Consider the following 144,179-nt stretch of genomic DNA (forward strand, 5'->3'; position numbering starts at 1 on the left):
TTAGGAGACGACAGAAGACTAACGCTTACGATTAGTTGGGAGAAATTATGCAGGAGCTAATTAAAGTATATGTACAAGCCAATTACATCACATTAGTGGTACAGCATTGCAAAATTCAAAGTTCTGTAAATGTTTGTTAAATTAACCAAAGCGCTAAGAATTGTTAAGCTCTGGCCAACACGGAGTTTTTACCTTGAAAATTACTTCAAACTGATATTTTTCGGTAACCATGAGGGCTATTGGAAATTGGTGGCTTCACCGCGAGAAACGTCAAAATAAATCGCATAAACAAACACCTTGTCATTCGTCGTCGTTTTGGATACAATTTTTTTCAATGATTTTAGCATTTTTTTTTCAAATAAAAAAAAATATGTAAAAAGTGATATTACAAGGTTTTTTGGAACTATTTTAATCTCTTTTTTTCTGTAGTGAAACTATTATACGAACGAAAACATTTGTCCAGTGGATTATTTAAATCATTAGTAAGTTCTATGATGTCTAATAAAAAATAAGTCACGTTCTCGCAATCGTCTAGAGCGGCTTCCATAGTTAGGCAGATCAGCTGGGTCCGACCAAGGCAAGTGGCGCAGGGTTAAAGCAACGCTGGACTTTCTGAAATCTGACATCAACGATCTGGAAATCTGGCATCAACGATGTAGCTGATCTATATTTGTTTGCAGCGCGTAGAAATCGAGGCGAGTCTTCACAGTGCGATAATTCTTTAAATTGTCAGCGTACGGTAAATTATCAGACTTCAAATGAAAGCACAGATCGTTGAAGAAAAATATAATATGACCGGACGTAGAATACTACCTTGTGTAACACCAAATGCAATGGAGAAGATACGAGAATGCAAGCCGTTGACGTTGACGAAAGCATTTCGCTCTGTCAGTTTGGCTATAGCAATATTGCGTGGCACTTCGTAGAACGCTTTTGCGAAATCGAAATATGTGGTATCGATCTGTTGCTTGTTATCGATTTCATTTGGAAGAAAACTGATGAAGAACCTTCTGCGGTATACTGCCGTGGTATGACATTGTGACGTAGATCCAAGTGATTAGTTTTTCAGTACGGCCCAAAAACGAATGAATTTCTCACCACTTTTGTAATTGAAATGGGTGCCTACGTCACATTGTTTTTTTTTTTTTATTTTATACAACGTACGAACAAGTAACAACGAAAAGGAAGATACCAAAAGATAGGTCTTCGAATAATGAACAAATTGGCATGAAAAACCCATTTTCGAAAAAATGGCCTTCACGTCACTTTGTCTTCTCACGGCAGTATAGTAGTCGTTTGTTGTTATTGGTTCCGCTTTTATATTGGCAATAATGCCTAGGGGAAATGATACCAAACAACAAAGAGAGAGAGAGAGAGAGAGAGAAAGAGAGAGAGAGAGATTTGAAAAGGATTTCCGTACGCGTCTGTTCTCCCATATTGGGCGGCGTATGACAGTGTCTGATTCAGAGCGGGATACTGACCTATGGAATTCGGTGTCTAGTCCGCTATATGCAAGTGAAGTGAGTGATCCAACAATATCGGACTGACTATGCGCAGCACGAACCAATAGAATATATCATCAGTTAAATTCCATACTGGCACAACCCAAAATTTTGTAGTTTTGAGATTTCAATGGTAAACGATGCCAAATACTATCGGTTACATCTTACAAAGACCCGTTTCAAAATTCACAAAAGAGCAGATTCTTCAATTACAGTCTGATCAACGTATACTAGTGGTTCCGGACTTTTTTGGCTCCGCGGCCCCTTTTGCTCAACAGAAGAGCTTCGCAGCCCCGTTTGCGGAGCTCAGAGAGCTTCAGATACAAGTTTTTCAATGCGAAGCTGCGTTTTTCAATGTCATATGGTTCTGCAAGTCTAATTTTTTTCACGTTCTGGTCCTAGTACGCAGAAGAGTTGAGAATCCGCCATCACAGAGGTATTTAGAAAGAAATTTTAATTACCTCTCAAATTTGCCAAGAGCTTCGCGGCTTCCCTAGATACGTCTCGCAGACCCCTTGCCGGCCTCGGACCACGGTTGGGAATCACTGACGTATACGCACCGTCTAACGACAAGCTCGATGAAGTAAAGGCTTTTCGATAAAACATACGAAGAGTTTCCAACGCATGATATAAAAATCCATCGCCATCGATGCGCGGTCTTCCTGAAATCCAAACATTGACTTAGATCATCTCCTCGTGGAAGGGAGATTGCCAGTAAGATCCCAATTATCAAAACTGGTGGCGTAGGAAATCGATATTAGCCGGGTTTCGCTCATTTCGTGCCACGTCTTTGGGCTGGCACCTGCATCGAGATCCTTCACGCAAAAGTTGGATGGTGCGAAACCAGTACAAAATTGTGCGTTTTTAGCGCAATTGTTGATGTAATTCGGAACCAGTACAATGATTGCGTGTTGGGCATAACGCAATTAATGCTCTAGCGTTTCTCCAATGTATTTGGCAGCTCCAAACTACTACACCTAAACAGTTTCAACTGGTATCAAGCAGCATTGCAAAGCGAGCGAGAAGCAAAACCATTCTCCTCCTTTCTGCTTGAGGACGAAACATATGCTACGCTTTTCAAGTCTTTTGCACACACGCTTTCGAGATACTTTTTCTTCTTCATGCATTCCTCTGAATAGCAGCAAGCACGCACCGACAGTATGAGTGAGAGACACTGGTATCAAGTATGTACAGCAGGGGTGTCTCGCTCATTTCGTGAAGCAACGAGATATCGCCTTGCGCGTCGCAATCCGAACCGAAAGAGAAGCGAAAGAGCAACCTGCAAATTGTATGTGACGTGTTTAGTTTTGTCGCACATACCTACATGGAAATTCTACGAGAGAGAGAGAGAGAAATTTCTCTCGTCGCTTGAGAAAAAAGCGCGTGCAGTAACTAATACACTCGACGTGAGAAAAAAAGTGTCGGTATAGGGCATTTGCACAGTGCATATGTATTAGTCATCTGTTGGGCAGGCAAAAGTGACAGCTCCGCATGATTAACATGGACCAGCAGGAGCAATTTAATTTAAATAATTATTTTCGAATATTCAACACGCAAATCACGCAATAAATACTTATTTCCACAAGCTAACATGTTTGCTTAAAACATAAAAAAAATTGTTTCAGGTATTTAAATGCGGTATGCGGTAAAACTGGGAAATGTTGGAGTTGTGACCTAGGCTAACCCAAGTGGCGCGAATTTTAAACAATACATTTACCGAAAAATACTACATTTTCCGTTTTTACAAAATATATTGCTGATAGAGACGTACCTTGCAAATTGTATGAAGGTTTCAAAAACTATATATGAATTGGGAAAAATGCCGGTTTATAAAAACGTTAAATTCGGATTTTTTTTTGCTTTCGTTCGGATAAAACATTGATCATTATTCATTTTTTTACGTCTAAAAAGTAGTAAATCTTGTTAATTTGTATATCACTTTCTATCTTATTAGTTGACAATATCTAGAAATAGGATTAAAGACTGTTTTTCGCTGGACTCGGCAGATTCATGATCGCCGAAAAATGCATACGTTCTAAAGATTTGTTTTCACAAAATGATATAATAAAATGATAATTATCACTAATTGTAGCTATTCGAGTTTGTTTTCCGCAAAAAGGATTAAAATCCGTCAAGTAATTAATGATTAAAACTTGAATCGCCACAACGGAAACAAATGGTGAATCTGCAATGTGTGCCCAACGGATGCTATGTATGTATGTGTAGCAAAAGCCCAATATGATACATATTCTGATTTCATTCTATGTCAATGTATTCGCAGTACAACTGTTGCGTTATGGGTTTCACACATTTATTGTGCGATTCCTGTGCATCATTTGTGCGAATCGGGAAGACACAATGATTGTACAAGATTTCAACTTTTGCGTGTTTAGTAAAGTCGTGTGACAGGGGCTTGAAATGGCGAAGTGGTACCCGATCCAGGGCACAGTGGTCGAAAAGGACTGGGCGAAATTGTCAGGGCGAAATTAATAACTACTAAGGGTTGCCTACTAGATGAACAATGTCTTTTCAAATGTTGATCTTGAAATAATTGGCTAACTTCTGGTAATGACTGTGTAGTTCAAAATTTCACCACTAGGGCGGCGCTGTCGTTAACTTCTCAATGAAGCAAAATAGAATAATGATGTCTGAGGGAAGTTTGTAGAGAATAGTATTTTGAGAAACTCTTCCTTGAATATGAAGTAAGTACGTGATGTATTTTTTGAGAAATTTAGTATTTATCTTAAAAAACATCTTATAGCATGTCGAAAAAAAAACTCCGAGGAATCTCGAATTTCACAATCCAGATATATCAAACAAGGTTGAGATATGCGTAACGGCTTTTAATATTTAGGTAGTTCGAATTCAAATTTCATGAGTGGCGCTTTAAGCTAACATTGCTTACTAAAAAATGGCCGCTTGCGCGTCGCACGTTCGTTTTTGTTTTTGATATTGTGGACGTTTAGGCGAAAATCGCCCAGAAAACCTTTGTTCCTGTCTCTATGAACACGGGGGAGCATTGGAGTTTTTGAATGAGCGGGTATCGGCGGGGATACCATTTGAAACACTACATAAAGTTGGAGTGCCAAGTAATTTATTGTACTTATTTTGTGCAGGGCTTATTTCCATAAAACAACTCTAAAAAGGATATCTGAAGTTGTTAGAATGCTATAGTAAGGCCATATGATCAATTCGACACTACTGTAACGTTCATTACTACTTCTGCATTCTGTAAAAATCACCTTGGTAAACAACGTGAAAATAGAAAAGTCGTGAGTCCACAAGAAGCCTACTTTCTCAACTTAGTTAAATATATGACAACATTAAAAATTCGAGCAGTGCAGTCTGGTGATTTTCCACTAGCTTAAACCCTACAGAAATGATTCCCGAAGAGGGCTTGCTCGATGCATTAAGTTGAAAAATTTACTTTGGGTCTCCGATTCCGTTGAAAAAAAAAAACGGCGACGGTTTCAGCGGAAACCGGAGGCTTAAATGTTAGCACGCAGACGAACGCCTCCTCCTATGGAGCAGTCTGCTCTACGGAGCAAGTCGCTAAGAGCGAGCTAGTTTTAGGAACACGAAGAGACACATAAAATGGTTCGAAGTTCGCCAAAAACTGGTCCAAGTAAAGATTGCGGGAAATCCTTGGGTTACCGTGGTAGGTAGGAAAAGTCAATAAGGTGCGGCGTGCCAAGATGGCGAAGTGGCCAAACGATCAAAGGTTCACTTAAAAACGAAGACGAGCGCAGCGCAAACCGGTGATGCAACGGCTAGTACATCTATCTCCGACGGTTCGTCAAGGCCGTCGAAAAGTGCACGAGCACGCAGCCAATAGTGGCTGCGCTGTCCAGTCATCTCGATGCAATAATCGAGTTCTTGTCGAACAGATGAAACATTGCCGGTGAATTGAAGCGGAGCTTCTTCCTGCTTTGCAACACCATTGATGAGGCTAGAAAAAAACACGAGAAACTCCTAACTCGAGGTAAGGCGGTCGAAAGGAGATCAGAACCAGAAGGATGACTGCATCTAAAGAGGTGCAGACAGGCACGCCCTCCCGTTCGCAGCGGCCGTTCGCCGAAGTGGAGGCTGAGGGAACCGTTGGGTAACCGTGTTAGGTAGGAAGCGTCAAAAGGGTGAGACGTGCCTAAAGGGCGCCCTCATACTGAAGACGGACAAATCGAAGTACTAAAAAGTCTTAAAGAAAATTAGGGGTGAAACCCAGCTCAAACATCTAGGAACGGATGTGCGGAGCACTGGTGAGATGATACTTGTGCTCCGGAAGGACGCCAAAAACAAACTAGAAAAAGGGGGCCTTAGAGGTGACTCTCTAGCTTGAAAACCTGGACGAAATCACCAAGAAATGCGACGTTGCACAAGCGCCCAATGAGAAGTGCGGGCTGAAAGTGGCCAGTAAGCTAATCCGCCTCCGAAAGGTTCAGCGGGGACTCATGTGACCACTTTCCAACTAGCATCAGCAGAACCTAGCCCTGAAGATAGCCAAGCTTAAGTTTGGCTGATCAGTATGTCCCCTGGGCATACGTTTATTTCAGGTGCTTTGAGAGTGGGCATAAATCCTGAGCCTGTGAGGGGCCCGACAGGAGCCAATTGTGATACTACAGTTGTTACGCCATGGCCAGTCGTAACCATGGAGTTAACGGATCTAACGTCGCTGGTGGTAATGGGTGCCAAAGTTCAACCTAGATCTGCCAACGTTTGGATCAGCTCGGAACTGGTCACGAACTGGTGGGTAGACGATGGCTACACAAATAGCGGGTGGAAGACATCGCATTTCATTACCGAGATATATAAGGGGGCAAAAAAGAGAGCTCGAGGGAGGCAGCTGGATCCATCTAAAAGCTGACCAATTAGTTCTCACACTATTGCGGGCATGCGACGCCACCATACCTAGGACCCGCCAATCTCAGAATGAAAATCCACCAGTTAACTGGCGGACTGACATGAGAGTGGACCTCCGCATTACGTAGCTTCGTGCAAGCAATCAGGTCTGCAAGATCAGTGCTATAGAGTGCGATTGAGCCAAGCAATAGGGCTTGTTTTCATAGGTTATGCGCGAGTGCCAATACGAATCCGTAAGGTAACGCCTACAGGATCGTAATGGCCAAGACCAAAGGCGTGTTGGCTCTTGCAGAGCTATCACCAGTGATGCTGGAGCGTAACATCAAGAGACTGTTTTCCACGCCCCCGATGGTTCTGTCTCATGTCCGACGTTCCAGTATCTCATACACAGACCAGAGGTGGTCGGCCAACTTATCGAACATCCAATCCGTGAGCGACGACAGTCGTGTTAAGGTTGAGGAGGTAGCAATGGATGCCTAACCTGACCAACAAGACGACCATAAAAGCCCCAGGCTGTTCTGCAGAAGTGCCTGAATGACTACCTCTTCCCGGAGAGGTTGAAGCAATAGAAGCTGGCTTTATTGCCGAAGGCTGGGAAACCACCAGGAGACTCTTCGGCATACAGACCCATTTGTCTGCTGAACACTACCAGTAAGGTGCTTGATTATATTCAACATTCTGGTAAAGTGTAAAGAGGTTGTAAACAAGTTTTAGGAGAATTATTTCCGGAATCGAAGAGCAGTTCACAACACGGAGGAGGATCGGAAGAGCGTTCCAGTCACCGCAAATGTACTTGTTGTGAACGTCGGCTTTGCGGACGGCATAACGTCGAAGGTCTATGCAAAGTCAGGGACTGGATGCACTCCAGGAAACTGGGGTTTAGCGCACCATAGGACGGAGATCACGGTTCATAATAACCGTATTTCAAAGCAACAGACGATGGTCTAAGGCGAAGACTACACCATTAACTCAAAGTGTTCTTTTAAGTTCTTGAAGGTTATGGTTGACGAGAAAATTACTTGTTTGTAACAGGTTCTCAACGGCTATTTCAACACTATCTGAAATGATGTTGAATAGCTCAGCGATGTACGGTAGCAAGCGGAAACTTCTTGCCAGCGTCCATACGTCCATACTTAGGTATAGTACCTACAGGGTCATGTGTCTGAGGGTGGACAGTGCGTATCGTACGTGTCATACGACGTAATCTGCGTCTTGTCTGACATAATGCCTATCATCATCGCCATTAGGGAGGATGTAGAGTGCTTCGATCACGTTGACACAATGGGCATACTAGGTACTAGAAGGTCATTCTCGATGATCAGATAACAGCGCGGATAGTCCAACTCCGCCGAGGGTAGCTGAACGAACCGACTCAGACCATGGTTGCGTCATGCAGTATCTACGCAGATTCGGGCACGCGGAATCCCCTTGTGCCCCGAGTGCGTGGAAGTGGAGGAGACCGCTGAGGCTGTCTTCTTCGTATGCCTGCGTGTGAGGAACGACATAAAGGTAGTGAGCAGGTCGGTCACTACTGCGAATAACTTAGTTTGGGGGATGTGCGAAGACATGGATATCTGTTGTGCGGTTTGTGCAACCACCTTTAAGAGCCACTACGTGTGTGGTGGGTCATCCACCAACTCCAAAACTAGAACAACGGTTTATCCACACGTACATGACAAGTATGCCGTCGCACCTTCTCAAAAAAAAAAACTGTCGAATTGATAGTAGAGCTGGACGAACATTCTGCTCTCTTGTAACGTAAAATTTTCCTACTGAACTAAGAATATGGCTAGACACGCAAGCGATCAATACATTTAGCAAAATATCTTAGATCTTATTCTAATTGGCACCTTGATAGCGGGAAGAAAGTCCAAAATTGGGGTTGCGTGGCTGTTTTCTCCTAAAAGAGAACAATTTATGAACCAGAAGAGAAACCTACTGAAATGTTTTTATAGAGCATCTAGCCGACTCGAGAACGTTTCGCCATAAAAATATACGAGCTTCGGTTGAAATAGACGTGACCTACAGTACAAAATCTCGGAACATCCTCTGTCGTGGCCCAGCAATGACCACTGGCTCAATTCGGAAAGCAATAATCTTAGATTTAAAAGGACGTACTATGTTGCTTGCTTGCTTTTCGACTGCTTACAGAGACTTTGATCAACTGGGCACTGAGCTCTTTTTAGAGCCTATGAAGGCTCTAGAATCGGATGACGTTCTACTAATTTTCTAGCGAAAATCGACGCGGTCGCCATGTTCGAATTTTTTAGCCTTTTCCGAACTAGCCTTACTCTAGGTTACATGTGTGCAGCTGGAGGGAAGTTGAGATGGTGTTTTGGTAGCTCTAGGGATGGGGATATTTGACCTTGAAACTTTTCCTCAAGTTTCATCAGAAATAGTGGTTCATCATACAACAATCTTGAGCAACGATACATATAAATTTTTCACAGATTGAATCCCAGTTTTGCAAAGTTGAAAAAACTTGATGTATGATGCGAAACCATCCTTAAATTGACTGTTGATATGAGAGAACGTAAATCCAAGTAAACAACTGAGTGCAGTATCATAACGTCACCATGGCATTTATCAGTTCATAAAGCAAATCTCCCCTCTTAATAAAAATACTGTGCACGGCTGTGAGTCCCTTGCTACCCGTTGCCAGACTATAGCAGCTAATCGCAGGCGATTAATTCATGGCTCGGCAGTTATTTTTGTCTCAACCATGTCAACATAGAACGCTACAAATATTTGCTAAATTGAAAATCTCTAACTTCAACAACATGAAATGACGAAGTAGAAAGTTCATATTAAGCTTAAGGGGGGAAAGTCGAAAAATAATAAATTTTCGTATTTTTTTCGGATGCTTAGAGTAGAGTGATGTGTTCGGATATTGTGGCTATTGATTAAGGTTTATTAGAAGATATATTTTGCACGTTCTGGATACAAATATAGCAAGGATTACGCTGTAAGCAGCGTTTCTCTTGAAACCATGTTTTTTTAACTGGTGGTGAATTTTTCTCAGCATCTACTGAACCGATTTTGCTGAATTTTTTTTAACATGTAAAAATGGATTATCTAACTTGTTACGTAGCCGTTTCTTGATATCTGAGTTTTTCAATGTTTTATGATTTTTTAAATAGTGATTTTTCATGAAAAAAAAATTTTTTTTACTAAAATGGCCGCCATTTTGGCAATTTTTGGAATTTTCAAAAACGATTACGTAACAAGATAGATAATATGTTTCTATATACTGAAAAAAAATTTCAGCCCGATTGGTCTACTAGAAGCTGAGAAAAACTTACCACCAGTTAGGTACTGATTTAGAGAGAGCATCCACGTTCCCTGCTGCCAACAGTGTAATACTCACTATATTTACATTCACGACATGGAAAATACATCTTCAAATATACCTTAATCAATAGCCAAAATAGCCAAACATGAAAATTCATGATTTTTCGACCTTCTAGAGTAGGGTCCCCCCTTAAAGCGAGACTGTTTTGGCAATAAACTAACTTAGGGAAGAATTATTCAAAACATGCTAGTTGTATATAGTAGTCAACAGTGCATAATTGTACAACTAATACCACTGGGGAAAGTCCGTTTATTAGGTCACTAGTCGTAACAAATCTCTGCTGGCATTGCGCGGAACAGACCGCGCAAAATGGTGCCATTTTTAGCCTAATAACTGCATCGCCTTTGAAAGATGAAATGATTGGCCACACCAAGCGTTTGTGTGTTACTCAATTATTGCCTTTTCTCTTTCTTTTTCTTTTTGTTTGTCCAGCCAGACCTGGTCAGCAGCAGCCGTTGTTGTATTCGGCAATCTAGCAATCTAAATGGGTGTCCTACACAACAGACTCAATTTGTTCGGTAATTTTACGCAGCGTTTGTTATGCGGTTCTCTATGCTCCCCCATGCAATCGGGCTGCGTTTGACTGCAATTGGTCGCGGCAGTGGTCCGGTAAGGTACGCAGTTTTAGGCGGAATCCGCTGCAGTAGGTGAAGCAACTCTGCGACAGCCGGGCATCTGCGTCACGTGCGGAGTGCATAATATAGGAGAGAAACAGTTGTCAACGCGATCAGCAAAATTCGGTTGTAATAACTTTGTTAAGCAATAATTCGGTAATCTGGTGCGCAACAAAATGTCCGTTTTTGTGAACGTGGAATCAACCGGGATTATTTTGGTTCCTCGTACGTTTGATATTTTACTATGGGGTTTAATTCGGTTGTTGAAGTTGTAGAGCATAGCACTAAAGTTGTTTAAGTATAAAAAAGTATCCTGGGAATTCAGTACTTTGCTGCCTTTGTATGTTCGGTGCTTTTGCAAACGTTGGCTGATATCGACTCGCTATTGTTGTAATGAAATTTAATTCACTGAGTAAGCTTTTGATCCTGCATGTAGGCAAACAATGGTACGATTGCAAATCGCCCGATAGTTATACAGTATCCAATGGAGAACAATTCACTTCGTTGCCGCAAATACGGCATAAGTTGTACAACAGCTGTTGATTTATTTTCTCAATTAATTTTGTTTTACAAATAGCAGCATTAAAATCGTTTTGGTTTTAGCAGACTGTAGCTAATAATTATATCCAATTGGTTGATCTTTAAACAAGAATTAGTTTTCTAATTTTATATCTCGTATATCTCGTATTTCGTTCTCGATTATATCTCGTATATTTTAGTATTTAGTCCTATTCAGTATATGGTTGTATATGTATGTGCTATATGATCTCGAGAAACTGATAGTTTTGTGGGTCCATCGGCAAAGCCTTTAATATATTGACCATTTCTCGCCAAAACTGGAATTACATTAGGACAAATTTGCACCATACCTCATTAAAAAGAAGTGGGTGGCATGCAACGAATGACCGCCCTGACTACGTAAATTATTATTTATCAAACTCTTCAGTTATATATGTGCTAGCTTTAATAACGTTATAGTTCGATTTTACCGCAGCATTTTAAATTTAAAACAGAAGTTTGTTATCCTCCAGAAAGCAACAGCGTGATATGCATTGCGTGATTGAGAGAGCTGCACTCCTGCTATTTGTTTCCAACCGACACGAGAAGAACTCTCCCATAACTTTTGAGCTTTCGACCTAAGTAACATTGACTCTTTTTGTTTGCTCTTTTTTTTTTATTAATAACTAATTTATTTTCATATTATAGATAATATGATGATCTTCAAATTTGTAGTAATAAGCGTTTGAATGCTGCAAAACTAAACCAAAAATTATATATGACAAAAGTTTACATCGTTGGACAACATAATTTTACTCCCCTAACAAAAAAAAAAACAAACAAACCAAAAACGGTTGATTCTTAACTCAGCTTTTCATTGATTTACTATTAAAAAGTTATGCCAACTATTACACCACAAGATGCAGGAAATTTTCTTTGACGTTCGAAATCCATTCAGTGTCAGTAACATAATATGCATTCGAGCACTGGCGTAGCGTGGTGGGGGCGGCGGGGGCGGTCCGCCCCGGGTGTCACCCTCTAGGGGGTGACACCCATTAGAAAAATTTTAATACGTGTCACCTTCAAAAGAATGACATCCGTAAGATTAATTATTATTAATTAATTAAGTAGAAGGACCCTCGAAAATTATATAGATTTGCTCCTAAGAGTATAATCTCAACCAATTTTTCAAAAATGGGTAGAATTAGTGCAATTGAAAACAAACGTGCGGACCCTTACAGTTCTTGATAACAAAATGATTTCACTGCAACCTGGTAGGTATAACACCCGGGGGAAAGGGGGAACACCCAAATTTTCCGCCCCGGGTGTCACCCGGTCACGCTACGCCACTGCATTCGAGGAGGAAACATTTTGGTTACGCTTCCCACAGCATGCCTCCCTACTAAAATAAGACGCAGTCCTACGTCAAAAAACTACTCACTCGAAACGGTAACCAACAAGCTAAAAACATTTGAGCAAGCCTAACTCGTGTCATTAATAGGTTTACTATACTGCAACTTTTAAACGGAACGAGGTCAGAACTATTGGAATATTATTCGTACATGTTAGTTACATATATACAATTTATACATATTCTTAGTTCTTAATATATCTGAATTATTGACATTAGATAAATCACATTTGCTCATCATTTTTATTTGCTGGCAACCACGCCAAAAATCATCCTACATCCTACTGAAGAAACAAAGACCAGAATAAAATGAATCCTTGCGTACAACAGACGTGTTATCATTTTCTCTCGCCAAAATCATCACTTTAAAGTTAGTTATTTTACCAGTTGAGCTATCGTCGGAACAATATCATTTATGTTTTTGACGTAGGACTACGTGTTTGTTTTCTATACTAGATTACACTTTGTGAAAATGAAAATGAAACTGGCAAATGTTGCGTCAGATTTCAAACGGGAATAGCAAGCGAACGACTTAATGCATCGTAGTCATTTATATGTCGGTGGATAGATAAAATGTGTAACAATTTTTTGATATTATGTTCAACATTGTTGCTTTACTGCTTAATGGTGGAAAAAGGTGAAAAGTTCCAAGGTCAAGCTTTCCCATATATTTCCCTCGTTATTGGCTTGCTTCCCAAGCACAAATAACAATAACATGGACGAAATAAATTCCACTGCCTACATATTTTGACTCAACAAAGTGTTTTGGTTTGTTTGTCTTTGTCTAAGCTGTGTGGCCACGCCTTAATGGTAAAAATCTACGCTGAACTCGATACAAAAGACTGCGTGTGGAAAATTCAGCTTCAGTTTAGTTTGTTCCACAATACCGAGTGCGGTGCAGCTGTTAAAGCTTCGCGACATTGAGAAACGAGAGCTGCATACGAGTCAACTTCCAGGCACCGCGGAGCATGTTCCTTTATTCTGCACACGGCAGCAACAGTTACCATCGTACGCTGCAGAATATTTTGCTGGCACAGCTGCTGGAGGGCACAGCGGAGAGCAAATTTTATACGCGACCAACAAAATAATCGATGCTACCGGTGGTGGTGTGAGCATCAGCGTTCTATAGCATACATTTCGAGCTGAAGATTACGAAATCGGTTCTTTTTAGAACTATAAGATGATGAAGATAAGAGTTATGAGAATTTTCACAACTACTACTAGTGTGAAATGTTCATATATTTCTAAATAATCATTTTTACAATAACGACCAGGACGCACCAAAGATAAACGGTAGTGTTGCCTATGAAAAGTTTATCACAACAAGATATAACCCACATTTCAAGAATTTTTACTGCTAAATTGAGTAATTTTCCGGTTTAATTGTTTGTTTGCGTTCACTCGAACACCGTTATCAGTCAGATATTAGCAACGAAAATTAGTTAATCTAAGAACCAGAGTGATTTTCGCATCGGGAAAGCAAAAACTTTCTTTTGATGCTTATGAAAATCACTCAGTAGTATCGAAGGTGTTTTGGTTGTTCCTCTTCCTCCAAGCTACGTAGCCACGCCCTAATGGCAGAAGCCACACCCTACTCTGAACTCGATATAAATGACTGCGTGTAGAAAATTCAGTTTCATTATAGTTTGTCACACGATAGCAAGTGGAGCGCTTATTACTGTTGGAGTTACACGGTGTATAATAGGTGGAAGTGATAACCAGTTTACGATTTTTTGTGAGTGAGTGAATTTAATTTAAATATAAAATGTCTCAATACTTAAACCGTATGTATTCGCGCAATCACCGAAAACGCATCCAACAAGCTGATTCAATGGAACCCGACTCGCCAGTAGCAAAACGCACCAGGCTATGCCGCAAAAAGGAACGTGATAGAGAAAATTTTGTGACGCACGACGCGGCTGGTTTGGTACAGTTAGAGGCCAGTTCATCTGCTGCATTGATAAATGCATCGCCGGAAGCTGCCGGTTCGAGGCACACATTGGTCAGTGCTGCGCGTAGTGAGGCAGGTACGTGTTTTAAAATGAAATGACTACAGAGTCGCAATGGTTAACCGTTGTTTCTGAATAACAATAAATAAACAGAAATTAAGTGATGACATCAAAGCTTATTGTACCAGGAACTGTTGGATTGTTCTTCTATTTGCTAAAATATGAATCGATTTTGAATGTGAAATAATCTATTTTTTTAATTAAATTGCACTTTGTACAAACATTTTGTGTTTGTAATTTTTATTTTCTTTATACTATCAAACCATCATCAATCAAACTCAAATATGTTAGAAACCAGATAAATAATTTATATTATATCACATTGGTATATTTCTTTTGCTATGGCCATACAGAACGCGATAAGCAGCGCAATGCGATTCGCTTTGCCGTGCTTAAATGTACAGCCGTAACTATAGCACGGCATCGATACTTTAAATTTTGCTCTTAGTTCTCAAGTAATGCATAATTTTGTGTCTTATTTGTGTAAAAGCCCCCGTTTTCAGAGGAGGAAGGGGTGTCAAACTACCATAGAAAGGTTTCTCGTATCCCAGCCTGTTTTCTTACAAGATAACGTGGCTAGATTATTTTATACAGTTCGTTATTTGACACTAAATCTCTATCTGCTGTACATACAAACAATACAAACATAATTTATTAAGAATCAAAAAAATTAAAAAAAAATTAAAATAAAACCTCACTTTAGTGGCGCTCAAATTACTTTTGCGTCAACTAGAAAATATTCAAAAATACGCTTTATTAATAAAATAACCTTCCGTATCAAGATGAATGAAAATTCAAGGAAAATTTTCTTTTTATACTTTTATAGAAAAAGTAAGATATTTGAGATATTTCTGCAGTTATGTATATGTACATTTATAATTTATGAAAAGATCAGCTCTCACAGTACTAGCCTTTTTTTCGTCATAGCCAATGATTAAATTATTAGAACGGTTCTTTGATTTTTGTCTTGTTTATCCTGAATGTATGGAAAAACAAAACAAAAATCTTTTTATATAATTGGTAAAACAATACCTATACCCTATACAATATGTAATTGTTGTACCAAACTATAAATGTTTTTTTTTCATTATTTGGTGTCAAAATGTGGTATTAGTTTCAAATGTGAATTTTGAACGAGCCGATCAGGAGTTTTTAAAACGCTTCATACAAAATGAGTTCGGTGCTGTGTGTAGCATATGCGACAGATTGTGGTTCGTCAATGATTTGAAACCACTTTCACAAGCATGTGAAGAAGTACTGGTAGCAAGTGGGGCTTTTGAAGTAACGGAAAGATTTAACGCATGCCAATCCTGTCTGAGCAATTTAAAGCGGGGAAAAATCCCATCGTTTTCCAAGACTAACGGATTCACATACCCGGAGAAACCTGTGGGTTTACCTTCGCTAGACCCTATAACAGAAAGATTGGTGTCACCCCGTCTGCCTTTCATGCAAATTCGTCGATTGCGTTTTGCTGCAGGTAAGCAAAAAGTTATAAAGATTCGTTCATTATCTACATGATTTCAACTGTAGGCAGCTATTCAATAATCGGTCAAGTCATCAATTGCCCGGTAGATGTGAGCGAGATGTTGCGGTCTCTTCCTCGTCAGCTGGATGACGATCAGACATTTAATGTGTGTATAAAAAAACACTTGATCCATAAGTCATCCTATTTATCCGGATTTGTCAAAAAAGCGACAGTTAAGGCTTGGCTTGCTTATTTAGTAAACACACCGTTGTACCGTCGATATGGCATTGCCATGGATGAGCGACAGCTCGAAGGATTGGTTAACGAATCGGAAAATAGGATGGAGTTGGAAACAATTGACATGGAAAACGAAACAGAATTAATCCTTGGACAGCAAGAAACCCTGCTATGGAACGAAGATCAATGTCTCGAAATAGCTCCTGCGCAAAATAAAATGCCGATGTCTGTAATCTTTGATGAGCACGCAGAAGAGCTGGCCTATCCTGGTATTTATTTTGGACACCCACGCGAATTTAAGCCAGGCGTTCGTATAACGTACTTCATGATAGCTTCGAGTGAAACTCGACGCCGCGATAGATGAGGAGCCAAACCGCAACATGTTCTTTATATGGCAATGAAAATTCTTCGTCTGCGAGTTTCAGAAGGATTGCAGTGTACTTTCAAATGTACGGGCACCGCAAATATTACCCGTGCTGATCTGCAGAACAGAGATTTCATGGAACAATGCATCGAAAGAAATTTATCGTTTTTAAAATCTATACCCAACTCAGTTCAGTACTGGCAACAAAGAAAGAAGGATGTGTTTGCTATGATGCGACAACTAGGAAAGCCAACAATGTTTCTTACGCTCAGTGCAAACGAAACAAAATGGCAACACCTTCTTAAGATACTTAATAAACTTTCAGAAGGATACAACGGTAACGAGTTAACAAATCCGATGCAACAACTGACAGCACTACAAAGAGCAATGCTAGTCAACAACGATCCTGTTACATGTTGCATATACTTCAACAAATTCGTAGATACAATCATGTTTCTGCTATCGTCGCAAAAATTTAGCGTTTTTGGGAAATATCACGTTGTCGATTTTTTTAAGCGAATCGAATTCCAACATCGTGGAAGCCCACATGCGCATATTTTACTGTGGTTGAATAACGACCCTCGAGAAGCGGTTGGTGAAGTTATGCCTAACACCGTGCAACTCATTGATCATCTTTGCTCTGTCAGGAAGGAAGATTTACCGGAATCCTATGGTTTACAAGTAAAATGACAGTCTATGTGTTGTATTCCATACGTTTACTCGATGATTATATTTTAGGTTCACAAACATACCTTTACATGTTACAAACGAAATGAAAATCATTGTAGATTTAACATCCCTCACTGGCCTATGGACATAACCCGGATCCTACTTCCCATTGCTCCCGACGATAGCCGTCGTAGTCAGCTGATTCGAGAAGCAAAGAAAATGCGCGAGGTACTAGATACAAAGGAATTCGAAACGCTGGATGCATTCCTTGTCGAGTGTCGCTGCAATATAGACAGATACCTCGATGCCATCCGAGCAACTATCCGCCGACCTACCGTTATGCTCAAACGATCCATTTCCGAGCTATGGACTAATCCGTTTAACCCATAGATAGCTCGTAATCTCTTATCCAATATGGATTTGCAGTTTATATTGGATGAATTTTCTTGCGCTGCTTACGTTGTGGAGTACGTTAATAAAACTAATCGTGGTATGAGTTGCCTTCAACGTGATCTGATCACACTGCATGAACAATTTCTCGATCAAGATTATACTGCGCTCCTGAAAAAATTGAGCATTAAGATGCTAAACTCGGTGGAGATGTCGGCTCAAGAAGCTGCTTGGTACTTGTTGCGGCAAACGATGTCGGAATCAAGCAGAGCAACACAATTCATTCCGACGATGTGGCCTCATGAGCGTACGAAATCACGAAAGCGGAATGCTGTTATGGATGAAGAAGCAATCGACGATAATTCTACTGATATCTGGACGATGAATATTATTCAAAAGTATGAGGAACGCTCCGGTTTAGATAATTTATGTCTCGCCGATTTTGCTGCATACTATACTAAAGAACGCAGCGGTAACACCTACAAGGTTCGTCGTATTTCTCGGGTACTGCAATGGTGCAATTATCAAATGGAAAGCTGTCTGAATACAAGAGAGAGATGGTACTGCTTTTTGTGCCATTTCGGGACGAAATGTGTGATATTCTTGATGGAAATAAATTTTTGCAACTCTATGACCTACACGAAGCAGAAATTCTAGCGAAGCGCAAGGATTATGACTGTGATCTCAATATTGAACATACTGTTGATGAGTATCTGCGTTTGTGTGATGAGGATGATTCAGGCGCACAAGAAACCGCTGTGAATGTCAAGTTTGACGAATGTACGAGAAGCATCGCAATGCAGCCAAACGATGACGATATCAGCCTGCTACCTACTAATGTTTTATCGGCGGTTATCAAGCAACGTACCACAGTTATGAGTAAACAGGACTACTGCAGTTTAATGCGTAAAACTAATGCGGAGCAGCGTGCTTTAGTTCTTCACGTGATCGACAGTCTGCACCACTTCAATGAGAACAGGAAACCACTGCAATTGTTCTTCACTGGCCCCGCGGGTTGTGGCAAAACATTTACGCTGCGAATCGTTATGGAGACCTACAACCGTTTCAGCCAAGCTCATAACTCTCTGAACAATGCGTATGTTGCTTGTGCATCTACCGGAAAGGCTGCGGTGGCGATCGGTGGCACAACTGTACATTCCGCTTTCCATATAACTATGGATAAAAGGCACCATGGGAAACTTGGATTTGAAATTCTTCAGCTGTATCGAAATTCGTTTGCCAACATTAAACTAGTCATAATTGACGAAGTCAGTATGATCGGCGCAAATATTTTGAATACCGTTCACACACGTTTGCAGAGCATCACTGGTAATTACGACGATGGCTTTGGCGGGAAAGACATTTTATTGTGTGGTGATTTCCGTCAGCTACCACCAGTGAGCCGTTCAAACCTGTAAATAACTCTATAGGTGGTTCGAATTAAGTCGAGACCTATAGTATTTTCAAAGCCTGGTGTACTTCGACAGGATTGGACTCCTTTCACAAAGCGGTCTGCAAATATCAAACTAAGTAACACGATCAAGTGTAAACGAGTACAATTTCCCGTTGTAAGTGCTTGCGCACTCACGATTCACAAGTCTCAAGGCGGGACATTCACCGAAATCGTTTTTAATTACGACAAATGTCAAGAACAGCAGCTAGTGTATGTTGCGATGTAGAGAGTGAGTTCATTGCAAGGTCTTTATTTAACGAATGCCACGAATTCGTTCAGATTTCTCCATGCAAAAGGAAGCAATACCCCAAAAATGAAGGAGCTGCGTACAGAAATGAAACGGCTTGAAAATCATAAACTGGTAACCCTAGGAGATGAGCTCATTGAATTTATCAGCAGCTCTGTTTGCTCTTTAGTTTTGGTTAGCCTGAATATTCAAAGTCTAAACGCCCATTCAGACGATGTGTCTACTGATCCAATACTTAAACTGGCAGACATCTTAGCGCTAAGCGAAACGTGGGTACAATTTCCCGTTGTAAGTGCTTGCGCACTCACGATTCACAAGTCTCAAGGCGGGACATTCACCGAAATCGTTTTTAATTACGACAAATGTCAAGAACAGCAGCTAGTGTATGTTGCGATGTAGAGAGTGAGTTCATTGCAAGGTCTTTATTTAACGAATGCCACGAATTCGTTCAGATTTCTCCATGCAAAAGGAAGCAATACCCCAAAAATGAAGGAGCTGCGTACAGAAATGAAACGGCTTGAAAATCATAAACTGGTAACCCTAGGAGATGAGCTCATTGAATTTATCAGCAGCTCTGTTTGCTCTTTAGTTTTGGTTAGCCTGAATATTCAAAGTCTAAACGCCCATTCAGACGATGTGTCTACTGATCCAATACTTAAACTGGCAGACATCTTAGCGCTAAGCGAAACGTGGGTGAACAACAACGGTGTATTTGAGATTGAAGGTTTGTTGTTTTGTTTCTAACTCTTTCCAAAATTGTTGTTATGTTTTATTTCTAGGTTATAAGTGCATTTCTCATCAAAAACGAGAAAACACACGTGCTGGTGGAGTAGCTATTTTTGTAAAAAACGATTTTGTGATATTTTCACTCCACAAAATCCAAAAACTCAATGAAAATCGTGATCCCATGCTTTTGGAATCGGAAGGATATGGTGATATGTGCGCTGTCGAAATAATTATTGATGGTATCAAAACAATCGTATTTTGCGTGTACATTTCACCAAAGACGTCGCTAAAATTAGGGAAAATGTTTCTAACGCGAAATCTGATTTATTACTCAAGAGACGATGCCCAGGTAATAGTGACAGGCGATTTCAATATAGATATTTCAAAAGAGGAGAATATGGAGGTGGTGAATTTTATGAAGCATTGGATGAAATTTGATCTCGTCACAGATCCCAAGCAGCCAACTACGCTCGGAGGTTCCTGTATTGATATTATATTTGCAAGAAACATATCAAAATTGTCAACTAAAAGATACATTACATATTTTTCATATCATCGTCCATTGTTCACGTTACTGTCAAGTCAGTACGAGCATACAGAGGATGAAAGCTAAACCATTGCATCTCAGAAAATTTCCATTTTTTACCTAAAACTCAAACTGGTATCGATCACAATTTAACGTAAGAACCATCAGAGTTTTCCAAGCAAGGATAATCAATATACCTGTTTTACAGCGTTCGAGCACCATTAACTTATCAAGCAGTGTTTGGCCATTCTTGCGTACACATTAGATCCAGTTAAAAGCTATTGTGAATCACTTATTTCTAAATAGACGTGATGACTACATACAAAAAACTGTGCCTCTTGTAAGTTTCTAATATTATATTTATATAGAAAATTTACATCTGTAAATTACAGTCGTTATATAATATCATCCGTTCTAACAAGACATTAATACAACATACATTGCATCTTGGTAGCAAGAATTTTCAAGAATTATTCATCAGTAGGTACTTCCCGTTTTCATATTGATGTATCGTTGAACCAAATTCCTCAATCACTTCAACTTTACCGTTCAAATCAGTAAATAACAGATGACGACCAGATTCGATGCTATTCTAATAATCCGATAATAATTTTTGAGTGACAACAGTAAATCCCCAGTAACTTGGAATTGTAAGTATAAACAATGCGTTGCAATGTGTTTTTTACATCACAAACTCAAATTTTTATTTCCAGGACTATCAAAAATTGAAACCTGTCCTTTTCAGGACTACCAACAAGCAAAACCGGTCCTTTTCAGGACCCCAAAATCGTCAAAAGAAGAGTTGGTTTTGAATTTCTCTCTTACCACATAAATATATATTTGGTCCTACGTCACCATTTCATACAACCCCTAGGGCTGTATACCTTGTAGTTTTTTCAATCGTTTTTCATTTTTTTATCGTTTATTTAGAAAGTGGGATGAGTTTACTTAATCCAATTACTGAATATTCACTGATTTTGCCAAACATCTTCATATTTTGACGTAGGACTAAGTCTTTGTTTCTAAACTAGATTACATTTTGTAAAATTGAAAATGAAACTGGCAAATGTTGCGTCAGATTTCAAACGGTTATAGCATGCGAACGACCTTTTGCATCTTAGTCATTTATGTGTCGGTGGAAAAATAAAATGTGTTACTTTACTGGTGAAAAAAGGTAAAAAGTACCAAGGTCAAGCTTTCCCATATATTTCCCTCGCTATTGCCTTGCTTCCCGAGCACGGATAACAATAGCATGGACGGAATAAATTCCACTGTCTAGATATTCTGACTTGAAGTGTTTTGTTTCGTTTTTCTTTCTCGAGACTACGTGGCCACGCCTTCAATGCAAAAATCTACGCTCAACTCGATACAAAAGATTGCGTGCTTCATTCTAGTTTGTCACACAATAGCGAGTGGAATATAACTGTTAGAGGTACGCGACATTAGGAAACGAGAGTTACTTTAACATACGAGTCAATTTCCAGGCACTGCAGTACACCTTACCTTTATTTTGCATACATCGTATGCTGCACCGGAGGGCACAGCGGAGAGCAAATTTTATTATGCGCGGCCAAGCAAAATATTCAATGCTACCGGTGGTGCGAGCATCAGCGGTCTGTAGCACGCGTTCCTAGCTGAAAATTATGGAGTCGGTTCTTTTTAGAACTATTGATGCTTGAAGATAAGAGTTATGAGAATTTTCACAACTACCACTAGTGTTAAGTTTTCATGTATTCGTATATTTCTCAATAATCATTTTTACAGTAACGACCAGGGCATCATAATATGCATTCGGTAGTGTTGCCTATGAATAGTTTATCGCATCAAGATGTAACCCCTATTTCAAGAAGTTTCGCTCTTCAAACAACGTTTTCGGTCAAATATTAATAACGCAAATTAGTTTAATTAGATTTATTTTCGCATCGGGAAAGTACAAACTTTCGTTTGGTGCTTATGAATATCACTCAGTAATATCGAAAGTATTTTGTTTCGTTTCTCTTTTTGAAAACTGCGTGGCTACGCCTTCAATGTGTTGAAAACAATTGGTTCCTGGGTATATCAGTTGAAAAAGGCATGACGATGGGGAATTTTGGAATTGTATACCATTCCCCCAATTCAAGTGACCAGTGGTTTTTGGAAATTTTAGATAACTGGTGGGAGATTTTTGTAGATTTGAATAAATTAAACGTTATTGCTGGTGATTTTAATATTATTTGGCTTAATGAACCAAATTCGAATCAATTGAAGGAGTTAGTAAATTTTTTCAATTTAAGACAAACGGTTTGTCAATATACAAGAATTTCCAGACATTCTCGTACATCAATAGATCACGTGTTTTCAAATTTTGATAATGTTCATTCTTTTACAGAGGCCGATTACAAAATTACAGATCATGAGACAATTTGTGTTTTTATTGAGAATGACCAAAACCGTGATGATAAAGTAAAGATTAAGTGCTGGTATAGATATTCGAAGCAAGCAGTGTCTCAACTTGTTTCGAGAAGCTTGGATTTTCAACCAATAGCTGGTGATTTGGACAATAAAGCAGCTGTTCTTACCAATACGCTGAAAGAATGTACCAATAGTTTAGTTTTTGAGAAACATGGTAATTTGCATAATGCAAACTAATGAAAAGTAAAGATTGTTGCCCGCAATCCATAACTTTTAATGGCTTAGAAGAACAATCGGCCCGAGTAATTGCAAATAAATTTAACAGTTATTTTGTTAACAGTGTTCAATCGATCAATCAAAGTATTGATTTGGTCAATGAGCCTGACGAAATAATACAGCCGATCCATAATGACTGTAGCTTTGAAGGTTTTCATCCAATTACTTTTGCATAGTTGAAAGATATTTGTTTTTCTTTGGAGAGATTGGCTGGTATCGACAATGTCAAGGCTAAAGTAATACAAGATTGCTTTCATGTCATTGGACACGATCTGCTGGACCTTATTAATGAATCGTTGCGAACGGGGCACGTGCCTGAAGTTTGGAAGGAATCGCTTGTGGTTCCTATCCCCAAGATTAATGGGACGGATAAAGCCGAAGAGTTCCGACCCATTAATATGTTGCACACATTAGAGAAAATTTTAGAACTAGTCGTGAAAGGCCAGCTGATGGATTATTTAAATAGTAATGATCAGGTTATCGAGAGGGGCACTCTTGTGAGTCTGCATAAAATCTGGTGTTAGCAAAATGAAAAGAAAAAATCGAAGCTAAAGAAACTATTATTGCTGTATTTTTGGATCTAAAACGCGCTTTTGAAACAATTTCTAGGCTCTTATTGTTACAAACATTGGAGCGCTTTGGTATCGTAGGGACAGCATACAAATGGTTTGAAAGCTATTTGTGTGCTAGAACTCAGAAGACTCGTTTTAATGATTTTGAATCGGATTCCATGGCTAATACACTTGGTGTACCGCAAGGAAGTGTTTCAGGGCCCATTTTGTTCATAATTTATATTAATGACATGAAGCGAGTTTTACGGTTTTGCGATATAAATTTATTTGCCGATGACACTGTTCTGTTCATTGCAGCAGAAAACCCAAACGATATTGTAGCACTCTTGAATCAAGATTTACATTATCTGGCGAATTGGTTAAAATTTAAACAGCTTAAATTGAATATTAGTAAAACACAGTACTTGATTATTTCTTCTGCCAACTCCAAACCAGACGTAAACATTGTAATTGATGGTGAGACGATTGATCGCGTGAATGAAATAAAGTATCTTGGAGTTATTATTGATGACAAGTTAACTTTTAAGTCTCAAGTAGATAATGTCATCAAGAAAATGGCGAAAAAATACGGTATCTTGTGCCGTTTGAAAAATGAATTGACTGTTAGTAGTAAAATCAGTCTTTATAAGTCAATCATTTCACCACATATAGATTTTTGTTCATCCATACTATTTCTTGCAAATAATACACAAATGTTGAGACTGCAGCGCTTACAAAATAAAGTAATGCGATTAATATTAAGATGTAATAGATACACTTCCTCGAGTTTTATGCTGGACGCATTGCAATGGCTTTCTGTGAAGCAAAGAGTTTATTTTTTGACAATGGTGTTTCTATATAAAATTTTAAATAACATGTTGCCTCGCTATTTGTGTGATCGAATTGATAGAGGAAGTGATTTTCATAGGTACAACACTAGAAACGCGATTGATGCTAGAACACCACATTTTTTAATCGGAAGATCACAGAACTCTCTGTTGTACAAAGGAATTAACTTTTTCAATTCGATGCCAAGACAGGTTAAACGTTCAGCAACAATAGCGGAGTTTAAAAGGATTTGTATTTCACACATAAAGTCTGTTTTGTAGACAAATTATATAGAATTTTTTTGCAAATTAATGACGAAGATTGTAAAATTTAAATATTTTTTTTCTATTTATTGGGTACATTAAGTTATTATGTTTACTGATGATGATGGATTTTTGTTTGAATATAGTTATATAGTATTAAATAGTAGAGTTAAGAAAAAAGAGTGGGCTACACATGTTTGAGCCACGCGCGCGAAGACTGACATAGACAATCTGGATATTGAATACATCCCTGAAATTGAAACAAAAAGCATGTCGGGTTGATAAGTTGCTTTTTGGTTTGCAATAGTATATATGCTGTTATTTTCATTTTCTACATTTATCTGTTTTTACGATTTAGTACAAAGGGTTGGGAAAAAAAACTGAAAAGGTTTGGGTTTGCCTGTGGACTGTAGAGCTCGTTACCGAGAATTATAGAAACATAGGATCTCTCTCGTAGTTCTGGATCGTTATCCAGAACCAATTCTGATTAGTTAACGCTCCTGAATGTTAGGTTCAATTCCTAACCAAGTCCAGATAATTTTCGGGTTGGAAACGTTCTGGATGTGCCTTGGATCAAAGTTATTGGAAAATCATTTTCTTTTTTTTTAATTTATTTCCAAATTACTGGTATTCTAGTGAAGGGTTACTATGTCTGTATTAATAACCAGTCCGTTATTTATTTGTCAACTGGTTACATTGTATGACTCTATATAATATCTCACTTAGATAAATCGACCAGCTCAAACCGATGTAGGGGTATGAGGTGGGACCATCATCATCAATGCAAAAATCTACGCTCAACTCGATACAAAAGACTGCGTGTAGAAAATTATAGGGATGGACGATACTGTCAGAAGTATCGATTTTTTGGTATCGCGATACTTCAATAAACTCCGAAACCAGGTATAGAATTATCGGTTGAAGAAGTATCGATACTCGATTCTTCGATAGTATCGGTACAGGACTTACCATTTTCTTTTCAAAAAACTGCAAATATCTGCGAGTCAATAAAAATCGACACACAAGTTTTTAAAATTTGCGTCTGCACATCTGGTATCCCTGGAGAGAGGCAGTTCATGGTAAAAAAAATCTAGTGAAGCTGCAAGTATCGTTCAAAAAGTATCGATACCGGACTCATCTCTCGCGGGGAGTATCGATGCCAAAATACCCGATACCGTGATCCCTAGTATCGATACCGTTGGTATCGATGCTAGTATTGTTTATCCCTAGAAAATTCAACTTTATTCTTTTCCTTAACACGATAGCAAATGGAGCCCTTATATCTGTGTGAGATACCCTGTGTATAACAGACTTAGTGAAATATGTTAAACGAGAGTTAAAATCAATATTTGTATTTGTCCTACGTCACCAATTCATACAACCTAGGGGCTGTACACCTTGTAGTATGTTCTTAATTTGCGCAGACGAAAATAACACTGCTATTGATTTTTTTAAAGTATTTATCAGGAATGACAATTGGCAAATGAAGTTTTTTACGCAGATTTTGAAATAAACGCTTTTTTGACACGCTACATATCTCCCGCATAAAAAAGACTTTGGTGTTTGCCATTTAAAAAAATTAAGACAGCATTTGGGCACTAAAAAGTTTTTGACATCTGTTTCAACCCTTTCCAACATTCGCATTGCGAAGGTGCAGTTATACGCTCTCAGTGCAGTGGCCGTAGATCTACGGATTTGTTTCACTTCTACGAATGTACAAATATATGAGAAATCCGTAGAAAAGAGGATGAAATCAGGGGAAATCCGTAGAAATCCATATAAATCCGTAGAATCTCCGGATTTTCATGAAATAGTTGTGCCACCTCTACCGAGAACGTTCCTATCTCAACCTCTTCATGGTGCTTACTGGGATACGAGTAATCTTAGTGAAGATCGTGTTCCAACTCCGATGAAAACTTTGGTTGTATTTATTACCTTCTGTTCGAGCGTCTTGATAGAATATTTACGCTACACATTACACTTTTTATCCACTTTCACTATTTAATTCTATCACTTTTCACTTATCACTTGCATATACGTATTTCAACGCTTATTTAGTAAAATTCGATAGGGTGTTATGAGGCAGTTAGGCTTATTATTTGACACTAATTTTGTGGAAATCGGGTCAGCAATCTTTGAGAAAAGTGAGTGAGTCCATGTAGTCTTCGGAATATGTTCCTTTTCATAGCTGGATTTCACATTTTTAAACATAACAGGCAAAGTAAGAGTCCTATTGCAAAACAAATCAATAGGGTCTTATGAGGCAACTAGATCTTCCATTTGACACCGATTTTATGAAAATCGGTCCAGCCATCTCTGAGAAACATGAGTGAGATTAAACAGTCTTCAGAACACGTTTCTTTTTATAACTTTTGAACCACGAGTTCAATCTTAATAAAATTCAAAAGTTAAGGGTTTTACAGGTAGCCCGTTCATTTAAAGCCAATTTTGTTCAAATCGGTTGTGTAGTTTCTGAGATAATGATGTTTCATGATTTTTACATTTTGATACATAACCTCTAAACTAAACATCCGATTACAATGAAATTTAATAGGGTCTTATGGGGCAACAAGACCTTTCATTTGCAATTAATTTCATGAAAATCGGCTCAACCATCTCTGAGAAAAGTGAGTGAGAATAAAAATCTGCACATACACACACACACACACACACACACACACATACAGAAAATGCTCAGCTCGTCGAGCTGAGTCGAGTGATATATGCCATTCGACCCTTTGGAGCACTTTTATACTTTCGGTTTTGCAAGTGATTGCTATACCTTTCTAGGAGAAAGGCAAAAATTGCCAGCGTGTAGGTTTGTTTATAAACAACTAGGGCATAAAAATTATCTCATCACATAATATATCATTTGGACGCATTTAATTCATAAATATGGCAATGCTACATACCTTGCTACCAATATTCAATTATTTAAGAAATAATTTCCAACTTAAAACACCTGAACTTGCGGTATTCAAGTGCCTAGTTAGTCAGGATATATCAACAAACACGAAAAAGTTATTCACTGTTGCATAGTGATACTTCGTCTCCAACCCTCCTAAGTGAAAAAAACGCTTCCTCGCCCCGCGTCTACTTTTTGATCAAACCGTTGCACCATGTTCTACTCATCATGATTCGAGTCTCCGCAAATCTCGTACCGTTCTACATGCCAACTTTGAATAATAATGCGAACGTTTCGTTACTATGGTTTTTGCGCTCGTTAATCCACTGTCGATTTCCTTGATCCTTATTGGGATATCTTACATGCACCCTATCTTTTACTCAAAGTCCTCCCAAGTAAGAAACTCGTCGGAATAGTCATAGGCATAAGCTTCTTCTCTAAGGGTTATGTGGATTCGTTGCGAAACTACATCGTCCGCAATAAGGTCTAATGGCCGTTGCCGACCATCGCCACTGAAGGTCAAATGCCACTTTTCCATTCGGCGGCCAGCGTTTTGAATCTTGGCGTCGCCTTATCGCCGTACCCTTTGGTTACCTCGTCTGAGTCTTGTACTGAACCCTTCATCCTCTGCGATGAAGCCCTCGTTAACGCTAGAATTTTTCGGTTTTACGTTCGAATCCGGGGTGAAGCTCCTGCGTCCACTATCTGGGTCTTATAAGTAACAGTTTCAAAGCCTTCGGTCTACCCCGATACCGCTACTCTGACGATCACGTCGCAAGTCGCACCTAACGCATTCTGAGTCGTCACGTTGTGGTTGCGTTGTTCCGTCCATAGATTCTTTGGGTTTGAGGAAAAATTCAGCGAATTAGAGGCATCCTTCTCTTCTGAGGCTATCCGCTCGACGCGTGGATGTGTTTTCTGGTATATACTTTCCAACCGTGTCGTTGCTAACTCCCTTTACAAACTCGGGATGCGCTTCTGGAGTTCCGGAGCCGACTCTCTTAAGGTTGCTTCGGGTTTGCACCACGCGAGGGATCACGTGTCATTGCCTCAAGTTAATGAACAGCTCTACTTACGGTTGTTCATTAACCTACGGCAAGGCTCTCGCCCAATCGCTCGCGTTGGCGTTCAGCATAGCAAAGGACTCACTGATTCACTTGATAAGTCATTCAACAAAAACCTCCTGCTGCATCTTCGTATGCGTTGTCCAGTTCCGTTGACAAACTTCAACGCGCATTCAACACCTTTGTCGTACCTTGTTTCTCGTCGGTAACTTTTTCACCATTAGCTCTGTTAAAAATTTCTCGCTCGCATAGCACAGTGGATCAATCTGGAAATGACTCGCTCTTCCATGCCTCGGTCCAACTTTTTTCCTGATCATACACCTTAAAGCAAAGCAAAGTCTTGGTGCTACATTTCAATTCGGAACTTGACCCTCTGTTTCTTCATACACAGACTTCGCAGCCGACTATTCAGTGTACAGGACAATTGCGGGGCTAGCGCTACGATCCTACTGACACTAACAGGCTCTCCCGAGACGAGACTTGAACCTACGACGACTGGCTTGTTAGGCCAGCATCGTACCTCGAGACCATCTGGGAGATCATACACCTTACCAGAGATATAAATAATTCCAGTTCGATGGTGTATGAAGACGGATAGTCTAGATTTTCGATAAAATCTTTGTGAAAAAGATTTCGCAAAAGTCGATATTTAGCTTCTGGTTCAGTAGTCATATCACCTTCCATACCACGAATGTTCATAATCAAATTAATGGGATGGTGCCCATCACTTCCGGTTGATTACTTATGCTTTATGGGAAGTATACATCGGACAGTGGAGGTATGTATTTCAAAATAGGCCTCACAATTCAATATGAGAATTACGACAGTTTTAGACAATCATAATTAACATCCATATAAGACAATAAATGGGTAGCCATTATGGTAATCATATGTCATCCTTTAGCATTTTCTTCACGTTTCATAAAAAAAATAAAAAGGGCACAAATCGCGTAATGATTGTAATTAAGAGAATAATTAAGATAGTAAGCTAACACATTGCCAAGTTTTAAATACTTTCCTATTGAATTTTGGCCCACTGCAAATACGAGAGAAGTTCGTCGCCAGATTGGCAACCCTAACAGTCGGCAAACAGCGCTACACTCACTAAGTACATCACAGCACGCTCGCGTCTCTTATCACACCTTAGCATCGCGACCTGCGAGTATCGGATTTGTGTGTGCGTGTGTGTGTGTGTGTTGACAAAGTCGCGTGTTTAATATACCGGTTCTCGGAATCTAGAACTGCCCCGCGCAACGATAGCGACTTCTGCTAGGCCGAGCGATCAGTTGACTATTCCCGCTCACTAGGATCGGTCGCGTGCGGTCAAGTGGTGCAATCGCGTTACGGGTTGAGCTGTGTCCCGTGAAAGCTTCCGAGCGCTGAACGAGCTTCCGGATCGGTTTACGGCAGGTGTGTGCGTGTTCACTGATTGAGCTTTCGGTGATTGTCATCCCCATTCATTCTGTGGTGGACCGGTAAACACAAGGGGGGGGAGGTGATTAGGCTGATACAGCTTTGATCGTCACTTGTTAACAGAACGTGTATAAGCTTGAGTTTGCTGGTAGCTGTTTTACAATTGTGCCGACCTGTTTGAGAGGTGTTTGTGTTTGGATAAGTGCGCAGATTGGTGTTGCAAGTGCATTCGACAGTGAAGTGTCATCATGCGATTAAGTGAGCCAAAACAAGTGGCTACCAAAGGTAGTCAGACCGTCGGATATTTGGGTGAAAGTGCGAAAGGCGATGTGATACAGAAAATTCCTCGGGCCGTCTGGCTGTCCTCCAGTCTGCTGATAGTGGTGCTTTTCTTAAGTTCAATCATGCTGATGGTAACGGTAAGATCATCTCCGCATAGTCAGTATGCTGCTCCTCATGACCAGGTTAGTCCAGCAGGAACGTAATTTCCTACAGTAGGATGGCCGTAACCTTGGCATTACTAGTCAAAAAGCACTAATATTTTACGTCCTCAAATCGGGCTTTGGCAATGCGATTTAATGTTGTGTTAATCGTCGTATGTTTCAAGCCACCCTAACGATTAACTTACGACTACCACTTTCATCAGATGCGAACAAGGAATTATGTAAACATTACATTATCGTTACTTGTTATCGTTTCGTACCTTTGACCGAAGGCAATCGTAATTGTTTTAGCTTCGTTCTCCGTATGCTAATGTGATGAACAACTTTTACTTATTTCGAGAGCGGAGTTTCCGGGCTTCTCTGACCTTCGTGTCATACTAATGTGGGTTATTCCACGCAATTTCGCACAGCAATAACTCGTTCCGTAGCATGTTCCGCGTTAATTGTTTTGTTCTGCGTTTTCGTCGATTAATTGTACCACCATCGGTGGTTGTGATTTTTTATGTTCGTTGTGTTATCATATTCCTAGAAAGAAGTCGTACTTGTGAATCAATTCATTGGGGTATAGAGATATTTCGTTGAAGAACACTCCACCGCTTTTAATACTGATGAGCCTTTTTTACCGATAGGTTTTTGAAACTAAGGAGTAATTTTCGAAAAATATTTCTACTTTATTTAGAGCATTATATTAAAAAAGGGAAATTGTTTACCAACAATCGACTGTCGAAGAGACTGTGAGAAACTAGTGAAACTACCTAGTAAAGCTAGTACTAACCTCTATCCCTCGGATGTTGAAAACGCACCAGAAAAAATTAATAGGTATTTTTTTATTTTTAGATATTTAAAGAACGACTGTGTATGAGATAGAAATAAGGGGTGTTCAGCGACTTGGTTGCACTTTGCTTTAATATGTAATGAAAAATAATTCATCTTACTTTTATGTTGATAAATCAAAAATCTATTTTCATCATAAGTTGCCCCTCGAGGTAAACCTTTGTCGAATATACTATAACACACTCAATACGCTGACGATTACGTTACAACAAGATATCTTCATGTAAACCAACAACATAATATAACTCGGAAACGTTATCAGTCTCGTATAATAACTCGTTATTGTGCTTAATATACTCGTTTGTCCGGTTTGTCTGTCCACAAAAAATTGCTTGCTAATTGAATGAAATCATCTTCATACTTTATTTTATTTTTGAATATTCCTCAATATTTAAAGTACAGTCATTTAATCAATAAGCATTTATTTGACACGGCACAATACATATTTATGTTTTACAGAGCCAATTATTTATTTTTGTCTTACTTTATAAAGCATCTTATAAACTAAGAGCAAATTTTTTATCCTCGCTGCCGACTACGAGCTAAAATTAAAACTAATCACATCATGTTAACATGTTGTTTCTGATCAGTGGTTAAAAGTACAGTCATATAGGGTGTTATTTATTGAGACTAACTTCCGATTCTTGAAAAATATTGTGTTTTATTCAACTGAGGAATAGGTACGTCGCACAGTGAGACGAAATTAAAAATAGTGGGTTTCGGTATCTTTTAGAAAGTAACTCGATTTTTTCAAGTACTTCATTAGAATGGTAAAACTTTTGGTTTAAGGGGTGTTCGAACTGAAATAAACAAATTTATTTTTTTAGTACTAGATGAAACTGATAATTTGTTTGAAAACATTGTAGAGCTAACTATTTCAAGCTAGGTTGTAACTAGAAGACCGAAAAATTCTATCTATGTATGATATCAACTAAGCTATGAGGTAAATAATCTCCTTGATTTTACGTAATAACTTAATATTCGAATGTTAACGAAATTAAAATTGGCACATTTTTGTAGAAGAATGTTAACTCTGCGGTCGTGTCTTATAAACAACCTCTTCAACTATTTCACCGCCCCAAAACGTTTGAACTTTAACTGAAGAAGGGAGTGGTCAGTATAAAGGTCGAAATGCAATGTTTTAAATTTTCAGTACTTAAACCAAAAATTGTGGATTTTTTTGAAAACTGATATAAGATTACTCTTACTATGAAAACGTGATTGGAATTAGTTAAAATTTTGTAACGTTTTTGAGTTATTGAAAAAAAGCAACCCGCGTAAAAATAACTGACTGTTTCTAAAATACAAGAATCGAAAAGGATTTAAAATTCCCTCTGCTATAATCCTGAAATTTTAAAAAAAGCTTCAACAAATATAGCAAGTGCTTGTTCTGATCTGAGACAGGACGTGACAAGAGAAACCAGAAATCACCCAAAGTCTGTCAATGTGAAAGCCTTCTTTTGTTATTCAGCGCATTTGTAAATTTTATTATAAGTCGGTACCGTTGGTCGTGCTGCATAAACTATCGATAATTTTCGTTTACAATGTTTCTGCTTACCAAGTGGATGACCAGCGTTTGGTTCAATAATTTTTCGAAACTTTTTTATACACCGTACTGTGTAATGTTTGCAAAAATCAACGTTCTAGAAATGTTTTTGTAACTACGTATGATGAACAATTGTTGATTTATTTCATGAAAAGCAAGAGGAATTCGGAATAAGTTGAAATTATGACTAGTTCAAATAAATTCAAAATAAATCTTTTGATCAATTCAAAACTCAATGAGCAACCCTTTTCAAATAAATCCATTATAGGTATATGAAATCTAGAACAAGAAAACCCCTATGTATTGAAATTTTTTTTATTGAATATTTTTGGAAACACTGGCAAGCGTCGTACCGAAAAATCAAAATGTTTCATGAGGACAATTTGAAACGAAAAGAAGAACTAGAATGCACTTGTCACGTCCTGTTCTAGCTTCTAGTTAATACTTTTTTGTCAATAACACTGGTCAACACAAATGCAATTCAAAAGCTCAACCCGGAAAAAATGAAATAATATAGCTGTTCAATCATTTTTGTGAATTTTTATGTCCTGAATAGGGTATTTCTGGAGAAAGCTCGGAACGTTATCACACAATCTGGAAAAACAAATAAAATTCTAACCATCGATGTATGAAAAAGGCATGAAAATGCATTCATTCAGTATAAAAACACAAAATGATCCACCTGGCAGTAAGACCCAGCCTTTCTCATGCAAACTTATTATTTGTTAAGCAGATTCACACGAACACTTTAATTTTCAGAAAAAATGCACCTTGATAATATTCGCTGGATTTATTTATCACTCTAAAAAATAAATTTCTGGTAAACAACACCTAAACTATAGAGCAAGTCCACGCTACTTCAATGTGTGCAGTAGGGAAAGCGAAAAATAAGCGAACTGGAAATATGATACAGATTTGGAAAATATACCGCATCCCGACGGGACTTGAACTCGCAATCTCCGGGATTTCGGATTTGCGGGTTCAAGTTGGGAGATTGCGGATTGCGGGTCGGGATGCGGTATATTTTTCCAAATTCACTTTGTCTGCTTAATGAGCTTGAATGTTAACGGGTAAAAGCCGTTATTAAAAATAAAATTTAGGTCGAATAATAAGTTAAACAAAAATACAGCGCGTTGGATTTGTATAACGCTCTTAGCGATAATTTATAACAACAGCTGAAAAAAATCCTCAAAAATAAGTTCTGAGTGAAAATGATAAAATATTCAAACGTTCATAACTTTTTTGTTTTTCATTTTACCATCACCAAATTTTAACAGATAGTAGTACATATTGTCATCTTCAATGCGTAAAAAAAACTAGGTTTTTAAAAAAGGTACTTTTCAGGATATTTTAGATTTTGTGAGAATTTGGAATTTTTGGTCGAGAAAAAAATATTTTCACAGTGTATATATCTTTTTTTAGAATTGAAATTTTATAACTTACAACTTTGCTGAAGACACGATTTCAAACAAGTCGTTTTTCTGATACAAAATATTTTATTCGTCAGTCACATTTTTGGATAGGCCCTTCTGAAACAGCAGTCGTGAGTCTACATGAAGAATTGATAGTATAGAATGACATTTTTATCAACTATAAACAACTGTGAAAAGTTTCAGCGAAATCGGAAAGGACATCCTAAAAAAAATTCATTTTTATTTATTTTCCATGGAATGCTTCTACACCGAACATTTGAAACATAACATTCAAACACATATGAACATACATTAACACTTGCAAATAACATGAAATGATTATGTTTCAAATATGTGACGCGAAATATTTTTTTTGATTGTGGTGTAATCGAAACGTCACTATATTCATATTGAGGTTGGATTTGATTATATATAGACTCAATAAAATTATACAAATACTTGATTATATATCATTTGATAAAATATCGTTTTAGATTCGATTATTTATAATAGGATTTTATTTCTATTTCAAATATAATTTTCTTTTCACAACTTTTGAACGACGTGTTTAATCATTACATGCATCAGCTAATCCTTAACTAGCCGTTCATCTGATATCAGTATTGTTCAAATCAGTTATGTAGTTTCTGAGATAATGAAGTTTCGTGATTTTCACATTTTGATACATTACAAACGAAGTTACAGTCCGATTACAGTAAAATTCAATAGGGTGTTATGAGGCAGCTACACCTTTCATTTGACACTTATTTTGTGGAAATCGGTTCTGCCATCTCTGAGAAACAGGAGTGACATTAAATATTCTCTAGAACACGTTTTTTTCCATAACTTTTGAACCACATGTCCAATCTCTATAAAATTCGGAAGTTAAAGGTTTTTTAGGCAGCTCGTTCATTTAAAACGAATTGAGATAATGACCCTTCGTGATTTTCACATTTTGTTAAATAACACACAAACTAAAAATCCTATCACAATAAAATTTAATAGGTTTTATGGGGCAGCTAGACCTTTCATTTGAGAAAAATTATATGGATACCGGTCCAGCCATCTCTGAGAAAATCGAGTGAGATTGAAAAGTTGCACATACACACACACACGCACATACACACACACAGACACACACAGAGAAAAAGCTCAGCTCGTCGAACTAAGCCGAATGATACATGCCATTCGGCCCTTTGGAGCACTTTGATACCTTCGGTTTTGCCAGTGAAAGGCAAAAAATTAGTAAATCGGAATGTCCCAACTTCACATTGACCACAATTACTAATGGGTGAGGATGGGGCAGATTTTTTTCTTGGTACTTATTCACGAATACATAACCTTTCGAATGGTGGGTTGATGCGGTTTTTCCAACCGATACAACACATTACCGGCATAAATTTGCTTAACATACCTTAATTGTTACCGTCCATATTGAATTAGCATATAAAATTCTTTCTAAAGTTACAATAACACCAGCGGAAGTTTATGTTTTCCGTAGAACAATTTGTTCATGCGGTTATGATAGCTATAGACGTTTGTAAACAACTCAGATAAAGTTAAGGTGGCCGGAATACAATGTAGTAGGTATCAGAGAATGCAAAAAGGAATATTAGCTCGAGGTACACTGACATTGTTTTTCCGTATTTTGGCCAGGTTTTTGTGTGGAATACTCCTATGTCCGTCGATTAGATCGTGGTCGACTTGATTCTTTGAGAAAAGAGGGTACTTAGGACTACCATACCACGGGAGGCTGCGAAGTTCACGCCCCGATAGCCGTTATTTAACACTGCGTACAGGCTATCTGGCCCGAATACCTGTCTGTGCATTGCCTCCCGTCCTACCTGAGCATTCTTGTCTCCAATGACGATTTTCAAGTCCCGTCGCGTGCAGCTATCGTAGACCTGCTTTAGCTGCTCGTCGTCGGCTCTCCAATCATATGACCACACACTTTGATGATGCTGTAAATGAGGATTTTAAATGCTCACCAAACACAACCTCTCGTTGATCACCTTTCAGTTGATCACAAAACCCGTTCCCAGCACGTTGGTTGCTCCATCGCGCTCTGGTTAATCTGAGCTCTCCCACCAAGAACTTAACACATCTTCGCGACAGATTTCCAGGAGAGCCACGCTGTCGAATTTGGAGGGTCGTAGCTGCTTAAGTAGCACTCAATCGGCAAACAGCTTGGAATTTACCATTCCACCTTGTTTCGCGTTGTGGAGTTGTTCCGGAAGACGAAGGTCGTTGACGCAAGCATAAAACTTCAAAATAAAAAGAATGCAGAATGGCGCTGATTTATATTAGGAACAGTAAAAAATAGTGATTATGGCGTTTCGAATTTCGAACCGATAAATAAGAAACAATATTAGATCAACCTTTCGATGCTTGTTATACAAAGTTCTACGTGCGCGTCAAATTTCATGGTGAAACATTGTGTTTTACTTATGAAAAAAACATGCGCCATTCATTGGATATCGTTTTCTATTTGTCAATAAGTGGAAAACAGATTATGCAATACAGAATGTTCGCTGATTTATTTCATTGCGAAGAGTCAATTTACCCCACCACCGCATGGGCTTAGTTTGTAAATAACTATCTGGCATCTCTTTCTTACATGCGTAGTAAATCGCAATGTCGTTTTTTTTCTTGTTTAGATCTACACTGACCCAGTGTAATAAAGAAATTCGCGTTGCTATGACAACATTTACCCAGCGCATGCGCAAATGTATTGTTACGCGCAATGCAACAAGATCGACAATCGTCTCGTCAGTGCACTGTGGTACAGAACGACAATTTAGGCGGAAATGGAGTTTTCGATACATTTTTGTGATTTTAGAGCCATACTTTATATGGCGAAGCTGCTTATTATAATTTGGTCTACATTTAAACTGAGGTGAAAATTAGGGTGGTCCTAGAACCAACGAAATAAACCAACTAAAATTTTTTTTTGTGGAAAAATAAAATTTTATTTTCAGTAAAGTTGTAGATCACTTGATTTTAGGCAGCTTTGTTGAAGACTACTTTCTTGTAGCTCTTAAATTGACTGAATTAGAGAAATTTTGCCTAGGGTGGCTCTTTAAAACCGGTTTTTTCACTCTACTTTGTTTAATTTAATTTTCTCAGTAAAACTATGTTCAGACGACTTTTAGAACTTCAAAAGACGCAACTTTTGGTGGCTATACTTTAATGATATCTTTTATGGGTGAAAAGCTATTAAGCTTTAAATTTTTAAAATGCGCCCTTTTCAACTGTTTATATCTCTGAATGGGGCAGATGAAAAAATATCTTCTGGTTTCATTTGAAAGAGCAACTTTTGTACTTTATCATAAAAAAAATTGGAGATAAGTTATTTCTTAAAATCGAATAAAATAAGTTTGAATATGATCATTTTCAGTCGGAAAAGTAAGGTTTTTACAGCCTAGTTTTTTTATTTGATAAAACTGATGTACATATGCTTCGGTAAATCAATTTAAGATAACTTTGCAATAAAAAATTTGTATCTCTTGAACTGAATGGTAGATAGTAGCATTACCATATCTGATAAATTAACGATTTTTCATGTAACTAGTATTTTACGCTTAACCTCGCGTCTAATTTTTCGGCAAAGTTCTCTATATATTGTTTTCAAAACTTCTGAAGATGTACATTTTGAAGTAAAGATGTGTTGGTGAATTTTCGTCAATAAAGTGCAGAATATACTTGGTTTTCATTAAAAATCCTGAAATAGCAACATGTTCACTTTCAGACAACGTTCTCATACTCGCGTTCACTACTAGTACAACCTAACACCACAGTACACATTCACGCAGGCATAGCAACACATTTGCGCATGTCAGCAAGAGTAATACCATACTGAAAGACCGTCAGGCTTCTATCCGACTGGCTCTTAAAGAGCAGTTAGGGCTGAGGCTAAACGAACCGCTTCCAGGGGGAGGTAACTCGAACGACGGCAACACTGCCCGTCGCTTTTTTAGCGAGGTTGATGCAGTTGCTGAAATAACAGGACTAAATAAAAATATTCTGTTCAGATTTGGGATCCTTCTCACAGTAGTCAATAGCAATAGAGAAATCGACATTGAGGCTTTCGAAGCTTTTGCCAGGGAAACTCACGAAATTTATCGTGAATTATATGATTGGTATGTACTTTCTTCTACAGTGCATAAACTTTTATTACACAGTAGTAATATAATGAGAACCGCTGCATTGCCACTGGGAATGTTGAGTGAAGAAGCCCAGGAGACCCGCAACAAGTGCATCAGAAAGTTTCGAGAACACCACTCAAGAAAATTCAGCCGCATCGTGAACATTGAAGACGTTTTCAAGAGGCTTCTGCTAACATCCGATCCCGTCATTTCGCTAAACAACCGACGTACTGCCCAATGCGAAAGTTTGTCACATCTACCAACAGAAGCACGAAAATTGATTAAACATTAAAACTTTCTTTTCAAAATAACTAACATTAAATTTTGCCAATTATGCATAAACGGAAGAGAAAAGTATTTTTTTGCATTGCTTACAGCAATTTCATCGTTTTGTAACTGCCGAAAGTTATTTTAAATTTTTTTTTTTAATTGAAGATACGTATACAAGCTTTATTGAAAATCAAATGAGACGTAATTCACGTAAAAAGTTTCGAAAATAAGCTTATTTTCAATTTTACCGAAGAATATGTACATCAGTTTTATCAAATAAAAAAACTAGGCTGTAAAAACCTTACTTTTTCGACTGAAAATGATCATATTCAAACTTATTTTATTCGATTTTAAGAAATAACTTATCTCCAATTTTTTTTATGATATAGTAAAAAAGTTGCTCTTTCAAATGAAACCAGAAGATATTTTTTTCATCTGCCCCATTCAGAGATATCAACAGTTGAAAAGGGTGTATTTTAAAAATTAAAAGTTTAATAGATTTTCACCCATAAAATATATCGTTAAAGTATAGCCACCAAAAGTTGCGTCTTTTAAAGCTCTAAAAGTCGTTTGAACATAATTTTACTGAGAAAATTAAATTAAACAAAGTAGAGCGAAAAAACCGGTTTTTAGGAGCCACCCTAGGCAAAATTGCTCTAATTCAGTCAATTTAAGAGCTACAAGAAAGTAGTCTTCAACAAAGCTGCTTAAAATCAAGTGATCTACAACTTTACTGAAAATAAAATTTTATTTTTCCACAAAAAAAATTTTAGTTGGTTCATTTCGTTTGTTCTAAGACCACCCTAATTTTCACCTCAGTTTAAATGTAGACCAAATTATAATAAGTAACTTATATAAGCCATATAAAGTATGGCTCTAAAATCACAAAAATGTATCGAAAACTTCATTTCCGCCTAAATTTTCGTTCTGTACCACTGTGCAGTGGCACCTTCAATTAATTATAAATTAATTTATAAATAAAATTAATTAATTTATAAATTGATTTTAAAAGCAATGTACAACCTTTCAAAATGGATTGTTTCTGTAGCTTGAATATTAAAGTTGTTTTCGTATAGTTTCAACGTTATCTAGACTTAAAATATAACAAAGCTAGAAAACATTGTTAGATATACAGTAACATAAAATGAAATGATATTGGTTGCACTGTGAGCGTTTTGTTTATCTTTTCATGGCACATTTTGACCCACCTCGAATAGTTTCATTGAAATCGTTCAAATAGTTTTAATAACTATTTGATCGAGTAATTTAGTGTTGGCTGCTGAATACTAAGACCAACCATAAGAAAAGCACTTTGCAGGTACGCAGTATTGTTATAAGGCGTATAATATTGAACTGGTGCGGCTGCCCCGGCTGGGCATTTCATTCACAGTTTTTCTAATAGTGTAAACATCTGGGAGACAACTTGAAAACAAGTGCCACTCATGTAATAGTTATTGTTCGCTTAACCCATGCTATTGGAAAACATCTTCCAAACCAGAAAAAAACCGAGCTTGTTTTCGAAATGTGGTTGAATCACTGAGAAAAACAACTTCTCGCAAATGATGTATTTTGAGTTGTTTTCTGTGCAGTTTTGATAACATCATAAACACAAGTTACAGACGAGCAGCGGCAGTTTATATTCAATAATCTATGTAATACAATTATGCTATAAAAGAACATCTCAAGAATAAGAACATAACAACACAAGTTTTCAGTTGCGCTTATAGAACTCTTATATGACTACTGTCATTGTGAATTCTTTTCTAACATGTTTTGTGTGTTACTTGAGGTATGGAGGTTCCGGAAGAGAAAGACGGACTAAAAATAATATGGCAAATTGTAGTTGACTGTGCGGACAATACAGTAAGCCGTTCGTTACCACGGGCACCATAAACGGGCAGTTTTATCAAGAGGAATGCTTACAGAAGTGCTTGCTGCCCTTTCTCCGCTCTCATCTCGGTCCCACGCTGTTCTGGCCGGATCTCACTTCGTGTGAAGCGAAGGGTGTTAATGTGGTCCTGAAGGAGGCGAACCCGCCAAATTCACAAGCACTTCGTCCGATCGACTAGTTTTGGGCGATTATGAAAAAGAAGCTGAGGAAAAGTGAAAAAATATACAAAACCTATGGAGCATTGAAGAAAAACTGGGAGAAATTATGTAAGGAAGATGGGCAAACCCCGTCCAAGATCTCATGAGCAGTGTCAAAAAAAAAATGCACGAGCATTCAGCTTGGGAGAGGAAATTCAATAAATAAACATAGCTAATATATATTTTCTAATCCCTGAAAATTTGAGAAGTGTCCGATTCAAACTGAATTTTTGGTGATCATTTTGGTGTGTCTCATTTTTTCGAGTCCCATCTTTAGTTGATGTGAATTTTGAACGTAAGCTTGTCGTCAACCATAACCCCCAAGAGTCTCAAAGATCGCTTTGAGGAAATGGCGTAGTCTCCGACTCCGACCACCATCTGTTGCTCTGATTTACGGTTATTCACGAACCGTGACCTCCGTCTTGTGCTACGCTAACTCCACATTTCCGGAGTGCATGTGGTCCTTACGTATGCAGTGCGCCGCCATCAACTCGATCTCTCCGATAGACCTCCAACGTTATGTCGTACGCAAAGCCGACGGTCACAACCCTTGCAGAGAACTTGGGCAATAGCGGACCCATTCTTTCACGCTCGAGTTCTATCTCAGCCGTATTGGTGTCGGAAAAAATAGCATTCACAGTGATCCCACTCCATCGGAAACCGAATTGGTTACTTGCCAGACCGTGACTTTCCCATTCCTAGGTTGACGAATTCTAGGTATAGTGGCGTGACACACCCGCGATAGTATTGACATTAATTGGTCAATAGTCGAGTCGAGCCAACTGCCTCCCTGGTGCTCTCTTCTTTGCCCCTTTGATTACCTCGGCTTCGAAATGCAATATTTTCCACTCGCGGATGATCGGAGTCTTGGCTCTACCCGTCATTTGTTCCTTACGTGTAGCAAATCGACTGGTGGTCGCTATTGGTGTTGTCATTGCCTACCCTCCAGTTCGTGATCATTCCTGGGATGGAGAATGTCACGTCGATGATCGACTCTGCACTATTTCTACTGTATGTACATTTGGTTTAAACGTAGGCCAGATTTAGGTTGATCTTTGCCCAAGCTTTCAAAAAGATCTGACCACTCTGTCTCCTAAATGTCTCCTGCCACCACTTAAGGGTGTTAGACGTTGGCGTTGGTATAGCAGCTACTGAGCCGTGTAGCTGTGGTTCAGGTTCCGTTTGCGTCACCCGTGGTTTCGCAGGCGGCTAAACGGCTGGGCATCTGGGACCTCCCATAAAGTGTTTAGCGTCTCGTTCTATACCTTCACAACGCCTATATAACTGGCTCTTTCGGGTACAGATCTTATGTCTTCCCTCGAAGCTTCTGAAGCAAACGTTTGGTTGCTGTAGCATGCCCAGAAGCTATACTGACCAGCCGACTCTAAATTTCCCTTCCTTCAGTGCCAGGTTCTCGTCTGCCGACGGTAATCAAAAAGTAACCGCTTGGATCCCCGCTGAGCCCTTACGAAGGCGAATTTACTCAGTTGCCACTTTCACCCCGCACCTCTCCTTGAGGGCTTGTGCAATATCTCACCCCTCAGTGATTTCATCCCGGGCTTTTAGTTGGAGCTTTCCCCAAAACCTTCTCGGGAACCGTCTTGCAGGTAGCTCCCTTGTTCTGCGGCACCCATCCGCTCCCATATTCTCAAGGTCTGAGTACTTCGACTCTATCGTCTTGAGTATGGGGGACCCCCTACTCCGCACCTTCTTGACCTTCTTTAGTGTGACTTCGTATCTCCGTACATATGAGTGTATATGTTAATGAATATGCTCATCGTTTCTTCAACTAAATTTTATAATTTCGATGGTTTTTGTTTTCTGATTTTCTGGGAAAGTTAGTTTATATACGGTTTTAAACATCTGATGAATTTATTTGGACTTGTAGTTTCCGTAACGGTAAAATTCACTGATTCCTATCAAGTTCCAGGAATCAGCATATGCATTGATTTTACCAAACTATTATGTTCTTTTAAGCCGGTTACTTTATAATAATTTTCCAATTCCAAATTGGTGAAATTGGTTTATGAAATAGTTGTATAGTTTATCGAATCTTAAATCAGTACTTTGAAGAAATTATTGTTGTTTCACCTAACTTGTTTTGAAAACAAGTTGTATAATAACAGACAATCTTCCACCATACCATGGATTGTCACATTTTCTCTGTTTTTAACCTCCCCAGAAGCCTTTAGTAAAGGTTTGCTGCCCACACACCCGCGCTATGAGGTGACAAAGTTAAAACATGTTCGAACAACAAGAAGGTAAAAACTGCAAAACCATCTCTTGTGTCCAGTCACACCCAATCCAAACAAGATATGAATCACAAACTTGTTCAGTAGCAGACATCCGCTGTGAAGCCGGCGGTAGGAGATTTATAAAAGATTCTCTATAAATGACTACACCACCACTCCGGCCTCTTTCGTTAACTGGCCAGCAGTGAGTGACCATGTCTATCAAAGGTGTAGAAACGAATGAATAAAAGTGTACAATTTTTCAATTCGAAAATGGGCTAGCTGCAAGTTCTGCCACTGAATGTGTTAAATTAGTGCTGAATTGTAAATATACCTGTTCAACCTTCAAAAACCAGTTTCTATCGTCGTGTTGTTGGTCATTTGATGGTTATTCGATAATTAACTATTTGGGATTGTTTTTGTCACGTTTCTACTCAGATATTTGATTTGGATTTAAGACTTTCATCTTTTTAAACGCAAATGAAACAAATTTATTCGTTTAACAAGCGATGGTTAACATGTCAAACCACAGGTTTTAACGAATACCCGTCAATAAATCGATGGTAGTAAAAACAAAAACCGTCACCAATGCGTTTGGAGGAGGAATACGGCCTGAAATGTGTTTCGACGAGGTTCAAACCATTGCACTAGACGCTTGGACCTGCTCTGCCATCACATATCGGTCCAATGTTTACACATACCAACAGGTGTGAATACTAAAATAACGATTACCTACTGAAAACCTGTCTCGATGTTTGTCATGCAATGGCTCCTGCAGCGGCGGTATGCGGCGACACAACGAGACCTGTCAATGGTTTGCCGGCGGAGTGAAACATGCTTTGTGCGTCGATGAATAATTCAGCTCGGTGTTGTTGTTCACCCGAGGAGAGGGAGGGAGGCTGATGGCGCTAGATTATGAATCGGTTAGCGGTCGGACCGCGTCAATAAATTTCGTACGCTGACCCGAGAGCAGGGATTTACTCCCAGCGGCGGGATTTCTAGTGACATTATCGAACCAATCAATTGTTTGTATGCCTTAGGTTGCATGCAATCGACCCATACGATGAGTTTGGAGGTCTTAGCTGGTGTTCTACCTTTGAAAAACCGCTTCTGGAGTCTGTCTTCTCGTATTCTTATCAAATGTGAGGTCTTGAACCGTCCTGTGATTGAAAATTTTGAAAGGTTAATCGAACTTAATTCTCATACCCGTTTTACGACATTGTATTTAAACCACATGTCCCAAAATATTAACCCTTCTTCGAATATTCCAAATCGTGTCGACTTATCAAATACTTCTGATTCTACTGTGTTTTTCGATACATCCATGATAGAAGAAACTCGTGGAATCCCGGATCATTTACGCGTGCAGCAGATCCCCAAGATTTTTTCCAATAAATATCGAAACATCAACTGCGACAATATGTTCTACACTGACGGATCACTTCTCGATGGGTCCACTGGCTTCGGTATCTTCAATAACAATTTAACCGTCTCCCATAAGCTCGTTAATCCTGCTTCTGTTTACGTCGCAGAATTGGCTGCAATTCAGTACACCCTAGGGATTATCGAAAAAATGCCCACGGACCATTATTTCATCTTTACGCACAGTCTCAGTTCCATTGAGGCTCTCCGATCGATGAAAGATGTTAAGCACCCTCCGTATTTCCTGGGGAAAATACGAAAACATCTGAGTGCTTTATCCGAAAAATCGTTTCAGATTACCTTAGCGTGGGTCCCTTCTCACTGCTCGATACCGGGCAATGAGAAAGCGGACTCTTTGGCTAAGGTGGGCGCAGCAAACGGTGAAATTTATGAAAGACCAATTGCCTTTTATGAATTTTTCGCAATTGTACGTCAGAATACGATCATCAGTTGGCAAAATTCTTGGACCAGGGGGGAACTGGGAAGGTAGTTACATTCCATTATCCCCAAGGTATCGACGAACCCGTGGATCAAGGGATTGGATGTAGGTCGAGACTTCATTTGTATGATGTCTCGGCTCATGTCCAATCACTATGGATTTGACGCGCATCTCCATCGTATTGGGCTCGGGGAAGGTGGTATCTGTGCCTGTGGTGAAGGTTGTCACGACATAGAGCATGTGGTTTGGTCTTGCCCTGAACACCTTGGCGCCAGGTCTAAATTAATAGCTTCCCTGCAGGCCGAGGGTAGACAGCCGGCTGTTTCTGTTCGTGATGTCTTGGCGAGCCTTGACCTTCCCTACATGTCCTCCATATACATTTTCCTGAAATCCATCCATGCACCAGTCTAGCCCCACTCCTTTCCGTCTACATCCAACTTAACCGCAAGTACACGTTTGGACCTCCGATCCAGAACCAGCAACTAGACCCCGCACGATACCAGCAACTAGAGGCCCGAGAAAGTCCATTTTCCAGTTCGTGTCTTGGTTTAGCAGAACATAACAAATAAGCTGCTCATTGTTTTTGGCTGTTTGAAGAACATCATGACGCCCCAACAACAAATCACCAGTTCTATACCGCGTTTAATTTTAGTTTTAATCTTAGATTAAATTTCAACTCGTAGTCGGCAGCGAGGATAAAAAATTTGTCTTTAGTTTTTGAGATACTTTATGAAGTAAAATTCTAGGTATAATTGGCTCCGTGAAACATTAACTTGTATTGAGCCGTGTCAAATAAACGTTGATTGAAAAAAAAATTGTTTGTATGGAATTTGAATGCTAATAAAAATGCGTGATGAAAGAACAGCCGATTTGGGGTGAAATAAACACGAGAATTTATTATCCTAAATTAAGTTATTTTAGATTGCGAATCTTCTGCGCAATAGTTCTTGTTTAAATATTTAATGTCATTCCAGCTAAGATAGTCGCTAGTATGTAGAACAGAATGTTATTCCTGTGTACAACATGGACTCTTAATATTTTCCTTTATTTTAATTTTCCCATAAAGCATTTTCCATAAGTGCCCCCTGCTAGGCTGTTGGGCTGCAAGATACACAGAGAGCTCATCACTCCGTCCTTTGTTGTAGCTTGTTGCTCTAGAGTAGTGCGAGGCAAAAGTTTGCATTATCAGTTTTTCAAACGCTTGCTAAAAAAAATTGCTAATCAGTGACACTAATTTTCATCTCGCGGAATGGTAATTTGATTACTTTTCAATTGATTAGCCAAATTCAAGTAAAACAAAGCAAAGCGCTGTTGCTACATCTCAATTCAGATTTCGCCCTTCTGTGCAATGTGAACTTTTACCTCGTAACTCAATCGAACAATCTAAAACCTTTCCTCCAATAATTATTTTGCGAGAACAGATGCGAACCTTTGCCCCACATTGCTCTAGAGTTGTTCGAATCGCTTAAAAATACTGCAGCAGAGGCTCGTCGGAAGCGCTGTGTTCAAACCCCACTTGGTAGAAGAGATCGAGAAACAAAACGAACACCGAACGACCGGCCGGCTGGTTGCACTGCACCGTGCAAGCAAGAGCTGTGAGAAATGTAATCTCCGGAACCCGTTTCATCACATGCCCCGTCTGCATGTGATTAAAATGTTTTACACTCGTACAGCAAACTTGAGCCTTCGTTAGTTTAGTTACATGCCTGCCACTCAAATACCTTGCCACCCCATAGCCTCTGTCCTAGCACTGTGGATTCACAACAAAGATGGAGTGGACGCGCGCGCGAGTCGAGTAGCACCTATCAGCAACGTGCTCTGCACTGGAAAAATTAATTTGCTTCAAGATAACGTCTGTGGGGAAATTTGCCTACGCGAGAGATGAGTTATTTTGTAGGGATTTTTATGCATTCAGTGCGAGTCGAAATGGTATATAAATACGCATATTTCAGCTGGTTATCAGCACGCAACTTTGTTGCGTCGAATCGTTCTTTAATGGGGGAACGACCGATTACACTTATTTGACGCTACATATTTCTTCTACTATCATTGACTTTTAACATGGAAAATAGTGAGGTCAATATAATATAATGGTCACTAAACTAATCTCAACGTAAACAAAGTAGAATACTTTAAAATATACAAACCTTTCAATGGCAGCTCAGGTCATGCAAGTTAGTGATGATAACGATAGATCCACCTGGCTCAACTCTAGCTGACATCATGACTTCTTTTTTGTGGCGGTCGACACATTTATTCTATTAGTTATCTACATTTGAACACGTTGCTCACTTGAACTATGATAATTGTATCCAACTTCAAAATTTAAAATTGTCATCCGAAATGTATAGGATCTGGTAGTTTGTGTAATTCCACAAAAAAGGTCAACCACTTTACCCGATAGTTTTTTATCTTGCTGCACTTTTTTCTTTTTATGAATAACTTTTTATGAATTTTTATGATGAGTTCAAAGCCACGACCGCAAGGTTGACGTAGATCTCTTGCAATTAAAGAAAAATAAGCTAAAATATGCTATAACTTTATAAGAAAAAATCCTGGCGATGTGTGGTCTTCAACACTAGCAATGGGGCACGTAAACGTGTGAATTCGGTTTTTTTCCAAGCGGTACATGAACCTTTCGCCTTCAAAATGTATTCCCAGAGTTTTTCGAATTTTGTTTGCAGCATGAGAATTTCACTTTTTAGAAAAAATACTCAGAAGCGAACTTTTACCAAGCATGCGGGGCATAAGTACGCAGTTTACGTGGCAAAAGTTCGCACTGTATGAACAGAGTATTTTTTACACTATGCTTAAAAAAGCTAATTGTTTTTCACTGGTTTTGCACTGATTCTTTTTAGCTGCGTTAGAGCGGTGCCCAGAAATAATTTTCTTACTTCGGTTAGTCCTGTGCGCCGCCGCCGCCGACACTTTTACGCACGCCGCCGCCGATGATTTTGAGTCGGCGCGCCGCCGAGGAAACTTTTATCGCGCCGATAGTCATTTCTTCGCTGGTTATTAAATTGTCTGTCTACTTGATACCTAACCATTCCTATTTCTTTTTTTGACATCTTGTCAACTCGAGTGAACATATTTTTTTTATTTATGTTGAATTGAAAACCCGAACATGAGAATTTACATATTATACGCAATATTTTAAAAGATGTAATTGGTATCACGCCAGTACACGCCGGTACACGCCGCCGCCGCCGCTGGATACCAACGGCGTCACGCCGGCGCGCCGATCGCCGCCGAGATAAAATGTGTTCTACGCCGCCGCCGCCGATGATATGGTCGGCGCACAGGTCTAAATTCGATTTACTGTGGATATGTTTGGGTGTTTTGGTGATATATACCAAAAATGGACCTTCCAGAAGAGATTCCACTGGGCTTCTAGAGGCCATAGAAACAAATTAATAAAATTTATTTTCGTAACCGGGGTGATACACAGAGACCCGAAAACGACTCCAGATGCCATATTAGATTCCAAAAAAGCGACTTCCGATTCCCGAAAAACAACCAAAATAGGTTGAATACCACCCAATACTGGTATTTTCGGAATCGAATTGATACTCTGAGATCAAAAATTAACTTCAGACATTATTTTTGAATTAAAAATGGTGACTTCCGGTTTGCGGCAAACAATAAAAATTGACCAAATATCACCCCATATGAGTGTTATATAAACCAATATGTGTATTTCTGGAATGATGCGGGATTGATGGGAAGGGGATGATGCGCAGACACCAGAAATAAACTCCAAACGCGATTTTTAAATTCAAGATGGTGACTTCCGGTTTCTGGAAAACATCCAAAATTGACCAAATACCATCTCATATGAGAATGATGCCAAGAGACCTGAATACGACACCAAACGAACCGTCTGAAGGTGATTTCCGGTCTCAGGGCCTCATTTGATTTTAAGATATACACATATTGGGGGGTACTCGACCATTCTGGGTTGTTTCCTAGAAACCAGAAGTTGACATCTTGGGATCCAAAATGGCGTCTGGGGTCATTTAATGGTCTCAGAGCATCATCCCGACTCCGAAAATACTCATGTTATCTTGTATTTGATCACATTTTGTTGTTTTCCAGAAACCGGAAGTCACCTTTAAAAATCAAGTATGGTGTCTGGGGTCATTATCCAGTCTCTAGACATCATCTCGTTTACGGAAATACACATATTGGAGAATATAGGTTGCTTTCTAGAAACCGGAAGTCACTATCTTGAAATTCAAAATGGCGTCTGGGCCATTTTCCGATCTGTGGACATCATTACAGTTGCGAGAATATATATTGGTTGGTGTTTGGCCTTGTATTTTTCATTGTTTCTTTAGCTTCTAGAAGCTCCTATGTATTTCAGAAGGACCATTCATTATTTTTTTTTATTTTTTTCATTACGGTTAACGGCACTTAGTGCGTATTTTTGCCCCGCGGTTTATGCGTACTTTGGCCCCACAATGAGTTTTCCAACTGGTTTGAGTTTTATGACAAACATCAAAATATTTCCAGCAAAACAAATTCACCCTACAAACCACAATTATACAAGAGTTTTTCGGGCTCTGTTGTTTTCGAGTTTCTTTAGTTTCCGAATAGGTCAATCATAGTTCCCAAAACTAAGAAAATTAGATCAAAATAGCTCAAAACACAACATTCCTCATAGCTTCGCCCCATTTAAACGGAATCATATGTGTTTACATGTGTGTGTGTGTGTGTTGCCAGTTTATTTCGCTCGTATGCTTCGAAAAGGCCAATGCGTACTATTACCCCGTGCGTACTTTTGCACCTCACTACTCTAAGCTTGAAACGGAAAGGTAAAATTTACACACAAGCACGGATATGAAAGATAAGCGTATTACTTACTATAATAGTGATACTGCCAATAATATGAAGTGCGGAGTACAGAAAACACCCGGGCAATATCACAATAGATCTAAGCTCTGCTCGCAGTGATGAGTCCACAAAGAAAAAAAAACAATTTTTAAGTAAGCTCCATATAATATACTTTATAACTTTGTACCGAATGAAGATTGGATTTTTGTTTCTTCAGAAAAGTTTCATATTTTTGAATCTACACAACTTTCCTGAATAAACCATTCCTCTATCTCTCAGGGTAGAAGCATCGATTTTGGCCATAGCAGCAGTTTTGGCCATAATAGAATAAAATTGACAATTGTGAAAATGTATTTTAGATTACTCCTAATTCGAAGTCTCCTATTGAACCTGCTGATACTATTCAAAAAAAACTATTACAAACTTAAGCAAATAAATATGCGTATTTTAGTTTTAATGAAGGAACTAACTATGCTTTCTCTAGTTCACTATACAACCCAACGTTTAGGTAGTTTGAAGCTATTTTTCATAGAGCATAACTTTGTTCAAATTTGCCCATTTCTATAACAAATCTTGTTACCAGCATCAGGCACAACTCACTACAGCACATGGATAAAAAAAGTAGACATTTTGGTGTGATTTTTTCTCTGCAATATCAAAATTACCTACAGCTTCCAAAAACGTTCATTGATCCATTCTTGGCCACATATTAATGCAATTCCATGATTCACAATCCTGATATTCGCTATATGTAAACAAAACCATGGTAACGTATTGATGTTTATGCAAAACATAAGATGTATGGAGTTTTTCGGGCTGATATTTTAATCGCATGAGATATGTGAAATTATAATACTGGTTTGAGATGAGAAAGTCTCCGTTTGTTCAGATTCTTTACAAATCTGTAACTTCATTTGTATTTACCAAAACTAACGCTTCGGATTGTCAACCTTAACTTGACTATAATAAATGGCACTTGAGTTACCGAAGTTGATGTTGGCAAATAATACGAAAAAGTTTCTATGTAAAAAAGGAAAGAGCTTTTTAATGTAGATCAATGACAGACGGAAAATTAATATAGGTCAATGATGTGATGTAAACATCCTATTAAATTTAAACATATTCTAACTTGGAGTACTTTACCCTGCAGCTATGTGTGAATATAATCTCATTATTTAGTTTGATTGTTTTATCTACTGGCCCTTTGGTTAGTTAAAAAACGAGGATTTTCTGCTGTTAAAATATATCTATATGAAAAAGTAAATATATAGAATAAATTTGTGTGACTTCAAATTTTTCGCGAATTGGCAAAAATAGGAGACCCAAGTGGTCAATTTAGAAATGCTATGGCCAAAACAGGAGTCTAGAGAAGTTTTTTGATTGGAAAATATGTAAACAATGCAACATAATTTGATTATTTAAACTCATTGTTAGTGCAGAATATAGGCAATTTCATCCGATTTCCCCGTTGAAATTATTCAATTACATATTTTTCGAAGGAAGAAGGACAAATATCTCTCATACATAACATACTATGGCCAAAACCGGTGCCCTTACCCTAATACAAAAAAGTTAGCTTTTTTCATTTTTAGTAAAGTAAACTTTTCATAATTTTTGACAATTTGAGATTATGCGGGTCATTCATACAAACAATTGTTCCGATGACATTATTAAACTGCGATGAAGGTGGAAGGCGCTATGGAATTAGGTACCACTTTTTGCCTTCCTAGCTACTGTGCGCTGATGTTGTCAACATCATTAAGAGTATCCGTTGAAGCTTCCGCTGCTGATACCCGAAAGCAGGGATGTTACGGATGTGATTTTTCAGACATCTGCAGATGCGGATGCGGATGCGGATATGTGATTACGGATGCAGATATAGATGCGGATGTTATTTTTCATGCCGATGTTTCCTTGTGCTTTATTTTGCTTTTTTCACATGACTCTCCTCAGTGCAAAAGTTATTTAAGTGAGCAGTAGATACACCAAGGGATATTTTTTTATAAAATTTTATGAAACGATATTTTTTCAATATCCGATGGTATGTTCGGATACGGATGAGAATGTGGATGTCACTTTTGTTGCGGATGCTTTGCATTTGCGGATGCGGATATCTGTAATATCCGATAATATTACCTCTTCATTATGTATTTAATTTGTTCTTAAGAAGACAGTTTGAGGTTCAGTTCACTATAGAATATGATGCTGATCGCATCTCTGTGCTAACCCCGGCGCGGCAGTGTGAATAAGGCACACTCCTGATAACACAGTGGAAAGTTTTTTTTTGACACTAAAAATTTGACCATTCACTAGTAAACTGATTGGTTTGAGCAAAAGCTGGTTGGTAAACTAGATGTTATATTCCGTCGACCGTTTTAGGGGAAGCGAGCTTTCAACGACTAATCAGATCAAACGAAATCTGCATTTCCGCAAGTCTTGACCTTTTTAATAATACACTAAGGTCGCTTTTTACGCGGTTTTTTACGCGGCTTTTTTTACGCGGATTCCGGAATTTACGCGGTTTTTTTACGCGGATTCAGGAATTTACGCGGTATTTTTTTGCCCGGATTTCGGTTTCCCTTCACTCGGAATGCAAAATTAACGATGGTTTTTTTTACGCGGATTCCGGAATTTACGCGGTTTTTTTTTCCGCGGCACGTATCCCCCGCGTAAAAAGCGACTTTACTGTATAATGTTCGCATAGGTTTGACAATGTTCAAGGCTTGATTGTGAGTTTTAGTGTCGTATGAAAGTGTGATAAATGAACTAGAAAATATTGAATCTTCAAATTATGTGTTTAATTTATCCTCGAAAGGACAACTTGTTGTTTGATTCGATTGTTGGTTCAATATAGGATATGGTGCCGTTTTTTGACATTGAAACTTTGACGGCCTATGAATTTTGATTGTTAGCATCCCAGAAATGTAATGTTGCCAAAATACGGTTAAGCTATTCAGCGCATAGAGGAAGCTTCTTACTAGAGGAAATTAGCCACCGCACTTACCATTTACGCTGATACTACCACTACCGCTGGTAGAACCCGCTGCCACTATTGTGACTCCCTGCTGCTATCTGCTGCCGCTACGGCTTCCAATGCTACTTAGTAAGGACCTTCCTAGAGGCCATCCACTAGTGAACTGATTGGTTTGAACAGAGATAGGTTCTATTATAGTCTAAAGGGTGCACTCCGGGTTTAATAGGTATATAATTCTATCGACTGTGCTAGAGAAAGCAAGCACTGAGCAACCAATCAGAGATCGAAATCTGCGTTTCAATGAAATTTTCTATAGCACATAAATCTTTTAGTAAATTAATGCATTGTTTTAATAAATATCATCAATAACCAGAGAAATATGTGAGATAAAAATAAAATTTCTTCGTAAACATTGTTTGTTTTGTTATAGCAAACAACACTGTAGAACATTGAAAAATTGTAGAAAATCACTTCTAAAAGTTATATTGAAAAAACTGATTTTTAGTGGTCCATTTAAATAGGTAGATAGAAGTATGATGACTTTGACAAAGTTGTTTCTTATGAAATGTGCTACAACTTAGCCGAACACGACGAATTTTTATATGCGAAAGGACCAGAAAGCAGGCTCAATATCGCCAAGTGTAAACGAAATTCTTTCGAATTAAATATATAAAATTGTTAAATATATTTCTTAAAAAAGATTCTATGGGAAGGCTAAGAATAAAAATATGTAAGTCACTGAATAAACGAACTGATTCTGTTTCCACGGTTGCGGACGTAATAAAAAAAATACTCTGTAACCTTTACAACTAGATATCTCTCTTATAACAGTATTTAGTCCCACGAGGCTGTAAACCTCGTAGCGTTTTGTGTTTTTCAATATGTTGGGGTTACATTTGGGTTCTATCATTTGACTCGCTCATTCAGCATAAACGCAGAAGGCAATCGGACCGAAGCCGGGGGTGTAACTCCGCATGTCACCCTCCTTATCCTGCGGGATACAAGGTCCAGAATTAAAACCGCTAGAACCGTGAAAACCGCAGGAGCCGACCCAGCGTGTTAAGCTGTATCCGGAAGGATCGGTGGAGCCATGGGTTGTGTTTTTCCGGCCCAAAGCAAAAGCATTGAATACAATGCAAATTTCAAGGTATCTAAATCAACGATGATCGAGGCCATTAAATTCCACCCAAAGAAGCTGCGTTGTTCGGTGCTTAACCTCAAGCAGCCAAACAAGATTGCTGCTGCTTCAGGCGATAGTACCACTTGTACATTTAAGCTCATGTATAATCGTCTGGAACAGGATTTCAGCCTTAAACCGGTCAAAATACTAAATTGTGAAATATAGCCAGACCGCTGAAATTATATGACAGGAACTGGCGATAACGACCTAGTGAGATTCTCTTACTGCACTCTGGCTGGCTTCTGGGTTGAGTATAGCATTCACTTTTCTATCTACGTTTATAAATTTTCCCGCCTCGAAAGGAAAACAGTAAACTCAGCAAACACGCGTTACGTTACGCAATACTTTTCTTCGTGGAGTTATGAAATTCACAAATATATGTTTTCCAAATGATATTTTTTGAAAACTTTGACCAATGATTGCTGCTAGCTGCTGTTGAAAAAGTTGCTTGCATCAGTCGATTTTTACATCGGTTCTGGTCAGGACTGCGGAAAAAATGATTTTTCAAACGTTTTTCGCGATAATTGACAACAGAAATAGTTTCTGCTGTAATGAAAATATCCCATATCAACAACGTTATCTATTAAAGGCACTATACCGATCAAACAAATCGTTTATCGAGTTATCAGCATCAGCTGACTCTTCTGTGTGTGATGAGACATCCCTTTCAGCCTATAAATACCGCTTGCACAGCAGTTTGTGTAGTTAGGGATGAGCAATAGAATAAGTCGGCAGTGGAATGTGATACGATATAGATTGTGGAACAGTACCACCGTCCCCCGTAGATTATTTGGTCAAAACACCATGCCGGAAACAGGGAGATTGCGGGTTCAAGTCCCGTCGGGATGCGGTATGTTTTTCCAAATCTGTATCACATTTCCAGTTCGCTTATTTTTTTTTTTAGTAATGTCTTCGGCAATATTGTGTAAAAAGGGCAGTGTGTAAAAAATTTAAAAAAATATCTTCTTTTTTTGACAATATTTTTTTGTTTTATATTCATTCAGGTTGAAATAACTATCATTAGTTAGATAACAGTAAGGTGGCAATGACTGCATGAACAAAAATTTCATCGTCGAATTTCAAAAACATTTTGTTCATTGGCTCAAAAAAATGATATGAGCTAAATTTCAGCTCAATCGGAGAGGATTCGGGGGTGCCTCAAAGCGCTCAAAGTTGTGATTTTTCGAGTCTCGAAAATCTACCAAGGAGGGAGTACAGTGCCTCCACAGTTATGGGTCAGCTACAATTATGGGTCGCTTCTACGCAAATACGTCTATTCTCGCGAAACAAAATAATTTTCATTAGATGTGGTATTTTTTGTACGTAAGTGATATTTTTCTTCCCAACCGATTTACACGCATCAACTGCAGTGAAACTGATTGTTGATCGAAAGTACATATTAGAACTCAGAGATAGATAGTAAAACATTCGTAGTTGATAATTTTTCCGATTTTATATCCATTTTTCAACATTCAGACAACACGTTGACTGACTCATATTTGTAGAGGGACTTTACATGAAATTGGGAAAACCTTAACTTTTTTCTCGATGCCAAATGACGTCGAGAGCTTGTGTTATCTCGAGAAAAAAAAAATTTGGCCGAAAATCGACCTTCTGGCCCAGAAGTTCTGGGGCTTAGCCGTTTTCTGGGCAACCGAAGTCTTGATATGGAATACACTAAGGTCGCTTTTTACGCTATTTTTTTGCGTTTTTTTTCGCGAGTTTTTTTACGCGGCTTTTTTACGCGGATTCCGGAATTTACGCGGTTTGTTTACGCGGATTCCGGAATTACGCGGTATTTTTTTTTGCGCGGATTTCGGTTTCCCTTCACTCGGAATGCAGAATTAACGCTGGTTTTTTTACGCGGATTCCGGAATTTCCGCGGATTCCGGAATTTACGCGGTTTTTTACGCGGATTCCGGAATTTACGCGGTTTTTTCTACGCGGATTCCGAAACTTACGCGGTTTTTTGCGCGGTTTTTTTACGCGGCATGTGTTCCCCGCGCAAAAAACGACTTTAGTGTATTTTAAAACTGACTTCTGGTCATTTTCACCACTCGTTCCAAACCTGGTGTAAATTATTTCAATGTTCATTAGGTATCTTGAGCTTGATTTTCATTAGGGTGGTTCATTAATTTTTTAGGAACCATCCTGGAGAAAAATAAATGAACCACTCTTATGAAAGTCAAGTTTGAGCTACCTAATGAACATTAAAATAATTTACATTTGATTTAGAACCAGTTGTGAGTCTTTTTAGAAGTAAAAAATGATATCATAAGAACGTCTACCTAAAGTTTCAGTCAAATACAAAATGACGATCAAAAAATATATATTAAAATTGCGACATTTTTATGGAAATTCTCGCTTACAACAGATGTGCTTGATTTGATCGATCCCGTGGAGTAAGTAGCACCCTCACCAAAAATCAACTTTTCAACTCATATGTTAAATTTAAAGAATGCCCAATATTCTTTAATTTGAATTTAGGCCAGAAATCCAGTATTGGAGGTTCGTTTTTCCCTAAGGTGGACACGGATTGTGTTCAACAAAAATATCAGTATTGTGAATTTCAATGACAAGAAAATACATTGAATTATTTGATTAGGCTCCCGATGTTATAAATTACCGATTGCCTGATAGTTTACAATGGTACGCATCTTCGATTTCCCGTAGCTTCAGAAAACAATGTGTTAGATAACAGCACCAGGGTTGATATTTGTTGACACTCTTGAGTGAAAGTGAAAAAAGCATCCATAAACGTTATTTTTTTACAATCCTTTCAGAGTTCTCCTTTCCCGCTTTTTGCATGGAAGTGAACTGTCAAAACACCTCATTATATTTCATGCGATGAAAGCAAGACAACAAAATCAGTTTATCAGTTAACGTAGATTGTCAAAGCATCGGTCAGTGTCAGTGAAAAAGTGTTTCGGTGAGGTTCATTTTGGTTGAGTGGACTGTTTGGTTTTTTTTCGCTTTGAAGTGATCATTTGGTTGGATTTGTCGTCAAATTTTATTCCGTAACCGTGAACGATGCCCGCGATCTATTTCATCTGAGTATAACAGCATGTTACTAAGACGAAAATCTAGCGTATCTGAAAGAGTGCTGCGATCATTGGGAGTGAAAATTGAAAATGATTGGCTGTAATTTTCGAAGAATTTTGCTGGGGAAAATGACTTTTATCAGCACTGAACAGCACTAAACAGAACACTCGCTCTTCGTTGCCTATGAGGTTTCGTGTATCGCTCTCCAGCTATAGATAATAAGTATTTTTCAAAGAAACACACCATAAAAAATATTACTCTTTACAATGGGTTGTAAATGTTTTTCCTTTTTTACTTTATATAGACAGATACATTGCTGATAACCAGAAAAAGTATTTACGAGTCTCCTCGAGTCATGAGTGGTAATTTTTATAGTGGTGATAAAGAAGGAACCAAATCTTGACTAGCGCCTCGTATGCTAATTAACTTTCAACCATAATTTATACCGACCAGTACAGCGGAATTGGTGCGCTGAGATTGAATTCCTACACTAGATAACATAGCGATACCCGATGAAAATATTAGAAAAATGTCGTTCGGTAGCAAATGTGTCGACAAATGTGAATTCCGCTTTAGTAGATGGTCTATTGCACAAATATTCTGGACTGAACAGTATGAACGTCTTTATTCACGAAATTTATTCACGCGAAAAATTGCCAATTTTATATTTGCACATCTAATAATAAAATCATTCGAATTTATTATCCACTTAATTTCGAGTGTATCTCGCTATTTATTCACTGTTCGATGCCGGCGCGCTACTCCGTATAATTGACAGCGAATGATTTATCAACATGAGTAAATCCCAAATATTATTTCTCAGTACCTGCAGCCTTCGGCTCACTAACGCAAATAGACTCGTGTCTTTGCATATTGAACAACGATTTATTTTGGTGCATTGATTCCCTTCCGCCGGGGCTCAGATTATCCCGTTCGGGTATGCTTTGACACCGGTGCCATCGGAATGCCCAGTTATTGGTCCCACACAGGATTCAGTTTACATTGTCACACCAAAACCCATAGCTGTGTATTCAGATTATTCTATTCTAATTGACCGGTTTATTTAACGTGATCGCTTGTATGAATCATCATTCCGAGTGGCGACGACAAACAGTAGTTATGAATTTGCTTTCAAATTTTCTATTGTTCAATAATTAACTAGGCCGCAAAGTTGAACAATAAAGCAAATTGTGGGGCGGATTCTGGCCCATTTATGCCTGAGAACAAACTTAGTGGTATCATGAACACAATTTCGACCCAATCTATGGTGAGGCACAGTAAACCTTTACGACTAGCCAATTCATACTAGCAGCATCGAAACGGACGCTGGCTCAGCGTGTCGTCGAAGATCCCTCGCTGATAATGACCTGATTGTTCAGTTTTGCCCACCGGGTGGCTTCGCTTCCGGCATCACTGTTTGCTCAGGTGAAAATTCGCCCTACTAACGTCACCGTTCGTGTTAGGAAATTCCCCCGAACCGACCGCATCACGTTTCCTCACTGGCTTTGGTCTGCTCTGCTCTGGCAATGCAATTATAATTTATAGTGCCGGTCTCTATGCGGGATAATATACCCACAAATGTTTGAGCATTCGGCGATTAAATGCAATCGGAATGTTCTGTGAATACCGGAATTGTGGTGGCCGAGCATAAATTGAACTCGATTGCTTGGGAATGCACGTAAGGGGCCATCCATATACCACGAAGACAGCTTAGGGGGGTGGGGGTTGTGTAATGTCCACGGTCCATACAATTTTTTTAGAATTTATATGAGCAGTTATCCACGGGAAGGGGGGGGGGAATCGTTTAAAATCTGTCCACGTGGTATGTGGATGGCCCCTAAGCGGAATTTCAACTGTTTGGCACTACTGTGTTGTATTATTTAGCGCTATAAGACGAAGTTCTGCTTTCACCCATGCTGACGAAGCTCTAAGAAAGGCTATGTGAAGTACTTTCACATAGTATCTCGTTTGTTGTCAGGCACTATTTGAATAATAAAGTTATTCCACAAACTAAAATCTAGCCAACAATGTACTCATATTTCCTACAATTATAAAAAGCACTTATTCGTTTGCATAGCATTTCAGAACATATATTTGCTGTTGCAGTACAAAGTAAAATGCACCCCAGCAATCAGATTGTACTCATTCAAGTGCGTTAATGAGCATAGAACAAACTTCAAAATTGAAAACGTCGTGTTCTAGCTATACTCAACGGCATCATCAGTGCTGATAATATATTGATTACAAAAGTATATAACATTCACCAAGTACCGAATTGGCGTTTATAATACGCCGTTAGGAATTTTAATATTTTTGTTGAAAAATATCAATGACTTATGTACGGGCTCGATCTTTAATCCAGGTTTACACAGAAAAATATTCTAGTTTTATTTTAAAGCATTTTTAGCTCTTTTTTTAATAGGGGGGATGTTTTGTGATAAGTTAATTATTTACTAATATTTATTCAGAATTTTTATTGTGTGTGCTGCCACAAACGGTGACATATCAACACAATTACATATGTTTTAGGCTTTATTTCATTAAAAGATTGTAATTCTGCAGTTAAGTGAATATAATCGTAGGAAAATTGTAAACCTACTTGTCAAAAGAAAAAGAAAGGAGTTTAAAATTAAATTTTAATCTAATCTTACACCTATCTTACTGACTATAAAGTGAGCTAATCGTTGTAATTGAGGACTGCAACGATTTTCGTCGGAACTATTTGATTATTTGGTTTGACATTTTTTCTAAAGTTTCCACATTAGTAAGTCTGTGTAGTTGGTCAGACCAATTTAAGATTGCTTCGTTCATCTTAACAACATGATTATTGGTGGGTTTGAGAAAAGAAACTCTTGGTTTATGGGGAAAAATAATTAATTGTGTTTTTGATGCATTAGGAGAAATCTTCCATTTCTGTAAACATGAAAAAAATATATCTAGACTTTTTTGCAGCCTACTGCATATGACACGAATATGACACGAAGGCTTCTTCCTTTTACGGAAATGCTTGTATAGTCACAAAACAGAGATTTCTCACATCCTGGTGGTGAATCAGGAAGAGCAGAAGTAAAAATATTTTATAAGACTGGGCCCAAGATACTTCCTTGAGGTACACCAGATCCAACAGGCAATATATCAGGTTTACTATTCAAATAGTTAACCTGAAGAGTACGGTCAGTCAAGTAACTTAGTATCATTTTTGTGATGTAGAGAGGAAAACGGAAATTGGACATTTCAGCTATCAAACCTTTATGCCAAACACTGTCGAATGCTTTATCTATGTCTAGAAGATCAGCTCCAGTGGAATAACCTTCAGATTTGTTAGTACGAATCATATTAGTTACTCTAAGTAACTGATGAGTAGTCGAATGCCCTTGGCGAAATCCAAACTGCTCATTTGCAAAAATTTAATTTTCATTGATGTGTGTCATCATTCTATTGAGAATCATTATTTCGAGAAGTTTGCTTATAGAAGAGAGTAAACTAATTAGACGATAACTTGATGCTTCAGCGAGATTTTTTTCTGGTTTTAAAATTGGAGTGACTTTGGCATATTTCCATTTTAAGGAAAAATATGCTAATTCAAAGCATCTGTTTAAAATTCTCACAAAGAAATTTAAAGAGCTTTCGGGAAGTCTTTTTAGGAGGATATAAAAAATCCCATCGTCGCCTGGTGCTTTCATGTTTTTAAAGTTCTTGATAATAGTTCGTATTTCATTCAAGTTTGTTCCTAGTACCTCTTCAGGAAGAAATTCTTGAGTGGTGATTTGATCATACTTTTGTGATACTACTTGTTCAATAGGACTCATTACGTTCCAATTGAAATTATGAACGCTCTCGAACTGCTGAGCAAGTTTTTGAGCTTTTTGTTTATTCGTAAGAAATATGTGGTCACCATTTTTGAGGACTGCAATGGGCTTTAAAGGTTTCTTAAGAACCTTCGAAAGCTTCCAGAAAGGTTTGGAATGTGATTTTAGTTGTTCAACTTCTCTCGTGAAATTTTCATTTCGCAAGAAAGTGAATCTATGTTTGATTTTCGTTTGTAAATCTTTAAAAATAACTTTCAAAGCAGGATCACGAGTTTTTTGATATTGACGTCTTCGTATGTTCTTCAAACGTATAAGAAGTTGTAGCTCAATGTCAATGATTGGTGATTGAGTTTCACTCTAGCCTTAGGAGCTGATAAGTTTCGGGCATTGAGTATTAAACTGCACAAATCATCCAATGCTCAAGTTTCACGGGATATGGGAGAAGTTATTGGAAGATCATCAGAATCGAAATCAGCATGAATTAACAAATCACTGCATGAATGACTTTGATTTGTTAATACCAAATCAATTGTGGATGGATTCCTAACAGAAGAAAAACATGTAGAAACATTTGGAAATAAAACTGAATAAAATCCAGCCGAGCAATCATTGAACAATATTTTTCCATTGGAATTACTTTGTGCATTATTCCGCGATCGATGTGTTGCATTAAAATCACCAATGATAAAAAACTTAGATTTACTTCTCGTGAGTTTTTGTAAATCTCCCTTGAAATGATTTTTCTGCTCACCAGTGCATTGAAAAGGTAAATACACTGCGGTTATAAATAAAATACCAATATCTGTTTCGATTTCAATTCCCAAACTTTCAATAACCTTCGTTTCAAGATGGGACATAACACGATGTTTTATTCGACGGTGGATAACTATTGCAACTCCACCTCCGGCAACATCAATTCTATTGAACCTGTGAACTATATAGTTGGGGTTTCTTTTTAGTTCAATGTTAGGCTTTAGAAGCGTTTCAGTCACAACTGCAATATGCACACCGTGGACTGTTAAAAAATTGAAAAAAATTCATCTTCTATCGCTTTTAAAGAGCGAGCGTTCCAATTTAGAAAATTTACAGCAGTATTTAAATTCATTGCTGAATTTCAATTTCATAACAATATTAGTTGTAAATTTTATACCTTCTTGAACAGCCTCGTACATCGAGTAACAGTTCAACAAAACGGACGTTAGCTGCAGCAAGGATTGTTGTAGGTATTCAATCTTCTCGGGAGTTGGACTACCTAAATCAACACTGGCTGACTTTTCAGCACCAAACACGAAAGGCTTGTTGCTGTTTGAATTCGAAATTTTACCTGAAAGGACACTAGCATATGAAATGCCTACTGGTGCCTGAACAGGATTATTTGTTTTCAAATTGTTGTTTTCTAAATTTGAATTATTACCTACAGACACACTAGCTACAGAAAAAGCTGGTGATGCCTGAACAGTATTGAAAGTCTTTTAATTACCCACATTAATATTATTGACAACAGATTGTTTTGAATACCTACGTTGTCTTGAGGAAATAATTTTCGACCTAACAGGACAATCAAAGAAATTTGTTTTGTGTTTACCTCCACAATTTACACATTTTAAATTATTAGTGGTCCCTTTCACAGGACAGATGACCTTTGTGTGGGAAGAGTAACCACAAATCATGCATTTTGTTGCCATATGGCAGTTACGAGTTCCATGACCATAAGCTTGATATTATGGCGTGATATTATGGGTACATCCATGTCTCTTGAAATTCTCCCATATACTCGCACATTGAATAAAACACGTGCTTTTTCTAAAAATTTTAAATAACTTACTTTGGTAGGATCAAAATGTACCAAGTAATTTTCCTGGTGTATTCCAGTATTGTTAAATTTTGCGTTTGATTTACGTTTCATCAAAATTACTTGGTTGGGGGAAAAACCTGTAATAGATGTTTATGGCCTTCAAAAGATTCGGCCACAAAACGAATTTCGCCTCGGCGGCCAATTTGAAAATTAACTTTCACATCAGAAAGAAATGATGAAAGTTCCGAACATAAAGCTTTAAAATTTGCAACTATTACCACAATCGGTGGAAATTTAGCTTTCTGCATACCGGCATTATGCTCAGAATGAGTAGCTTCAAATTCCTTATCCCCTATAGTAGAAAGAATTTAATACCTATTGCTTTCTGAATCACTCGGAGGAGAAGCCTCACGTTTCCTCGTAGCCGCATCAAAGCGAGCTTTTTTGGTACGTCCTGGCATTTCAGGACAAAATTCACTTCACTTTCACTTTTCACAAATTTTGTCAACACAAATTTTCATATTAATCACTCGTTAAGCGTTAAAAACAAATTCAATACTTTGCGATTTAACAGATACTCTTTAAAAAAGATTACCTGGTGAAAGCGGAAAATTTCCAATATCTCTCGGTAGTCTAAGACACGCCTCGAGCTGTTGGTAAAATGCGACCGTTCTGCAAGGCAGTTCAAGTCGTACTGTGGGTTTGTAATAGTATATATGCTGTTAACTTTATTTTCTTAATTTATCTGCTTTTACGATTTGAAGAAAAGGGGACCAGAAAAAAAAAAACTGAAAAGGCTTGGGTTTGCCTGTGGACTGTAGAGCTCGTTATCGGGAATTATAGTGTTATAGGATCTCTCTCGTAGTTCTGGTTCGTTACCGTAGTTTGAGCTCTACGACAAAACCTGTGTTGACCAGTGTAATTAAGTTAAGAGATATATACAACAAAACAAACAGATAAACGTGAATCATCCTGCGTTGTATGCAAATGGCAATTCGCAATGACCAGAAAATTAATAGAGTAGCGGGGTGTCACAATTGTAACAACACTAATGGCGCTTCTTAGCTACCCGAAATCATTTATTTGAAGTAGTTAATGTTACCACTTGCTAAAAAAACTGCGGATAGAAAATGTCGGAGAAATGTTTCATTTTCTCTTCCAAACCGTAGTCTACGAGACTCCTCCTTCACTGAGAGTTTCGTCCCGTTTTCAGCCCTGAATTTGAAGCATTTGCAAATGGACAATCTTCGGCTTTTTCGAAGCCGTTACCGAAGCGCCATCGGCCGCAGTTCTCTAGGTCGTCTGACATTACTTACTTACTTACTTTTATGGCAACAGATCGTTGAGATCCTATGCCGAATCCAGAAACCGTTTCCACAAAACTCGGTCTTGGGCCGCTACTCTCCAATCACCCCTTACACCCGCTACTCTGGCATCCTCGTCGACAGCACACATCCAGCGCGTGCCTCGAAGTCATCGGCCTCTATCCGGTTCCCTGCTAATTATTATCTTTGCCGGTCGCTCATCCGCCATCCGTGCTACGTGGCCAGCCCACTGTAACCTGCCGTGTTTCATCAGCTTGACAACACCAGCGTGTTTGATCGCAGGATTCTACGTTCGAAGACCCCAAGCGCTCGTCGATCGGCCTCCTTCCACGTCCACGATTCATGTCCGTAGAGCGCCACCGGGAGGATCAGATTTCTATAGAGCGCAAATTTCGTACGGATCTGTAGGCTCACGGGACCTAAGCTGGCTACGCAATCTGTAATAAGCCCTATTCGCTGCCGCAATCCGCCTCTTCACCTCGCGGCTCACCTCGTTGTCACCTGTCACGAGAGTACCAAGATGAACAAATTCGTCGACCACTTCGAAAGTATCCCCATCCATCTCTAGCAGCACCAACACCCGCAGAACTACCACGCTCTCTGCCAGCCACTATGTACTTCGTTCGCAGTGTTGATGGTGAGTCCAATTCTCTCAGCCTCCCTTTTGAGAGCCTCAACTGCTCTACGGTTAACACCAATTATATCAATGTCGTCCGCGAAGCCCAAAGGCATGTGAGACTTAGTGATGGTGCCGCTCCTCTGCTCACCTGCCCTTCGTATTGCACCTTCCAAAGTTATGTCGAACAGCAAGTTCGAGAGCCCGTCATCTTGCTTCAGACCATCCAGCGTCACAAACGCGTCCGAAAGTTCGTCCGCTGTCCTGACGCATGATGTGAAACCGTCATCGAAAACCGCACTGGTATTCTCCAACAGAGGCTTCCTGCAACGGCCTTAGTCGCTGCAACAGGATACGGGAGAGAATTTTGTAAGCGGAATTGAGGAGGGTTATGCCTCGATAATTACTACAAAAAAAGAAGAAAAACATGTAGAAACATTTGGAAATAAAACTGAATAAAATCCAGCCGAGCAATCATTGAACAATATTTTTCCATTGGAATTACTTTGTGCATTATTCCGCGATCGATGTGTTGCATTAAAATCACCAATGATAAAAAACTTAGATTTACTTCTCGTGAGTTTTTGTAAATCTCCCTTGAAATGATTTTTCTGCTCACCAGTGCATTGAAAAGGTAAATACACTGCGGTTATAAATAAAATACCAATATCTGTTTCGATTTCAATTCCCAAACTTTCAATAACCTTCGTTTCAAGATGGGACATAACACGATGTTTTATTCGACGGTGGATAACTATTGCAACTCCACCTCCGGCAACATCAATTCTATTGAACCTGTGAACTATATAGTTGGGGTTTCTTTTTAGTTCAATGTTAGGCTTTAGAAGCGTTTCAGTCACAACTGCAATATGCACACCGTGGACTGTTAAAAAATTGAAAAAAATTCATCTTCTATCGCTTTTAAAGAGCGAGCGTTCCAATTTAGAAAATTTACAGCAGTATTTAAATTCATTGCTGAATTTCAATTTCATAACAATATTAGTTGTAAATTTTATACCTTCTTGAACAGCCTCGTACATCGAGTAACAGTTCAACAAAACGGACGTTAGCTGCAGCAAGGATTGTTGTAGGTATTCAATCTTCTCGGGAGTTGGACTACCTAAATCAACACTGGCTGACTTTTCAGCACCAAACACGAAAGGCTTGTTGCTGTTTGAATTCGAAATTTTACCTGAAAGGACACTAGCATATGAAATGCCTACTGGTGCCTGAACAGGATTATTTGTTTTCAAATTGTTGTTTTCTAAATTTGAATTATTACCTACAGACACACTAGCTACAGAAAAAGCTGGTGATGCCTGAACAGTATTGAAAGTCTTTTAATTACCCACATTAATATTATTGACAACAGATTGTTTTGAATACCTACGTTGTCTTGAGGAAATAATTTTCGACCTAACAGGACAATCAAAGAAATTTGTTTTGTGTTTACCTCCACAATTTACACATTTTAAATTATTAGTGGTCCCTTTCACAGGACAGATGACCTTTGTGTGGGAAGAGTAACCACAAATCATGCATTTTGTTGCCATATGGCAGTTACGAGTTCCATGACCATAAGCTTGATATTATGGCGTGATATTATGGGTACATCCATGTCTCTTGAAATTCTCCCATATACTCGCACATTGAATAAAACACGTGCTTTTTCTAAAAATTTTAAATAACTTACTTTGGTAGGATCAAAATGTACCAAGTAATTTTCCTGGTGTATTCCAGTATTGTTAAATTTTGCGTTTGATTTACGTTTCATCAAAATTACTTGGTTGGGGGAAAAACCTGTAATAGATGTTTATGGCCTTCAAAAGATTCGGCCACAAAACGAATTTCGCCTCGGCGGCCAATTTGAAAATTAACTTTCACATCAGAAAGAAATGATGAAAGTTCCGAACATAAAGCTTTAAAATTTGCAACTATTACCACAATCGGTGGAAATTTAGCTTTCTGCATACCGGCATTATGCTCAGAATGAGTAGCTTCAAATTCCTTATCCCCTATAGTAGAAAGAATTTAATACCTATTGCTTTCTGAATCACTCGGAGGAGAAGCCTCACGTTTCCTCGTAGCCGCATCAAAGCGAGCTTTTTTGGTACGTCCTGGCATTTCAGGACAAAATTCACTTCACTTTCACTTTTCACAAATTTTGTCAACACAAATTTTCATATTAATCACTCGTTAAGCGTTAAAAACAAATTCAATACTTTGCGATTTAACAGATACTCTTTAAAAAAGATTACCTGGTGAAAGCGGAAAATTTCCAATATCTCTCGGTAGTCTAAGACACGCCTCGAGCTGTTGGTAAAATGCGACCGTTCTGCAAGGCAGTTCAAGTCGTACTGTGGGTTTGTAATAGTATATATGCTGTTAACTTTATTTTCTTAATTTATCTGCTTTTACGATTTGAAGAAAAGGGGACCAGAAAAAAAAAACTGAAAAGGCTTGGGTTTGCCTGTGGACTGTAGAGCTCGTTATCGGGAATTATAGTGTCATAGGATCTCTCTCGTAGTTCTGGTTCGTTACCGTAGTTTGAGCTCTACGACAAAACCTGTGTTGACCAGTGTAATTAAGTTAAGAGATATATACAACAAAACAAACAGATAAACGTGAATCATCCTGCGTTGTATGCAAATGGCAATTCGCAATGACCAGAAAATTAATAGAGTAGCGGGGTGTCACAATTGTAACAACACTAATGGCGCTTCTTAGCTACCCGAAATCATTTATTTGAAGTAGTTAATGTTACCACTTGCTAAAAAAACTGCGGATAGAAAATGTCGGAGAAATGTTTCATTTTCTCTTCCAAACCGTAGTCTACGAGACTCCTCCTTCACTGAGAGTTTCGTCCCGTTTTCAGCCCTGAATTTGAAGCATTTGCAAATGGACAATCTTCGGCTTTTTCGAAGCCGTTACCGAAGCGCCATCGGCCGCAGTTCTCTAGGTCGTCTGACATTACTTACTTACTTACTTTTATGGCAACAGATCGTTGAGATCCTATGCCGAATCCAGAAACCGTTTCCACAAAACTCGGTCTTGGGCCGCTACTCTCCAATCACCCCTTACACCCGCTACTCTGGCATCCTCGTCGACAGCACACATCCAGCGCGTGCCTCGAAGTCATCGGCCTCTATCCGGTTCCCTGCTAATTATTATCTTTGCCGGTCGCTCATCCGCCATCCGTGCTACGTGGCCAGCCCACTGTAACCTGCCGTGTTTCATCAGCTTGACAACACCAGCGTGTTTGATCGCAGGATTCTACGTTCGAAGACCCCAAGCGCTCGTCGATCGGCCTCCTTCCACGTCCACGATTCATGTCCGTAGAGCGCCACCGGGAGGATCAGATTTCTATAGAGCGCAAATTTCGTACGGATCTGTAGGCTCACGGGACCTAAGCTGGCTACGCAATCTGTAATAAGCCCTATTCGCTGCCGCAATCCGCCTCTTCACCTCGCGGCTCACCTCGTTGTCACCTGTCACGAGAGTACCAAGATGAACAAATTCGTCGACCACTTCGAAAGTATCCCCATCCATCTCTAGCAGCACCAACACCCGCAGAACTACCACGCTCTCTGCCAGCCACTATGTACTTCGTTCGCAGTGTTGATGGTGAGTCCAATTCTCTCAGCCTCCCTTTTGAGAGCCTCAACTGCTCTACGGTTAACACCAATTATATCAATGTCGTCCGCGAAGCCCAAAGGCATGTGAGACTTAGTGATGGTGCCGCTCCTCTGCTCACCTGCCCTTCGTATTGCACCTTCCAAAGTTATGTCGAACAGCAAGTTCGAGAGCCCGTCATCTTGCTTCAGACCATCCAGCGTCACAAACGCGTCCGAAAGTTCGTCCGCTGTCCTGACGCATGATGTGAAACCGTCATCGAAAACCGCACTGGTATTCTCCAACAGAGGCTTCCTGCAACGGCCTTAGTCGCTGCAACAGGATACGGGAGAGAATTTTGTAAGCGGAATTGAGGAGGGTTATGCCTCGATAATTACTACAAAAAAAGAAGAAAAACATGTAGAAACATTTGGAAATAAAACTGAATAAAATCCAGCCGAGCAATCATTGAACAATATTTTTCCATTGGAATTACTTTGTGCATTATTCCGCGATCGATGTGTTGCATTAAAATCACCAATGATAAAAAACTTAGATTTACTTCTCGTGAGTTTTTGTAAATCTCCCTTGAAATGATTTTTCTGCTCACCAGTGCATTGAAAAGGTAAATACACTGCGGTTATAAATAAAATACCAATATCTGTTTCGATTTCAATTCCCAAACTTTCAATAACCTTCGTTTCAAGATGGGACATAACACGATGTTTTATTCGACGGTGGATAACTATTGCAACTCCACCTCCGGCAACATCAATTCTATTGAACCTGTGAACTATATAGTTGGGGTTTCTTTTTAGTTCAATGTTAGGCTTTAGAAGCGTTTCAGTCACAACTGCAATATGCACACCGTGGACTGTTAAAAAATTGAAAAAAATTCATCTTCTATCGCTTTTAAAGAGCGAGCGTTCCAATTTAGAAAATTTACAGCAGTATTTAAATTCATTGCTGAATTTCAATTTCATAACAATATTAGTTGTAAATTTTATACCTTCTTGAACAGCCTCGTACATCGAGTAACAGTTCAACAAAACGGACGTTAGCTGCAGCAAGGATTGTTGTAGGTATTCAATCTTCTCGGGAGTTGGACTACCTAAATCAACACTGGCTGACTTTTCAGCACCAAACACGAAAGGCTTGTTGCTGTTTGAATTCGAAATTTTACCTGAAAGGACACTAGCATATGAAATGCCTACTGGTGCCTGAACAGGATTATTTGTTTTCAAATTGTTGTTTTCTAAATTTGAATTATTACCTACAGACACACTAGCTACAGAAAAAGCTGGTGATGCCTGAACAGTATTGAAAGTCTTTTAATTACCCACATTAATATTATTGACAACAGATTGTTTTGAATACCTACGTTGTCTTGAGGAAATAATTTTCGACCTAACAGGACAATCAAAGAAATTTGTTTTGTGTTTACCTCCACAATTTACACATTTTAAATTATTAGTGGTCCCTTTCACAGGACAGATGACCTTTGTGTGGGAAGAGTAACCACAAATCATGCATTTTGTTGCCATATGGCAGTTACGAGTTCCATGACCATAAGCTTGATATTATGGCGTGATATTATGGGTACATCCATGTCTCTTGAAATTCTCCCATATACTCGCACATTGAATAAAACACGTGCTTTTTCTAAAAATTTTAAATAACTTACTTTGGTAGGATCAAAATGTACCAAGTAATTTTCCTGGTGTATTCCAGTATTGTTAAATTTTGCGTTTGATTTACGTTTCATCAAAATTACTTGGTTGGGGGAAAAACCTGTAATAGATGTTTATGGCCTTCAAAAGATTCGGCCACAAAACGAATTTCGCCTCGGCGGCCAATTTGAAAATTAACTTTCACATCAGAAAGAAATGATGAAAGTTCCGAACATAAAGCTTTAAAATTTGCAACTATTACCACAATCGGTGGAAATTTAGCTTTCTGCATACCGGCATTATGCTCAGAATGAGTAGCTTCAAATTCCTTATCCCCTATAGTAGAAAGAATTTAATACCTATTGCTTTCTGAATCACTCGGAGGAGAAGCCTCACGTTTCCTCGTAGCCGCATCAAAGCGAGCTTTTTTGGTACGTCCTGGCATTTCAGGACAAAATTCACTTCACTTTCACTTTTCACAAATTTTGTCAACACAAATTTTCATATTAATCACTCGTTAAGCGTTAAAAACAAATTCAATACTTTGCGATTTAACAGATACTCTTTAAAAAAGATTACCTGGTGAAAGCGGAAAATTTCCAATATCTCTCGGTAGTCTAAGACACGCCTCGAGCTGTTGGTAAAATGCGACCGTTCTGCAAGGCAGTTCAAGTCGTACTGTGGGTTTGTAATAGTATATATGCTGTTAACTTTATTTTCTTAATTTATCTGCTTTTACGATTTGAAGAAAAGGGGACCAGAAAAAAAAAAACTGAAAAGGCTTGGGTTTGCCTGTGGACTGTAGAGCTCGTTATCGGGAATTATAGTGTCATAGGATCTCTCTCGTAGTTCTGGTTCGTTACCGTAGTTTGAGCTCTACGACAAAACCTGTGTTGACCAGTGTAATTAAGTTAAGAGATATATACAACAAAACAAACAGATAAACGTGAATCATCCTGCGTTGTATGCAAATGGCAATTCGCAATGACCAGAAAATTAATAGAGTAGCGGGGTGTCACAATTGTAACAACACTAATGGCGCTTCTTAGCTACCCGAAATCATTTATTTGAAGTAGTTAATGTTACCACTTGCTAAAAAAACTGCGGATAGAAAATGTCGGAGAAATGTTTCATTTTCTCTTCCAAACCGTAGTCTACGAGACTCCTCCTTCACTGAGAGTTTCGTCCCGTTTTCAGCCCTGAATTTGAAGCATTTGCAAATGGACAATCTTCGGCTTTTTCGAAGCCGTTACCGAAGCGCCATCGGCCGCAGTTCTCTAGGTCGTCTGACATTACTTACTTACTTACTTTTATGGCAACAGATCGTTGAGATCCTATGCCGAATCCAGAAACCGTTTCCACAAAACTCGGTCTTGGGCCGCTACTCTCCAATCACCCCTTACACCCGCTACTCTGGCATCCTCGTCGACAGCACACATCCAGCGCGTGCCTCGAAGTCATCGGCCTCTATCCGGTTCCCTGCTAATTATTATCTTTGCCGGTCGCTCATCCGCCATCCGTGCTACGTGGCCAGCCCACTGTAACCTGCCGTGTTTCATCAGCTTGACAACACCAGCGTGTTTGATCGCAGGATTCTACGTTCGAAGACCCCAAGCGCTCGTCGATCGGCCTCCTTCCACGTCCACGATTCATGTCCGTAGAGCGCCACCGGGAGGATCAGATTTCTATAGAGCGCAAATTTCGTACGGATCTGTAGGCTCACGGGACCTAAGCTGGCTACGCAATCTGTAATAAGCCCTATTCGCTGCCGCAATCCGCCTCTTCACCTCGCGGCTCACCTCGTTGTCACCTGTCACGAGAGTACCAAGATGAACAAATTCGTCGACCACTTCGAAAGTATCCCCATCCATCTCTAGCAGCACCAACACCCGCAGAACTACCACGCTCTCTGCCAGCCACTATGTACTTCGTTCGCAGTGTTGATGGTGAGTCCAATTCTCTCAGCCTCCCTTTTGAGAGCCTCAACTGCTCTACGGTTAACACCAATTATATCAATGTCGTCCGCGAAGCCCAAAGGCATGTGAGACTTAGTGATGGTGCCGCTCCTCTGCTCACCTGCCCTTCGTATTGCACCTTCCAAAGTTATGTCGAACAGCAAGTTCGAGAGCCCGTCATCTTGCTTCAGACCATCCAGCGTCACAAACGCGTCCGAAAGTTCGTCCGCTGTCCTGACGCATGATGTGAAACCGTCATCGAAAACCGCACTGGTATTCTCCAACAGAGGCTTCCTGCAACGGCCTTAGTCGCTGCAACAGGATACGGGAGAGAATTTTGTAAGCGGAATTGAGGAGGGTTATGCCTCGATAATTACTACAAAAAAAGAAGAAAAACATGTAGAAACATTTGGAAATAAAACTGAATAAAATCCAGCCGAGCAATCATTGAACAATATTTTTCCATTGGAATTACTTTGTGCATTATTCCGCGATCGATGTGTTGCATTAAAATCACCAATGATAAAAAACTTAGATTTACTTCTCGTGAGTTTTTGTAAATCTCCCTTGAAATGATTTTTCTGCTCACCAGTGCATTGAAAAGGTAAATACACTGCGGTTATAAATAAAATACCAATATCTGTTTCGATTTCAATTCCCAAACTTTCAATAACCTTCGTTTCAAGATGGGACATAACACGATGTTTTATTCGACGGTGGATAACTATTGCAACTCCACCTCCGGCAACATCAATTCTATTGAACCTGTGAACTATATAGTTGGGGTTTCTTTTTAGTTCAATGTTAGGCTTTAGAAGCGTTTCAGTCACAACTGCAATATGCACACCGTGGACTGTTAAAAAATTGAAAAAAATTCATCTTCTATCGCTTTTAAAGAGCGAGCGTTCCAATTTAGAAAATTTACAGCAGTATTTAAATTCATTGCTGAATTTCAATTTCATAACAATATTAGTTGTAAATTTTATACCTTCTTGAACAGCCTCGTACATCGAGTAACAGTTCAACAAAACGGACGTTAGCTGCAGCAAGGATTGTTGTAGGTATTCAATCTTCTCGGGAGTTGGACTACCTAAATCAACACTGGCTGACTTTTCAGCACCAAACACGAAAGGCTTGTTGCTGTTTGAATTCGAAATTTTACCTGAAAGGACACTAGCATATGAAATGCCTACTGGTGCCTGAACAGGATTATTTGTTTTCAAATTGTTGTTTTCTAAATTTGAATTATTACCTACAGACACACTAGCTACAGAAAAAGCTGGTGATGCCTGAACAGTATTGAAAGTCTTTTAATTACCCACATTAATATTATTGACAACAGATTGTTTTGAATACCTACGTTGTCTTGAGGAAATAATTTTCGACCTAACAGGACAATCAAAGAAATTTGTTTTGTGTTTACCTCCACAATTTACACATTTTAAATTATTAGTGGTCCCTTTCACAGGACAGATGACCTTTGTGTGGGAAGAGTAACCACAAATCATGCATTTTGTTGCCATATGGCAGTTACGAGTTCCATGACCATAAGCTTGATATTATGGCGTGATATTATGGGTACATCCATGTCTCTTGAAATTCTCCCATATACTCGCACATTGAATAAAACACGTGCTTTTTCTAAAAATTTTAAATAACTTACTTTGGTAGGATCAAAATGTACCAAGTAATTTTCCTGGTGTATTCCAGTATTGTTAAATTTTGCGTTTGATTTACGTTTCATCAAAATTACTTGGTTGGGGGAAAAACCTGTAATAGATGTTTATGGCCTTCAAAAGATTCGGCCACAAAACGAATTTCGCCTCGGCGGCCAATTTGAAAATTAACTTTCACATCAGAAAGAAATGATGAAAGTTCCGAACATAAAGCTTTAAAATTTGCAACTATTACCACAATCGGTGGAAATTTAGCTTTCTGCATACCGGCATTATGCTCAGAATGAGTAGCTTCAAATTCCTTATCCCCTATAGTAGAAAGAATTTAATACCTATTGCTTTCTGAATCACTCGGAGGAGAAGCCTCACGTTTCCTCGTAGCCGCATCAAAGCGAGCTTTTTTGGTACGTCCTGGCATTTCAGGACAAAATTCACTTCACTTTCACTTTTCACAAATTTTGTCAACACAAATTTTCATATTAATCACTCGTTAAGCGTTAAAAACAAATTCAATACTTTGCGATTTAACAGATACTCTTTAAAAAAGATTACCTGGTGAAAGCGGAAAATTTCCAATATCTCTCGGTAGTCTAAGACACGCCTCGAGCTGTTGGTAAAATGCGACCGTTCTGCAAGGCAGTTCAAGTCGTACTGTGGGTTTGTAATAGTATATATGCTGTTAACTTTATTTTCTTAATTTATCTGCTTTTACGATTTGAAGAAAAGGGGACCAGAAAAAAAAAAACTGAAAAGGCTTGGGTTTGCCTGTGGACTGTAGAGCTCGTTATCGGGAATTATAGTGTTATAGGATCTCTCTCGTAGTTCTGGTTCGTTACCGTAGTTTGAGCTCTACGACAAAACCTGTGTTGACCAGTGTAATTAAGTTAAGAGATATATACAACAAAACAAACAGATAAACGTGAATCATCCTGCGTTGTATGCAAATGGCAATTCGCAATGACCAGAAAATTAATAGAGTAGCGGGGTGTCACAATTGTAACAACACTAATGGCGCTTCTTAGCTACCCGAAATCATTTATTTGAAGTAGTTAATGTTACCACTTGCTAAAAAAACTGCGGATAGAAAATGTCGGAGAAATGTTTCATTTTCTCTTCCAAACCGTAGTCTACGAGACTCCTCCTTCACTGAGAGTTTCGTCCCGTTTTCAGCCCTGAATTTGAAGCATTTGCAAATGGACAATCTTCGGCTTTTTCAAAGCCGTTACCGAAGCGCCATCGGCCGCAGTTCTCTAGGTCGTCTGACATTACTTACTTACTTACTTTTATGGCAACAGATCGTTGAGATCCTATGCCGAATCCAGAAACCGTTTCCACAAAACTCGGTCTTGGGCCGCTACTCTCCAATCACCCCTTACACCCGCTACTCTGGCATCCTCGTCGACAGCACACATCCAGCGCGTGCCTCGAAGTCATCGGCCTCTATCCGGTTCCCTGCTAATTATTATCTTTGCCGGTCGCTCATCCGCCATCCGTGCTACGTGGCCAGCCCACTGTAACCTGCCGTGTTTCATCAGCTTGACAACACCAGCGTGTTTGATCGCAGGATTCTACGTTCGAAGACCCCAAGCGCTCGTCGATCGGCCTCCTTCCACGTCCACGATTCATGTCCGTAGAGCGCCACCGGGAGGATCAGATTTCTATAGAGCGCAAATTTCGTACGGATCTGTAGGCTCACGGGACCTAAGCTGGCTACGCAATCTGTAATAAGCCCTATTCGCTGCCGCAATCCGCCTCTTCACCTCGCGGCTCACCTCGTTGTCACCTGTCACGAGAGTACCAAGATGAACAAATTCGTCGACCACTTCGAAAGTATCCCCATCCATCTCTAGCAGCACCAACACCCGCAGAACTACCACGCTCTCTGCCAGCCACTATGTACTTCGTTCGCAGTGTTGATGGTGAGTCCAATTCTCTCAGCCTCCCTTTTGAGAGCCTCAACTGCTCTACGGTTAACACCAATTATATCAATGTCGTCCGCGAAGCCCAAAGGCATGTGAGACTTAGTGATGGTGCCGCTCCTCTGCTCACCTGCCCTTCGTATTGCACCTTCCAAAGTTATGTCGAACAGCAAGTTCGAGAGCCCGTCATCTTGCTTCAGACCATCCAGCGTCACAAACGCGTCCGAAAGTTCGTCCGCTGTCCTGACGCATGATGTGAAACCGTCATCGAAAACCGCACTGGTATTCTCCAACAGAGGCTTCCTGCAACGGCCTTAGTCGCTGCAACAGGATACGGGAGAGAATTTTGTAAGCGGAATTGAGGAGGGTTATGCCTCGATAATTACTACAGTCGAGCCAATGTCCCTTCTTGTAGATAGGGCATATGAGTATTTCCAACCAATCCGTAGGTAGTTGTTCCTCAGACCATACCCTTAGGATAATCTGGTGAATTACAGTACCCAGCCGCTCGCTCCTGACTTCGAAAAGTTTAGTCGGTAAGCCGTCCTTCCCAGCGGCTTTGTGGTTCTTTAGCTCTTTGCAAGCATTCTTCACCTCGTCCAATGTTAGTGGGTCCACAGCTTGTCCGTCCTCCCCAATTTGTATCCTGTTCCCCTCGACAACTCTCCTACCTTCCTCACCGTTCAACACCACTTCAAAATGTTTCTTCCAACGCCTGGCCACCTGCGATTTATCGGTAATCAGGTCCCCCTGATCTTTTCGGCAGCATGGATGTGCTCCAACTTCACGTTCAGGTCCACTCCAGCTGATAACTTCTGGATGTCCAGACGTATATTCCTCGCCGATCTCGATTTAAATACGTTGGACAACCGGGCGCGAATGTTGCCTACCACGAGATAGTGATCCGAGTCGATGTTTGGCCCTCGAAAAGACCGCACATCTATGATGTCTGAAAAGTGCCGGCCGTCGATCAGCATGTGGTCGATCTGGGAGCAAGCCTCTCCATTAGGGTGTCTCCAGATGTGCTTCAGAATGTTCAGATGTGCAAAATGGGACTGGCTTGTTAGGCCAGCATCGTACCTCGAGACCATCTGGGAGCATTAATAGAGCCGATCCCCTCTCTAAATCTCCCAGATGGTCTCGAGGCACGATGCTGGTCTAACAAGCCAGTCGTCGTAGGTTCGAGAGAGACTGTTAGTGTCAATAGATTGTACCCCGCAATTGTCCTGTATACTGAACAGTCGGCTGCGAAGTCTGTGTATAAATAAACATGAGATCAAGTTCCGAATCGGAATGTAGCACCAAGGCTTGGCTTTGCTTTTTACTCTATCTAAACTAGGAGAAAGGCGAAAAGTTCATTTTTTATATATAATTTTTTACAAGAAATAGTGTTGACATGTCGCCCTTTGTAACAGAACGATAAACAATTAAATTATTACAAACTGGTCCCTATAAAAAACACCTTTGATAAGGTGCAGAATCTATTACAGTTAGGGTATTCGACATACAACTGAAGCTTGTGTTTCCCATGTAGAACCAAATGCAGTTTGTTGCGGTTATGAATATTACGTTATTATCACCAATTATGAACATTCCCATAATTAGAGTAGTGACATGAATCTTTTATGGCTCCCACCTCAGTCAACCGATTGATGAACCCGGTAGCATAAAGGTTAAACTAATTGAAGCACTAGAATGAAATGTTGCGAAAACGGTTTCTCGCAGATGGAGGCCGTTCCTAAATCACGTGGCGGTTCTTGAATCACGAACTCGGCGAGTAATTACTCTGCCGCACTTTGATGCACTTCTGCATTCACTAGGAGCAACATAATTTTTAGGAATGGTTGGAAAGCTATAATCATTTTTGGGCAGCATTCTCAAGTTTTAGGGCACCATTTTTTCGCTTTTGTCCACCAGTGTTATTTTAATGTTACTTCATTTATAAAATCTTGGAAACGGATTTAAATCACACATTATCACGCTTTCAACAACGTTCAAACTTAAACTATCAAACACTTTCTAGTTATTTACAGTTTTGGTAAAAATTTTTACAGCAATTTTAATGCAGTTTTTTTCTAGAAAAATATTTAATCATGAATCATTTTCTAATATAACCTCTTTAACGATGAAGTAACTCTATGGTCTTCTTCGTTGGTTTCCTTTATTAGACACCTTTTTTTGACCACGTAATATAAGAACAACCCCTTAGGAAAATACCTTCGCAGCCCATCGTCGGTGTCGACCGCGTTAAGTGATATTGTAACAATATTATCGTCCACTGCAGCTGGCTAGATAAGTTACTACGTGCACAGTATTTGTTGCACTGCACCGACTGCAGAGGCGATACAATGCAACAGTATGCAGCGTCATATGGCGTCGGATGGCACTACTCTGCCCGAAGTCTACCAAACAGATTAATGCTCATCAAACCAAGCCACCAAGTATGTAACAGAAAAAGAACAAATTACCCCGCGAATAGGAGATTTATGTTTCTTTTGCGTGTAACATTGTCGGTGCTAGCAGGGAACGACTAGGACAACGACGCAAACGAAGCTGATCCATAAATTTGCCGGCACATGTGGAACTTAGATCGATCGGGTTTTTCAAATCAACTGCACTAAAACGATAATTTCACTCAAAAGAATTGTATTGAATTATTGGTACTGAAAAAAAAGAGTTTAGAATTGGAAACACAATATGATTTTTATAATCCTGGACAATCTAACATGCACTTAGCACTGTAATAGAGAAACATTGTTCCTGAAACAAGAGCTTCTACACAGCTTGGAAGCACGTCTAGGAAGATGCAATCGTGCCATCCTGCAGCAATTCTGCGTACCCGTAAAATGTATCAACTGATTGTGACTTTTAATTGGATTTATTCCCATAAGATATTAATTCTATTGAAATTTGGGAGGTATTCAAATCTAGCAATGCAGTAGGTTTTACATGCTTTACTCGATGATGAAATTCCAACAGGAAAATAATGCATTCGATTCTGCCTAGATATGATTGCATTTTCATTTCCATGTTCTCCGATACAAGACTACGGGGAAAGTTTTCTTCCGTCGCATGGTCGTTGATTTACGAGCGTAGTTTTTCCCTCACCGTCTCAGATACCTTCGCAAAGTGAGCCCTCCGTTTCGGTTAAGAGAAATTAAGGCAGCACGTCTGCACTGGCAATTCATAGGCTACAGAATGCGTCGAATGCGACGGCGATGGAAGAAACGGGAGAACGATAAATAAATTGCTATAAGTTTGGTTCGGGTGGTGGAAAACCAATCCTTCCGGGTGCATTCCTCATGTTACGCTCCGTTCGAGGTTTGTTGCTGTGGTAGAACCCAGTGGAAATGCCGGCTGTAAGGAGGGTTGGTTCAGTATTGTTATGTTACATTGATATTTATTGGCGTTGTTAAAAGTGGAGCTTAAATTAACAGGACATATTCATATTTGCACCCGCAATCGAGAGTGGGTCGATGGTAAAAAATAAATGGATAAAATCTCGGTAATAAATTTTAATGTATAAATGAAACATAGCGGAAGATTCATACGCGGTAATTTACACCTCAATAATAGCACACTTATTTTTCTCTGTGGTAGTTACCAAAATGCCATAAATCAGTGAGTTCTATCATATGCAATAATGCTTCGATTCCAGTTATAAAGTTTAAAAAGTACTATAGATTCGTGGAGCCGTATTGTAAAATTAACCACGCGTCATTATTCTATGTAAAATTACGCCTCTTGATTAGCATAAACAGCTAATTACAAGGTTCCCAGTTACGGAAAGATTTTATTATGTCAGCTTCAACCCGATGCGAATTGAAATACAATGTGTCTCACTGCGAGAGCTGTATAAACACGAAATGATTAGGCTCCTCTCCTCTGCTCCACTCTACAGGCGAAATCGTGAGCAAGAACTAGAAACAGTCGGATATAAACTGATTAACACTGGTCGTGAGCGTATTAGACATAAATTAGAAATGATGTCGAGTGTCGCGATAGGACAATAAATTACCAACAAGCGCAGTGGAGTAATGCCAGATTATTTTATTAAAAAAGTAGCTTTAAAAGATTTGTTGCTTTTCATTCAGCTGAAAATACCGGAAACATTGTAGTTCCTTAACAGCGAATGTACCATGCACGAGCGTGTATCGTGATGGTTCCGACTTCCGGAGTTTCGGAGGATAGGAGGAATAATTGATTAATGTTGTTTATTATGAAAGGCTTTCATCGTTTGATTGCTTTGATTTGATAAATAGTATACTTTGAATGCAAATTAATCACGTATGTACTAGTTACTTTGAACTGCTATTGAAGTTTGATCCGAAACAAAGAGTCTTGTTTCCGAGATTAATTATACGAAAGTTGAATGATAACGGAACTATCAGTATTATGCACTTCACTCAATAATAGGCACGCAATAGTTATACTGGTTGATTAGATGATCTGTAATTTCTGCTTTACTTTTTTTACGGATTGTTTTCATGTTCAAGAAAGACTATAATTTCATTGAGAGTGAATACCAACCAAATTAGTTTTCAAGCATGACAAATTTTTCCGTGTACCTAATGTTTCCAATTGCGTTTATTAAAGGTGGCGGGGAAATCTGCAAACAGACACCTGAGAAGAGAACTCAGGGTGTGGGGATGAAACTAGGGGAGAGATGCTGGGGTAGTTACACTCCCCCAGGCACCTACTGATCCCTGTCCCGACCCACTAAAACCCCTCCAGTCTCCAGCCCTGGTCTTCCCGGAACGACGGTTAAGTATTACGTCGGGAAGTGGCTTTTGTGCGTGATGCACCCTCTTTACTCTTATAACCTCCTTGCTAACTACCTGGAGACTGGTAGTTAGCTACCGCTGGTGTGTTGATGGTTGACCCGCTACACACGTTTCAGCTCCAGGACAACCTGAGAGGCGTTCCAGATGTCGGGGGCGTCGCACATCCTCCAGACTAGATCATGTCGCTCCTCGCTTTTACGAAACGGGGGCATACGAAAAAGACATGCTCAGCAGTCTCCTCATTTTCCACGCACTCGGGACACATGGGGGACCCCGCGTGACCGAACCTGTGCAGATATTGCCTGAAACAACCATGGCTTGACTGGATTTGTGTCAGGTGGAAGTTCCCTTCACCATGTTGCTCCCGACCCAGCCGGATATCTCCGGTATGAGTCGGTGCGTCCATCCGCCCTTTGTGGAGTTGGACCATTCCCGCTGCCAGCGGAGCATCGAGAATGACCTTCTGGTACCTCGTATGCCCCTTGTGTCACGTTGGTCGAAACACTCTCTGTCCTTCTTGATGGCGATGCTGATAGGCATCATGCCGGACAAGACACAGATTGCATCGTATGACACCGTGCGATACGCACTCGCAACTCTTAGGTACATGAGCCTGTAGGTACTTTCCAGTTTACGACGGTAACTGTTAGTACCTAGCGCTCTGGACCACACTAGCCCACCATACCTAAGTATGGACGAAACCACGCTGGCAAGAAGTCTTCGCTTGCTGCCATAAACCGCTGAGCTATTGGACATCATACGAGATAGTGCTGCAATAGCCGAAGAGGCCCTCTTACAGGCATAGTCGACGTGACTCCTGAACGTGAGCTTGTCGTCCACCATAACCCCCAAGAGCTTCAGGGATCGCTTCGAGGTGATGGTGCAGTCTCCAACTCTGACCACCGCCTGTTGCTCCAATTTACGGTTGTTCACAACCGTGACCTCCGTCTTATGATGCGCGAGCTCCAGTTTCCTGGAGCGCATCCAGTCCTCGACCTTGCGTAACAGTGCGCGGCCGTCAACTCGACCTCATCGATAGACTCGCCGTAAACCTCCAGCGTTATGTCGTCTGCAAAGCCGACGATCACAACCCCCACAGGGAACTTGAGTTTCAACACTCCGTCATACATGACATTCCACAACACCGGACCCAGGATTGAACCTTGCGGAACTCCTGCGGTAATTGGGACGCACTTCCGACCCTCCTCCGAGTCGTAAACAAGTACTCGATTCTGGAAATATTTTTCCAGAATTTTGTACAGCGACACCGGTATATGGATGCTCCTGAGCGCGAGCGCTATGGAGTCCCAACTGGCACTATTGAACGCATTTCTCACATCGAGCGTGACGATTGCGCAGTAGCGTATTCCCCTTCTCTTGCGCTGGATTGCTACCTCCGCCGTCTTGACGACGGAAGAGATTGCATCCAGCGTGGACCTGCCCTTCCGGAAGCCGAACTGGATACTTGCCAGACCGTGTACACCCTCCGTGTACCTCACCAGTCTGTTGAGGATAATCCTCTCAAGCACCTTGCTCGCGGTGTCCAGCAGGCAGATAGGCCTTTATGCCGATGGGTCCCCTGGCGGTTTCCCAACCTTCGGCAATAAGACCATTCTCTGCCGCTTCCACCTGTCCGGAAAGAGACAGTCATCCAGGCACCTCTGCATGACTGCCCTGAACAGCCCGGGGGCCGTTTTTATCGCCAGCCTGATCGCCAGGTTAGGGATACCATCCGGTTCTGGTGCCTTGCTCACCTTTAGGGACTAGGCGATCACGATGAGTTCCTCATTCGTAACCCTTGCCTCCTCCTTGGCTCGTGGCGCGGAAAGAGTCCCTCGATGATTCCCTCCAGCAACGCTGGTGATCGCTCTGCAGGCGCCAGCGCGCCTTCAGTCTTGGCCATTACGATCCTGTAGGTGTCACCCCACGGATTTGTATTGGCACTCGCACATAGCCTATCGAAGCAGGCCCTCTTGCTGGCCTTTATCGCACTCTTTAGCATCGATCTTGCCGAACTGAATGCTGCGCGGCGCTCTGTCCTCTCTTCTTCGTTTCGCGCACGCTACATCCTTCGTCTTGCACGAAGGCACGCACTGCGAAGGTCGGCTATCGCGTCTGTCCACCAGTAAACCGGGGGCTTCCCATTCCTAGGTTGGCGAGACCTAGGCATGGTGGCGTCGCACGCCCGCGATAGCATAGCAACTAGCTGGTCAGCAGTCGGGCGAAGCCAACTACCCCCCTCGCGCTCCCTTCTCAATGCCTCTTCGAATACCTCGGCATCAAAGTGCGATGTCTTCCACCCGCGAACGGTCGGAGTGTTGGCTCTAGCCGTCGCTTGCCGCCTCTCGTTGTTGTCTACACTATAACAGACCGGCTGGTGGTCGCTATTAGTGTAGCCATCGTCTACCCTCCAGTTCTTGATCAGACCTGGGCTGGAGAACGTCACGTCGATGATCGACTCCGCACCATTTCTGCTAAATGTACTTTTGTTCCCAACGTTGGCCAGATCTAGGTTGAGCTTTGCCAAAGCCTCCAACAGGAACTGGCCCCTCTGGTTCGTGAAGCGACTTCCCCACTCAACAGCCCAAGCGTTGAAGTCGCCCGCCACCACCAACGGCGTTAGGCCCGTTAGCTCCATGGATAGGAGGTCGACCATCTTGGTGAACTTTTCGGTAGACTAACGTGGCGGAGGATAGCAACTGCAGTAGAACACTCCGTTTACCTTAACAACTACGTACCCTTCTTCTGAGGTTGAGACAACCTCCTGAACCGGGAACTTGCTCGTCGTACATATGGCCGCCATACTGGACTCATCCGCAACCCAGTTACCGTTTCCGGGAGGGATGCGGTAGGGGTCCGATATGATGGCGATGTCCGACAACGACTCAGTGGCTGCTTGGTGTAGCAGCTGCTGAGCCGCGAAGCAATGGTTCAGGTTCAGTTGCGTCACCCTTACGTCCGTGGTTTCGCAGCCGGCTTACCGGCTGGGCACCTGGGGCTTCCCATAAAGTGTTTGGCGTCCCGTTTCCCGGAACATACCATGCACTTAGGAGACTCCCCACAGTCCTTTGCTTTATGGCCTGCACCTCCACATTGCCTGCACAAATGGCTTCTATCGGGCCCTTGCAGGTCCAGGACTTATGTCCGCCCTCGAAGCACCGGAAGCAAATGTCTGGTGCTGTAGTGTGCCCAGAGAACATACAGACCAGCCGACCTTCAACTTGCCCTCTTTCAGGGCCAGGTTAGCCTCCGCCGATGGTAGTTTGGGTCCCCGCCGGACCTTTGCGGAGGCGGATTGACTCCTTAGCCACCTCCACACCGCACTTTGCTTTGAGGGCTTGTGCAATGTCGCACCCCTCAGTGATTTCGTCCAGGTTTTTAAGCTGGAGAGTTACTTCTTAGGTGAGTGTCCGCACTTGCACCTCCTTCCCTAGGACCTTTTCAGCTACCGTTTTGTAGGTAGCCCCCTTGTTCTTGGCGTCCTTCCGGAGCTCAAGTATCATCTCGCCAGTGCGAGATCGGCTGATACTCACATCCGCCCCAAGATCCTTGAGCTGGGTTTCCCCCCTCATCTTCTTCAAGACTTCTGAGTACTTCGACCCATCTGTATTGAGTATGAGGGGATCACCCCTACTCCGCGCGTTTTTGACCTTTTTTGGTCCTCTGGCCGATCCGCCATCTTGGCGCGTCGCACCTTTCCGACGCTTCCTACCCTCTACGGTAGTCCAAGGTTTGCCCGTAGCCTCCACCTGTGCGGTGGACCTTGAACCGTGTGTTCTCCCGTGGGAGTAGCACGACCAATCGTTTCTTGGTGTTCCTGCCTCGTTCGCTTAGCGACCTGCCCCGTGGAGCAGACCGATGCGAAAGAGGGGGCGTCTGTCTGCACCTCTTTAGATGCAGTCGCCCTCCCGGTCCTGGCCGCTTTCTCGGCCGCCTTCACCCGAGCTACGAGTTCTTCATGCTCCTTTCTGGCTTCATCAATGGTGCTCCGAAGCAGGAGGAGGCTCTGCTTCAGGTCGCCAGCGATATTTCGCCTGTTCACCGCGAACTCGATTATGGCATCGAGTTGTTCAGACAGCGGCGCCACTCTTGGCCGCGTGTCCATACACCTTTCGACTTCATCAATCGCGTCAGTTTATCCGAGAATGATTTTTCAAGCTGCCGTGAAGGCGATGCAGATGTGGTGTGTAGACACGTACCTAGTATTCACGACATTTCTGTAGATCTGTTGGTGATTGAGCTCGAAATACTCTACCGGTACGAAGGATTTACTTTTCCGCGATCGCGGCTGGCAGAAGGGCCAGTGAGCTTACCTAATGGGAACTTAAGCAAATAAAACGATTACTTCAATATAAATTTATTGCGCTCACCTTGGGTGATCAAACTTAACTGATAAATTATTTGCATGTTGGCTTAGATATATTTCTGATGGCCAAGATTGGCTTATTGGTGATCGTGATATCCTCTCTAATTTCTCATTTGCTGCTATCTTGTGTGTATATTTTTAGTACAATTTGTATGTGTAATAATTGGCGTGTGTAGATTTTTGAAATTAGGCTAAGCGAAATTAATTTAAGTAAACTTATAATTAGATCTTGGTTGATTAGGTTATGATGCTTATTTTAAGATAAATTTATAAGTTTAAATTTGAATCATGATTTGATCGTATACAGTTGGATTGAAACAGATATGGTCTGTGGGTTCGTGGTGGCGTGGTGGCGCGAGCCCCTAAAAGGCCCGCCTAAGATCCAGTTACACACACGGCGTGATGACGCCTTCTCCATACAAAATAGAAGGCGTGATGGCGATCACTGCCCCTCCTGGTTAAAAGTAATAGACGACGTAACAGCATCTGCAAGAGTACTTTATAGGCGGCAATGATAAACAAGATGCTGCGGTAGTTGCGGCACTCCAGTTTGTTGCCCAATATGTAGATAGGGCAGATGGTTTTTCTAACCACTCGTATGGTAACTTTCCTTTCTCCCAAATCGTTGAAAAACTCAATGCAGCGCGCTAATCAGCGCCTCTCTATCAAAGCAAAGCAAAGCCTTGGTGCTACATTCCGATTCGGAACTAGATCTTCTGTTTATTATACACAGACTTCGCAGCCAACTGTTTGATGTACAGGACAATTGCGGGGCTAGCACTACGATCCTACTGACACTAACAGTCTCTCCCGAACCGAGACTCGAACCTACGACGACTGGCCTGTTAGATCAGCATCGTACCTCGAGACCTCCTGGGAGATTATCATAATCAGCGCTTCTCTACCATGCTTAAAAAACTCGACAATTCGTCTTTGTCGGTAGCTTTGTTGTTCTTCAGCTCCCCTATCATACAACAAACTTCATGAAAATTGGGGGCAGGTACTCTGTCATCTGCTTTTGGTGCTCCTAGGGTAGTTCCTGTTTCGCTTCTGCCCGAAGTACTCCTTCCAACTGTCAACCACCTCGCTGGCATTCGTAAGAAGGTTACCACGTATCCACGTCGTTGCACATTTCGTCCTGCGGAACATATCCTCTGCAAGACTGGTTAAACTTTTCATAGAACTTTCGCGTATCACTGGCACAAGGCAGTTGATCGAGCGCTCATTTCAAGATGGCTTGACAAAGTATTTTTTTTTAATTCTTTTAGCACCAATATTTATTGGTTAATTTGTGGTTTCGAAATCCAATTTGTGGTAATTTGTGGTTGAGTAATTTTTGAGAAATTTTCAGAAAACTGAGTCAAGCCATCTCTAAAAATGATTTCGCTTCAAATGAATCGGACAACGATGATATATACATCAATCGAAAGCTCTTAATTTGTGGTTCACGTAAATGTAGTTTTTGTAGGCATACTTCATATTAAAATAATCAAAAAAACTATTATATAAATTTTTGAACATTGTTTACCTCTTGTTGTCAACACCGACCGTACGCGGCGCTGGTATCAAGGACCATCAAGAGCTAAGAGATCTAGAGCATATCGAAAACCGGTAAATCTTTGTTTGAATTCTATTATCTACCTGCGCCATTTGCACGTAACATTTTCCAATTCGTCATTTTTGTGTAGTGAGTATTTTTAGAGTAACGTAAAACAGATGATTTTTTCTCAGAAAGCTTTCGTGTAGCGATAAGTATGGTGAACCTAGAGATGCTCAGAGGGAGAGATATGCGGTGAGCCAAACGAACCGTCAAAATTGGAGCCAAACGAACAAGAACGGGAACACCACATTGAGAAGTATTGCAATCAGGTACAAACAAGAACGTGTTTATTTCTATACGATTTTTTGTTCTATTTCCAATGAATGAATTAAGAATGCTGTGAGTGATTTTTACCCGGAGTTCAACAAACCTTGTGTATAGGTAACAAAATAAGTGAAGGTGTATAAAATTAAACATAAACATAAAATATATCCCCTTAACAGTTTTTGCGAAGCACTTCACTATTCTTAAGGACTTTCACCGTCACCACCGATTATACAAGTCGAATGTTAGTCAACATTGCGCTTTGAGAAGAGATCTGGCACCTCTGACATATGAAACCCAGTTGCCGAATTGGCGATTTTTTTTACCGCGAATCTCTTCCTCTGAGTATTTCTAGGTGAAACAGTATGTAAACAGCAGGGATACTATATGTGCAGATATGCTGCGAAATGCAAATGTTTGATCAATTAGCAGATATTTGTAGTTGACAAGCTTCCGTGTATTTTACGTAAATTTCCTCAAAATAAGTGAAGTTTTACGTAGACATGCGAGCGTAATTTTCTCGATCTTCGGTCGAATCATTTCCGGAAATGTAGTTTTGCCGTTTACCGATTGTTTGCAAAAAAAAACCTAAATTAATACACCTAGGGGTGTGATCTGGTCTTTCTCATACAAAATCTATTATATGTTAAAATCTATTAGCACATACGTTTTAACTCTTGGAATAAATTACAGCCTGATAATAATAAAGAACAATTTTTTGTTTCAATAAATATAATAATATTTTGGTAACCAACTACCCAACTGTATTCGACTGTTGGGTATTTCAGAAACCGGAATGATGCCTGAAGGTCGGGAATGGGCCTTAGAACTGTAGGGAACGGTTGAAACGCATGGTAAATGCCCAAAGGTGTGAGTCCTGACTAGAATTAAAATTCGATATTTTCTCGTCTCAGGAATATGCTTGTTGTGAACGCCCCTCGTCAGTGAGCGCACCTTGAAACCTACATGCCGACTGATAACGACTGATCTGTCGTTGGTTACTGAATTGAGGGAAGCAGATCGAACCTAACGATAAAAACTTCTTTTTGCTTGGAGATCGCCGAGGAGTGCGCACGCGTAAAATTATATATCTGTACGACTCATAATTAAGCCAAACGTGTTAATTGTTCATTTGTTAACCTTGAACTCGTAGAGTAAGCTAAACTAAAACTTGATCTAAATTTAAATAAACTGGAAATTTGTTTGTAGGTAAAATTAGTTATTAAATAAAATTATTGTATTCCGAGTAAAGCGAGCCAGAAAGTTACAAAACGTAAGCTCAATTAAACCTTATATTATATCCTATACTATACCCTGATAATTTGCAGGAAACTTTAACTTGGATGATAACCAATTGTAAAATTTCGGAACTCGCTTTCTTTACGTTGCAAAGGCAACAATGCTACTACAACTACCCCCTGAATAATAAAACAAAAAAGCTTTCAACGGCAGCGACAACTGTATGTCGTATATATGAACGACTGTCGATATGTTCTAGATAACCCACTAGCACTAACAGCGGCAGGTGCCAGTACTACGCTCATCCAACGCCGCGTACGGTCGGTGTTGACAACAAGAGGTAAACAATGTTCAAAAATTTGAATAATAGTTTTTTAATTATTTTAATATGAAGTATGTCTACAAAAACTACATTTTCGTGAACCACAAATTAAGAGCTTTCGATTGATGTATATATCATCGTTGTCCGATTCATTTGAAGCGAAATGATTTTCAGAGATGGCTTGACTCAGTTTTCTGAAAATTTCTAAGAAACGACTCAACCACAAATTACCACAAATTGGATTTCGAAACAACAAATTAACCACTAAATATTAGTGCTAAAAGAATTAAGAAAAAATACTTTGTCAAGCCATCTTGAAATGAGCTAATCGAGCTTCTCTTGTTCACGATCCTCTTGCTGGTGAATTCTCGTCTGACTGTTCTGACTGTTTGTACATGGCCTTGTTTTTCCTTGTCAACTTGCTTAGGTATATCACTCAGGTCCAGTTCTTCTCATTCACTACTGCCTCGAATTCCCCTTCATATCAGTCATTACTGCCGATCGGTGCCTCCATGTGGGCGATTCTAGCACCAGCCGTCACACACTGTTCAAAGCTGCAAAAACGCGATCAAAATTATTTTTATCCAAAGAACATGAATTTAGAGCGATAGTGTCTTCAGAAAAGTTGTTTAATTAATTTAGGAGCTATATTACACCAATTTGTAAAAACCGAAGCAATATTCGACGCTTCTTTCTGAGAAAATGTGATGGAGTTCTAGAATTCTATGCCTACGCTCCGATGTGTCTAGAACGTAACTATAAATGCACGAAAATCGGAAGTATTTCAGACAGTTAGGTCGCAGTATGGGTATTAAAGTTAGCCAAATATAATAGACTCGTTCGGAAGGATAGTACAACACTCGGGAAGCTTTCCCGCTTTAACAAAATGACGCTACTAATCTCATCGAATATTTAGTATAGTATTGGGACACAATACAGCAATGAATGTATTTAACTCCATCAATGTGTTTGGGATTCTTGCAATCTATAACAGCAATTGGGACCAGCTGGCAAAGACAACCATTCCTGTTGCAATGTCGCTTCTACCCAATTATCTTAAAGCACACAAAAATAGCCTGTTCCATTTATGAATCATTTTATTTCGCATAATGTTTTGCGAGTGTCGAGCGAGTCTTTGTTGATGCACTCTTATCAGGTTTGAAGAAGCCAAAAAAAACGACGCATGGACTGTTTACACGCAACAGCTGCCAGTTGTGAGAGTGACGTAGCTATGAGTAATAAAATTTATGGGGTAACCGCTTCTATATTCATCTCAATATACAATATCGCACGCTTAGCCTTGGGGCTAATAGCGGTTTCGATCAACTAGATTAGTTGAGAGAATTCGTTATCAATATTGTTTTTGGCACATTTTGCATGTGTAGGATAAGTACAACGATACACCGTGCCCCAGTGCTAAGTCGAGAAAATTTCCAGCTCGGAAAGATCCTCGACTCGATCGGGAATCGAACCCGATATCACAGCCGTGTGGGAGAGCTAGCCGACCGACATCGCTAACCACAGAACCACGGGGACCAAATATTCATCTCAGTACCTATATTCATCTCATCACGCGTTTTTTATCAATTTATCGTCAAATTTTACCATATTTTCAACGTTGAACTTTCAGCCACTAGAGAAAATCGAGAAGCAAATAGATTTACTTTCGAAAATTTGTAGCAATTTGACGGTAAATTGAACAAATGAGAGAAATAAGATGAATATAGGTGCACCAAGCTGCTGAGATGAATAATGGAGCTATTACCCTACCTATATTTAAAAATGTTTAATTCTATTTTTATTCGACACTTCTGTGAAAAGAATTTAAAACAGCTCCAAAACACACATTCATTGAAGGTATTAAAATTTGATTGAAACGACTAAGTGTTCATAGATATTTGAAAAACTCCTAATAAGTATGAATAGTTGCAGTCATTTTGAATTCAACAGTAAAAAATTTGAAACAAAAATCAGACTTAAAGTAATAATAAGTAGATATAAAAATTATAGAAATAATTATTGTATCAGTCACACAAACATTTTTATTTGCTAGTTTTGTTGTTAATTTTTTTTTGCGCGACTAAAGCGTTGAATCCCAATGGCCCCTCCTTGCAGCGATTGTATCCTTCGATGCCTAATTCATCTGCGTATACGAAGGATTCTATCTCTGTCTTACAGTGTAATTTTAGAAGTATTTTACCAAAAATTTGATTCATTTAAAGTTTTAATCAATAGAAACAAATGCGATGCATTTTCCCTTTGTGAAACTTGGCTTACTTCAAATATTGATCTCAACTTCCATGATTTTAATATTATTCGCCTTGATCGAGACACCCCATATGGAGGAGTACTTCTAGGGATTAAAAAGTGCTATTCTTTCTATCGTATTAACCTCCCCTCGATTCCAGGCATCGAAGTTGTCTCATGTCAAATGACAATACAAGGTAAAGAGCTTTGTATTGCCCCAATATATATTCCTCCCAGAGCACAGGTTGGGCAACGGTTGCTCTTTGATTTAATAGAACTTCTTCCCTCGCCACGTTTGATTTTGAGAGACTTCAACTCTCATGGTGTGGCTTGGGGTTTCCCCCTACAATGATAACCGCTCCGCTTTAATCTATAACCTTTGCGATGACTTCGACATGACTATTTTGAACAACGGTGAAATGACACGTATCCCGAAACCTCCAGCGCGCCCAAGCGCTTTGGATCTATCCTTATGTTCGACGTCGCTACGGTTGGATTGCACATGGAAGGTAATCCTCGATCCCCACGGTAGCGACCATTTGCCTATTCTTATTTCAATTACGAACGGGTCAACCCGCATGCGACCAATTGACATTCCGTATGACCTCACACGGAATGTCGATTGGAAGTTATACGAGGAAATGATTTCAAAAGCGGTCGAGTCGATTCAACATCATCCACCACTTGAAGAATACAACCTCCTCGCGGGCTTAATCCTCGACGCCGCGTTGCAAGCCCAAACGAAGAAATATCCCGGCGTAACGATCAAAGAGCGGCCTCCAACTCCGTGATGGGACAAAGAGTGCTCCGATGTCTACACGCAAAGATCCGACGCGTTTTTGGCCTTCCAGAAGGGAGGTATACCCGACGACTATATACGGTTAATACCAAGCTTAAAAGCCTGGCTAAAGCAAAGAAACGCGGATATTGGCGTCGGTTCGTGAACGAGACGTGGAGGGAGACATCGATGAGCACTCTTTGGAACACAGCCCGAAGAATGCGGAATCGCGTAACGGTCAACGAAAGCGAGGAGTCTTCAAGTCGGTGGATATTTGATTTTGCCAGGAAAGTATGTCCGGACTCTGTTCCTGAGCAAAACTTTGTTCGCGATACGTCTCCGGGTCACGACGCGATAGAATCACCTTTTACGATGGCAGAATTTTCAGTTGCCCTCCTGTCCTGTAACAATAACGCGCCTGGGTTAGATAGAATCAAATTCAACTTGTTGAAGAATCTACCCGGCAATGCCAAGAGGCGCTTGTTGAGCTTGTTCAATAAGTTCCTGGAGCGAAACATTGTACCGCAGGATTGGAGGCAAGTGAAGGTGATCGCCATCCAAAAACCAGGGAAACCAGCTAGTAGTTTTTTCTAGGAAGCATGAACCTGCTCAGCTCCAAACACAATTAATGGGAAAAACGATTTCTCAGGTTTTGGTACACAAATTTCTTGGTGTCTGGTTCGACTCTAAAGGCACCTGGGGTTGTCAGGTATCTGATAAAAAAATGTCAACAAAGAGTGAATTTTCTTCGTACAATAACCGCACAATGGTGGGGAGCCCATCCAGGAGACCTTATAAGGCTTTACCAAACAACGATATTGTCTGTCATTGAGTACGGATGTTTCTGCTTCCGGTCCGCAGCAAACACACATTTGATCAAACTGGAGCGAATACAATATCGTTGTTTGCGTATCGCCTTGGGTTGCATGCAGTCGACCCATACGATGAGTTTGGAGGTCTTAGCTGGAGTACTACCATTGAAAAACCGTTTCTGGAGCCTATCTTCTCGCATTCTTATCAAATGTGAGGTCTTAAACCGTCCTGTGATTGAAAATTTTGAAAGGTTAATCGAACTTAATTCTCAAACCCGTTTTATGACATTGTATTTCAATCACATTTCCCAAAACATTAACCCTTCCTCGAATATTCCAAATCGTGTCAACTTATCAAATACTTCGGATTCTACTGTGTTTTTCGATACATCCATGATAGAAGAAACTCGTGGAATCCCGGATCATTTACGCGTGCAGCAGATCCCTAAAATTTTTTTCCAATAAATATCGAAACATCAACTGCGACAATATGTTCTACACTGACGGATCACTTCTTGATGGGTCCACTGCCTTCGGTATTTTCAATAACAATTTAACCGTCTCCCATAAGCTCGATAATCCTGCTTCTGTTTACGTCGCAGAATTGGCTGCAATTAAGTACACCCTAGGGATTATCGAAAAAATGCCCACGGACCATTATTCCATCTTTACGGACAGTCTCAGTTCTATTGAGGCTCTCCGATCGATGAAAGATGCTAAGCACTCTCCGTATTTCCTGGAGAAAATACGGGAACATCTGAGTGCTTTATCCGAAAAATCGTATCAGATTACCTTAGCGTGGGTCCCTTCTCACTGCTCGATACCGGGCAATGAGAAAGCGGACTCTTTGGCTAAGGTGGGCGCAACAAACGGTGGAATTTATGAAAGACCAATTGCCTTTAATGAATTTTTCTCATTTGTACGTCAGAATACGTACATCAGTTGGCAAAATGCTGGGACCAGAGGGGAACTGGGAAGGTGGTTACATTCCATAATCCCCAAGGTGTCGACGAATCCGTGGTTCAAGGGGTTGGATGTAGGTCGGGATTTCATTTGCGTGATGTCCCGGCTTCTGTCCAATCACTATAGATTTGACGCGCATCTCCGTCGTGTTGGGCTCGGAGAGAGTGGTGTCTGTGCCTGTGGTGAGGGTTATCCCGACATAGAGCACGTTGTTTGGTCATGCCCTGTACACCGTGACGCCAGGTCTAAATTAATAGCTTCCCTGCAGGCCGAAGGTAGGCAGTCGGCTGTTCCTGTTCGTGATGTCTTGGCGAGCCGTGACCTATCCTACATGTCCCTTATATACATTTTCCTGAAATCCATCCACGCCCCAGTTTAGTCCTATCCCCTTTCGCCTACATCCAACCTAACGACAAGAACACGTTAAGACCCCGGATCCGGAAACAGCGATCAGACCCGCACGACACTCTCAAGGCCCGAGGGAGACAACCCAATATGCCAGTCCATAATATCTTGGCCCAGCAGCGGAACAAATTAAATATGCTGCTTACCTATGGCAATGAAAACCATCATACAGTAAACCAGTGCTTTTAATGCAAAATATTATAGCTTTAAGTTAGATTTAGTTTCAGCTCGTAGTCGGCAGCGAGGATAAAAAATTTGCTTTTGGTTATTGAGATACTTTAGAAAGCAAGCTACCAGATATGATTGGCGCCGTTAAACATTAAATTGTATTTGTGCCGTGTCAAATAAATTATAGATGAACAAAAAAAAAATAAAGCGTTGAATCAAAATCGGTGGATGTGGAAAAAGCTGTGGCGAAGAAGCGAAAACTGACACTTTTGAGGTCGGAGAATACTCTTTGAAGTGCTGAGATTTTCTATACTGGATACATTTTATGAAAGGGAAAATAAAACCGCCAGAGATGCTACATCAGATTTCAAACGGTAATGAGTGTTTAACCACACAATAGAGTGAAGTGATCTATATGCTATTGGATAGATGAAACGCAGAACATTTTCGTGATATGGTAGTGACGTAGACCTTCAACACTTTCGAGTGGAATTATCTCACGTATCTGTGACGACACCATTTTCTTCTGGCCTTGCGTCAGCGATAAGCTTGATTTTTGGTTGAACGAATACGTCACTAAGCAAAATCACCACATATGGTGTGATAAGCAGCCATATGCTTTATTAAAAAGCTTAGAATTCGGCAACACTAGGTCGGTGTGTTAGATTGAAATAAAATGATAGTAGGTTTTAATTAGGTTGACGTCCACTGGAGTGTGTGATGCAAAGTGTTGAGGTCATTTCATTTCAGTGTGTTTCGTGGTTTCTCAGCTTGCAGCGAAACATACAATTAAACATAAAATGATAGCTTCACCCAGAGTTTTCCCCCACCGGCTTGGGTCACAAAGTCATAAACGAAAGCTGAAATTCATTCTGTTTAATTTGATTGTTTCTTTGGCCGACGCTGTCTAGTATGCTGTCTAGTGCCGGTTGACGCACCATTCTGAGGGGGTTGGAAATAATTTAATAGTTTCATTTTATGCATGTTTGGTCGACTGGAGCGCTGTTAATCCAGGATGCTTTTGTGTCTATATTCCAGGCGACTCAATCTACACCGGAGGTTCACCCGCTGGTGAGGACCCGACAAACCACGACCACTACGAAGAACACCAGCGATGAGGTAGTACGAACGAGAATACAGGAAGTATTCAAGCGACCAGGTTACAACAACCCTGACCCGGACCCGGAGGATTATGCTGATGAAACAGTATCCGATGTTGCAACCAGATCTGTAAGCTTATGTGTTTAATACGTAAAAAAAGTGTTTATATTTTTTCTTACTTATTTTTACCGCCTCACCAGGACAGCCCGGGTAGGAATCGAAGGCTGCGACCAATCGGTAAGGACTTTGATCCGGGTCAGTCAATGGTGATAAAGCATCCAAATGGAACGATTTCATATGTGTTTCCCGAGTCCATCTCCCCAGCACTGACCACCCGGACGGAGAAGCCAAACAATGACGTGACGTACCGAAGTAGGCGTTGTTTAAACACACCATGCAGTACGAACAAGTGTCACGTAAAAATCAAGTTGTTGAGTATCGAGTGTTTCTGGACGTACACTGTTTCTCACGAATCTCAATATCATCTTCTAAAATATGTGAATTCCTAATAGTTTGTAAAAATAATTGTTGGTTATCATCTTTGCGTCCATAGAACACAAACAGATACTTAGCAATTTAACACTCATCTATCTGTTACATGACAAACTATTACTTTTTGCTTGACCGGTGGTTTCCATGTCTGATTGTAGCTTCCATCGCCGATGACAACAAGATTATATTCCCCGACGATGCTCCACCAGGCTATCCGACGGAGGAGATCAATGCGATCATCGCAAAATATGGCCAACAGTACAACGAAATATTCGGCGAGGAGGTACTGACCAATGACAAACTGTTACCCCGGTTTGATTTTTCGGACGAAGAATTTTTGTGCGCCAGTGTTGAAAAGTTGACGTATCCCAAGTCAGGAACCACTCCGGAGAACACAGTAAAGTTGATTGCTAACACCGATAAATACATACAGGGGGTGCGAATTGAGACCTGCAGGTAAGGGTACTTTGAATAGCTTCAATTTAAAAAAAAAAAATATGTAGACTAATGATAAGTCATAAGAGTTTGAAGGTAATTTTATTGCGGTAAAACTTGATTTATCTCTGGGATCTCTTTGATGATCGTGATATCATGCGCCAATTGAGAAAACACACCACCCGAGTGACGTCCGAGGTGTGGATGTTGTACAGGAGTGGACCCAATATGCTACCTTGGGGCACTCCTAAATCGATGTCGAACTGCTCTGAACACACATTGTGCAAGAAGACCCGGAAAGCTCTGTCCGAGAAAAAGCTTTTAATAATCATATACAGCTTGCAGCTTGTAGTTTAGGCCATCGTGCCACACATTGTGAAAAACCTTTCCAATGTTTACGAGCGCCGTTGCTGTCGTCTAGGACACTGACTTGTTCCACTGAATGATGTTGGTAATTCGATTGAGTTTATGGATGCGGAACTCAAATTGTTCCTAAAGGAGGACACCATTCTTTCTGGTGAATGAAAGCAGACTGCTCCGAATTATCATGTCAAACTGTTTGGAGAGGACTGATAGGAAACTGATGAAGCGGTCGTTCTTAAGAATGGAAGGATCTTTCCCTGGTTTGGGAAAAGGGGAATAAGCCAAGCTCCCAGCATCGGTTGAAAACACGTACTACAAAAGCAAATTAACCATGCTTCAAGTACTTGAGCTCGAGGTTGAATGTGTTGTCATATTTTTTGATCTCCTCGCTAGACCAATAAGCTCGTTTGCCGTGACTCTTGCTTCCTCCGGGCCCAAACATTCTAAATTGTCGACAATGGCAACTTCCTCAGAAACAGCCAGCTCGAAAGTGGCGTCTTGAGTTTGAAAGAACCTGGCGGAGCTTCTGGCCAAACTCGTGGTTTCACATACATTAAACTCGCTCCTGGACCTGGACCTGGACCTTGGAAAGTCGGATGCTCATGGACTTTTTGGATCGGTCATCAGCTCGTACGAGTGTTGATGGATATAACGCAACCTGACGATGTTTAGTGGTGCGGTTAATATGAAGGGCGATACTCAGTTGAGTTTGCTATACAAGGACTGCAGTGTCACAAGCGACGGCAGTGCATGTTGAAGGGTGTCCAACTCTTGGCCGATCTCCCCTGGAGTGTTTAAGGAGCGGTCGATGTTAATATTCTTGTCGACCATTCACTGGACCCAAACTCAGTTGGCACGATGGTAGTTTCGCTGAGGATGACTGACCAGCGTCACAGTAGAGGCTCAGCTTCACAAGGTAGTGGTACGACAATAGATCCTCGAACACGACTAAACCTCGGAGAGGGCCATGTTGGTCAGGAATATGTCCATAACGAAGTGATCTCCGGACCAGGAGATTCCGGAGGAGCGCTCAGATGCCAAAATGTTTTAGTGCCCAGTTACAAGGTCTTCCGCCAGGATAATGCCGTTTCTGTTTTGGTACCGATTACCTTACACCATAATCCGAGCGTTCAGGTCCCCCGCCTTCCGCCAAGTCGGCTAGGCCGATCGGTAATTGAGCAGCGGTACCGTTTCGGGTGGTGGTTTGCTTGGAATAGTACGCTGCAATGAGAAGGCGACGCTTGCCGTTGCACCTCACCGTGACAGTAACTCCTCCTGCCCTTACACCGATCCTATCTAGTCGTACCAAATAAAAGCCAGGAAGCGAGATGGTAACTTCCGTTATGACGGTAATATTGACTTCCTTCTCGCCAAGAAATCAAGGAGCTTATCTTGGTTGTTCCTGATAGAACAAGTGTTCCAATTTGCGATAACGTAAAGCGTAGGATCCATGTTTACAGATTAGGACGACGATTGCTGCAAGTTCCTCGGTAGATAGTGGAGGATTGTCTACAGAAGAACCAGTAGAAGGTCCCAGTGATAGCACCAGCGTAAGATAGTCCGAGGCTCAGGATAAATCCTTTGCTTGATTGTTCAGCGGATGATTGCTATTCAGGAGCAGAAGCGGTTACAGCGCAAGAACCATAGTCTGGGTCCGGTTCGAGGGGAACTGATCTGGTGTGTTTGCTGGGGGGCTTTCAGTTATGTCCATTCTGGTTGGCTGTTGAAGCTTTCTTGCGAATGCGAATGAACTCCACACGTTTCGGGTAGCTGCGGCTAGGGAATCGATGATTTTGGCCACAGTTCGCGCATTTTGGCTCGGTGCCATCAGGATGTAGGCGATGCCTCAGCAAACCTGTTGCTGCGTGGTACCCTTTTGCAGTTTAGTGTACCACATCCGAGCCACTGTAATACGTGACAATGTTGAGGACGATACAGTTTCCACCGGATAAAGGTGTGAAATATATGCATGACGTTACGCAGTTTTTTTAGTGAAATGCACCCAGAACAGCTCATCTCGATAGAGGTCGTTCTTGATGAATCACTGTCGATGTGCTGAAAGCTGGCAAACCCCGCAGTACCACTTTCAGTGTCTTCGTTTATGGACTGTCGCGTGTGTAGTATGGCACCCTGTGCGTTGCGAGTAGGTCGCTCACTTTATGGTACTCCTCCAAGTTTGAGCACAGGATTTTGATGCCCTTACTACATTTTTTGTAGATCGGATCCAGCGAAAACTCCGCCTGGTGCTTTGGCAGGTCACATACGAAAATTAATAACGGGAGGATTCGCTCTTACCTAGCGACGGACTCGCTGTTTCCATTTTCTACTGGCACCAGCGCAAACTTATTGTTTTGCAGCAGCCGATTCGACACTGAGTCCGATAAATCTGAAGCTCTTGGATATCCATCGTCTTCTTCACCTGGTGGAAGCCGTCGAACGACTGCTCCATGCAATCACTGTTTGTGATATCTTCAAGTGGTACTGGCAGGAGTGGCTTGAAGCCGCCACTCCAACTGGCAGAGCTAAATGCCCACAAGAGTTGGCGAGTGGAGATCGTCGAGGACATGCAGTATGATTGTGACCACTGACAGCACTCATCAGCTCTGGTACAGGAGACTGCCTAGGGGTGGTGTGAGCCAGACACTGGGCCGTTGATTCTTTGCAAAATCCACAAGTGCCCGCAAGTATCTCTGACGGAGTGAGTAGTGCCGCTCCCATCAACTAAACACACTTACTCGCCTTTGGGGCTAGTGCTAATAAAGTCCCAATTGTGGCAACTGAAAGTAGGAAACGGATATGAGTCGGAGTTCGTAAAGGTATCACGATCTCAATGAGGTATACACAGGTGAGGATGAAAAAGACATTTGTCTGTATTAGAAGTAAAAAAAAGAGAAACAGAAGCACGTGTTTGGATTGTGACGTAGATCTCGGTCAACGAGCAAATGCCATTTGAAACAGTATTCTGCATTGTTTAACGACGCAGGTAGGCATTTATAGCGTGAAACAATGTTTTTGGAGCTCTACGTCATCACTGTTAACATAAAAGAAGCCCTTTAAACCCGAGACTCAAACCATCTCCGTACCTTTCCGTGTTCCATTGCCACGTCCTTGGGTTGGTACCTGAATCGAGCTCCCTTAGTAAAGTCGTATGACAATGGCTTAGAACGGCGAGGTGGTACCCGGTGCAGGGGTCTCCGTCTCACAAAACCTGACAGGCATTCAGTATGTTCAGGGTCCATTGCCCGGTGGGAATCAGGCAAGAGTAGGATCAGATGGTTGTTCCTAACTTACGCCCGTCGGGGGCGCCAAAGTTGTCCATAAGGCACTAGTGCAACCTACACTAGCCATGACCTTAATGCTTTGATGAAGACCACCATGGGGCCACATAGGTGACCATCATGGACAAGGATAGCGGCTGGAAGGGGAACCCATTAAAAAAGAATTATAAGCTCGAACAAAAAACCGACGGCGAGGGTAAAGAGATTACCGAATCCCTTTGTGCTTGGAATCATCCAGCGGTCTCCACAGAAAAGGGCAGAGATGGAGGCGAAACTCTGAGGACGAAAAAACGGCAGATACGTCTGCGTCCACATCGGGGATATCGGTAGATGGTACCTTGCTAGTCAAGACCGCGAAAAAGTGCATGGGCATGTGCAGAGTGGCTGCACTGTCCGATCAACTCGACGCCATAATCGAGTTCCTAGCGAACAGGCGGCGACTTGAAGCAAAACCTCTTCCTGCTTCGAAATACCACCGATGAGGTCAGAAAAGAGCAAGAGGAACTCTGAGCTCGAGTGGAGGCAGCCAAGAAGCAGATCAGGACCAGGAGAGCGACTGCATCCAAAAGTGCGCAGACAGACGCTCAATCGTTCGCAGAGGTCTGCTATATGTGGCAGGTTGCGAATGAGGCATTCCCCGGAGTAAGCCGCCTTCGGGAACACAAAGAAACGGTTGTGCAACCGATTCAAAGTCCACCGAGAAACCGGCCGTAGTGAACGTTGCGGGCCAAGATGACGGAGCGACCAGGAGACTAAAGAAAGTCAAGAAGGTGCGGAGTATGGGGACGCCCTCATACTCAAGGTCCAACTAATCAGAAGTCTTGAAAAAAGTGAGAGGTGAAACCCAGCTCAAGGATGTGGGAGCGGATGTGCAGAGCATCCGCGGAACTCGCACTTGTGAGATTATACTTGAGCTCCGGAAGGACGCCGCACAGTGGGACGAAATCATAAATAGTAGAACATTGATGTTTGTGACGAAACGCATGGTTATAGCGTTTCGATGTCTTCTAGAACGTTTCTCAGCTTTATGAGTACCGTAAACTGGGGTGACTTAGATCACCGGGGTGACTTTGATCACTGTACCTCTTTTCTGAAAATGTGGTAAAAAAGCGCTCGTAGTGCTTGGGATTTGTCGTAATCTTCACTGATTGTGTGGATATATATCTGCACTGCTACTATTCATGAATTTCCTGCTATTTGAACAGTGTTTTTCGTGCTAAAATATTAATTGAAAATAAAGTGTATTTTTGGTGATTTTTATTGCATACAAACAATCGGTTAAAGCAGATTCAAAATAACGAGTTGCAATACGTAAAGTTTTTTTTATTTTGTTCCCAGATTAGTTCTTAAGATGAACAAATATTATAACAATGCATTTCACTGTTATTTTGCAAATTTTTTTCTCGAAGGCACGGTTGAGTCCCAATAATCTCCACAGCGTATAACATATTTCCTTTTAACAAAAACCCAAAACGTGAAGTAACATTCAAATTTGGACAATTGCATAAGTCATATTTCACGTGGACTGGTTTTTGAAGGTTTTGGACAACCTTCCCTCTCAGTGGATAATCATTCATATTTATTCAAAAAAATTGTATGAATCTTGGACATTCGCCAACGTAAACTGTTCACGTAGAATGTGAATGGCCCCCAAATTGCTTTCCATATTTATGAACTCGTTTATGTCGTTTTAGGCTTTTTTATTTAGTGAAAGTAGCAAAGCGTTATTCCAAATTCATCAAATTAATGAAGTGATCAAAGTCACCCCGGAATGATTATTGGTGTAAATTTTTTAGAGCATATTTAAAAACAGCAAAATTGTTACTAAACTTTTGAAGTAGTGACTGAATCTTTCTCAATGCATGCCAGTACTTATTTTAAAAATATCAAACGATATTGTTTTCAATATATTCTGAAAATATTTAAGATACAATCAAAAACGTGATCAAAGTCACCCCAGTTTACGGTACTTTATTTTGACGATAAATTTTTTTAATCAAAATAAAAAAAATAACTTTTTTATTTCTTGATGAACTTGGTAACTTGCTTCCGACACATTGTAGAACTAGCTATTACGACCAAGTTTGTAGAGCATTGGAAAATTCTATCTCTGAACCTGACAAATTTATAAGGTATTAAAGTAAAGCACCCCCTTAAAATGTGTTTATGCGTGATAACGCTCTTATCTTAATTTTGCCATTGTTCAAGTGTTCTACAAACTTCAAACTAAGATTAATTGTCACATTTTTTTAGAAGAAAGTGTATCGTTATCTCTGAATTTGGAGGAGTTATGTCTGTTTTAGCACTTTTATGGCCCAATTTTTGAGAGAACATATCTTGTGGAAAGGCAGATGTTGGCAGCTACTTTCAGTTTCATTTTATTTGGATACTTATTCTTTCCCGGCCGGCCGTGTATATATATCGTGCTGGAATCGAAGGGCATTGATAGTAATATTTTGGAAATTAAGTAAGCCATCATTTAAGGGGGTGCTTTACTTTGATACCTTATAAATTTGTCAGGTTCAGAGATAGAATTTTCCAATGCTCTACAAACTTGGTCGTAATAGCTAGTTCTACAGTGTGTCGGAATCAAGTTACCAAGTTCATCAAAAAATAAAAAAGTTATTTGTTTTATTTTGGTGTACAACCCCCTAAATGAAAAAAAATTATCGTGAAAATAAAGTACTCATAAAGCTGAGAAACTTTCTAGAAGACATCGAAACGCTAAAACCAAGCGTTTCGTCACAAACATCAATGTCCTACTATTTTTGATTTCGTCCCACTGTGCGCCGAGAACAAGGGAGATATTTACAAGACAGTACTCGAGAAGATCCTGTGGAAGATGTGCAAGTTTGAGCACTCTTCTCAGAGGTGACTCTCCAGCTTAGAAACCTGGAAGAAATCACTAAGAGGTGCGACGTTGCAGTCCCGAAGACCACAGAGTCAATCCGTTTCCGGAAGGGCCCAGCGGGATCCAGGTGACCACTTTCCAACTACCGTCAGCAGACGTCAACCTGGTACTAAAGGAAGGAAAATTGAAGGTCGGTTGGTCAGTATGCCCCCAGCAACTGGACGTTGGCTTAAGGTGCTTTGAGGAAGGACAAATTCTGTGCCTACAAGGGACCCGATAGTAACCAATTATGTAGACCAAAAGGTTAAGGATTACGGAGAGTCCCACAAGTGCCTGGTATGCTCCGGAAAGCGGGACGTCAAACACCTCATGGGTGGTTTCAGGTACCACCTTGGAAAGCCGGCTGCAAATCCACGGACATAAGGGTGGCGCAATTGTACCTGAACTATTGCTACGCGGCTCAGCAGCTGCTATACCAAGCAGTCTCTGAGTCGTCGGACATCACCATTGTATCGGACTTCTAATGCATCCCTCCCGAAAACGTTAACTGGGTTGCAGATAAGCCCAAAAAGGCAGCCATATGGACGACGTGTAGGCTCTTGGTTCGTGCGGTTGTGTCAACCTCAAGAGAAGTTGTTATATTCCGCCACGTTGGTCTACCGAAAAATTCACTTAGATGGTCGACCTGTTATCTGTGGAGCTAACGGGCCTAACGCCGTTGATGGTGGCGGGTCAAGGCTTGGGTTGTTGAGTGGAGAAGTCACTCTACGAACCAGAGGAGTAAGATCTTGTTGGAAGTTTTGGTAAAGCACAACCTAGATCTGGCGTACATTCAGCAGAAATGGTGCGGAGTCGACCATCGACCCAATGTTCTCCAGCCTAGGACTGATCACGAATGTGGAAGACATCACATTTCGATGCCGAAGTGTTCAAAGATGCAATGAGGAGAGAGCGCACGAGAGACGCTACCATGTCGAGGATTCGCCTACCTAGAAATGAGAAGTCACCGGTTTATTGGTGAACTGACCTGATAGCGGACCTTAGCAGTGCGTGCCTCCGTGCAAGACGGAGGATGCATGAGCATGAGCGAACAGACAAACAGAGAATAGAGTGCTGCGTAGCATTCCGATCTGCACGATCGACGCTAAAGAGTGCGATAAAGGCAAGCTAGAGGGCCTGTTTCGATAGACTTTACGCGAGTGCCAATACCAACCAGTGAGGTAACGCCAACAGGATCAACAGGAGCGATCGCCAGCGATGCTGGAGCATATCATCGAGGAAATCCGTTTTAAGTTTCACGTCCGCATTCCAGTATCTAAGACATAGACCAGAGATGATCGGCGAATCTGCCGAACATTCAATCCGTGAGCGACGACAGCTGTGTCAACGTTGAGCAGGAGGTAAGTGCTGCGAGCGTGGAACAAATCGTGATTGTCAACTCCACAAAAAAGAGTAAGGCACCGGAGCCGGATAGAATAACTAACCTGGCAATCAGTTTGGCAATCAAGAGCGACTTCTAGGCTGTTCCTGGCAGTCATGCAGAGGTGCCTGGATGACTGTCTTTTCCGGAATAGGTGAAAGCAAAGATAACTAGAACAAGATACCTAACTTCCAGATTTTTCATACATTTTTAACACGACCGGTTTCCGGCGGTTAGTGCTGCCATCTGATGACCTCAATTCTCATAAACGGGTCACTATGAGCAGAACCCATTTATCCTGCATAGTCCGTCATCGATCGTTGAGCTGATCAAGATTGTATATGAAAAAGCAGTTTGATCAGCTCGACGCTTAAAGATAACATGCAGATTAATGATATTGTCATTTTTTGCACCTAATGATATCGTCATATTTTTTGCACTTCAAAGTGCGAAAGAAAAGTGTAAAATTGTCTGCTAGAGTGGGGGTATATAATGAGGGGTTATATTTATTTTCAGATCCCATTCTATCAAAACTTATAGTTTGATATATCGCAATCTAGGTTTCAGAACCATTGTGCATTTGGTCAGGTTTATCGGGGCACCCGATTTTAGCTTTATTAACCTCGGCAAGAGTGGAAAACTTGGCTGTAGAGCGTGCTCATAGCGGTTATCAGGAAGTTCGGATGCTACGCTTAATTTTAAATGGTGCGCCGATAATTCTTGATTCTTCCGGAAAGTTTCATGTTTGAGAACTAAACATTGGTACACATTATTATCATTTTTCGGATGGTAGGTGCGTACAGTCGTCCACATGAATACTGAAAAAATCTTTCAGCAGCCATGTTTTGGCCTTGTCGTCAGTTGATTTTGACGTTAAGTATACATCATATTAACAGTGTATAAATTAGTTCGACTCTTGCTCACGCGTAGCGACAATCATGTCCGATAAATTCTGCAAGTGTCAGGTATCTTGTTCTAGTCATCTTTGGTGAAAGCGAAAGAGATTGGTCTTATTGCCGAGGCTGGGACACCGCCAGGGGATCCATACTGCAGGAAAGGTGCTTGAGAGGATTATCCTCAACACTCTAGCATAAGAGAAAGGGCATCCGGTATCGCGCAATCGTCACGCTCGACGTGAAGAATGCGTTCAATAACACCAGCTGAGACTCCATAACACTTGCGCTCTGGAGCATCCCTGTACCGTTGCACAAGTTTTTGGAAAACTGTTTCCAGAGTCGAGTATTAGTCTACAACACGGATGAGGGTCAAAAGTGCTTCCCAATCACTGCAGAAGTATAGCAAGATTCCATCCTGGCCCCGGTTTTGTGGAATGTTATGAACGACGGAGTATTGAAGTTAAAGTTTGCTGTAGAGGTTGTAGTCGTCGGCTTTGCGGGCGACTTAACGCTGGAGGTCTATGGTGAGTCGATCGGAAAGGAGGAGCTGATGGCTGCGCACTGCAACATCGGGAACTTCTCTTCACCGTGAGTTCGTCCACACTTAAGTATGGTGTGCTAGTGTGGTATTAAGCTAACTATTAGTACCTAAAATAGTTATGGTGTTAAACTGGAAAGTACCTACAGTCTCATGTGCCTGAGGGTTGCGAGCGCGTATCGTACACTGTCTTGTCTAGCATGACGCCTACCAACATCGCAATTAAGGAAGATGTAGAGTGCTTCGATCAACGTGACACAAGGGATATAAGAGGAACCAAGAGGTCATTCTCGAAGATCAGATGGCAGCGGGAATGGTCCAATTTCGCGAAGGCTACCCCCTGGACGCACCAGCCTATTCCGGAGATATCCCGATGGGTCGGGAGCCTGATGCAGGTCCAATCAAACCACGGCTGCTTCATGCAGTATCTATACAGGTTCGGGTACACGAGGTTCTTCATCTGTCCCGAGTGCGTGAATGGGAAGGAGACCACTGAGCATGTCTTTTTCGTATACCCTCGCTTTGTGCACGCGAGAAGCGACATGATGATAATGAGCGGGCCAGACAACTAAGTTCGGAGTATAGTTAAGGACCCGGACACCTGTAGTGAGGTTTGTGCGACGTCACTCAGATAGTTCTTGAGCTACAACGTAAGTGGTAGGTCAACCACCAATACGCCATTGGTAGCTAACTGTCTTCAGGTGATAAGCTATGAGGTCTAAGGGTAAAGAGAATGCATGAAGCACAAAAAGACACTTCCAAACGTAATAGTTAAGGGAAGATAAGGGCTGAAGACTAGAAGTGTTTCAGTGGGTTCGGTCAAATTCAACCCCACCTACTGAGCTATTTTCTCGGGTGTCTGTCAGTAGATTTCCCCGCTACCTTGCAAAAAAGGGGTCGTAATCTCCGTTTCAACTAGGCTTGACAATTTTCAATAGATCAATCGTGCCTATAATCAAATTACAAACGCGATGTATCGTTTGTAGCGAAACTTTCTGAAGAACGTCAACGTTTTTTCTAGCAATTGCAATAGCAATTATCATTAAAGTTTTATCACTGCATCGTAAGAGGTAAAATTACAACTTAAGTTGTCTTTAACCGTTGACTCATCAGTCAACGGAAAGAGAAAAATTTAATCTGATATCAATAGCGCTCCCGGTTGCTGTGCTAAACGTGGATGGTACAAACCGAGTTGAAAGCATCCCTGAGGATAGCCGATAACGGACAGCAGTAAGCTCCAGGTGTTACTGCGACATCGACTGAAAAAATGGAGCACAAACCAACAGTGACAGTGGGATACAGTGCTAAAGAAGGGTGCGGAAAGATTGATGGGATTTATTCACTGCTTCGTCTGGGATGCCTGGATCCAGACACGTTGCGTTGCTTCAAGCTAGGCTTCGGCAATTAAAAGATTAAGGAAATTGGGAAGCTGTGTGAATACTGATGGTGGTTTATTTAGCATAAAAATTCGTTTTAAATTTCCAATATGTGACTCTTTTGGATGACTTATCATGATACTATTCGTGCTACTCAAGCAAGACTTCTAAACTGGTTCTCCTCTTTTCAGCACCGTCGGGAAACCGTGTGACCATTTGGCTTCCGGTAGTTTGTACAAAACCGAGTGTCGACAGCTGTATCACTACCGAACTCTGCTGTCAGTCGATACGAAGACGCAAAATGTGACCAAGGAGCTATTTAGGCTACCATCCTGCTGCAAGTGCGTAAGAATCTCCAACGGATCGCTGATACGACAACGACGAAAGGCGGATGGATTGTAAATGCTGTACACTACTGTACACAGAATCATTTAGGCTGTTGCTTTTTAAAACCATATTTCCAACCAACTGGTCGAAGATTTAAAATCTGTTCCGCTTGTGAAGGGTATTTGCGCTGTAAAGAGAACATAGAAGGTGAATACCAAGATAGGGTGTTTTAAAAGTAACATTCATTTACTCAGAGTGTGATCGATTGATTATAAAGCTAATTTAGTTGCGAAAAGCCTTCGTATGTATAATTCTACTAAAACAGCAAATTATATAAGCATAGATTTTCACAGCAGAAAGCAATTGGAAAAATTCAATAAACATGTTGTTATAAGGTTGTGCTTTGCTTTATTGCATCTGTCTTATCAGTAAACATTGTATTTATGTTTACATGTGAATAAAATGTAGGACTACTTCCTTTTTATATTAAATAGTGTAAGGTACCAAAGCCAACCTACACCTAATGAAAACAGTTTTCAAGAAATTCACCTCCCCTCCGTAGGAATTTGACTTACATACAGAAACCCACGCCAGTATGTCATCAGTTTGATTTAATGGCACCAGGAGAGCAATGCAGTTCTCTCCCGAAACTCGTTAAAATTTCACAGCGAAGCAATCGGCAGAATAGAAGCACTAAACGGCGTTCGTGGCTTGCAAGCTGCTTCTGCCGACAACTTCCCAGCACGTAAACCTTAGTTTAGTGGGATAGTGACTCACGTTCGTCGTTCAGTTTTCTAACAAATTTGCAACGCTCTCGAAAGTACCCCCGGAGTGACGTTTAACGTACAACCTTTAGGTACTGCACAGACCGACTCACGTGCCATCCCACCTTGCCAGAACACGAGAAAGAAGCTTGGCACGAGCAGGGAAATAAAAGGATTTACATGAATTAAATAGTAAAACTAGAGCAGACTGGCACTGCACAGTGCACTGAAGCCATTGCCACGAATTACTTCTCAATTTGTGCAAACTTGACACAGTACGCGAGGAAATAAATTTATAATTTATTTATTTCTCGGAACAAACAAGCCGGACTGAATGAATAGCTAAAACTCCGTGAAGCTGCACAACTTATCTTGTTTCCGAAAGTCTGAATTTCGTTCTTGGAGATTACATAGAATTACATAATGGAATGTGAATCCTTCTCCTTCTTCAAGAAAAATTGAATTTTAATTTTGTTCCCTCCACGCGCAACAGCTGTTCCGAAAGTTTACAGCGTTTTCGCGTTCATCTCATTATCTGTGATTGATAGCAGACGCCGAATTGATGGAATTCTGCTGTAACGATGATTCGCTTATAAAACTCCGGCTTATAAACGTGCGGTCCTTTTTTTCGCTAAAAATAGCTTGTGGGTGGGGAGCGTTACTTTGGCAATTATGATATGAACAAAAGAAAGACGTCATTATTTGCAACGTTGTGAATCTCGCTCAACTTGTCGCGAGCTACGAAGACAGACTGAACTATAACCGATGCCACCGACGAGGATAGTGTAGAAAACCGCGGTAAATGTGATGCTGTCAGTTTTGAACATAATCATTTGCGCATGTCGGAAAATTTGAATTGCCAAAACGGGATGACATGAGGTTTGAAGAGTGAGAGAGTGTCACGAAACTGGTGTGAAATAATCATTATCGAGACAAACCGCGCTTATCATTATGAGACTTATGTCAAATTCGGTTTTTACGGTTTGAATAGCTAAACCAGGACTACACCTTGGTCCGGTAGCTATTTGTATTTCACTTTCCAGACTACACCAAAGCAACATTTTTTCTGTCCCGGACAGCACCCGAAAGAAGCAGGGTGTACTTTGGAAGAAACCAACACATTGATACGAATGAGTCAAAAATGGTTTGTTTATTTTCTCGTTTCACTATCAAAGTGTCAGGTAATTTTTTTTTCAAGCTGCTCAAAACTTTTCGAATCATTTTTATGCGAATGTGCTTTTTATGTTTAACGTCAACTGTAAAATTACACAACCCCTCGCGTTGAAGAATTTATCACGGCTGGCATCGATGATTATACATATAAAGAGGTACGTTGGCTTTGCGTTGAGGTTCCCTGCGTCTCAGAAAAATTGTGGATGAACTCGTAATTGTGCTCGCAGTTTTTCTCTGTTAGAGATCATCTTGCTACGAAGTTAGTCGATCTATTTCATAATGTTGTGTTCAATCGCCGCTAATTTCGCTGTCAGGTATACAGGAGATAGTCAAAATAAGTAGGATTGGCCAAATTTGATGAAATTTGAAATGCTATAGCTTTGCCAAATGTTATTCGATTTTAATCATTCGAACACCATTAAACTGAAAAACTTTTCAAGTTTCATTTTCCGACCACAAGTGTGGCCTAGGTCACCGAATGTAGGAATTATTTCTGAGTATCGGTAGGCACTTCAAACCTTTTAATTTTTGGATGGATTTGGTAATGGGTTACCTGATAAAAAGGCTGATTTGCATCATTGGCATAGATGACGAAACGGGAAACGGCTAGTTTTCTTCCGAAGGACCCAGAGGAACCTGTAGTATGAAAAATTTTCATTTTTGCATACAAATATAGCGTGCGACACCTTCAAGATTTTTCATCAGCAATATTTCAAAAGACATATTTCTGAATATAGGCTCCATTGGCCACTTTCGGAACAACCTGGATGCCCAGAAAAAACCCGTATCAATCAGCTTACTGGTTACAAGTGAACCAATGCAAATTTAACTACAAGTGTCTAGCGCAGTTTGTAGTGCGGCCACCATAAATACGCAATTGGTACAGAACCGAAAAATCATCCGTCTCACCTATCCAAAAAGCTTGAGTACTAGCTTTCTTCTTTTCGATTTCCGTGGTGTGAGGTTCAACGTGCCACAGAATTATCCTGAATTCATTGAAGTAAATGAATAACTTAACAACGCGTTTATAGTTCAAGGAAACAAGAATTATGACTCCAAATAAAAAACCGATGACGAGTGTAGAAGGAACACCGAAAGTCTTTGGGGGGGGGGGGGGGGTGGGGGTCAACCAGCGTTCTACGCAGCGAATGGCGGAGACGTATGTGAAATTCGGGGGTGGAAAAACGACGAATACGTCTGTGTCCACACCGGACATATTGATAGACGGTCCCTTGATAGTCAAGGCTGTCGAAAAAGCGCTGTCCGATCAACTCGACGCCAGGTTCTCGGCTAACAGGCGGAATATCACTGGCGTCCTGAAGCAGAGCCTTCTCGCTTCGGAATACCGTCGATGAAGCCAGAAAAGAGCACGAATAACTCGTGGCTCGGGTGGGGGTGGGCGAGAAACAAGTCAGGACCCTCCTCCTGGTCCCGGGAACACAAAGGTACAGTTGGTTGTGCGGCACATCAACCGGTTCAAGGTCCGCCGAAAACCAGCTTAGATGGAGGCTGTGGAAAACTCTTGGGTTGCCGTAGTAGGTAGGAAGCGTCAGAATGGTGGAGCGGCCAAAAGATCATAGATCAAAAAGGTGCAGAGCAGGAGAGATGCTCTCATACTCAAGACGGAAAAGTCTAAGTACTCAGAAGTCTTGAACACCTTGGTCTAAGTACTCAGAAGCCTTGAAGGAGATGAGTGGCGGAGCCAAGCTGAAGGTCTGGAAGTGAATGTGCGGGGCATCCGCCGATCTTGCATTGGTGAGATGAAACTTGAGCTCCGAAAGAACGCCAAGAACAAGGAAGCTATCTACAAAATGGTACCCGAGAAGGTCCTAGGGAAAGATGTGCAAGCTCGGGAACTCACCTCAGAGGTTACTCTCCAGCTTAAAAACCTGGACGTAATCATTCAGAGATGCGACGCTGCACAAGCTCTCAAGGAATGGTGCGGGGTGGAAGAGGCCACTGAGTCAATCCTCTTTTGAATAAGTTCAGCTGGGACCCTGGTGAGCACTTTCCAACTATCGTCGGCAGATGCGAACTTGGCACTGAAGGAAGGAAAATTAAAGGTAGGCTGGCCAGTGAAGAGAACGACCTCTTCCAGCACTTGTGATAGCGTATTATTATAGTAATAGATAGAAGTCCTGTACGTGCCGTTTAACCCGGCGCGAAATCAATGCAGTTGGAGAAAGGTAATGATTTAACTTTATGTTACGCATCACTGCTTGAACATAGCCTACAGAGATAGTCTCTCTGTTTACCTAGCTAAAATTACTAACTTAAAATCTAGTACCATGTGCGTATCAAAACACGTACGAGAGAATGAGAGTCTCTAAGCTGGCGCGTTTTGATTTGTTTATGACGGCATACAATATTTATCTGACTGTGGCACAGCAGAAGGCTGCGTTAAGTGCTATGCCACCGATTTCATAATCTGTTGAATCGTTCGCGGTTCTTTGTCAAGGGAGTCAAATGTTTCGCCTGACTAAGACACAGCAGAAGGCTGTGTCCCTGACCAAAAATATGAGCTGAGTCTCATAACACGTGACGGAGCCCGTGGGTTTTATAGGGAGGAGTGGGACGTCACATGAGCATGCCTTCTAGGCATACTACAACAACCGGACTTCAGGGGCTTTGACGAAGAACACAAGTCCTAGACCTGCAAGGGGCCCGATGCAAGCCAGTTATACAGGCTTTGTGAAGCTGCAGGCCATAAAGCGAAGAAATGCAGGGAATCTCGCAAGAGCCTGTCATGTTCCGAAATAAATTTCGATTTCGATGCCGAGGTACTCCAAGAGGCAATGAGAAGAGAGCGCAGCGCGAAAGGTCAGTTAGCTCCACCCGACTGTTGACCAACTAGATGCCATACTATCGCAGGCGTGTGACGCCATCAGGCCTAGGACTCGCCAACTCAGGAATGGGAAGTCATTGGTTTGCAAGAAGAAGTATAACCGTTTTTTTTTTTTTTAAGGGGGGATTTGTTAGTAGCTTAAGTATTTATGATAAATATTAGTAAATAATGAGTATGTGTGTCCAATCACAAATGGTGACTTCTCAACACTGTTAGAAATTTGTAATTTTAATTGTTAGGATTTGTTTGCTTTCTCAATTAGGACTTATCATTCGTAGGGATTTAAACCTACTTGTCAGAAAAGGGGAAGTAAACTTACAACTAACTTAATTGCTAACTTATTGGCTATAAAGAGAGCTTATCGTAGCAATTGAGGATTGCAACGATTTTTGTCGAAAATTGTTAATAATTTTATTTGACATAGCTTCTAATGGTTCAACACCAGTAAGTCTATGTAATTCGAGTGTACCAAACCAAGGAGGACGCTTCAAAATCATTTTCAGAATTTTATTCTGAATCCTTTGGAGCGTTTTCTTCCTTGTTGAACAGCAACTTGACCAGATCGGTACAGCATAAAGCATTGCTGGTCTAAAAATTTGTTTGTAAATCAAAAGTTTGTTCTTTAAACAAAGTTTAGAATTCCTGTTAATGAGAGGATATAAACATCTCGTATATTTGATGCACTTGGCTTGTATACTCTCAATGTGCTCTTTGAAAATAAGTTTTTTATCATAAATTAGTCCCAAGTACTTAACCTTGTCGGACCAACTTAAAATAACCCCATTCATCTTGACAACGTGATTATTGTTTGGCTTGAGGAAAGAAGCCCTAGGCTTATGCGGAAAAATTATCATTTGAGTTTTAGAAGCATTGGGAGAGATTTACCACTTTTGCAAGTAGGAAGAAAAAATATCTAAACTTTTCTGCAATCGACTGCATATGACACGAAGACTTTTTCCTTTTACGGAAATGCTTGTGTCATCGCAGAACAATGACTTTGTGCATCCTGGAGGCAAATCAGGAAGATCTGAAGTGAATATGTTGTACAGGACTGGACCCAAGACTGAACCTTGAGGCACACCTGCTCTGACAGGAAATCTATCAGATTTTGAATTCTGATAGACAACCTGCAGAGTTCGATCAGTAAGATAATTTTTTAAAATTTTGATTAGGAAAATTGGAAAATTAAAAGTTTGCAATTTCGCAATCAAACCTTTATGCCAAACACTGTCGAATGCTTTTTCTATGTCTAAAAGAGCAGCTCCAGTGGAATAACCTTCAGATTTGTTAGCTCGTATCATATTAGTAACTCTGAGCAATTGATGAGTTGTGGAATGCCCATGGCGAAATCCAAACTGTTCATTTGCAAAAATTGAATTTTCGTTGATGTGTGACATCATTCTGTTAAGAATAACTCTCTCAAACAGTTTACTTATTGAAGAAAGCAAACTGATTGGTCGATAACTTGAAACTTCAGCTGGGTTCTTATCCGGCTTTAAAATGGGAGTAATTTTTGCATTTTTCCATAATTTGGGAAAATATGCAATTTTGAAGCAGCAATTGAAAATTTTCACTAAAAAATCCATTGTGCTCTCAGGGAGATGTTTGATTAGTATATTAAAGATTCCATCGTCACCAGGTGCTTTCATATTTTTGAAATTTTTAATAATTGATTTAATCTCATTCAAGTTAGTTTCAATTATTTCTGCAGGTAAAAAATTCTGGGAAGAAATTAAATCAAATTGACGTGTGACTTAATTTTCAATTGGACTCACAAAATTCAAATTTGAGTTATGAACACTCTCAAACTGCTGAGCAAGTCTTTGAGCCTTTTGTTCATTGGATACAAGAAAACGTTCACCATCTTTTAAAACTGGAATAGGCTTTGAAGGTTTCTTAAGAATCTTCGACAGCTTCCAAAATGGTTTTGAATATGGTTTCAATTTTTCAACTTTAGTCTCAAAATTTTGATTTCTCAGAAGAGTAAATCTATGTTTAATCTCTTTCTGTAAATCTTTATAAATAGTTTTAAAAACAGGGTCACGAGAACGTTGATATTGACGTCTGCGGACATTTTTCAAACGAATTAGAAGTTGAAGATTTTCGTCAATTATTGATGAATCAAATTTCACTTGAGCCTTTGGAACAGAATAATTCCTGGCATCAACAATTGCACATTTTAATGCTTCCAAAGCGGAATCAATATTCACTTCGTTTTGCAAATCAAGCTCATTATTGAAATTTCTCTCAATATAATTTTTGTATCTTTCCCAATTAGCTTTGTTATAATTAAAAACAGAGCTCATAGGGTTTAAAACTGATTCATGTGATAAAGAAAAAGTTATTGGAAGATGGTCAGAATCAAAGTCAGCATGTGTGATCAAATCACTACATACATGACTTTGATCTGTCAGCACCAAATCAATTGTTGAAGGGTTTCTTACAGAAGAAAAGCATGTAGGACTATTCGGAGACAAAATAGAATAGTATCCTGAAGAACAATCATTGAATAAAATTTTGCCATTGGAATTACTTTGAGAATTATTCCATGAACGATGTTTAGCGTTGAAATCGCCGATTATGAAAAATTTCGAACGATTTCTGGTGAGTTTTTGTAAATCACCTTTAAAATAATTTTTGAGCTCGCGTGTGCATTGAAATGGTAAATATGCTGCGGCAATAAATAAAATCCCAAGTTCAGTTTGAACTTCAATTCCCAAAGTTTCAATAACTTTCGTCTCAAGATGTGGAAGAGCACGATGTTTGATTCGGCGATGAATAACAATTGCAACTCCACCGCCGGAACCCTGAATCCTATCATATCTATGAACCACGTAATTGGGATCATATTTTAATTTTATGTTAGGTTTCAAAAATGTTTCAGTAATAATTGCAATATGCACATTATTTACTGTTAAAAAATTAAAAAGCTCATTCTCATTGGCCTTCAATGAGCGAGCATTCCAATTTAATATTTTAATTGTTTTATTTAAAATCATTGCTAAATTTTAAATTAGAAACAATTTTAATAGTAAAATTTGTGCCTATTTGAATGGCTTCAAACATTGATTTTGCCTGCAACATGGCGTTCATAAGATCGAACATTGCCTGTTGCAAAAAAGAAAGTTTACCTGCCGTAATAGGCCCCAGGCAGTTGACATTCGGAAAAATATTTTCGGCAGCAATATTAGCTGGAGTAATAGGTGTACAATTATTTTCTAGCGTGTTTTGCTTACCCATATTAACGGTCATTTTCGAACTACCAACACTAGGCGGTATAATGTTCGAACTACCTGTAACCTGTGCATAAGTTAAACGGGTATGCAAAGGAGTAGGTAAACTATGCGACACTGGTACGCTTGGAGAATTTTGTTTTGAAGTTGGTTTTAATTGTGAAATTGAATTTTGTTTACCTTGCCTTGCCTTAACAATTGCTAAACGGACTGGGCATTGATAAAAATTCGACATATGGTTGCCGTTACAATTCGCACAGCGAAAATTTTTACTCTCTTTCACAGGACATGTGTCCTTTGTGTGAGAAGAGTCTCCACAAATGAGGCATTTTTGGTCCATGTTACAGAACTTTGAACCATGGCCATAACGTTGGCAAATACGGCATTGGGTGATAGAAGTATAACCGTTAATCGGACCAAGAGGCGGTGGTCAGAGTCGGAGACTGCACCATTACCTGAAAGCCAACTATAAAACTCTTGAAGGTTATGGTCGATGGCAAGCTCATATTCGAAAGCCACGTCGACTATGACTGTAAGAGGGCCTTATCAGCTATTGTAGCACTATCTCATACGATTTTCAACAGCCCAGCGGTTTGTGAGAGTAAGCGAAGACTTCTTGCCAGCGTGATTTCGTCCATACTTAGATATGGTGAGCCAGTGTGGTCCAGAGCGCTAAGTACTAACAGCTACTGTGGTAAACTGTGTAGTACTCACATGAGAGTTGCGAGTGCGTATTGTACGGTGTTATACGATGCAATCTGCGTTTTTTGCATCAGCATTGCCATCAAGGAGGACAGAGAATGCTTCGACCAACGTAACTCAAGGGCCATACGAGGTATCAGAAGGTCATCTTCGATGGCAGCGTAATTGGTTCAATTCCACGAAAAGTAAATGGACGAACTGACTTATTCAGGAGGTACCCGGAGTACCAAATTTAACTTTAATCTAACACCGGTTTTGTCAGGCCTGCTTTAGACTATATCTAATTTCAACATGCGGGGTCACCTATATGCCTCGAGGGTATGATTGCGGAAGAGACTGCTGAGCACGTCTTCTTCGTATGCCCTCATTATGAACGTGCGAGGAGCGATATGATGGTAGTGAGTGCGTCAGGCACTACTTAGGAAAACCTATTTTGGATTATATGCGATGACCAGGGCATCTAGAGCGCATACTCTGCAGCCACCTCTCAGATAATCCTGGAGCTGCAACGTGTGTGGCGGGTTAACCACCAATAAGCCAGTGGTAGCTAACTGCCAGTCTCCAGGTGGCTAAGAGATTATAAGATTATATAGAGTGCCGACTTAATACATAACCGTTGTCTGGAAGATAAAGGCTGTAGACTGGAGGGGTTTATTGGGTCCGGATCAAGCCAAGAAGGTGCTTGAGGGAGTGTAATTACTCCAGCATCACTCCCTTATTTTCATCCCCACATCCTGAGTTTTCTTTTCAGGTCTATGAGCAAATTTTTCCGCCATCTTGGAAAAAACATCATCATGACGAAGAACCTTGGATACAAACTGTACAAGAAACGCAAGGTTCACGAGGTAACGGAGCTTGGCGGTACGTAGGTCAGGAGTTTGTGTTTTCTGATGAAGAACTATTTATTTCGGAACAGTCACAGAATCTCCAAAATGATCAGCTATGGGCGCCGACGTTGAACAGGTCCCCAGACCTAAATCTCCAAGACATTTATGCATGGTCGTACATACTGGCCAAGCAGAGCGAACAACAAGTGAGGTTCTTGGACGAATTCAAGAAATTTATTTCCAAGATCTGAGAACAGATGCCGATAAGCCAGGTGCGTGCTGCGTGCGATTCTTTTGAGAATCGTCTCAAGCTTGTCAATCTACATGGCGTTGTAATAAGATTGTAAAATGGCAAATGGTCAGAATGGTAAAAGATTGTCTGTATAGCGATTTATCTTTGATTATTTCCAGAAATTTCAACTGGATTCATCTCCTGTTATCAATTTCTATTCAATTTTCTCGTTTTTGCTATTTACGTCATTTTCTGTAGAAACACTTGCTAGTTCATGGCTCAGTTTTTAATTTTGCTTCCCTTATCATGCTCGTTCTCAGTTTTTATTTTGCTACTTTAATTTATCAGCACCTCAGCGTGATAATTAAATTCAAAGCAATTTATTTCATTTCGTTTTAGAGACCAACACTGTTTGGACGACTTCCAATCCAAGTATCCAAAAGTTACAACGCAGTAAATAACCTCATCTCAAAAACAAATATAAGGCGAACGATCGAGCAAAAGATGCTGTTACATAGCTTGAGAACACGACAGCAACTTTTAGAAGTATTGTTGTGTGTTTGTTTTGTGTATCTCGCAAGCATCACGTTGGCAACCTATATGCTCCACCCACTAGATCTATTTAGTGAAGGTTAGGTTTTCAAATGCCGTTAACACGTTTCAACAACAAATCCAACCACGCGAATGACGTTGTTGGTGTAAATTTTTTTGAAGCAGCGATGCAGTTGTTGCTTGTTTCTCTACAATTTCATCGTAGTATCAAAAAATGTTTCTTGAAACCTCGGAATTTCATTAGGGCAACAAATGATCACAATTAATTTTTTTTTGTTATGTTTCAATTGTTGCTTGGGGTGTAAACTATACTTCGGCGGTAGAGAATCCATTTTTGACATCGAATACGTCTTACGGCAACATATACAGAGGCAACTCCAAAACAGGGATTCAATTTCGAAAACCGAAAATATCGAAGCGCCACGAAAATTGTCCAATTTCAAACGTTTTAAACTCAGTCAGTTTCCAACCGATTCCCGACATTCCTGCAGCAATCGATTGGAAAATCATCTAAGCACCCATCCAAATGCAGAAAACTGTAAACTGATTGTTCGAACTATTTTACTATTGAAAATTGTGGGGGGGAGAATGTTTCTTAAAAGATCACGAAAGACCATGCACGGGGGCTATGAGAATAGCAAAAGCACAGACAAACAGACGTGTCTCTTTGTAGAAAAATCCAGGAAAATTTTCGTCCTTGTTTGAAACGTTACACTTATGGGCCACCATGTGAGCTTACTGCCTCCCAACTAATATTCGCAAAAAGGGTTTAAGTCTTTGTTTATAGCGACACCAGCGATATGCGCCAGCTCCCTCTCCATTTAAAAGACTGCGCTGCCAAAACTGTCACCCGATTTCGAGCAGAGTTCTCTTCTTGATATGATGTTTTTGATACTAAAGGGTGCTACCACATAGAAGAAATCTTCCGAAAAAGTTGATACAAAATGAACTACTCGAAGGGTACCACACTCTTTTTTTTTTTTTAAGGGGGGAATTTGTTAGTAACTTAAGTATTTATGATAAATATTAGTAAATAATGAGTATGTGTGTCCAATCACAAATGGTGACTTCTCAACACTGTTAGAAATTTGTAATTTTAATTGTTAGGATTTGTTTGCTTTCGCAATTACAACTAACTTAATTGCTAACTTATTGGCTATAAAGAGAGCTTATCGTAGCAATTGAGGATTGCAACGATTTTTGTCGAAAATTGTTAATAATTTTATTTGACATAGCTTCTAATGGTTCAACACCAGTAAGTCTATGTAATTCGAGTGTACCAAACCAAGGAGGACGCTTCAAAATCATTTTCAGAATTTTATTCTGAATCCTTTGGAGCGTTTTCTTCCTTGTTGAACAGCAACTTGACCAGATCGGTACAGCATAAAGCATTGCTGGTCTAAAAATTTGTTTGTAAATCAAAAGTTTGTTCTTTAAACAAAGTTTAGAATTCCTGTCAATGAGAGGATATAAACATCTCGTATATTTGATGCACTTGGTTTGTATACTCTCAATGTGCTCTTTGAAAATAAGTTTTTTATCGTAAATTAGTCCCAAGTACTTAACCTTGTCAGACCAACTTAAAATAACCCCATTCATCTTGACAACGTGATTATTGTTTGGCTTGAGGAAAGAAGCCCTAGGCTTATGCGGAAAAATTATCATTTGAGTTTTAGAAGCATTGGGAGAGATTTTCCACTTTTGCAAGTAGGAAGAAAAAATATCCAAACTTTTCTGCAATCGACTGCATATGACACGAAGATTTTTTCCAGAGTAGGCAGTGTGACTTTGCACTCGTATCCAAGTGAGTTTTAAAACTTGCTTGCACATTTATTTTCGGTTTGCACGTAAACCCTACTAACAGTGCATTACACTTGAGTTAGATTGAGTTTGACTCCTGCATAACATCAATTGCATAAAAGTTGAATTAAGATGAAATTCGCGTCGCGTCTGCTGCAACAGTTTTTGCATTGTCCTTTGAAAGCATAAATTCGATCTAAAAACAAAACTCGTCGCGTCACATTAACGCCTGCATCGTTGGATACATCGTGCACTGCACGCATTGCACGCATTTAAACTCAATCGATCAGAGTGTGCGGTGCAAAAAACTCAAACTATCGAGAGGAAGCAGATTCAAGTTGGATTCAAATCTGGAAAAGTGTTACTCAGTTCAACTTTGCACGAGTTCATGCCATCTTTGATTTTTTCCTTTTACGGAAATGCTTGTGTCATCGCAGAACAATGACTTTGTGCATCCTGGAGGCAAATCAGGAAGATCTGAAGTGAATATGTTATACAGGACTGGGCCCAAGACAGAACCTTGAGGCACACCTGCTCTGACAGGAAATCTATCAGATTTTGAATTCTGATAGACAACCTGCAGAGTTCGATCAGTAAGATAATTTTTTAAAACTTTGATTAGGAAAATTGTAAAATTAAAAGTTTGCAATTTCGCAATCAAACCTTTATGCCAAACACTGTCGAATGATTTTCTATGTCTAAAAGAGCAGCTCCAGTGGAATAACCTTCAGATTTGTTAGCTCGTATCATATTAGTAACCCGGAGCAATTGATGAGTTGTGGAATGCCCATGGCGAAATCCAAACTGTTCATTTGCAAAAATTGAATTTTCGTTGATGTGTGACATCATTCTGTTAAGAATAATTCTCTCAAACAGTTTACTTATTGAAGAAAGCAAACTGATAGGTCGATAACTTGAAACTTCAGCTGGGTTCTTATCCGGTTTTAAAATTGGAGTATTTTTTGCATTTTTCCAAAATTTGGGAAAATATGCAATTTTGAAGCAGCAATTGAAAGGGTTAAAAATAAAAGAGGTAAAAAATTCTGGGAAGAAATTAAATCAAATTGACGTGTGACTTCATTTTTAATTGGTCTCACAAAATTCAAATTTGAGTTATGAACACTCTCAAACTGCTGAGCAAGTCTTTGAGCCTTTTGTTCATTGGATACAAGTAAACGTTCACCATCTTTTAAAACTGGAATAGGCTTTGAAGGTTTCTTAAAAATCTTTGACAGCTTCCAAAAAGGTTTTGAATATGGTTTCAATTTTTCAACTTTAGCCTCAAAATTTTGATTTCTCAGAAGAGTAAATCTATGTTTAATTTCTTTCTGTAAATCTTTATAAATAGTTTAAAAACAGGGTCACGAGAACGTTGATATTGACGTCTGCGGACATTTTTCAAACGAATTAGAACGTTGAAAGTTCCTTTTTGAAAATATTGAATTCAGAAGAAATAGTTACCACAATAGGTGGAACTTTTTCCTTTTTTAAAGAATTGACATTTTGTATAGTTTCATTACTCATAACTTCCATTTCACCAGCTTCTTGCTCAGGCAAAATATCAAAAGAATTGTCACTACAGACACTCGAAGTGTCAGAAAGAGATGCCTCTCTTTTCCTCCCCGCAGCGATGCGAGGTTTCTTTTTCCGTCAAGCCATTTCAGGTGATACGAAAAAAGTTGAAACAAATGTTAAATTCAAAAGTAGGTAGTCTTGAGAAAGACTGATGGGAAATAACTTTCAGGTAGTCTTTAAAAGACACACTGACAAAACACAAACTTTGAAGCTATAGGCAGTCAAAGACCAGTCCACAAGCAACCGAAAAAAACGTCTGATCTGTAGGACAGTTCAAGACGCACTGAACACACTGAGTGTGGTACCCACTCTGAATAAAATCACTGTTTGAGTTGTTTTTGCAGGGAGTGTACCTGCGCAGCCCTGCATTTGTCTCGTTCCTACTCGAAAAATGCTGCATTGATTTTGTAAATAACTTTTTGACAATTCCTTAGGGGATTTCCTTTGGAGTTCGATAAAGCTGAGGAAAAGAAAATTCATTTTGTTCATTATTCATCGAGCGATTTGACAAAACGAGGTACGGAGTACTATGGGGTAACGTGTACCTGAAAAAAAAACAGTGTTACGTATGTCTTATGTACGTTGTGTTACGGTCAAAAATTGATTAACTTTAATTTGCCCTATTATTTTTATCGTGTACCAAAAACCTCTTATTTTATCATGGTTTATGTTTGTTTTTGACATTTCCTCTTCAGTTGTGAAAATGGTGTCGTAGCAAAACAAATCCGAACTACCTGCACAAAATTGTTGAATGTGGCCGAATCAACCGTCACGAACGTAAAAAAAGTGTTTGAAGGACGTTTGTTGACTGCCAGACAGCCAAAATCGGGGGAAAATCGAGATTCGAAGGCCGCAAAAACGACGAATCCCATTTTTTTTGTTAGGGAATTAGGATTACGTTGTCCATTGATGTGAACTTTTGTAATAGACGAATCCCATACTTTACATCCAAGATGTCGCTGTCGATGTGTGTGAGAGTGCTGTCTACAACTGTGAATCGAGTCTATAAAGGAGCCGGACTGTTGATTTACGAATAGCTGGTTTCTCCACATCGTGACTATAAGCAGAACTAGTCGGTCAGACAACGACCTATACGTAAGGATGCTGATGAAGTTTGATTGTGTAGTACAGAATGATGAAACTTACGTCAAGGCAAACTTTACACAACCTCATGGACAGGAATATTTAAACTTACAACTAACTTATTGGCTCTGAAGAAAGCTTATCCTAGCAATTGAGGATTGCAACAATCGTTTGTCGAAAATTGTTATTTATTTCATTTGATTTAGCTTCTAATGTTTCAACACCAGTAAGTCTATATAATTCGAGTGTACCAAACCAAGAGGGATGCTTCAAAATCATTCTCAGAATTTTATTTTGAATCCGTTTCTTCCTTGTTAAACAACAACTTGACCAGATCGGTACAGCATAAAGCATTGCTAGTCTAATTTTTTTTTTTTGTAAATCAAAAGTTTATTTTCTAAACAGAGTTTAGAATTCTTGTTGTGAATCGCCCAAAACGTTGGTACAAAATGAACTACTCGAATGGTACAACCCTCTGAATAAAATCACTGTTTGAGTTGTTTTTGAAGGCAGTGTACCTTCGCAGCCCTGCATTTGTATCGTTCCTACTCGAAAGATGCGGCATTGATTTTGTAAAAAAGTTATTGACAGTTCCTTATGGAAATTTCTTTGGGGCTCGATGAAGCCGAGAAAAAGAAAATTCATTTAGTACATTATTTGTCAAGCAGTTGGACAGGACGAGGTACGGAGTTCTATGGGGCAACTTGTACCAGTAAAACCTAAATTAAGCCACCTAGCGGTCAGACTCAGCCTTTCTCATTCAAACTTATTATTTGTAAAAATAGATTTACATGAATGCTTATATCCAGGTTCATTAAGCAAACAGTATGTGAAGTAAAGAGATCGAAAAATAAGCGAACTGGAAATATGATACAGATTTGGAAAAATATACCGCATCCCGACGGGACTTGAACCCGCAATATCCCTGTCTCCGGCAAGTGTTTTGACCAATTAAACTAAGGGGGACAGTGGTACTCTTCCACAATAAAATATGAAATTTGACGTAATGTTAGTGCATAAGAAATAGCAAAATAAAAGAAATGACTCTTAATTTCGAACAATTCAATCACGAGCGATACCGGGAACGTTCAAATAGTACGATACCACATTTAAATCATGTTGAGGCCATATATATTGATCAAAGCAGCTATAGTGTTGAATAGTCTTTGAATTTCTTTTCTTTACAAAACTTTTGAACAGTATATAAAATTTTTATTAAGTTTGTTATTTGTAAGTTTGAGAGATGACTCGTTTGTATGACACTAGTTATGTTCAAATAAGTCGTGTAATCCTTGAGAAAATAGACTTTCGTTGTTTTAACAATTTAATACATAACGGTTGCTTAAGTTCAATTATAATCAAATGAAAAGGGAACGTATAGGGCAGCCAACATTTGAAACCACGTGTTCAATCATAATTCATCAGTAAACCCTTAACTAGCCCGTTCATCTTATATCAATAATGTTCAAATCGGTTGTGTAGTTTCTAAGATAATGAAGTTTCGTGATTTTCACATTTCGGTACATTACAGACGAAGTTACAGTCCGATTACAGCAAAATTCAACAGGGTGTTATGAGGCAGCTAGACCTTTCATTTGACATTAATTTTGTGGAAATCGGTTCAACCATCTCTGAGAAAAGTAAGTGAGTTTATGTAGTCTTTGGAATATGTTTCTTTTCAAACCTGGATTTCACATTTTTAAACATAACAGGCAAAGTAATAGTCCGATTACAAAAAAAATCATTAGGATCTTATGGGGCAGCAAGACCTTCTATATGACACTGATTCTATGAAAATCGGTCCAGCCATCTCTGAGAAACATGAGTGAGAATAAATAGTCTCCAGAACACGTTTATTTCCATAAATTTTAAACCACAGGTTCAATCTTCATAAAATTTAAAAATAAAGGGTTTTTTAGGTAGCCCGTTCTTTAAAAATTAATTTTGTTCAAATCGGTTGTGTAGTTTCTGAGATATTGATGTTTCGTGATTTTCACATTTTTAAACATAACCTCGAAACTAAAAATCCGATTACAATAAAATTCAATAGGGTCTTATGGGGCAACTAGATCTTTCATTTGAAATTAATTTCATTGAAATCGGTTCAGCCATCTCTGAGAAAATCGAGTGATATTGGGAGAGCGTTACATACACACACACACATACACACACATACACACACACATACAGAAAATGCTCAGCTCGTCGAACTGAGTCGAGTGATATACGACATCCGGCCCTTTTGAGCACTCTTATACCTTTAGTTTTTGCAGTGATTGCTATACTTTTCTAGGAGAAAGGCAAAAACGCCAGTGTTACGTAACATACGTAAGTCTCATGCATGTGGTTATACTCTGTCAAATGTACAGCGTAATATATGAAGAGGCATTCCCTCGTATTAATGTGCAGGAGATCCTTCTACGGACTGCGTAATCAGCTGAGGTCCCGCAGTCTGCAAACCCGTATAAAACAAGCACTCTATAAAACACTGATTTTCCCGGTGGCCCGCTATGATCGGCGAACTCTTAGTGGTCTTGGTCTTTCGAGCGTAGAACTTTCTGGTCAATCCTTGGCGGCAAACTGGAAAATGGTGTGGAACTGGACGTATGAACCATGAAGTGTACCAGGCAAACAATTCGACGCCGTAACACCTTTCACTGTCGTCTTACACAAGATATGGAGAAAGGGTTTGATAGTTTACTGTATTCGCAGAATAACTTTTGTGGTAAACCTTTCGCACAATCTTTGTGTGGAATCAGATCGAACTTTATGCAAATTGAAAGAACACAATAACTGCTCTAGTACGAATTTTTGCATGTACAGTGTCGTAATATGGTAATGAAATGGTTTGTACGCATTTATATTTTTACACTGGAAACCTTTTCGAACAAAAATCATGCGCAAGGTAAGGTAAAGAGCATAGTATTTGTTTTTAGTATTTAGCTAAGAACAAAGATGACTAGTACAAGATTCCTGACTCTTGCAGTATACATCGGACACGATTGTCGCTGCGCGTGAACAAAAGTCGAACTAATTTGTATACTGGTAATTTGAAAATGACGGTAAGGTGGCGAAAGGTGAAGCACTTTATTTTCGATATCCTTGTATGGTCCTGCCATCTGATTTTCAATATCCTTGCTCGGTGCGGCCATCTAATTTTCAATATCCTCATATGGTGCTGTCATCTAGTTTTCGTTTTCATCTGGCGGATTATGCACGATAAATCGGTTTTGCTAATAACCATAGTTTTATGCGAATTTAAGTCATCAGATGGCAGCACTAACCATTGTAAAGGTGTCGTGGGCAAAACATATGAAAAAACTGGAAGTCAGGAATCTTGTTCTAGTCATCTTTGCTAAGAATCAATGGTATTATTTTTGTTCAAGAAAACCCACACAATAAATAATAACATATGTTACAACACATAACATAACATGACAACATGCTTAGCGTCTTATTCCAAACATTTTTCGAACTAAATTTCTATTTTTAACAACAGCTTTTACCCGTTCATACACAAGTTTATTAAGCACAACATTGTGTGCAGTGGGGAAAGCGAAAAATAGGCGAACTGGAAATATGATACAGATTTTAAAAATTTACCGCATCTCGACGGGACTTGAATCCGCATTCTCCCTGTCTCCGGCATGGTGTTTTGACCAATGGGACACCGCCGCTAATTTTTGCTAATAAATCACACCAGTGAGCCCAACTGTTTGTGTATTGCCATCTATTAAAAAATTTCTGAAACTATCGATTTTTTCATTCATACCAGAACTAGATGTCGTTGCTTGGCTAAGAGTATTGAAGCGGTTCATCGTCAGATGGAAATGTGAAAACTGGATAGCAGAGAGCCAGAACAAAATTTTATTACTTCCATTTGAGCCCTTGAATATACTAAACTTATAGGAAGTCAATTACTGGTGACTCCGCTTATCATATTGCATTTTAAATTTGTATGAAGATTTCTGAGAGATAATTTGCTTTCTGCAACCTTGAACCACCTTAATGAGTATTGTGCGCATTCGCTTTCAACCACACGGCTCTCGCCCTAATTTCGATCTGTTGTCAAAGTCAACACAACGGGCTCATGGACGAATGGTAGAAAGATTCAATGGAGTTATAAAGGAAAAACATGTGTTTTGATAAAAAATAGGTTGCATTTAGTGAAAGTAAGTACCAGAAAAATAGAATAAAATGTATAGAAGACATTTGATAGCTGTATTCTCGGTCAATGAGCAAAATACTTGGAGAAATTTCGATTTTACTACCAATGAAAAAGCGCCAACTCTTGCCATTGGACATGTTTTCAGGTGTCCTATTAAACTACGGTTTATAGTCCCGTCGGGATGCGGTATATTTTTCCAAATCTGTATCATATTTCCAGTTCGCTTATTTTTCGCTTTCCCTACTGCACACAGTGTCTGCTTAATGAACCCGAAATAGTCCAAATAGTCTGGATTATCGTAAATCAAATAGATTATCGTCCGTTAGGGAACAAAGTTTTTAGTGAATGCTAGGTAGCTCTAGCCAAAGAAGATTCCTGACTTCCAGTTTTTTCATACATTTTGCCCACGACACCTTTACAACGGTTAGTGCTACCATCTGATGACTTAAGAGCCAGTTCGCGAGAACCGCAACCACCTTTACAAGGGAGGTTGTATCGAGGTTCTCCGATCGGACTGAAACTTTCGTGGTTTGTTTATCTATATAATAGAACAATGTTTTGCATAATGTCAGATTTTTTGAAAAGGGGTAAGTGGGGTAAAAAAGCACGCCAAAAATTAATGTCCAAAAGTTGCTAAAAACGTAAAATTGTTATAACTTTGTGTAAACTGAATCGATTGTCATGAAAATTGGCATGTTTATTCTACTCTATAAAAGCAACAAAATGAAAGTTATTGGAAGTTGCTATCGAGAATACATGATGAGATATTCGCATTTTTCTAGAAAAATAACGTGATTTTCTCAGCAGTTTTTTTTTGCCAACAGATCTAGGATTAAAATCCAAATAATACGTTTTGTAGTGCAACTTGAGAGCTTTCATTAGATGTAATCAAAAAATGCGCCGTTATGAAGATGCCTGAGAAAATCCCTTTTTTCTATAACATGTTATTGGCCATCATTTCTAACCCATTGTGCGAGAAGCGAAACTCCGTTTTGTGTCATTGTTTTTCCATTGAGCTATAATTCTCAGGTTATGTTTGTTTATGCACTAATGCAATAGTTTGCAAAATTTGAAAGGAGAAGGGGTTTGTGGGGTAAACAGGCTCTTCAAAATCTCATATTTAGAAACTGCTCAAATCGTAAAACAATTACTCTCGGTTTTCATTCGAAGTTACACGATGGAATGAGAGGTTATTTTTGGAGCCAACAAGAGAATGAACGAATGTCAACAAAGCCACGTGATACTTTTTGTTAAGCCTTTTTTTAATGTGCCCTTTAAAGAATTAAATTACAATTAGAAAGAAATTTCACCGGAAGATGCTCATAAAGGAATGATTTCACTAGTACACCCTTCTGCAGGAATTAGGCAATTCAAACCGGAAATGTATTTATCGGTAGAAAGAATAAAATCGTTTTTCGCTCACTTTTCTACGTCATATAGGCAAAATAAGCTTGAGCTAATACAGACAGTCTGTATAAAATAAACAGAAGGTTGAGTTCCGGATCGGAATGTAGCACCAAGGCTTTGCTTTTTTTAAGCTTGAGCTAATACAAGTTAGTAAAGATAAAGCATTGATGTATGTACGAGAACATCATGAATATTGGTTGGTAATAATGAATCAATCAATTCTCAAACATTGATTTTCATAAGGTTTTTGCTGATACCAGAGCCACAAGAAAAAATGCATTCTTTGAAAATGCATTGAGTGCAATTACTAATATGCTAGACGAGTGCTTAGATGATGATAATACAGATTTAAAATAAAGATAATGAAATATAGATTTTATTTGGTTTTATACTACATTCCCCTTGGTCATTGAATTATTCAAAGGCCATATTAAAAAAAAGTTTAACAAAACGTATCGCAAGGCTTTGTTGGCTTTCATTCTACCTCTGTTAGCTCCAAAATTAACCTCTCATTTCATCGTGTAACTTCGGGAATAAGCCGACTTTACGGTTTGAGCAGTTCCTGAATACAAGAATTGGAAGAGCCGGTTTACCCCACTAACCTCTTTTCCAAAAACCTAAATTTCTGCAAACTTTTGCATTAGTGCATTAGTGCATAAAGAACAAGGACACAAAACCGGAGTTTCGCTTCTCGCACAATGGGTTCGATATGATGGCCAATAACATGTTCTAGAAAAAAATGGATTTTCTCAGGCATCTTTATAACGGCGCATTTTTTGAATATATTTAATGAAAGCTCTTGAGTTGCACTACAAAACGTATTATTTGGATTTTAATCCTAGATCAGTTGGCAAGAGAAAAACTGCTGTGAAAATCGCCTTATTTCTTTAGAAAAATGCGAATATTTCCTCATGTATTCTCGATAGCAACTTCCAATAACCCTCATTTTGTTGCGTTTATAGAGTAGAATGAACATGCCAATTTTCATGACAATCGATTCAGTTTACACAAAGTTATAATAGTTTTACGTTTTTAGCAATTTTTGGACATCAATTTTTGACGTGCTTTTTTACCCCACTTACCCCTTTTTAAAAAATCTGACATTTTGCAAAACATTGTTCTATTATATAGATAAACAAACCCTGGAAGTTTCGGTCCAATCGGAGAACCTCGAAACAAGACCTAGTTGCGGTCTCCGCGAACTGGCTCTAAAAATCGCATAAAACTATGGTTATTAGCAAAACCGATGTATCGTGTATAATCCGCCAGATGAAAACGAAAACAAGATGGAAGCACCATATGAGGATATTTGAAATTAGATGGCCGCACCGTGCAAGGATATTGAAAATCAGATGGCAGGACCATATAAGAATATCGAAGAGAAAGTGCTTCACCTTTTGCCACCTGGCCGTCATTATCAAATTACCAGTATACAAATTAGTTCGACTTTTGTTCACGCGCAGCGACAATCGTGTCCGCTGTATACTGCAAAAGTCAGGTATCTTGTACTAGTCATCTCTGTTCTAGCATTACGAAATTGTCAAATTACGGTGTTTGCTGAGAAATAGGCCACTTACCGTGACTTGAATGTTGTGAGCTATGATGTCACATCTAGCATGCAAGCTTCTACGGAACAGGTTTTCTAAAGCTCGATTGAGTGTTGCAAGATGTACTAGAACGTTCACACCAAAGCATCCGCCAAGCTGTACTACAATAATTGAGCTGCTCAGAATGTAGCGAAGACACAAACCATCAGTTTGGCAAGCTATTACAACACAGCTGCGTCTTTCTTGCTCGAAAAATTATTTTCATTGTCAACCATTCAATCTGCTAAAGATTAGAAAATTTTTCTTCGTTATTAAGTAGAAGTTGCATAATGGCATAATGAGCATTTAGATGAATCATTTTCAATTATATGAACGCATTGAAGTGGAAAATACAAGCACCATCGCGATACAATAGTTGGTATTTGACTAGGGATACCATCTGGTCGAAGTTGGAAATCTGGGCATTTCTGGGCACAAATTCGACTAAGCCATTCTTTTCATCGAAGTATGAGCAAATATAACACTTAATATTTGATTAACCCTCTAAAATAAAACATAATGAATATAATAGGCCCAATAGCCTTGAGACGTGCTCTTGGCCGATCAAATAAGGCCGTTACAAATTTTATTTTCATTTTATGTCCCCCCCTTCAAAAATCTTGAATATTGGAAGGGGAAGATAAAAAAGCTCAAACCGTTTTGTTCATTTCATTGGTTTTCCGACAGCATAAATACTTAATTTAGCAACAAACAAGTCAGGTGACAGCGAGAGTGTCGTCGAAAGGCAAGCGAAATAAATAATAAAAATAATAAAGTGTTATTTTTCAACATTTATTTGAGTACAAGTTACAAACGTCATAACTTGCACACAAACTTTGATCAAAGATATTTCTTCTTTATTTCGTCTCGTTGTTATTTATTTTTTGCCACCCCCTTTGCTAACTTTGATAACCCAAGACATAAAAAGAATTCGAAATTTGTATCAGCCTAAACAAAAAAGTAATACAATATAATACTCTTTCATTTACTTAACGTACACTCAGTTTTTTTCACGCGAGGATACGTACCTCGTGGAAAAACGCGTTTCTAAAAAATCCGCGTATAAAAACGCTTAATTAAAAAATCCGTGTGAAAAAACCGTTAATTCGAAAATCCGTGTAGAAAAACACCTAGTAAAAAATCTGAGTGTATTTCTGACGATACACTTTCATCAAACCACTTTGAATTATTACGCATTAGTAGATACTCTGATTGGTAAGGTAAACTTAAAAATTCAACACACGTAAACTGTTTCAATTTAAATTTAACAAATGCCAGATGCTTACAACGAAATTAAATATCTCAAGAAAATCAGGACAAATGCTAAAATATAACAAATAAATCAGGACACCCAAATAGGACTTTAAAACCAGGACATGTCATGCTAAATCAGGTCGGATGGTATTCCTATATTTGATTGCTATTTACTTTGATTAGTCTTAGTTTTTACACACTTCTAAGCAACATCCCATATGTTTACACATTTAGAAAATACTTATTACAGATTTGTAGTCATTTTCAAAATCCAAATTCACCTTGTACGGTTTTGATCTGAATTATTATTAATATTTTTTGTAGAGAGTGAAATTGTGGTCCCCGTGGCTCTGTGGTTAGCGATGTCGGTTGGCTAGCTCTTCCACACGATTGTGATATCGGGTTCGATTCCCGATCGAGTCGAAGATCTTTTCGAGTTGGAAATTTTCTCGACTCAGCACTGGGGCACGGTGTATCGTTGTACTTATCCTACACATGCAAAAATGTGCCGAAAATAATATCGATAAGGAATTCTCTCAACTAATCTAGTTGATCGAGACCGCTATTAGCCCCAAGGCTAAGCTTGCGATATTGTTTAGAGAGTGAAATTGACCCCTCAAAAAGAAATCCTCTGTGATAAATATCACTAACACCTACTTCCGTGATCTATTCAGGAAAAGAATCAAATCACCCTATACGTGGATGAATGCGCATGAACCCAGATTAAAATTAATGAATCTTTTAGTTAGTTGAGTTACATCGTAATCAAATTAGGTGACAAACCAATCGAGTCACACTCGAATCATGAAAATTAATTTTAAATTCATTTTGTAAAATTCTCCACAACCAAAGTTTTCACCTCATTCCATTAAACGGACCAGAATCAGGCAAACGATGCGAAAACCACCTGAACCGCGTTGCTAGTCCTGTAGGTACAGTAGGGGCAGTAGAATTTAAACAACCAACCGCACTGCAACAAACAACAGACCGACCGCCACGGGCCCGAAACTAAAACAACAAAATAATCAATAAACCACACCGCGCGCTGTGACCGCGTCAAGTGTCCCTCCGTGCACTCGACGTCCTTCTGTTTCTTCCGTGCTCGAATACACTTGCTCTGGTCGGATATTGAAGGTAAATGCAATATTTTTCACCGCGTGGCATCCACTTCAGACCACAAAAGAACTGCATTGTTCGTACCGCTGGGCGTCAAGTATTTAATATTCCGCTAGTAATGTTATCGGGTGTGGCGCAATACTTTCCAGCGAGTCCTTCAGCACACTTGGCCGAGTGATATTGAAACTTCCGCAGTTCTACTGTGGTGAGGCCCGAAAATGAGCCGTAACAAATGTTTGATAAGGGCAATAGGCGGCTGTTGACACTCGTACTTACGCTGTAACAGCAGCTTGGAGGGTTCGTCCTCGTCATCATCGAACAACTTCTTTTGATTTCCGAACTCACCCGCGCGGCGGCCGGATGGAGAAAATATGCGCCCACGAATAAATGAATCCCAAATGAGCAAATAAAATGCCGTGGCCGTACGTGGTTTGAAGGGCGGTAGTACGGAATTGCCCTGCTTCACTAGTCGTGTTTTCAATGGATTTATGAGTTTTTGGGCTGCTGTCTTTCGAAAGGGATTACCGTCTCAGGGGCGGGCGGGCGCGGGTGAACGGGAACATGGAACCGATGAAACGAGCAGTATTAAATTTCATCATGTTTGTTTTCGCGCTGTGACTTTGCTGTAAGATGAGCTTCGCACAGTGTGATGCTGGCTAAAGTGCGCTAATAAATGCCGTAGTAGAACCATTCGGTAGTTGAGAGTTTTTCTAATAACTTGGCAAATAATGTTTTCTGTGCTGGTGAGGGTTGCTTTTTTATAGTTGATTGTAGATTGCAAAATGGCTGTAGGAAGTATAGATAATAATGTCATGAAATCATAAAATCGTGAATTAATTTATACAATTTAATAGTTACGGATCTAAACTTATAATTTCTAATAAATTGTTTGTGGTTTGAAAAATTTCGTTCAAATTTTAGTAGTGAATTTATTTTTAACATAATTTTATTATTTGAGTTCATCATCATTATTTCATTTTGTAAATGTTATTACTTGCGCAGGATATTGACTGACGCTACTTTATTTTTAGAATAATCATTCTGTGTTTATTCAACGACAGTATACCAACATTTGAATCGACATCATAGCATGACACATCATCTTCAGATTTGATCCTCATACGCTCCGCGTATTCGCTATGCTATCAATCAGAACATCGGCACCGCTGCTGCTGCCATGTGGACCATTTTTAACGAAGCTGCTCATTATTTGGCTTTTCCCCCGGACAGTTTGACGACAAACGGGGTTCCACCGTCATCTCCAGAGCGCTGAACGCTTCTCGACCCAGGGCGGGAGACTATCGTCGTTACTCTTAATTAGCTTTGATCAAATAGAACTGCTCGCTCATTAAAGTGAGTGCTCCGGCTTAGGCTGGGCTTCAGCCAATTAGACTGATAGCTGATAGAAGTTCTCCTGCGCAGACAACAATGGGAACGCAACGGCGGCGGTGGTGTAACGAAAGAAAGAACGATGTCTGTCGATATGCTTATTTAAGTTCTGCGGGCCAATTTGATGAGTTGAAAGTGGAGGAAGAGTTACCAGGTACGATTGCGAGAGCAAAATGTAAACGGTTAGATCATAATCGACCGTGTAATGCTTTAATCGGTTAAGAATCAGTGAATGAGCTAAGGGCGCCACGTGCTTGTAATAATAGGAAAAGGAGCAGTTGAAATAAATGAAATCATCGACTATTCGTCCATTTTCACTATAATAATAAACTTCGATTTACTAATGTCACACCGACCGGCACCGTTGTTACCAATCAAATCAACGCGCCAACGCTCCTGGTGCCTTTGTTTGCGCTTTCACTTTGAGATTTGCAGCGGCGCGGATTTTGGTTTCGTTGGAAAAGCACTGCTAATTAAAATGAATATTCCCAGAAGCATTGTGCGAAATACGCCTTCGTTTGATGCCCGCTGATTTGTTGAAGCTTATACGCAGGATTCCCCAGCATCAGTAGGCAGCCCCTTGGAGCTACTGTGACAATTACGCTGGCTAAGCTTCTGCAGCCCGCAAATACACAAACACTCATATTGCAGCAGCTGCATTATAACTCAATTCGAAAGAGAACCAGTGGTTCGAAATGGATTTGAATTCGAGATTACGTGGCCCTATCCAGGGAATTACTAATCGTCTAGTTTCGATAACAACAACGAAAATCCAATTAAGGATAATGATTATTCTTTTTGTTACCATCATCGAAAGGGTCAATAAGTATTTGACTTCCGCTAACAACATTTTATAAAATAAATTAATTATGAATGACAAAGTTTTGGACAGTCATACCCAATCACCTCGAACTTTGAACCACCGGGATCGGAGTATAATCTAGAGATGACGTCCTCATTGTGGTTAATTGTTAAAAGTACTTTTGGCGGAACTGTCGTCTGTCATTCCGGCAGCGTTAAATCAGATCAGCTACCGATGTTGTTTGACTTGGCAACTCATATCATGGTCAACTTTCACAAGCGTACCAGGATATACAAATATCTCAACCTCTTTGATGTGTTCCTAATCCAACTCCAACTCAGTGCCAACTCCAGCATTCTCACTCTTCATGTAATTTGTTCTGGCAAAGTCCATGAAAAGTCCAACCAATTTTACTTCCCGCTTAAAAGGCTTAAGATCCTCTTCCATAGTCCTGATAACAATCCAATTCATTTAGATGTCACCCAAATTGTGAGTTCGTTCCCCCAGCTTCAGTCCATCCAATGTCACTAAAACGACTGATGTCTCAGTCGCAATTAGTGTTCATGATCTTGAACCCTTTAGAATCATTTGAATCAGTATAATTAGTTTCGTCAGTAAACCATGTTTCGCTTAACTTATCCGTACGCCACATTGAAATTTATGACTGCAAGCTATATTCTCGAAATCTATCTAGTAGCTAAGAAATCCTCCCGAAAAATAGCTCGACACTCGTCGGCAAATAACTGCGTTAACGCGTCCTCAATCTGAAGCGCGTATAAGAAGACAGAAGAAATGCGCATTGTAATGTTTCGATAGCTGCTACAATAGATACAATGACTTTTCTCGCACATAGGGAAAATGAACCTCTCAACAAGTTCTCCAGCCTTCCTCTCTTCCTTGCAGCCTTATCGTTTTCCAGTTCTCTAATAATATTTTCTTCGCAGTACACCTAAAAAAAACAATCATTTCTGTATGGACTTATCACTGCGACATAAACTTTGATGTATTGAAGCGGTTCGCAACCTTTTTTTTGCTCACGAACCACTTAGCGCTATTTTTTTTTTTTCAAATCAATTGTACCCCCCTGGGAGGGAGAAAAGGATACGAAGCTGCGTGAGTGTCAAAATGAACCAGAATGAGCTGTCATCGATTGTCAATTTGAACCAAGGAAAAAAAAGCATTTTTTGCGATGAGTATTGTTATCACTGATACCTTTCAGTTGCTCGAAAAAATATTCATCGCAAACAGTTTTTGCATTCATTGTTATTTCACAAAATATTTTGGTTTGTTTTTACGTTGTAACAGATTAATCCCGGCTGCCAGCCGAGAAGAACGCGAAACTTACAAAACGATACTGAAACCGCGTTGCCTTCTATGATGTTTGGGCCGGAAGTATCCTGTACACCGTGAATCGGTAACAGAAGGGGAAACAGTCCCAAATACTAAATCAAAACGGAACTCAACGGAAAATGCGAGACCGCCCTTCTGACCTAAACAACCTCGACCAAGTGTGTAGGATACATATGATGTGAATTAATTCTAATAGTTCTTTTCTGACCTTAACTCGCAACATCAGTTGCTTGTTTCGACGGAATCGACGACAGGAGACGCTGGCACATGTTGTTTAAGGTGCGTTGACGCTGACGCTGCAATGGCCAATAGTTCCACTACCGGGCCCAAATTCGTCCGGATGACCGACTGTCGATGCTGGTTGCACGGATATCGAACTAAGCCGATTACACAACGTGAACGCCAAAAGTGTTGAAAACGCGTTCGACAAACCTGTCCTTCGTCAGGACCGCTAAGCAATAGATGTTATCGACGGACCAACAAGCCAGTTGGCCACGTGGCGTGATGGACGGATTTGGTTCTAAGTAACCGCTCGCCGCACTGCGTGTTCAAGCCGATAGCAGTGGGAGCTAGCGCGATGGCGCCAAAGGTAATCAGGAACCGATGCACGTGGTCTACAAAAACCACAGAAGGTCGCAAAATGAATCTGTGTGTCGGACTGGCAGTTTATCGTATCGCTGATGTTGTCACGCCACGTTGAGGATGCTGCTACGACCTGTCCGGAATAAAAACCTTCGTTCGAAGGCTTTGATCTTCGAACGACAATGATTGGCATTAGGTCATGCCGGTTTTGTGAATAGCACTTTTACCTTATTGCTCTGGGTGAATTACACTACACCCGCCGGTATGGTGGCACTTTTCGCTTGCCTCTGAGGCCATTTATTTATAAACGTTAAATTGAACTTTTCTCCACTAATTGCACCTTGTACTTATTATCTTCTCTTGTTAGCTTTACTTGTAATCACTTTGTACGCCAACTAAATTTCGTCTGTCTAACTTGGAGGTCGATCTGCGAATGATCTGGTGTCGCTCTGATCGATCTATATTGACCGCCGAGTTCTTCGGCGATATCCTGCGCCAGCATGTGTCGCCTTCTAAATGGCTGGATCAGATTACCGCTTTGAGAGGTCTTGAGAGGAATTCTTTGCTCACGGCAAAGGATCAACCGGTTCGCGTGGATTGGTTGTTGTCTAGGCTAAAAGTCGACCTACCTTAGGGGTGTCGAGTTAAACTTAAGCGTTTCGAGTTTAGTTCGTAACTCTTCCAACGCTTCGCTACGCGTGCGGTTACAACGTAAAATATAAATTTCATAAGCTTAAACTAATAATCATGCTAGCGTACTTAGATTATTATACTTGCGCTTCTCTGGAATTAAGGCTTTGGTTACAATTTCGAACTACGGTCGAACTCAAAACTCTGAAAAAGCTTTTATACAACGGCAAATTGAAACAAACACAGACTTGACAGAAAAATTAGTCTGTCAAATTTACACATTATTCGCGTTGAAAAAGATTTTGAAGGCTGTTCGCTCTTATGTGAGCTCTCATATGTAATTGTCAAAATGTGCGTAATGACAAAAGCAAAAATATTTCCTTCCTTCTTTTTCGCACACAAAAAATAACAGGAGGGTTGTTGCAAAGCCACGACCGCAAGGTTGAAGTAGAATACTTTTACAAGAAAGATAACCCGGATGCTTGCGTGTCAGTCATTTTTTCTAGAAAATAAACGTTGACTAATCTAATCAATCGAATTTTGCGCTTCAACAAGGATTGACCATTTTCAATAATATAGTAAGTTGCTTGTCATGGTTGGGGCTTGACAATTTTTAAATTTTGAGATGAAATTTTTTCGGATGTCGTGCTCATGACTGAAGGAAAAGATAATTCAGTACGTTCTGAGACGCGGAAATAAAGTAAAATTTATAACGTTTACAAATTTAAAAATGTAAATTAACTCAAGAGAAAACATAACGGCGTAATCATCAGGTTTTTATTTCATCCTGAAAAGGATTTGTTTGTATTGTATGTTGTTCAATTTAGTATCGGATAAGATGCCGATTACATCTTTGCGTTTTCACTGACAGTGCGAACAAAGTATTCGTTGTGATAAAGTAAACAGTGAAATGCTGATATAACACTCAAAATTAGACGGCTCACGTGTTGTCAAAATGAGTCGACTTTTCATTGAATGCATTTACTAGTGCCCACTATCGCACAGAGACTGCATTTCAATAAAGTGCCTCACTGCATCAGCCGCTATCGATGCTGAGATCCACTGCAACTAGTGCGCTATCCATAGCCATGCCACAGTTGAAGCCGCTATACGCTACCATTGGTATCCACTGCTCCTGCATCAGCTGGTCCAGCTGCTATCGTTGCTGGAATCCGCTGCAACTAGTGCGCTATCCATTGCTACGCCACAGCTGCGGCGGCTTTCCGCCTTCGCTGATATCCACTGCACTGCTAGTGCTGCTGCTAAGGGAGGACGACTGCTGTTGTCGCTGTCTAGAACTATTATGAGCGGCTTCGGCTGATACAGGATCTTATATAGGCCAAATAGCATGTTTTAAATTGCAAGGTATATGATTCTGTCGACCGTGCTTGGGAATCAATCATATAACGACCAATCAGAGGTCGAATTTTTCATTTTGACAAGGCTTGACTATTTCCAATAGTAAAATAGTGTGAATAATAAAATAACAATTATCTCCTTTTGAGAAGAATCTTAGAAGATTTTCCAATCTATTGCTGCAAGAACGAAGGAAATCCATCGAATACTAACCGATTTATTAGCATTAGAAATTGGACATATTTTTCACTTTTTTCGGTTTCAGATTTTCATTTCACTTCCCTAAGTAGCCGAACTTCCTGAGAGAAGTATTCTACTTCAAAACCAAACAAATATCAGCAATACCGTCAACGCAAATTCCTGATGTTACTAAAAACTTCGTTTGCGTCATGCATGCGTTACAGCAAGAAGATAGTTACACGCTATCAGGATACGCGTGTTCTCTGTTTTGAGTGTAGTATTTGTTTCTCCCTACCAGGTACCCCCTAACTAGTAGTGGTAGATCATGTTGCGGGCTTCAAATTGAACTGTGCTTTGTTTAATTGCTACAGTCATGTTTTAAGTTCAAGGTGAACAACAATTGAATTATTATAGAGTAAAAATGCTTTGTCGGCCATTACTGATTTTTTTTTCGCTGATGAAGGCTTTACCCCTTTTATCTCTTCCTTGGGGTACGCGTAACCGGTCATGTATTGTGATATGCATTACTGAACTCACATGAATAAATTTCGTAAGAAAAATTTTATAATTCATTGAAACCTATGAAACTGTATGTCTCTAATAAGTTTTATCATAGGAGGGATTTTGTTATCAAGAGGAAGTAATCGATGAATTAATGAATTCTGTTTGGAAGATAGCTAAACCTGGAAATATTCTACTATAATCATTTTTAAAGTCCTTTGACATCGAATGCCCTGATTGTACTTAGATTCGAGCTCATGACAACCCGCTTATTAAATTTTTTTTTGTGAAAGTTGATGAGGATTTTTATTAAGGTTTTACTCAGTAGATTGAGGCTTAACCGTGAATTATTTTTAAGTATGAACCTTTTGTCTTCGAAAAGCATCACCAGAATTTTTCAAAACGTTTTCTTTCACTCATTATTGCGTTGCATACGAAACTGGATGACCCCTCGTCGCTTTATTTACATTTTGTCTCAGCTGTCAGTGAATGTGTAATTGTAATCGAAGCCATATGGCATCACCAAACACCCAAACTTTGAATACAGTTTAAAAACTATCTTTGAGCGATGAACTGGTTAATACGATTAGAGAACAGATCGATTTTCAATATGCAATGCAGTTTGTGTCAATTATGCATGTAGTGGCTAAGTAATATGACTTTGAAGGACTTTGTAATACTGTTCCAGGTACAATCTGATTTCTCTGTGCCGGAATATGGTTAAGCGAAATCCTCGATGTAGTGCTACTAAATTGGCGGAGGATCTCAACGTATTTGATCAGAGCCTCCATCGAATCCTGAAAAATAAGCCTCACACCAAGCCCTCCAGAATCCAGAAAGCCGAAGACCTTTCGATAAGGTAGAACAAGTAAAAAAAGCGAAGGTTTTGGCAAAGAGAACCCTGCTGGAAGTAAACTGAGAGAATATCGTGTTTACTGACAAGAAACTCCTCATCGTGTAACAGTACGTGAATAACCAGAACGACAGAGTTTGGTTCCAGAAAGATCACGAACTTATACCGATGTGCTTATGGCCTACAGGCACAGTCACCAGCATCGGTGATGTTTTGGACCGTAATCACCCATGATGGCTGAACTCCGCTGGTTTTTGGGGGAAGGAATGAAAATCAATCAAAAACATATTGGGAACTAGTTCTACAGAACTTCTTATTTGATTCAATAAAGCAATTGCATGTATATGCGTAACGTACTGTACGTATGCCCCTGTTTCTGTCAATGCTCAAAGTTATTTTCAATTGAAGACCAGCAAACAATAGCGACGCTATTCAATGAGATATAAACATGTGAGGAAGGAGAAATCATGAAAAGATAACAAAATTTTCATGTACGTACACTAGCAAACGTAACATAACCATGTAAAGTTGTTTTCGTTTTCTCCAAACTGGAAATCATCGCATCTCATTGTCCTGATTTTTTGCTAATTTGGAAATTTTTAGCAGCTTTTCTCGTTTCCTGGTGATGGACACAGAGCATATTAATCCATTCCCGATGGAAGGAAATCAGATTTTATTTTGAAAAAATTACCTTTAAACTGTTATTCTTTAGGAACTTTCATTTGATACAAACTTTTGCGTATTATAGATCGATCTGTTCTCTATCCGTACTGAATAATTTCATCGTTAAAAATATTAAGGATAATTTTTCAGCTGTAATCCAAGTTTAGATGTCAGATGATGCCATACGGCATAACACGCCGGGAATGGGTTAACACGAGTGTTCAACTGAGTATTAGGGTGTCCCAAAAATAATCGATGTTGAAAAAGTCAAGGTGCTCAGCCCTAAATTGAAAGATAATGTTATTTATAGCATTTTTGTAGAACAGTTCGACTTTCTAAAAGGTCGTTTTCAGGCCCAAACGTGATTTATGAAAAAATGACTTTTTTAAGCTACAAATCAACCTTTTTGCACTTTTTTCATTTCTGTTCGATTCCTACATTTTTTCGTACATTTTTTTATTCTTGTGAATATTTTACCTGGTTTGGTTCAGCATTGTATTCAGTTTTTTGACTCCCAGAGCCCATTAAACATCACAAAAAAAAATAATTTCTCCAATAATTTTTAGATAAAATCCTTCAAAACACAAATAAAAAAAATTTTGAGCAAGAACTGAAATTTTCATTGCAAAGCGGGGTTTACCACGAAAATTTACATGAAAAAAGATACTGGATATCCTCTCGAGGAGCTGAGATATTGGCATGTTTCTATGTGATGGAACACTATGCATTCTAAAAAATATGTTAAATAACTGTTTTATTTCGGGAGATAAAAAATAACAGTGTTCAGAAAACAAATGCATTTTTAGATGGCTAATAACTTGGTAGAAGATTTCAAAATTTGGAAAAATCTGCGAAAAAAGTTAGAACGAAAATTATGATTTTTCGTGCCTTCTAATAGAAACTCAATGTTGCTCGTAATATGTAAGAGATAGAAACATCATGTCTCCGGTAAAGTTTCTTTTTATAAGATAACCTAAAACTTTGTCGAAGACACCTTGCATCTATCTCATTCTGATTAAAAAGTAAATTTTTTATCTCACTTATTGGTGGATTGATCACCCTACTTTCTACATTAAAAATGCATTTTTGAATATCCTGAAACTTCTCCGAACATACCTCATGGCTATAATCAACATTTGAATCACTATTTGGGAAATTATACGCACAAACGGCAAAATAAAACACTGTGCAATGGAGATATTGAACTGAAGTGGCATTTTTGACAAAATGCATAGTTTTCCATCACATGTAAAAACGCCGATATCTCAGCCCCCCGATAAGATATCAAGGATCTTTTTTCATGTAAATTTTCGTCTTGAATTCCGCTTTGCAGTAAACATTCCAGTTCTTGATCAAAAAATTTTTTCATGTGTTTCAAAAGGTTTTATCTGAAAATTAGTTATTAGTCATTAGTTATAAGTTATTAGTTATTAGTTGTTAGTTACTAGTTACTAGTAACTAGTTATCAGTTATTAGTTATTAGTTATTAGTTATTAGTTATTAGTTATTAGTTATTAGTTATTAGTTATAAGTTATTAGTTATTAGTTATTAGTTATTAGTTATTAGTTATTAGTTATTAGTTATTAGTTATTAGTTATTAGTTATTAGTTATTAGTTATTAGTTATTAGTTATTAGTTATTAGTTATTGGTTATTGGTTATTAGTTATTAGTTATTAGTTTTTATTTATTAGTTATTAGTTATTAGTTATTAGTTGTTAGTAATTAGTTATTAGCTATTAGTTATTAATTATTAGTTATTAGTTATTAGTTATTAGTTATTAGTTATTAGTTATTAGTTATTAGTTATTAGTTATTAGTTATTAGTTATTAGTTATTAGTTATTAGTTATTAGTTATTAGTTATTAGTTATTAGTTATTAGTTGTTAGTAATTAGTTATTAGCTATTAGTTATTAGTTATTAGTTATTAGTTATTAGTTATTAGTTATTAGTTATTAGTTATTAGTTATTAGTTATTAGTTATTAGTTATAAGTTATTAGTTATTAGTTATTAGTTATTAGTTATTAGTTATTAGTTATTAGTTATTAGTTATTAGTTATTAGTTATTAGTTATTAGTTATTAGTTATTAGTTATTAGTTATTAGTTATTAGTTATTAGTTATTAGTTATTAGTTATTAGTTATTAGTTATTAGTTATTAGTTATTAGTTATTAGTTATTAGTTATTAGTTATTAGTTATTAGTTATTAGTTATTAGTTATTAGTTATTAGTTATTAGTTATTAGTTATTAGTTATTAGTTATTAGTTATTAGTTATTAGTTATTAGTTATTAGTTATTAGTTATTAGTTATTAGTTATTAGTTATTAGTTTTTAGTTATTAGTTATTAGTTATTAGTTATTAGTTATTAGTTATTAGTTTTTAGTTATTAGTTATTAGTTATTAGTTATTAGTTATTAGTTATTAGTTATTAGTTATTATTTATTTGTTATTAGTTATTGATTATTAGTTATTAGTTATTAATCATTAGTTATTAGTTATTAGTTATTAGTTATTAATTATTAGTTATTAGTTATTAGTTATTAGTTATTAGTTATTAGTTATTAGTTATTAGTTATTAGTTATTAGTTATTGGTTATGTCACACTATTTTGTTTTATGATCCAGTTTGGCTATTTGCTAGCTCGATACGACTTGATTCCTTCCCGGAGTTGAATTCTCTCACGGTACTATGGGGAGTCAAATAATTGAATGCGATGCTGAACCAAACCATGCTAAATATTCAAAAACAACCCCACAAAAATAAAAAAATATACGGAAAAATTTCGGAATCGAACAGATTTGAAAAAAGTGCAAAAGAGTGGTTTTCTAGCTTGAAAAAGTCATTTTTTCATAAATCACGTTTGGACAACCTGAAAACGACCTTTTAGAAAGTCGAAATATTCTACAAAAATGCTATAAATAACATTATCTTTCAATTTAGGGCTGAGCACCTTGACTTTTTCAACATCGGTTTTTTTTGGGACAGCCTACTGAGTATATGTCCAGCTGCTCGAAGTGTAGCAATTTGTTTTTATTTCCATCAACGCTTGTTACCAACACATGCGCGCGTGAATAGGTCTATTAGTAGCGAGAAATAGGCAAACAACACTTGCTTTTGGGTTGTGACGCAGATCTCCGTAACGAGTGAATGCCAAAACATGTAAAAAAATGTGAAAAAACCTATCGAATAATGTTTTCTCCCTATTGATTTTGATAGTTTTTCATAGTAAATGTCAAATAGCTTAGGCTTTTTAAACCATCTTCCGTACCAGTTTCGATTCCTTTGGATACTGATAACCTCCGCTTTCTTTTGAAAAATTATTTTTCTCTTCTAGAGCATTCGAGCAGTTTTCGTGTGACTCACAAAGTGCTCGAAAATTATTTTATTGAAACCACGAATGGTCGATTTTGAATTTTCATAGGCAGAATACTAGGTAATAATTAATGCGTCACCTATGAAAGCGCTATTTTATGTTTGCTGTGGTGCACTGTGACTATTTCCGAGTTTGGTGCTCTCAAAAATTTGAAGTGGTGGCTCGAAGTCGAACATTTGTGGCTTCAACTTAAATACGAATATTAATAGCGTCACTATCGCCTGACAATTTTTAATTGAAAATACTTTTGGTAAGCTATTATACAACAAAACTGTTTGGAGGGTTGGTCACATAATAGACAGACTTTTGAGCAAGGTCAAGGTGCTCAACTTTAATTTGTAGTATAATGTTATTTATGGTATTTTTGTAAGATATTTCGATTTAAAAAAAAAATGTTTACAAATTGCCCAAAAGTGATTTATGAAAAAACAAGACTTTTTCAAACCAAAAAATACTTTTATGCACTTTTTTCAAATCTGTTCGCTTCCCATTTTTTTCCGTATATATTCTATTTTTGAATACTTTGCATGGTTAATTTTTTTCCGTATATATTCTATTTTTGAATACTTTGCATGGTTGAATTCCGCTTTGCAGCAAATGCTTCAGTTTTTGACTGATTTAAGATGGCTAATTTGGGATCAATTTACCATCTTCAATGCACAACAATGAAGTGCAACCGTAGTTTGCCTCCTCGTGGTGCGCTTTGGGTAACGCTAAATGAACTAAAAAACCCAGTCGGTTTTCCATGTTAGGGGCGGCTCAAACAGCGTCTGACTCGGAGCGAGCGGCTGAATATGGAATGCGGATCCCGCACACTACACTTAAGATAGCAACCCTATCGCGGGATAGGGACCTTAAGTTAACATTCTACGATAATAAAAAGTTACGGAAAATGAAGAAAGCTTTCCAACTGGATTTTTGGCAACGAACTTTAGCATGAAAACACGGACACCAATCGGTACATGGAACATATTGACCCTTGCCCAGCTGGGCAAGCTGGCTCAATTAGCTAAAGAAGCTAGCCACTTAAAGCTCTGGGACTGAACGAAGTCCGCTGGCCGAACACTGGTGAACAGAAGACACCGGCAAGTGTTATCATATTTTGGTATACGAAGAGAAAACGCGACTCGGGAGCGAGGCGTTGGGCTCCTGCTAAGCCCGCAGGCTCACGCAGCCTTGATGAGATGGGCTCTTCAAAATTTTAGAAGTAAAAAAATGGTATTTGGAAAAATAGAAATAAATACTAGTGTTTAGTGATTGTTACATCAAGGCAACCAGTAAAAAGTTGTCCTCTTGAACTCTTCCAACGACATGTGTATTACGTTAGCGGGATGCAGCAAGGACAACGCGTAGGCAGGTGCACTATTTACACCGAACCGTGTTTCCAGTGCGGTTACAAGAGAATCAAGGTAAGGAATTGTCACAGCTCGGTTCCAATACTCCAAGCTAGTTAATGCAGGTGGATTTGCCCTGTCCCCCCCTGGCTACGCCTATGCTTGCTTGCGCAACGAAGTGGGGACATGCAAAGCAATCTTGATGACCTCTGCAATAGCTCTGAAGAAGTAGGTCTCACAGTGAATGTCGCCAGGACCCTTCTACTGGTATTTTTTACCTAGGTGCGTTAGTTACTCTGCCATGTATCGGCAATTATAATTGTATTAATTTTTCATTCATTCTTTCATTCATTTTTATTTCAATTACGGATCAAACATGATGTCAAGATCATCATCGGGGACAACAACCCCACCATCAAACACCTTAACAGAACGCTGAAATAAAAAACCTGGTTGCCAAAACCCGTGCAAAGAAGCTAATATGAATGAAAAAACCCGGCAACAATTTTTACGTTTTCAAGCGTGAAGATTAGGTTCAATTTTGTTTAAACAGATAAATTTGCCCCCAAGTTGA

At 39.7% G+C, this 144,179-nt stretch overlaps 1 protein-coding gene across 4 annotated transcripts; it reads left to right on the forward strand.

The window, feature by feature from the left end:
• Nucleotides 1-29,864: 29,864 nt before the first annotated feature.
• Nucleotides 29,865-106,670, forward strand: LOC129717891 (uncharacterized). 4 transcript variants are annotated; one of them, XM_055668156.1, is made up of 5 exons: nucleotides 29,865-30,475; nucleotides 94,234-94,425; nucleotides 94,497-94,533; nucleotides 94,947-95,244; nucleotides 106,137-106,670. In XM_055668156.1, exons 1-5 carry the CDS (start codon nucleotides 30,260-30,262, stop codon nucleotides 106,345-106,347), a joined length of 954 nt encoding a protein of 317 aa, XP_055524131.1. In that variant the 5' UTR covers nucleotides 29,865-30,259; the 3' UTR covers nucleotides 106,348-106,670. The 4 variants fall into 4 exon arrangements, with proteins under 4 accessions (XP_055524131.1, XP_055524128.1, XP_055524129.1 ...); XM_055668153.1 differs by having other exon boundaries at nucleotides 29,868-30,475; nucleotides 94,497-94,695; XM_055668154.1 differs by having other exon boundaries at nucleotides 29,868-30,475; nucleotides 94,497-94,668.
• The last annotated feature ends 37,509 nt before the right edge of the window (nucleotides 106,671-144,179 follow it).

The sequence above is a fragment of the Wyeomyia smithii genome, chromosome 1, assembly GCF_029784165.1.
Source record: "Wyeomyia smithii strain HCP4-BCI-WySm-NY-G18 chromosome 1, ASM2978416v1, whole genome shotgun sequence".
In the NCBI taxonomy this organism is placed as follows: domain Eukaryota; kingdom Metazoa; phylum Arthropoda; class Insecta; order Diptera; family Culicidae; genus Wyeomyia; species Wyeomyia smithii.

Coding starts and splice junctions, on each gene's coding strand:
- LOC129717891 (XM_055668153.1), top strand. CDS start 30,260: ATGCGATTAAGTGAGCCAAAACAAGTGGCTACCAAAGGTAGTCAGACC. Junction 30,476..94,233: donor ATGCTGCTCCTCATGACCAG/GTTAGTCCAGCA, acceptor TCTATATTCCAG/GCGACTCAATCTACACCGGA. Junction 95,245..106,136: donor GTGCGAATTGAGACCTGCAG/GTAAGGGTACTT, acceptor TCCTCTTTTCAG/CACCGTCGGGAAACCGTGTG.